At 40.3% G+C, this 122189-nt stretch overlaps 1 protein-coding gene across 4 annotated transcripts; it reads left to right on the plus strand.

Annotated features, from left to right (window-relative positions):
• The first annotated feature begins 11481 nt into the window (after positions 1–11481).
• LDAH (lipid droplet associated hydrolase) lies at positions 11482–114205 on the plus strand. 4 transcript variants are annotated; one of them, XM_048222666.2, is made up of 8 exons: positions 11491–11570; positions 26006–26161; positions 31070–31151; positions 34703–34846; positions 49428–49597; positions 81797–82031; positions 98055–98137; positions 111984–114205. In XM_048222666.2, exons 2-8 carry the CDS (start codon positions 26114–26116, stop codon positions 112173–112175), a joined length of 954 nt encoding a protein of 317 aa, XP_048078623.1. In that variant the 5' UTR covers positions 11491–11570; positions 26006–26113; the 3' UTR covers positions 112176–114205. The 4 variants fall into 4 exon arrangements, with proteins under 4 accessions (XP_026375324.1, XP_026375339.1, XP_057165150.1 ...); XM_026519539.4 differs by lacking the exon at positions 31070–31151 and having other exon boundaries at positions 11482–11570; XM_026519554.4 differs by lacking the exons at positions 31070–31151; positions 34703–34846 and having other exon boundaries at positions 11482–11570.
• Positions 114206–122189: the final 7984 nt, after the last annotated feature.

Below are 122189 nucleotides of genomic sequence, written 5' to 3' on the forward strand. Positions count from 1 at the left end.
TCCTGGGACATGATGGATTTCTCCCCCCAGAAGGCTATGAACTCGTTTGGAAGAGTACATTATTTTTTTTTCAACTAACATCTTCTCTTTTTCCAATTTTATTTTATTTAAATTCAATTAATTAACATATAGTGTTTTCTCAGTTTCAGAGGTAGAGGTCAATGATTCATCAGTTGCATATAACAGCCAGCGCTCATTATATCACGTGCCCTCCTTAATATCCATCACCCAGTTACCCCATCCCCCACCCACGTCCCCTCCAACAACCCTCAGTTTGTTTCCTATAGTTAAGAGTCTCACGGTTTGTCTCCCCCTCTGATTTTGTCTAACTTTATTTTTCCCTCCTTTCCCCTATGATCCTCTGTTTTGTTTCTTAAATTCCACATATAAGTGAAATCATATGATAATTGTCTTTCTCTGATTGACTTATATAGCTTGGCATAATACCCTCTACTTCCAACAACATCATTGCAAATGGTAAGATTTCATTTTTTGATGGCCAAGTAATGTTCCATTGTATATCTATACCACATCTTCTTTATCCATTCATCTGTCGATGGACATCTGGGCTCTTTCCATAGTTTGCTATTGTGGACATGGCTGCTATAAACATTGGGGTGCAGGTGCCCCTTTGAATCACTATGCTTATATCCTTTGGGTAAATACCTAGTAGTGCAATTGCTGGGTCATAGGGTAGCTCTGTTTTTAACTTTTTGAGGAACTTCCATACTGTTTTCCAGAGTGGTTGTACCAGCTTGCATTCCTACCAGCAGTGTAGGAGGGTTCCCCTTTCTCCACATCCTCCTCAACATTTGTTGTTTCCTGACTTGTTAATTTTAGCCATTCTGACTGGTATGAGGTGGTATCTCATTGTGGTTTTGATTTGTATTTCCCTGAGGAAAATACACTATGTAATAAATCCAAAGCCATGCTGTCCTCAAGGCCGAAATTTTATTCTCCATTCCATTTTCTATCTTAATTTTTGTCTTTGCTATGCTCTCTAAAACAAAGGTTTTGCAATCAGTTTAAATGACAATATTATGGTACTCCAATGGTAAAACACAAATCTTTATTGTTGTCCTAGAAGCTCCAGATTGGGACCTTGAGGATGTAGTCAGCTAAATCCATTTTAGAGAAATTGAAGAAATTTAATAAAGACTGGGTAGTAAAAAGATCTTACAGAGTTATTGTTAATTTTATGAGGTGTGATAATGGTGGTGTTGTTCTGTTCTTAAAAATCCTTATCTCAAAAAAAAAAAAGTTCTTATCTGTTAGAGACTTGTACTAAAATATCCGAGGTTAAAATATGATTTCAGGAATTCACTTTTTAAATGTTCCAGCAAAAAAAAGCAAACAAACGAAACTGTAGTAATGTGAACGTACTGTAGATGTCGTAGTGCTAGACTCCAGATATGTTCAAGGTATCTCAGAAGCCCAGGAGCCTGATTCTGCCTGGGAATATGAGGGCAGTGTTATTTGTGTGTTGAAAGATGTGTAGGACTTTCCTGATTTATTTAGGGTAAGGTTACGTGGGAAGGCAATAGCATTCTAAACAGAGGGCATGGGATATGTAAGAGCACACAGCTTTGCAAGAGGATGTTGAAATAGACATGGAGGTGCTCAGGGCAATTTTTCAGTAGAAAATGTGCCCTTTTAAGGTAAAAGGGTTATTCATTTTGGTTGTGCAGAGTTGAGACCAAGTCAACTTTTCTCCACTGCATGATGCCATGTCAGACCAGTTAGTTTTGTTAAATTATCTCCTCATCTAGAATGCCATTTTCTTTTTTCCTTTATGAAAATACCAGCTATCTTTCAAGACAGGACTCAAGAACTCCCTTCAGTCAAAGGTTCTCCTTACCCAACTTATAGTTCACTGATTTCCCCCTCTTCTGACTTGAGAACAGGCTATTCAATGTCACACTGGATGATGAGCTCATCTACAATACCAGGACAGTTTTATGTGGGATAGTCTTGTCTTCTTGGCTAGAAGAAGTTACCGCTAACCAAGTCTAGGACAATCCTTAAGATCTTATAGGACTCGTCTATGGGGCATTTCCCCAAACACAAGGAGGGAAAGGGCCAGATATGAGCAGTCAAAAGTCCATGCATCCACTCAATACCCACAGATGCTCTTTGGGGTTGATATCTCAGTTTTACCATGGCAGGGGTCGGGGGAATCCCCCAGAAAGGGAAAATAAATGTGATTCCATGATGCTTCTGAAATGTTAAAAAAAATGGATAATATCAGAACTAAAAGCTGAGATGCTCTAATAGTATTGGTATTTCAACATAACTTTTAAATTTTTGTTTAACTTTGTCAATTTCACTTAAGATTTCTAAAGAAAATCGTGAATTAAAATGGAATCTAAGAATGGATTTGAACTCTATGCTAACAATGTGATTATATTTTGTTTTTTAGGAACTCAACTATGGAAAGAAAGGCAAGCACGAGACTCTTTTAAAGGTATCCAAATCCAAGAAGGCAAGAATTTAACAAAGAAATCATAATATAGAGCAAGAGAATAGTAGACATTTTAGTTCCTCTGTTGTGTGGTACCCAGAATCATAGAGGACAGTATCTCTGACAGATAATTCAGAGAGCTGAATTGTAGGCCTGGGCCTCATTAAAGCTATTGAATAGGTGAGTTTGGTTGGTTTGGGCTGAGTATAAAATGGTTTTGCAATTTTTAAGGTCACAACATACAGAATTTTTTTTTAAAAGATTTTATTTATTTATGTGACAGAGAGACAGCCAGGGAGAGAGGGAACACAGCAGGAGAGTGAGAGAGGAAGAAGCAGGCTCCCAGCGGAGGAGCCCGATGTGGGACTCGATCCCGGAACGCCGGGATCACACCCTGAGCCGAAGGCAGACGCTTTAACGACTGCGCTACCCAGGCGCTCCAACAACATGCAGAATTTTTAAGCTATAAACTTTAAATATTAACACACATGGCTAAGCCCAAAGAAAACTAAACATTAAAGAAGAACTTATATTAGCTGAGTCAATTGGCTTTCTCTTTGTCAAGACTGAATACTTGTCAAAAGTCAATCAAGCAGGAATATTCAGTCAACAGCAGGATAAAGGTGCAATGAAGCGGAACTATTTGGTGGAAGTAAAAGAAGGCATAGTATTTTGGCAACAGCTAACACTCTGAAGCTTGAACTCTACCTGGCTAATATTATTCACTCGTTTACAAAACCAAAATGATCTAAGCCTTTATTTAGTTGGTATATTCCTTTCCTATTGCTGCTGCCACAAATTACCACAAATGTGACTTAAAACAACACAAATTTACCATCTTACAGTTCTGGAGGTCAGAACTTCAAAGTCAACTTCCCTGGCCAAAATCAAGGTGGTGGTGGCAGGCTTGTATTCCTTCTGGAAGATGTAGGAGAGAACCCATTTCCTTGGTTTGTCTAGCAATTGGCTGCCTGCATTTCTTGATTTCTGGCCCCTTCCTGCATCTTCAAGCCAGCACCATAGCACCTTCTGACCTGTCTCTCTGACGAGGAGTGTTGCTTCCACCTTCACATTCTCCTCTCTGATTCTGCCCTCCTCCAATCCCCTGTGGCCCCTTGAGATTACATTAGGTCCACCTGGATAATCCAGGATAATCTCCCCATCCTGAGATCCTTAACACATCTTAATAGCATCTTCAAAGTCCTTTCTGTCATGTAAGGTAGCATAGTCACCGGTTCAACAGAACAGGACGTGGACATCTTTAAAGGGCTGTTTTTCAGTCCATGACAGTTCAATAAATGAATGATATGGGAAGACATTTTGATATATGAAAAATTCCATTCTAATTTTACTGGGGAGTTTCCATTAAACAAATTTAAAAAGAAGGAATAATTTGTAAAAGTAGCAATATGATTAGCTCACAAAAACCTTACTGAACAGAGCAATTCGTTTCTGAGGAAGCCAATAAAATGGAAACATATAGTACTCTAAAAGAATATTCATGTGTAGCTAGTCCCAAACTTTACTTTGTTTTTAATTTATAGAGATAGTTGAACTACATGTCCCATATTTTCTTGTCCTCACCATTCCCTGCCCTGACATTAAAAGCTTCTTATGATGTGGTTTCATTGAGGGAAAATTAGGAATCATATTGATGGATTATAACAAAACATTTGGAGTTGCAGTTACATTATATACAGTGAATGACGCTGAAAGTCTTAAATATATATCTATTTATATTTACATATATTTTATATATATTTACATATAAATATTTTATATATATTTACATATGAATATATATTAAATTGTGGATGACCCAAATATCTAAGTGTTGATGTTTGCCAGATTTTTAAAAATTTGTTGTTTTTATAAGCCCAGCCCCTCTGTGAAGGCCATGCTATCAGTGAACAGCCCTTTCACAAACATTTCCAAGTCTCACAGCTCAAGTGTACTGGCTTCTAGGGGCATCTATCTCTTTGGGTCTCTGCATAATTAAATGCCAACTGGAACAGGATAGCTATAATATAGGAGTTAAATATGGCTTTGTCAATGGTTTAGCTATTGATTTTTAACTTATGCTTAAGATAAATCATTATGTGGATCAGTTTTCTTGATCTAAGGTGTTTGAAAAGATATTAATGCGGATCTCAGGGTGCACCAGAGCCATCTTACGGAAGCTGCATGAAGTAATCGTATGTTTACAAGCTTTTAGAATTACCTATACTAAAACATTTGCAAAGGAAAAAATTCACTATTAGAGCCAGCGGAAAACCACAATTCAAAAATTACTGGTATTTATGACTAGTGGTTCTATCTCTAGGATGTATATTGAGAAAAATTTTAGTAGTCTTCTGTATTTAGAAAAAAATCTTTGTTTTCTTCTATTTCTTTGCTCTTTTTCTTCATCTTGCTCCTTTTTACATAATCTTCAATCTCCATATCCTAGTTCAAAGGGGGTCTAAGCAAGAGTTTGAACTTCCTATGTAATGGAATAATGAGGAGGAAGTGAACGTATTTTACTAGTAAGGGCAGGTCCTCCTAACATCCTTCTAACATCCACCAGAAGTATTCTTTCCTGTCATAAATATCTAAGTGCCACACTTTTCTCTGTTTCATTCTCATTGCTATTGTGGGCCCTCCATCCCTTCTGCAAAGCGTCCCCAGCGACTCTCTTACCTCTACTCAAAGGTCCTCAACAACCGTGCCAATTTCTAGGAGTTGTCTTCAAGGGTCGCTATACAGCTGATCTGGGCCATATCAGAAATGCAACCATTTTTCCTCTCTTTCTCTTCATTGACATTGCCCATGAAATGCCAAGAGGCTCTGACAGTACCTCCACTACAACTCCCTCCTTGAAAGGGCTGCATGTGGTCAACAGTCCCCTGAAATCACTTCATGTCCATGGGACACTGTGCAGAGGCTTCTCTGAGCTTAACGAGAGACATTTTTCCTTGGTACCATAATCTGTCTCAGCAGTTCCTGAGGAGATCTGCCTTGGGATCCCCAAATCTCTCATAGATTTTGTGGGGAAATTACTTCTTTCTGATTCCTGCTGTAATCCTTCTCTAAGACTCAGACATGAACTAGAATGGATAGGGCAAAGAGGAGACCATTTATCTGAGATCATCATCCTAACTCTGTCTTGAAATTTCTCTTCCCCTTCTAGAACTATAAAGCATTTGGAACAAAACTCGGCACATACTAAATGTTCAATAAATATTAATTGACAAAGGTCTCTCTCTCCTTCTGGTCATTTACATTCCTTAGATTTCCATAATTAGCCTATTTTACATAAGACTCAATTTATAATTTGAAGCTTTCTTTCATCAATTTTTCCTTGCCATCCAGTCATGAAGTTAAATAATCAGAAAACCTTGCATTGCATCTTTTTGCGGACATTCTTCATCAATGAAATGTGGAGTCAGCTCCTGAATGCTTTTATAATGAACCCCCAGAAGCCCCTGGAGTCAGTCAGCCACTGGCCAACCGCCAGTGAGGAGGAGTGCCTGGCCAATAATCACATGATTGAGCTCAGCTGTGGAGTCTCCGGCCCCAGGGGAGCTTTGAGATGTCTGCAGCTCTTCCCAACCAGCTTGGCTGAGACCTCGTGAAAGACTTGGAACTAGATCCTCCCATCTAGACTGTTCCTTGAGTCCTGACCCTCAAAAAGTCTGTGGGTTGATAAATGTCTACTGTTTTAAGATGCTATGTTTTGGGGTAATTTGTTAAGCAGCAATAGGTAACTAATGCACTTTTATCTCTTGATTCTTACCCTTTTAGTACCCCCATCATTGTATATTAATGCATTTCATTTTTTGTTTATTGTGTTTGTGTGAGAGCAAGGGTTTTTCTCTCTGGATTGCTTCTGTGTCCTTGGTGCCTAGAAGAGCTTGGAATGTAACAGGTGGTCAATAAACATTGAATGAGTACGGAGAGTCTAAAGTTTTTATGTAAGAGGTTAAAGTGTTTCAATTTCATATACTGTTTTTAAATCAGTATGCAACGGTCTAATTTTATAGCCATGTGTTTACAGTAGACACCCTTGTGGAATGTTTGCCTACTCACTATGATCCCCTTTACTATAGCAGAGGACCCCTCTGTATAAGGTACAATATGACCCCGACCCCTTGTCATTGATCATTGGATAACTTCTAGAAACCAGACCCAAGCTGGTTTTCTGAGCCAATAAGAATATCTCCCCTGAGTATTTGGAATTAAGATCAAGAGAAGAGAAGAAAGAGCCTCTCTGTGCAGCTGTCCCTGTGTCAGTCTTCACAGGCTACCTTTTACTGCCGTAACAACACCAAAAATAACAACAGAGGTGCATTTCTTTCTCCCATGTGTTCATCCCAGGATGATCAGTAGGCTTCATACAACAGCAGCTACTCAAGGTTACAGACTGTTGGGACAGACACCACCTTGAATGTTTCCATCGCCTTGTCGAAGAAACAGGTGAAGCTTTGGAGGAACTCACATAAGGAATCAACTGCTCAACCTGGAAGTGACATAAAATTTTTCTTCATAACTCATTGGACAGAACTGCTCACCTACTTTTCAGTCACTCCCACCTCCCACCCTCCCCCGAACTCTAAGGGAAGTACATTCCTAGCAAGTGCCTAGAAGGTGGAAAGTAGAAACCATCTGGACAGCACTAATGACTCCTCAATCTACAGCTTAGATTGCATGAGCCGTAAACAGCCATATTCTGTCATGAACCTGGGGACCAAGAACAATGAAAAAACAGCTGCCCAGAGAAAAGTGAAGGCAAGAGAGAGAATTCTGCCTCGGTTCCCAACTGGTTTTTTTTAATTCCCAGATCCTGTTTCAACTTTGTACTCAAATCTGGACGCATTCCTGCCCTTGGAGTGGGAAATCAATAGTTCTGTGTGGGATATGTTATCTTTGAGATGCCTATTTGGCTTTCAAGTGGAAATGTTAGGGAGGTTGTCTGATCTGTAAGCCTGGAACCCATGGGAACAGTTTAGGCTGGAGATGCAACTATCTATAGATGAGTCATCTATAAATGGTAGTTAAAGCTGTGGGGGTGGGGAGAGTGTTTAAATAGAGAAGTGGATCAAGGACAGCGCTCTAGGATACATGTCAGCTAGTATTAAATGACAGTATGGGAGTTCCTCGAAAAATTAAAAATAGAACTACTATATGATCCAGGAATCGCACTACTGGGTTTTTACCCAAAGAATACAAAAACACAAATTCAAAGGAATATATGCACCCCTATGTTTATAGCAGAATTATCTAAAATAGCCAAATTCTGGAAGCAGCCCATGTGCCCATCGATAGATGAATGGATAAAGAAGAAGTGGTATACACACACACACACACACACACACACACACACACACTGGAATATTACTCAGCCATAAAAAAGAATGAAATCTTGCCATTTGCAACAACATGGATGGAGCTAGAGAGTATGATGCTAAGCGAAATAAGCCAGTTGGAGAAAGACAAATGCCATGTGATTTCACTCACACGTGCAATTTAAGAAACGAATGAACAAAGGGACCAAAAAAAGACAAACCAAGAAACAGACTCTTCCCTATAGAGAACAAAATGGTTAACAAAGGGGGTGGGCAGGTAGGTGGGGATGGGTGAAATAGGTGACAGGGATTAAGAGGACACGTATCATGATGAGCACTGATTAATATGTGGAATTACTGAATTGCTATATTATACACCTGAAATTAATATAACACTGCATTTTAACTACAAGAGAATTAATTTTTTTTAAATAAATAAATAAAGAGGGGCACCTGGGTGGCTCAACCGGTTAAGCATTAGCCTTCAGTTCAGGTCATGATGCCAGGACCCTAGGATTGAGCCTTGCATCAGACTCCCTGCTCAGCAGGGAGTCTGCTTCTCTCTCTCCGCCCCTCCCCCCTGCTCGTGTTTTCTCTCTCTCTCTCACATAAATAAAATTTTTAATAAATAAATAAATAAATAAATGGCACAGGGAATGAGAAGCAACACAGGAATTATCTTTCTACTACATCTTCTGGATAATTTCTTACCATTTAGGACAGCTCAGATGCTTCCCTGACTGCCCAACCTAACGGAGCCACTCTCTTTCACATTACCATTTAATTTTCTTTTTTCTTTTTAAAGATTTTTAAATTTATTTTAGAGAGAGAGTGTGTGTGTGCATGAGCAGTGGCCGGGGGAGGACAGAGGGAGAGGGAGAGAGAGAATCTCAAGCAGACTCCCCACTGAGTGCAGACCCCCAACATAGGGCTTGAATTCAGGACCCCAACATCACGATCTGAGCTGAAACCAAAAATAGTACGCTTAACCAACTGACTCATCCAGGCATCCCACTATTTAATTTTCTTTTATTACTTTTTTATTTCTTACTTCACTTTTTGTTTGCTGTCCTTCAAGAAAGCAAAGATCTTTCTGTTTTGTCCCTAGCACCTGAAACAATACCTAGCACATACTAGGCACTCAATATATATATATAAAAGAATGGATAAATGAATGCTGTGGTGCAAATCCATTTCACAAAAATATTTTGTGGGACTTCTGTTGTGAATGCTAGAAGTGATGACACTTATACATACTCTTACGTAAAAATGACTATAAGTCAAGACCTTCACCCTCCCACGAAGCATTGTCTCTATGCCCATCATATAGTGCAGAGCCAGAAAAAGTATGACCTGAGGAAGAGCAATGTTAGCAGCATGATCTCTGAGTTGAAATGCAAATTCTAGGCCCCACTCAAGAACTATGAAATCAGAATCTCTGTTTTAACAAACTCTCTGGATAAATCTTATGCACACTAAAGTTTCAGAAGCATTGATGGAGGATAATACTAGAAAAGATTATTTTATTTCAAAATATCCAGCCCTTCAAATAAATTCATACATGCCCAAGAACATTAACACTGTCTTTATTCAAGGACTGTATTGAGCATAATTTGGAGGGCAACCTCTGTCTTAATTAGAACTGAAAAACAGTGTGGAAAGAAAGATACATTAACACTCCACAATACCAGTTTAAACTGGAACACGTGCCAAACAGAACCTAGAAGCCTCACAGGGCACTGTACTCCACTACTTGAATGGAATCATTTAAACATAGACTTACGGAATGCTCACCATGTCCCAGACCCTTTTCTAGACCTAAGGAATACAAAGATAAAAGAAGGAACGGGTACTTGTCCTCCGGAATCTCACAGTCTGATGTTGGAGACAAATAAGCACCCTAACAGAAGAAGACAAATGGTGATATAGGACTACAAAGGAGGGACCTCACCACACCTGGGGGAACCAGGTAATGCCATACCAAAGTGAATCTTTCCTCATGTGTTCGAGTTAGTCGGGGGGCGGGGGAGATGAAGGGATTAGGGAAGGCATGGAGAAGACCAATCCCAGCAGAGAGAATAGTGTGCACAAAAATATGAAAGCTTTACTAAAGACAGCACGGGCGTTCCAGAAACAGCAAGGAGAGAAGATGTGGAAAACAATGCGGCTGTTGCAAGTAACCCAGGTGTACAAGAGTAAGTGCTTCAACAATAGCAGAGGTGGTGGGAACTCATCCAAGCATGATGTGCTATATAGAGTTGTAGAGTTGTAGAATTCAGCTCTGCCAAGTGACCTTGGGCAAGTTAATTTCTCTGTGCCTCATTTTATCCTGCAGATAAAAATGGGGATAATAACAGAGGGGTCACCAGTCTGGAAAGATAGATTTCTTTTTTTTTTTTTAAAGATTTTATTTATTTATGTGACAGAGAGACAGCCAGCGAGAGAGGGAACACAAGCAGCGGGAGAGGGAGAGGAAGAAGCAGGCTCCCAGCCGAGGAACCCGATGTGGGACTCGATCCCGGTACACCAGGATCACGCCCTGAGCCGAAGGCAGACGCTTAACGACTGCGCTACCCAGGCGCCCCTGGAAAGATAGATTTCTTTTCTAAATGATTGAACTCCCTTGGTAAGGTTTTCTGACATAGGCTTATTTAAGGAAATCAGAGACGTAAATCACTTGAGCAGTGCACCACAAACGCACTCACAAGGATTAAGAGAAAAGCTGCATTAGTGAATCATGTTCACTGAAATGGACACGTTGAGTTGTGCATTAGTAATGAGAGAGAATATCTTGAACATATCACATAATGCCATTGTAATGTGATCACTCATTTATTTTGTATATTTGTGTTTCCAGACTCTCTGGTCACATGTTAATCTGACCTCATTGGGCTACTATGAGGATTAAAAAATGAGTTAATTCATTAAAAAACTCTTAAGCAGTGAGAGGCTTTTTCTAAACTCATCGTGTTAACTATTGTATTAAGGAAGTAAAACTGAAAAGTGAAAAGGAAATGAACAAGAGCTACCAGTCTATGCCAACGACTGATTGGAGGGTGGTGCCTATCACTGAGATGTTGAATACAAAAGGATCACGGCTTCTTTCCTATCTGTGGGTTAAGTTTCACTGGTTTGCCGGTCTGCTTCCCCCCCCCCCAACTCCAAAACGATGTCATATTCATTACCGCACTTTTGTACAGATAAACACTTATCACCTACTGTGTGGCGGGTGCTGAGAATGCAACAGTACACAAGGCCAGTGTGACCTTTTCTTCACGGAGGTTAAGTGCGTTAAGTTCGAAATACCTCTGGAATCAACATTTTCCACATTTTGCTTAAATGTGGAGTAGCAGAGGCTGGCCATTTTGATGCTAATAAACAAGGTCAACCGAGAAACAACTTTCCTGTGTAAGTGGGTAACGGAAAGGAAGAGATGAAACCATTAACGGAGGTAGGAAAAAATGAGCATGGAGAACGGCGTACGGCAAGCAGAAATATATCAGAACGACTGAAATAAGAGAAGGAAGACATTCAAATGAAAGCGAAGAGAAAGTTCCAACACAGCTACACCCTCCCGGCGGTTTCGCTGCACCTGGAACACAAGACCCAAGCCAGGTTCAAAAGCCTCCCACCCCTCAGCAGCTCGCGCGTCTAAAGGGACCGCCTCCCCGCTGCGCAGCACAGCGAGGCGCGGTGCTGTGACGTCAGGGTAGGCGGGACTTCCGCTCCCGGTGACGTCAAAGCAGGAGCGTTGCGGTAGAGCCCTCTGCTTTCTAGGCGGACAGGTGAGGCTTTGACCGCAGTTCGGGGGGACGACTTTGCGCGAGGACTAACTGGCAAGCAGGCACATGGGAGCCAAAGCCCTTCCTTTGTGTGGCTCCTCGCAGAGCCCGTGCTGCCCTTGGCCAGACGGCCCGCAGGAGCGTGAATAACCGTACTGCGACCGCCCGGGGTTTGGAACCACTTTGGTGCTGTGCCAGCAGTCGCTCCTCTGGGCACAGTAACTAGCCATTTGTACTGCTAACTGCAGCCTGCCGGTCGGGCGTCTTGTAGCGGCCCTTTTGAGGGTGGGTAATGGCCAGGATATTGGGCAACTGACCAGGAGGAGTGACTAGGAAGGGCCAAAGTCTGGGCCATTGTTCTCCAAAGATCAGAGTTCTTGTACCAACTAAGCCTCTGACTAGCCCTGGACAAGTCATTGTCTTCGCTCCGTGCATCTTAGTTTCCCCATGTGTCCATCAGCGGGGTCATTAAAGTCTCTTTTGGTTTGATCTCGGGTTTTTCCGTAGGATCAGCCTCCTCCCTCACACCTCTCCCAAATTTGTTACACCAGGTACTCGTGAGAATTGACTCGTGGGCCAGTCTCTGAACTTGACACGCCCTAACCACATGCTTGATGTTCAGCCTTAGTTGCTCAAGTATTTTTCTGCAGCCTAGGGGTGCCTTGGTGACTTAGTCGGTTGAGCGCCCACTCTTGATTTCAGCTCAGGTCGTGATTTCAGGGTCGTGGGATCCAGCCCGGAGTGGGGCTCTGAGCTGAGCTCGGAATCCGCTTGAGATTCTCTCTCCCTTTGCCCCTCCCCCTGTTCACGGGTTCTCTCCCCTCTCTAAAATAATATCTTTTTTTTTTTTTAAGTATTTTTCTGTAGCACCAAAGTCAGAACGGATCTTGTTCCCTTGAGTTTAGAGTGCAGCATGTTGGGGAAACCATTGAGGCTTTTGGTTGCTTCTACTACTTGCCCTACATTGTGGTATTTTATGGAAGGTGGCAGTGCCTCAACTTTTCTCATCCATAAAATGGGATACATTAGTATCCATTTGTTAAGATTGTTTTATTAATTGAGGTAATTCATATAGCACTTAGGAAAAAAGTGTTTTACACACAGTAAGCTCTCAAATTCCATCTGTTTCGTAATGACACACCCATACCCACATATCTCTAGATGATCTTTGCAGCAGGCATCTAGTACTCACACTGCGTTACAATCACCCTTCACCCTGAGGCCTTAACTGTAAACTCTCACCCTTGGGTTTTTTTTTATTTTTCCACACAAGGCAGGATGAGACATGTATTCTTTGATTCACAAATTCATTTCTTCCCTCAGGAATAGTAACCTGACACATGGTTTGTGTCTGGTAGGCCAACACTGGAAGAGTTCATAGTCTAAGTTGGGGACCCAGAGTTCTTAGCCACTTTCATTCTAAGAGCAAATTCCTATGGTGAAAGTCAGGTATAACAAAAAGAAAAAAGAAATCCAGAAAAGTTGGGAAAATAACTGGAATCTTTATTCATGAAGTTTGCTTTTTTTTTGAAACTTCTTTCTGAAATGATAAATAGGAATGTCTTTTTAGGATTTCTTTTTTCCATTTTTCCACCTAAAGGCGAAGAAGGCTTACAGACCTAAGGCCCCTCTTCCCAGCATAGGTATATAGAGGGGCAATCAAAGCAACACAGTAGGTACGCCTCTAAAATTGGTATTTACTTTGATAACTTAGACCTTTGTAATAGGTGATTTTCTTTTTCTTTCCTAAAAAGCCCATCCTCTTTTCAGCATTTTCTCATTCATAGTATTACTATAATATATTTAGAATCAAATGCTAATTCTGAAATCTAAGTATACTTCAGAGGAAAATTAATATGTTACTTTTAATGAGTGTATTTAATATATAAATAGAGCAGTTCATACAAATTTGACAAATACTTGGTTTTCACAGATGTCCAGAAGCTGAAAGCTGCTTTCTGGGACATTAAAAAAATTACTTTGTGTGTGATTACAATACAACATGAAGTAATAGTTGGTGGCTAAAAATCCTCAAAGGAGTTAGGGGAAAAATTGTTTTTTTGCATTTTTCAAGAAAAGAGAAAAGATCATTCCGCAAGTTCATCATGAGTATAGTACATGCTTCAGTTTTGATATTTCCTCAGTGGGGATGATAGACTTTATATTCATCTTAAGCTTCCTCTGCTGACCCAGTTACACAGGTTGAGAAGAATCTCACTGTAGGCTAGTATGCAGTCATTACAATAGCAAAATCAGACGAAATGTAAAAGTTGTAAAAAAAAAAAAAAGTTGTAAAATTGCTGGCCTCATGACCACTTATCAAGCAAGAACAAGGGACTGTTGCACAGAATTTTGGTATAATGTGCATCACGCCCATTCCTTCTCTGACTTTCTCCTACAATTTTATGTGATTTTTTTTGGATTTTATAGTACTGCATAAAATTTCTGAGTGATATGTGACTTGAAAATATTGGAATAGGAGTCAGAAGACTATAGAATTGATTTTGCCATTTAAAAGCCCTATAACCTTGGACAAATAATAGAACAGTTGTACTGCCTATTTTACGGCATTGGTAAAGTCATGAGAAGGATGAGAACGTACTTCACAAATGAAAGAACTACCAAAAGTGATTTTTTTTGCAGTTGGTGAAATGATCATCAAGTCAATATGGAAAATGATTACTTCCTCCAATATGTTACTTGGAGAAAGATGGGATGGATATAAATTTAATGGTTATAGCAAACTGTAAAAAAAAGTTTCTGTTTATGCATCTGTATTACGTGTTGACTTTCAGCTGTATGTTTTGAAGCTTACATGGGGCTGTGTGGTAAGATTCCCAGTTTTTTTTCTTTAATTTCACTTATACCAATTGCAATTAAATAAATATATGTGTAGTTTTGATTTTCTTATTTTGAAATAATTATAGATTAACAGAAGTTGCGAAAATAAAAAATGTACAAGGAGGTCCCCATGTGCCGTTCAACTAACCTTCCCCAGTGGTAGCATCTTGTATAACTACAGTACCATTTTTAAATCAGAAAACTGGCATTAATATAACCACAGAATTTACTGAGATTTCCCCATTTCACAAGCACTCATGTGTGTGTGTATACACATATATAGTTTCACATAACCAACCATTTCATCCCACCCCAATCCCTAACCGCTGGCAACCACTAGTCTGTTTTCCAACTCTACAATTTTGCCTATTTCAAGAGTGTAGTATAAACACAATCATACAGTATATAACTTTTTGAGATTTCGTTACTTCACATAATTCCTTTGGGATCCATTCAAGTTGTTGAGTGTGTTAATAGTTTGTTTCTTTTTATTGCTGAGTAATATTCTGTGGTATGATTGTACCACAGTTTAACCATTTACTTGTTGAACAACATTTGGGTTGTGTCCAGTTAATGAGCTATTAAAATTACAACTGCTATGAACCTTTGTTTGAAGGTTTTGTGTGAATATGTTTTTATTTCTCTGGGATAAATGCCCAAGAATGCATTGCTGGGTCATGTGGTATGTATATAGTTAATTTATATGACCATATGCTTTTTCTTCTTTAGCATCTTGATATGGTGGATTACATTTATTAATTTTTGAACATTAACCATACCTGGAATAGGTCCCACTTGATCATGGTATATAATACTTTTCATACATTGCTGAATTCTTTTTGCTAGTATTTTGTTAAGTTATAGATATGAGAGGTATTGGTATATAGTTTTCTTTTTTGCGTGCTGTTTTGGTTTTGTCTTTATCAGCGTACTAGTATTCTGTAGAGTCTTTAGTGGTAAACCTGTATTTCATTCCTGATATTAGTAATTTGTGCCTTCTCTCTTTTTATCTTTCTCAGTGGAGTTTTATTGATTTTATTGGTCTTTTTCAAAGAACTAGTTCTTTATTTAATTCATTTTTCTCTACTTCCAGTTTTATTGATTTTTGCTCTGGTATTTATCATTTTCTTCCTCTGTTTGCTTTTGGTTTATTTTACTGTTTTTTTTCCTAGTTTCTTCATTATTGATTTGAGACCTTTCTCATTTCTAATGTTAGCATATAGGGCTATAGATTTCCCTCTCAACATTGCTTTTGTTGCATCTCACATATTTTTTTCATTTTCACTGAGTTTTATGTATTCTTAAAATTTCCTTTGAAACTTCCTCTTTGACCTGTGGATTACGTAGAAGTATTTCTTTAGTTTCTGAGTATTTGGAGATTTACTTGTTATCTTTCTATTATTAATTTCTATTCCTTATTCCATAATGAAGACATAAGCTGTATGATTTTAATTCTTTCACATTTACATAGATTGTATAACCCAGGATATAGTGTATCTTGGTCAGTGTTCCATGAGTACTTGAAAGGAGTGCCTATTCTGCTGTTGTTGGATGTCAGTTACATGTCAATTACATCCTATTGGTTGATGGTGTTGTTTCATTCTTCTGCACATTGTTGATTATCTATCTAGTAGTTATTTTCATTGCTAACAGATTCCCAACTATAAGTGTGCATTTTTCTCTTTCTCCTTTTCAGTTCAATTAATCTTTGCTTCATGTATTTTGAACATCTGTTGTTCATTGCATATACAAGATGTCTTTTTGGTGGATTAATCCTTTTGTCATTATGACATGTCCCTCTTTATCCTATTATTTTCTTTGCTGTGAAGTCCACGTTTTCTTACAGTAATATAGCCAGTGTTGCTTTTAAGAAATTTTAGCACAATATATCTTTTTTCATTCTTTTATCTTCAGGCTGTCCCTGTCATTATGTTTGAAATGAGTTTCCTGTAGACAACATATAATTTGGTCATGTTTCTTTTTAAATCCTTAAGACCAGTCTCTGCCTTTCAACTGGTAACATTAGACCATTCATATTTAAAGTAATTATAGATATGTTAGGGCTTAATTCAGCCATTTTATTATTTGTTTTTCTGGTTTTTTCCTTATTATTATTTTTCTGTTTCTCTTTTCTTGCCTTGTAGGCTACTTGAATATTTTTTAGAATTCCATTTGAGGGCACCTAGGTGGCTCATTCAGTTAAGTGTCCGACTCTTGATTTCAGCTCAGGTCATGATTGCTGGGTTGTGAGATCAGCCCACCCCGTCCCCCATTGGGCTCCATGCTGACCCTGGAGCCTGCTTGGGATCCTCTCTCCCCCCTCCCTCTGCCCCTTCCTGCCCCACTTGCACTCACGCTCTCTCTCTCTTAAAAAAATTCCATTTGACTTATTTATAGTGTTTTTGAGTTTATTGCTTAGTATACTGTTTTTTTAGTGATTGCCCTAGATATAACAGTATATGTACATAATGACACACAGCCTACTAGTATTGATATTTTACCACCTCAAGTGAAATGTAGAAACCTTACTTACATTTAGGTCCTTTTACCCTCTCTACGTTATATATATAATTGTCATATTTCCTCTGTATACATTGAGCACCACATCAAATGTTGCTATAATTTTTAGTTCAATCATCAAACATGATTTAAGAAATTCATAAGGAGAAGGGTAGTCCCTTATATTAACCACTGCTTTTAATCATTCCATTGTTCTTCCTCTTCTGAAGTTAAACCTTATTCACTATTTCTTTCTGTTTGGAGAACTTCCTAAGAATAGTCTGTTAGTGACAGATTCCTCTAGTTTTTCTTCATTTGAGAATATCTTTATTTCCCCTTCATTCTTGAGGAGTCATTTTTCCTGATATGGAATTTGGGGTTGACAGTTATTTTCCTAAAGCACTTGAAAAATGGTGTGCCACATTTTCCTGGCCTCCCTGATTTCTGATGAGAAATCTGACATTCAAATTATTGTTCCCCTATAGATACTATGTCATTTTTCTCTCTGCTTTTAAGATTTTTTTTTCCTTATTTTGGTTTTCTGAAGTTTGACTATAAGGTGCTTTGTATTTCTGTAGTTAAGCTCTCAGTGAGTATGAAAATTTATTATATGAAAAAGATTGCACTTTAATTCAATGGGGGAAAAGATGGTTTATTTATTAAATGGTATTAGCACATGTAGCTGCTATAAACATTGGGGTGCAGGTGCCTCTTCAGGATCACTATGTTTGTATCCTTTGGGTAAATACCTAGTAGTGCAATTGCTAGGTCATAGGGTAGCTCTATTTTTAACTTCTTGAGGAACCTCCATACTGTTTTCCAAAGTGGCTGTACCAGCTTGCATTCCCACCAACAGTGTAAGAGGGTTCCCCTTTCTCCACATCCTCACCAACATTTGTTGTTTCCTGACTTGTTAATTTTAGCCATTCTGACTGGTGTGAGGGGTATCTCATTGTGGTTTTGATTTGTATTTCCCTGATGCCAAGTGATACTGAGCATCTTTCTACTCTCACCACTATTGTTCAACGTGGTATTAGCAGTCCTTCCCCATTTTAAAAACCATCAGAATTCCTGTACCTTCAACATTTTCCCAAACCATTCAGAAAAAGAAAGTGAGATATTAAGAAAGGTTAATAGGATCACCATTGACAAAATTGGCCAAATCAGCTTTTAGAAGGTTGTACGTGTACTTTGTCCCTCTCTTACAGGTTCAAAAATTCTTCTTAGTGTAATTTGAAGTGTTGCAGAACTGAAATTTATGTATCTTTGTTTAACCTATTTTGGCAGATTGTGTTTTCCAAAGTCGGCCACAACAATAACTCCCATACCACATATTCTTCCTACAATATGACTTTGACATGCCCCCTATTGAGAGAGGCCCATTTTCCCTCTCTTTGAATATGGGTAGGCTAAGGCTAACATGGAAGTGATGCCATGTGACTTCTGAGGCTAGGTCTTAAAAGGTCACATGGTTTCAATCGGCCCTCTTGAGACAATTGCTATTGAAACTCAACCGTCATGTTCTGAACAAGTCCAAGTAGTCCATGTGGAGAGACCATATATTCAGCCCATGTGTGTGTTCCTGTCCAAAACCTGACAACAGCATCTGTCATCAGACATGTGGCTGGAGATACTTCCAGATGACAACTCCTGCCCCCGCTGAACATATTACACCCAGCTGCTGAATCTTCTCCGCAAAGGCCCTAGACATTATGGATTAGAGATAGGCTGTTCTTGCTTGCTGTTTGTCAGTTCTGAACCCAAAGAATCTGTGAGTATAATAAAATGTTTGCTCTAAGCAACCAACTTTTGGGGTAGTATGTTATGCAGCAAGAGTAACTGGAACACTCATAAATATATATGTCTATATATGTGTATAGTATAGATAGAGATGTATTATCTTGTTGTTTGTGAATAATGACAGTTTTCTTTCTTCTTATCCAATCCACATACTTTTTTTTCTTTTCTGTGTCTTGTATTGGCTAGGACCTCAGGGACAATATAGAATAAAAGTGTTGATAACAAATTTCTTTGTCTTGATCTAAATCTTTCAGAGGAGCTTTCAGCATTTCACCTTTAGTAAAATGTTTGCTGTAGGTGGCTTTTTTTTTTTTTAAGATCTATTTATTTATTTGAGAGGGAGAGCATACATGACGGGGGAGGGCAGGGACAAAGGGAGATGGGGAGAGAACCCCAAGCAAGCCTGATCTCACAACCCTGAGATCACTACCTGAGCCGGGACCAAGAGTTGGGTGCTCAGTGGTCTGTGCCACCCAGGCACTCCACTGTAGGTGTTTTTTAAGATACTTACATTTCGTCAAGGAAGATCCCTCTATTTCTCCTTTCTTAAAGAAAATTTTCATGATTCTTTATTGGATTTTATCAAATGTATTTTCATTTCACTCATTGGTTGAGATGATCATATGATTTTTCTTTATTCTATTGTGATAAATTGACTAAATTTTGAATGTTTAAACAGTCTTACATTTCTGATACATACACATTTTGGTTGTATGTATCGCTGGATTTGTTCTGCTAATATTCTGAATAGAGTTTTTGCATCTCTTTTTATGGAAGAGGTTGGCCTGTAATTTTCTTTTCATGTGTTGCCTTTGTCAGGTATTGATATCAAGGTTTACAGGGCTCATAAACTGAATTGGGAAGTGGTCCCTCGTTTTCTGTTTTCTGGACAACTCTGTAAGATTGGTGTTATTTTTTTTCCTTAACCGTTGACTCTCGTCTGCACCAGAAATTATGGATTCAATGTCTTTAGTTAGAGTCTTCTAGCCTTTTTGTGTTTGTTTGTCTTAGAATTTGCCCGTATCAAATTTATTGGCATAAAGATCTTCACGATATTCTTTTATTATCTTTTTAATGTCCATAGAACCTAGAGTGATATCCTCTTTTCATGTGTATCTGGTTATTTGCACCCTTTTTCTTGATGAGTCTTCTCAAGGGGTTATTTATTTATAGGTCTTTTCAAAGGCTAGACTTCAGGCTTTGTTAATACTCTCAAATGTAAACTTTTTCCCTATTCCATTAATTTCTATTCTTTATTATCTCTTTTTCTATTTTTCTTTACTTGGATTCATTTAGTTTTTCTAACTCCTTAAGATAGGTGTCTTAGATCTTTGATTTCCAACCCTTTTTTCTAATATTTTAGAAAGCATTTTAAGACTAAATTTTCTTCAGTCATGCTTTTATCTGCATCCAGTATGTTTTGATATGTCTTATTTTCATTATTTATTTCATTATTATTTAGTTCTCAATTACATTGTGAATTCTTCCCCCACTCATCAGTTATTTAGAGGTTTATTGCTTAATTTCCAAAATTGGGGGGGGGTTCTTGTTTTTGTTATTTTTAGCTTAATTCCACTGTGGTTAGAGAATATATTATTTCACTTTTTTGGAAATTTGTTGAGACTTGCTGTGTGGCCCAGTATATGGTCAGTTTATGTTCCATGTGCACATGAAAAGGATATGCAGTTTGCCATTATTTGGTATAGAATTCTACACATGCCGATTATGTTCATTATGTTAATATAAACAATTACATTATTCAAATTTTCTATATTTTCATTGACTTTTTTCTTTGTTTATTCTATCAGATACTGAGATATGTCAGAATCTTCCATTATGATTGTGGTCTTTATTTCTTCTTTTATTTCTTCTTTTACATTTGTCAATTTTTAATTGATCTCTGGAGGCTAAAATATTATGTACATGCTTATTTTAAATTGTTATGGTCTCCTATTTATCTCTCATGTACTTCTTACTTTAAAGTTTACTTTTCAAACCTACATCAAAAACTAAGGATGTACTGTATGGTGACTAACATAACATAATAAAAAATTTTTATTAAAAAATAAAAATAAATAAATCTGATTTCAGTATAACTATACCACCTCTTCATTGATTAGTATTTCTGTGATATATTGTTTCCATCCTTTCACTTTTATTCCTTATGTATCTTTATTCTTAATGTGTATCATATATAAGTAGCATATAGTTACTGGTTTTTTTTATCCCATCTGATCATCTTTGCCTTCAATTAGCATAATTGGTCTATTTACATTCAATTTATTACTGATATTATTTGGGTTTAAATGTATAATTTTACTATTTTAAAATTTATTTGTTACAACTGTTCTGTATTCTCTGCTTTCTTCTGATTTTCATGTTAAATATATTCTTTACTTCCTCTTTTATTACACATTCTTGAATGGTTCTTTTATTGGTTACTGATTTTTTTAATAGACTTTTTCCAACATTTTCTCTGGCTTTTCAAATTGTTCTTAATGGAAGGTTGTTTGAACACAAGCTAGTCTTTCCCTGCTAACATGGAATTGAACTTAATTTTAATGTACATTTTATTTTTTTATGAGGTGGTTTTTTATCTGATACAAATACTTGTATCTTTTCTATATATATATATATATATATATATATATATATATATATATATATATTAGTCACCATAATGTACATTTTCACTTGCTGAGTCACTAAATATTTTACAAGTAGTTTTAGTATTAGTGCCCAGAAATAACATTAATTAACTGCCAGGCAGCGCTCAGACACATGCATAGTATATGCTCTGTACTGTGTAGTTGTGGGACAATAACACAGCCCACAGCTTGTATTTAATAATATTATGTGTAAAGTTTTTGTCATTTGAAAAAGCTTAGGAGCTTCTTAGCTGCCTTGTTATATATATGATAAATAGTACAAGTTATTGTTACATATTGTTAGTGTTTTAACTTTGAAAGAAAATCATCTCACTACCTCTCTTTCAAAGGTAATACAGTTTAATTGAAGACTATTTGGACATAGCAGCACAAGTTTGTTTGGTTTTTTTGTTTGTTTCAAGTTTTTATTTAAATTCCATTTAGTTAGTATATAGTGCAGTATTCGTTTCAGGAGCAGAATTCAGTGATTCATCACTTACATGTAACACCCAGCACTCATTGCAACAAGTGCCCCCCTTAATACCATCACCCATCTAGCCCATGCCCCACCCATCTCCTTTCATCAACCCTGTTTGTTCTCTATTGTTAAGTGTCTCTGCCTTTTTTTAAATCCCCTTCCCTTATGTTCATGTGTTTTGTTTCTTAAATTCCACGTATGAGTGAAATCACATGGTATTTATCTCTCTCTGACTGACTTTGCTTAGCATAATATACTCTGGTTTCATCCATGTTGTTGCAGAAGGCAAGATTTCATTCCTTTGATGGCTGAGTAGTATTCCATTGTATACATATACCACCTACTCTTAAACCCATTCATCAATCGATGGACATTCGGGCTCTCTCCATAATTTAGCTATTGCTGATAATGCTGCTATAAACATCGGGTGCATGTGCCCCTGAATCAGTATTTTTGTACTTTTGGGTAAATACCTAATAGGTGCAATTGCTGGGTTGTAGAGTGGTTCTATTTTTAACTTTTTGAGGAACCCCCATACTGTTCTCCAGAGTGGCTGCACAAGTTTGCATTCCCACCAACAGTGCAAGAAGGATCCCCTTTCTCCACATCCTTGCCAACATTTGTTATTTCCTGTGTTGTTAATTTTAGCCATTCTGACAGGTGTGTGGTGGTATCTCATTGTGGTTTTGATTTGCATTACGCAAGTTTTTTTTAAAAAAAAAACCTTTCTTACATGAATGAATAAAGCAGAATTCTCATTGAGTAGCCAAAATAAAATGCAAACATTATTTGGATTTGGATGCTAAAGCTAAATGAAACTCATTTATAACTCCACTTTCAGATATTAGTGTTCATTAGTACAGCCTCATTGTTCTCACTGGCTGACTTTATAATAAATATTATAAATTTGAACTTCTAAAATTTATACGGATCAAATGCTTTTCTGTTCTATTATCTTGGTTTGTGTAAGATTTAATTGGAAAAAAAATTTTTACTAAATAAAATTAAACTCATCAATATAAGCAGATGAATACCTATATTTAGATAAGGCTTGCCTTAGTTGTACACATTGTATCCACACTTGGTTTTTGTCCAACCTAAGTCTTGATGTTTATCAAAACTGAGTTCATTCCCGATTGCTTGTAGGCTTGGCTGTAGGTGGGGTCACCAGCCTCTACTATTATGTAATTAGAACACAACTAATGAATCATCGAACTTTACATCAAAAACCAGGGATGTCCTGTATGGTGACTAACATAATGTAATAAAAAAACATTTAAAAAAAAAGAACACATTGTCCCTTCTTAATCAGACACTTGTTTGCAGACTGAATTATCTTGGATGCTTAGGTAAGGAAGAATTTGAATTCTCATACTCTGAGGTTTCCTTTGCCTTTTTCGTTTTGTTTTGTTTTTTTGGACAGTGTAGGATTCAGAAACGTAAGAGTGAAGTAAAATAAAAAGATGTTTTGTAATATACGTATATAATTTACTCCATGTTTCTCAGTTGTATTTTGTTTGAGGTGTTTTAGAGGTGTAGTTACTTTTTTTTTGTCTTCCAGATTCTATAGACTGTATTTGAGTTTCATATCTATTTGAATTCTCATTAATTTTGTGGCTGATCAGGGGCGCCTGGGTGGCTCAGTCATTAAGTGTCTGCCTCCGGCTCAGGGCATGATCCTGGCATTCTGGGATCGATCCCCACATCAACGCTGGGAGCCTGCTTCTTCCTCTCCCACTCCCCCTGCTTGTGTTCCCTCTCTCACTGGCTGTCTCTCTCTCTCTGTCAAATAAATAAATAAAATCTTTACTTAAAAAAAAATTTGTGGCTAATCAAACTCCCAAGATGTCATTTGCTTAAAGTATTTATGAATTGAGTATAGTTAATAACTTTAGATTCTCTTCTGGTGCAAGTATTCAGTTTAGCCAGTGTCTTCTCTGATGGTGTTCTATAAGGCAGTATAGAACAGCTAAATCTAATATTGTTTCCAACATTTTATAAATGTCATAAGACATTTATAAATACAGTGTGTTTTGTGACAGTTTAAGAGATGGGACTACAGTGACATTTATTAGTAAACTAAAAATCAGTCCTTAAGAAAATGTGAGATGATACTTTTATTTATTTAGTCAATTTATTTTGAATGACGTGGAGTTCCCACTTTTTGAGTGAGAATTTTTTTATTTTCTAAGTAGTTTTATTTAAGAGAGTTTTAGACTTTTGGTCACACATGGAGATTGGAATATGTTTATTTCTTTTTCATTCCTAAATCCAGTAAAATAAGGTAAAAGTAATAAAGGCATAACTGCAGAAAATGAAAGAGGCAACTTAATATCTGACTGGAGAAGTGAGGTTTTAGAAATGTTAGAAAGCAGCTAGATAAATTATAACCATTTAGCAGAGCTTTGATGGAATTTAATAGTGATCAGAAGATTGAACTATAATTTATCTAATTCATTCCCCTTAATGTTGACTCATATATATATCATATACATATAATTTTTAGTGTCCATATAATGAATTATCATAATTTACGTAACCATTCTGCCATTAATGACCATTGAAGTTCTTCAGCTCTTCAGTGTTGTAAATAGCATTCCATGCATTTGTTCCTTGAAAAATATTTTAGATTTCCTTTTTAGAATTGTTTCCCCCAAATTGCTTGGTCATTGTTTATGCCTTATGGCTATTGCCCCATTCTGTCAGATTGCTTCCCAAAGGCCATTCTCACCATTCTCACAATTATCATCTCTGGTGTCATTACATTCTAGCTACCATTACATTTACCTTAAGGTGGGTGTCAGTCAGGAGAGGAGTGGGTGGTGCTTGCTGTGGATTTGTTGATTGTTGTGCTGTGAGAGACATGAATAACAAGTGTATAGATTACTAGTTAAAGTTTACCTGGCTACCTTTACCGCTGTTGACGTCCGGTAACGACAGGTGCTGTGAATTTAGAGCAAGAGGAGATTTCCTTTGAGATGTTCGGGGAAGACTTCAAGTAGGAAGTAGAATTTGAGCTACATCTGAGATGGGAAAGATTTGAAGAAAAAAATTTGGATAGGCAGCAAAAAGATATGTCAGTCTAGATCCATTCAGGACACAGAAACCATACAGTAACTTAAATAGTTAACATATGGAATTACTAAGCTGTGGAAGAAGAGAAACCCTAAAGTCACTGTATAAAGAAAACTCTAAAGATACCCTACGGCTGAGGGAGAGTACATGAGAAAGGACAGACGGAGAGTGTGGGTTTAGGTCTCATTGAAGAAGGTGTGGTTGCAGGTGTGTGGTAGAGAACTTTGTTGGTTGCCTGTGCCAAAGCCGGTCAACAGTCACTGTGTCAGCAGGTGAACAATACTGGTGAGAGGTTGTGCAGAGGGAATCGGGGCTGGTGCAGGTGTGAGGTCTGGAGCATGTGGTGCCTATGTCGGAAGGGCCACAGTAAACCACCCTGGGATCCAGGCAAGTTGAGGCTGCTAATAAGCAGGTTCAGGGGAAGTTGGGGCACTTTGGGTACTGCTAGAACGGGATGTTGGAGAAGCTTTCTTCTTAAGCAACTCAAAGCTCTATTGGGCAAGGCAGGCCCAGGCTACCACGTGGGACAAAGGTCAGGTGGCCAGTTCTTTAGTGTGCCTGTGGGCTGAGAGAGGGTGCAGGGAGCAGCCACCTGGTCTGAGGTACACGCCTGTGCCATCTGGGACTCTTGCTGTATTGCTGCTGTTGCTGCCAGAATAGAAAGCTAGAGAAAGAGCAAACACAGAGCAGCCAGCCACATGCTGGAGAAAGCTGTACCCTATGGGCACCTAGCACTAGAGCAGGGTATTTTTTCAATCTGGGCGTTATGGGCTTTTGGGCTAGTTTGTTGTTTGTTGCAAGTGCTGACCTGGGCAATGTTAGGCAGCTTCCCGGGCTGCTCCGATCTTGATTCACACTCCCGTCTAGTCTTTCACTTCCCTGAAGACGGGTCTCCCTGTTTCTCCTCACTCTTGTAGTTTGTTTTAATTTTGTGTGTGTGTGTGAGCCTATAATCCAGAATAGTTGACTAGTCCTGTACCTCCTCTATTTGCTTGTTTATATTGAAATTTGCCTTTTTTTAAATTCTTGAATATTGCCTTCGGCTCAAAGCTTTACATTTTAGTGACACACCATATTGTTTTTCTCCTCTTGTTTAGAAATGGACTCAGAAATCAAGGAAGAAGTTCCTGTGCATGAGGAATTCATTTTATGTTGTGGAGTTGAAACCCAGGTTCTAAAATGCGGGCCCTGGACTAACCTCTTCAATGAGCCAAGAGCCAACAGGCCTAAGCTGCTTATTTTTATTATTACAGGTAAGTTTAAAAATCTGGATGAGGAGTCTTTCTACAGATACTTACAATAACTTTTTCAGATTTTAAAGAGAAATTGATAAATATAAAAAACCGTGGAAGAAAATAAAATCACTCAAACCATGGATAACAACCACCCTTAGTCCTTTAGTGGCTGGGCTGTTTGTTTTTCTTCTATGCATTTATATTATGTATGTTATGTTTATTATATGTACTTTAAATCATACTTGGAAGTATACTATACATATGGTTTTGTAATCCACTTTTTAAAATTTCTTATTATTTAGAATAATTAGAACTGTGACACTGTTGACAGTTTTCTTTTTTTTTTTTTTTAAGATTTATTTATTTATTTATTTGACAGAGATAGAGACAGCCAGCGAGAGAGGGAACACAAGCAGGGGGAGTGGGAGAGGAAGAAGCAGGCTCATAGTGGAGGAGCCTGATGTGGGGCTCGATCCCATAACGCTGGGATCACGCCCTGAGCCGCAGGCAGAAGCTTAACCGCTGTGCCACCCAGGCGCCCCTGTTGACAGTTTTCTTAACAGTTTTTTCTCTCTCATTCCAGATGATTATAAGTTTACTGTAGAATGTTTATTTATCCTGAGATTCGGCAGCTGGGTCATTTGTGACTTTTGCTGGATCGCTGTCAATAGAATGTTAGGTGTAGATGCTTGATTATAGGTGTTCAAAGTGCTTTTAAAATTGTGAGTTAGAACATATTTTTATCAGCCCGAAAGATTAAAAGGGAAACTGTACATATGTATCATATCATACATAGCTTAAGTCAGTGAGGTATTATGATTGCATTTCTTCTCTCTTTTTTTTTTTTTTTAACGATTTTATTTGTTTATTTGAATGAGAGAGCAGGGAGCTGAGCAGGGAGCCTGACGCAGGGCTCCATCCCAGGACCCTGGGATCATGACCTGAGCCCAAGGCAAGTGCTTAACCGACTGAGCCATCCAGGCACCCCTCGTTTCTTTTCTTGTACATTTTTGTTATTTGTTCTCCCTGGGTTGATGATTGTCTTATTTGCTTAGTTTTCTATTTTTGAATCACTAATTTATCCTAAAATTATTCTCTAGGAAATGGGAAAAAAAATTCTCTTATTGCATTTGAGTAATCAGTCAGGTTTTGTTTTTTCTTCTTTTGGAGAGATCCTTCACAGAACTGTGTTCTTTGGCTCCAGTCTGGACTGACTGACCTGTGGGTCTGATGCACAGGCCATCCTGGGGATTTTTTTCACTTTCCTCCTGGGTTAGATTCCATTTCCTGGATCCCATATTTTCTTATTTCTTGGTTTATTCCTTCAGCACATCTTCTAGTAACTTCCTAAGAAGAGGTACATGGGAGGTAATCTTTTAAAGATCTGTCATGTCAGGAAATGTCTTAGACCTCTAGGTTGCAGGTCATTTTTCCTGACAATTTAGCGTTTTAGCTGTTTTCTAGGGTTCAGAGCTGCTTTCGAGAAGTCTTAATATTATTCTGATTTTTGACCTTTGGTATTTGAAGCTCCCCTGCAAGGAAAAACATTTTAGATCTTTTCTTTGTTCTAAGATTCTGAAATTTTATAGTAAAAGTACCTTGGTGTAGATGTTTTTTCATCCACTGTAAGCTTTAGTGGACCAGAAACTCATATACTTCAGTTCTAAAAGCTGTTTTTTCTTTTTTTATAGTCTCTTGTTTCGTGGGTGCATTCTCATTTCCTTTGGCTTCTTGCCTTATTAGAGTTTTTACTGTTTGTTTACACTAGTGTTTGTTTTTCCTCAAATGTTTGGTAACCCTTTCATTTGTTAGAGGAAGACAGAAACAGCTAATTGAAATCTTCGTGTTCAGTGATGAGGCTTGTCCACAGGTGTGCCTAGAGTGACCAACCATGGTAGTCTGAGAGATTTTCCAGGGCATATGATTTCTGCTACTAAAACCACAACAGCCCTAGGCAAAATACGATGGCTAGTCACCCTAGGAATCCTCATACTAGGGTAATAGGGTTGGGTCCCAAGCATTCCACTGGAGAATTTCCAACTTCCAGTGTCTGCAGCTGTTTCTTGGGTCATTTAGTTTTTCCAGGAAGAAATCTTCCAGTATCCAGTTTGAGGAGTGGAAGCCTGTTTGCTGATGTTCAGGGCTGAACAAGGAAAAGAAGGTTGGGAGTTTTAGCGTTTAGTAACATAATCTAACCCCTTCTCAATATAGTGCTTCTGTTTGCAGCTGGCCTAAGATTCCTGATCCAAAATGTCTCTTCCGTTTAACCTCTTCTGGAAATAAAACTTCCAGTCTCCTGTCATGATGTAAAAGTCTTTTTGGAAAGCAGTCTGTTGACTGCTTTATTAAGATTAAAAATACATTCGCTTTGCCAGCAGCAAGGGAGAGTTTGAAATTATAGGCATGACACGTGCTATTTGATGGAACAGAGATTTGAGGCCAGGGCAGAGTATAAGATTGAGGAAGTAAGTAGAAACGTTGTCTTAGACTGGAGATGGGATATTCTTCTGAGGCTAGCTTGAAGGAGGTGAAGTTAGTTACTGAAGTGGAGAAGAGTGAAGGCATGTCAAAGGCAGTAAAGTAGTTCCTGCCTCCTAAACTCTGTCTTCTCTGCTAATTAAGAGTTTAAGGTGATCTGTTGAGAATAAGTATGGCAGAGGGTAGATAAGGGCCCTAAGGAAAGTGGTCAGGGTTGAGAATAGCAGATATGCAGGATGAAAGGAATTACCAACCAAAACCAAGTAGACAGAGTGTGAGCAGCACTGTGATGGAATAGCAGGTGTATCGGGAGTAAGGTCTGAAAGAGTAGAAGGCCTATCAGAGTGAGAATGGTTTGAATGTTAACCATTTCTGGGTAATGAGAAAATTTAAGCTGTGGTTCTTAAAGTTGGGGTCGGGACCAGCAGTATCATCTGAGAATTGCATAGACATGCAGGTTCTCGGGCCCCATTTTAGACCTTCTGAACCAGAAACTCTGGGGGTGGAGCAGCCTCTGTTTCAGAGGATTGTGATATGCACACCATGGATCTAGGGCGTGACTCGTTGCGTAAGCTTAATGTACATGAAGTTCTTTGAATTTGATCAAGGTAATAAATTATGGGACAAAGGTGTTGGCTCAGTGAATCCACCCGGATTTTGAAACCCCCTGACATGGAATGGCAAGTGAAACTGTCATTTAAGGATCAAGGTTTTCAGGGAATGTGTGAGAATGACTAAACGGTTGATAGATCGGAAGTGGTGGAGGAGAGGTTACAGTAAAACGGATTAGTAAGTGGAGCTGAATGCTCACTGTGCTTTCCCCCTCAGAGGTGCCTGTTCACTCGCTCATGCACACTTGATGCAGGGAATCCTGTGTTGCAGAAGTCTTTGATCACCTAGAGGCATAAGAGGTGTTGGAGAAGAGTGCCAGCTCTACTGCGCAGGCTTGAAAGGAAGAGTCTGTCATAGGGGAAGGCCAGGTTTAACATGGGATGAAGAGGTAGAGAGAGGGAGCATTCAGTGAAGACCTGGTGGAGAAAGGGAAGCTTAAAACATTTGTTGTTTTATGATGTCACTGTTTTATAGTGCTTTGACATTTTCAGATGATACTTAGTTTCTTAGTGTTCTTTCATGTTTGCCCTTCTATTCTCATCGCTGTCCCTGGTCCTTTCCCTTGGAGTTCATGGGGGTTGTAGGCTGGTGCTGCTTGTTAGTTTTTGGAATTCAGGACTGTATTTTGTATTTGGGCTGAGTCTATTTATACTGTGGGGAAAATTAGGATGACAGTATTTCAAGGATTGTTAAGCCACTAAAGACATTATGTTTAGTCTGTCTCTGACAGACTGATACAATGTTTCATTTTAAATCACTTTATTTTTGCAGCTAGCAAAATTAATCACTTTTAATTTGGTAATGATAATGAGGAGTGATTTATTAGAATCCACAGATTGAGGAACTTTTAATTTAATTTCATCTTTTCCAGTGAACCTATCCTTGGACTTTCTTTAAATAGGGAAATGAGGGGCGCCTGGGAAGCGCAATCGTTAGAGCGTCTGCCTTCGGCTCAGGGCGTGATCCTGGTGTTCCAGGATCGAGTCCCACATCGGGCTCCTCCGCTGGGGGCCTGCTTCTTCCTCTCCCACTCCCCCTGCTGTGTTCCCTCTCTCACTGGCTGTCTCTGTCAAATAAATAAATAAAATCTTTAAATAAATAAATAAATAAATAAATAGGGAAATGAGCAAAGGGAGCCAATTTGAGAACTCACTCTAGAACATATTGAGTCATTTTAACTCTCAAGTGGTCATCTGGGTCTAGTAGAGTCATGTAATGTGTCTTGTATGGAGTATAGTGATTGGAAATGCAATAGACAAGGCTCCATAGGTAAGCCCAAAGTCTGTCCACCTGACAGCCTTCTGTATAGATGCTGTGCCACATTGACTTTATATGTGGCAGGTTTTGTCCCCTACAAAATTAACTGGAAGGCAGAAGTCTACAATTGCAATGTTGAGTAGTTAGAGTTTATTGGCAATTGGGGTCTAGAGATGGTCCCCACAGCCTCTGTTGTATGTTGCTCAGACATTTGACTATATGTTCAGTCAAGTATGTGTATATAACACATTTTGCTATGCTTTGATAAAGTGTTTTACTAGCATTTTTGTATTGGAATGTTTTCAAACATCCCTACACCTGAAGATACAAATATACATACATGCGTATGTGTGCGTTTATCAGATTTTAGTTGCCTAAACGAGACCCTTTTCAGTCTTTTGTGGTCTCCTAACCAAGAAATTAAGTTCATGGTTCATAAAGTGTAACATAAGCCATAATATTTACATGGCAAAGTATGCAATGACAAACAGTTTGCGTTATATTTTCCGCTTCTATCTCAGTTGTGGGTTGAATCTTCATGTTACTTACTGGCCGTTGTGGACTCTTCTGTTTCTTCAGGAGTCAAGCTCTTCATTGCGTGAGGGCCCTTGCACCTGTTCTTCCCCTGTCCTGGTCTCCTCCTTCCTCGCATTTTTACAAGGTTGATTTGTTTTCATTTTTTGGGTCTTAGCTAAATGCCACCTCCTTAAACATTTTTCTCAGGCCACCCTAATTTCTTCCATTCTCTATCACACGATCCTGTTTATTTCCCTCAGAGAAGTTATCACACTCTTGAGTTTTCTTATTTACTTATTTAGTTATGTGTATATATTTTCCTACTAGAATATGAATTACAAAAAGACCTTTATCTGTCCTGTGCCTGACACAGTGACTTCCATGTAGTAAGTGGTCAATAAATAATTAATAACTAAAAGAATATACAAAAGAAGCTACAGCACTGACTGGAATGAAATGAACATGGAATAGTTGACATTATCATTTATTTAATGATGATAAAATGGTGAACAAGAAAGCTTCAGGGGATTTGCTTAAGATCTTATAGTCACTAAGGGAAGGAACTCAGAACCCAGAGATAGGAAGAAAACATTGTTTTATAGCAGTTCATTAGCTGGTAGTCTTTGGTTTCATATTGTAACTCATCATAATTATTGCATCTAAATCATGTAGTTGTTACCTATGGATTCTTCTGAAACCAGTTTTAACACGCTGTACACCTTAAACCACAGAACATCACATGTCAAATTTATTCAATAAAAAAAATACGTAATAACAATGCTAGCAATAATAGCTACTATTTATTCAGCACCTACTGTGTGCCAAGTATTGTGCAAGTGATTGCCCATGCATTACCCCTAATACTAATGCCAGCTACTTTGTGGGACTTTAGTAAGATTAACTAAAACAAAGTATGCAGAAGATCCTAAATCAGATAATTTATGCCCTTTTTTCAATTCATTATTACTATTTCTTTTGTATATTCTTCCAACCATCAAATATTTATTGAGCACTTATCATCCGTGTGATCTTGGGCAAGCTATTTAGCCTGCTTGTGCCTCAGTTTCTTCATCCATACAATGGAAATAAGAATAGTACTACCTCACGTGAGGACGAAATGACTTAATACATGCAAAGCACTTAAATGCTGCCTGGCATATAATAAGGTATAGCACTTTAAAATGTGGACTAGGGGCGCCTGGGTGGCTCAGTCGGTTGAGCGTCCAACTTGTGATTTCGGCTCAAGTCATGATTCCAGGGTCCTGGGATTAAGCCCCGCATCGGGCTCCCTGCTCGGTGGGAAGCCTGCTTCTCCCTCTCATACTTCCCTTGCTTGTGTTCCCTCTCTCACTGTCTTTTTCTGTCAAATAAATAAATAAAATATTAAAAAAAAAAAAAAGACTCCTTCTCCCTCTGTCCTTCCCCTGCTTGCTCTCTCTTTCTTTCTCTCTCTCAAATAAATAAATAATTTTTTTTAAATGTGGGCTTACTATTTTCTAGCCATATGAAAAACACTGTAAAGCTTTGCTGAGAGACGTAAAACATTTGAATGAGACATGACCCATTCCTAGAAGATTATACTCAGTAATGTAAAAAAATCAAATCTTTCTAAGTTAATGTATAAATGAGATGAAATTTCAGTCAGAATTCCAAAAAGACTTTTAAAAACTGAAGCTGGTGAAAATAATTCTAAAGGTTATGAGACCAGCCTAGGAAATTAAGAGAAGGGATTTGCCCTTCCAGCTACTGAAACATTGAAAAAAATAAAACCAGCCAACCAACCAAACAAACAAAAAACCCGAGGTAGTAATCAAGACAGTATGGCACTGGCAGAGGAGAAAAGGAAAAAATAAATGGAATTATTTGGAATCAGAATTAGCAAGCTAATGTAAAAATTCAGTGTTAAATTCAGAAGACATTTCAAATCACTGAAGAAAGATGGATTATATAATAAATGGTCTTGGGACATTTGGCTAATCACTTGGGAAGAAGTTGGATTGCTACTTTGTACTTTATACTCAAAAATATTCCAAACTTAAGATTTAGATATAAAACATGAAACAGTGCTATCCACATCCACCACAGATATTACAGCCCCAGTGCTGTTCATCCCTCCTCTCTTCCTTCTCCTCAAGCTGCCCCATGACCAGTCAGCCAACCAGAGAGCATATTACCGCATTTGAGGAAGTTTCTATGCTATTTAACAAAGATGACACTAGCACAGTAACAAAAAGAAATTTGGAACTTGGGTCAGCAGGACAGAATGCAACAGAAGCCAAATAGCAATATAAGTGATAATGCCGTTTATTACTGTCGTGGCCAGACATGACAAGTCTGAATAGCTAACATTTATGCGGCACTTGTGTATCAAGCAGTGTTGAAGTACTTTACATACATTAATTCACTTAGTGCTCACTTGACATAGTCGGTTATTATCCTCATCTTGTGGGCGAAGAAACTTCGGCCCAGAGAGGTTAGATAACTTTCTGAAGGTCACACACTTGATAAGTGCCATAGCCAGGATTTGACCTCACACAGTCTGGCTCCAGAGTCCATGCCCTTAACCACTTTGCTTCTTCACCTGTCTAGGAAACTGAAAGATGCAGGTACTGAAGAAATCAGTGTCATTTGACAAGGGTGGCAGAGGTTATATCAGTGCAGCAGAACCATGTCATGTAATTGCAAAGAGGAGAAAACCTAATAGCATGAAGAAATAATAAATTGATTGGAAAATTGATATTGATGGAAGTGGACCAGTATTATACAGATGATGTTTGCAAGATGAAAACCCATTTCACTGTCTTTTCCCCCTAAAGATGTATCAGATTGACTTTTTTTCTAAAAGGTCCTTGTTCATTCTGTTTCTCTATAGCAAACCCATGTCAAAAATACCTTCTGCACATACACATGAAATGTCTGTATTAGTTGGTGGTCTTTTTCCCAAAAGGTCAAACTATACATCTGCTTATAATATAAGTACTTGTGATAAATGACAAGGAAACCTCAGTAGACTCCTCAGAGTACTCTTTGTGAATGATTCTTACGCTGATTTGTTTTCATGCAGCTTGCTAACTGAGCACAATAAAATCTTGAAGGGCTTTAGAGGCAGGATTAATGACTTTGAACTACCAGGATGATAATAGGAAGCCACTGAGAAGTGTTTAAATAGGATACTGCTATGAGTTGATTTGAAGTTTGAAGGTATCTCTCTGGGTACCCTGCAGAATGGGCTCCAGGGGACAAGAGTAGACAGAAAGCGCATGAGATGCTGCTGCAGGAAACTCAAAGTGATAATACTAATTGAGAGACATGAGATGCATACGACGTGAGATCTGTTTTGGAAACAGTTGACAGTACTTATTGGTGAATTGGATATGAAAAACAGGGAGAAACCAAGAGAGACTCCTGGTGTTAGGACTTGAGTGTTTGGTTTAGGATCGGTGGTTCGTTTATTATACTGAGGAATAGGGAGGAAGAATTTATCTTAAAACCATTGGGGAACAAAGCAGGAGCAGAAATTTTCTGAGTGATCATGCCTAGATTTAAAGTTATAAAGGATATTAAAATGGAAGCGTATGTATAAATGTTGGTAGATTTGTAGAAGAAAGTGTGAGGTCAAGTAGATCCTTTTCTACTCGGCACGTCTTATGTGAGTTCATGGCTTTAGATAACGAAGGTCTGTGTTTCTTTTCTTAGGTAATCCAGGTTTTTCTGCCTTTTATGTACCGTTTGCAAAGGCTTTGTACTCCTCAATAAACCGACGCTTTCCAGTTTGGGTGATCAGTCATGCTGGACATGCTTTGGTCCCCAAAGGCAAGAAGATTCTTACAACCTTAGATGGTATGTCTTTATTAACATCTGCTTTCCTTTACAGCGAGTGGTGTTCATGTATCTAGAAAGTCTGCTAAGGTTAAGAGTTATACCGTTGGAAACCTCTGCTTGTGGCATTGGGCCCATGCTGCCACATTTTGGTAATCTTAGGATGTTTAGAGTCCTTTTCATTTTCTGCAGGTAGTTTTCTCTAAAATTTTGAGTAGATCAAAACAATTGTCTAAAACTTGCCTTCTTTGTGGACTGACTAGTAATCAACTATCTATTTATTGATCACGCACTATATTTCCAGGGTTGTACTGAGAGGAGTGGTGAGGAAAACAACATCATAAGCCATGGTCTAAAGCCTCTAAAGAGGCTCTTACCCTAACATTTAGAGAATGATTAAGTGATAAACCCTGGCCTGCTGATCATGTGGATATTTGAGGAGTAAACAAAGGAAAGAACACGGTATGGGTTTGAAAAGACTTTGTGAAGTAGATGGGTTCCAGCTGTTGAGTAGAATTTGGATCTGGGCGTTGGGGTGAGTGCAGAGGGGTAACAGGCAGAAGATGTAGCCCAGCCCAGAGAGAGATGCAGTAGGTGTGCTGGTGCTGGGCAGGGAACCTAGAGGAACCTCGGAGCTGGGGAGAGATCCGTGACTCCGTTGGTAGGCTTCTGGAGGCCTTTAAATAGCGAAGGTAGCACCAGGTAGCTACAAATTACCGGCTTCTAATGTATGAAAATTCAGCATGCTCACTCTTCTAAAAAAGAAAAATATAACCGCACTTCTATGTAGGCATTCTGTTCAAGGGCCATTTGTCCTAAGCATGACCCTTATTTAGTTTGAGGTGGGAGAGAGGTGGCTGTGGTTCTGGTTTGCTCCTCCTTCTGGTATGTCTCTTCTAAGGTATGAGCATGTAATGTTAAGGGAAGCCATGTGTGGGGAGGGAGGGAGAAAGGAGCAGGTGATATGGGAACTCTCCATACTAATCTGTTCAAATTTTCTATAAATCTAAAACCATTCTTAAAAACAAAACCCATTTAAAAAATACTGGAATTTAAATTTAGTATTTACATGTTTGCTTTTGATCATTGTTGTAACAGAAACTGTGGATTAGGTAGCTTGATTAACAGAAATTTATTTTCTCATAGTCTGGAGGCTATAGGCCCAAGATCAGGGTTTCAGCATGGTTAGGTTCTGGGGAGAGCCCTCCTCCTGGCTTGCAAATGGCCTCTTTCTCTTTATGTCCTCATATGTCAGAGGAGAGAGAATGATTTCCTGTGCTCCAGGAAGCTCTCTGATATTTCTCCTTACCAGGCCACTAATCCCATCATGAGGCCCCACCCTTATGACCACCTTTAATCCTAATTAACTCCCAAAGGCCCTATCTCCCAATACCGTCACATGTGGGTTAGGGCTTCAATATAAGAATTTTAAGGGACACAGGCCCCTGGGTGGCCCAGTCAGTTAAGTATCTGCCTTCAGCTCAGGTCACGATCTCAGGGTCCTGGGATTGAGTCCCGCATTGGGCTCCCTGCTCAACAGGGAGTCTGCTTCTCCCTCTCCCTCTGCTGCTGCTCTCTTGCTCTCTCTCTTTCTCTGTCTCTGTGTCAAATAAATAAATAAAATCTTTAAAAAAAAAAAAAAAGAATTTTAAGGGACACAAACATTTAGTCCACAACAGTCCTGAGTAGGGATGCTATATACCGACATTCCAAATCTGATCACAGGTATAGGTCAGCATATACATATGAACATTGCACCTGAATAATGGTAAACATGCAAGTTACTTCTTGAAACTTTTTTACTAAATATTTATTCAGGCTTAGTAGTTGCCTTTGATCTCTCCCCAGAAGTATTTCCTGAGTTTTTAGAAACTGGTCCTTTGAAGCCTTGACCCTATCGAGTAACAGAAGAAGTGTCTAAGTGGAATTTCTTTGCACATTTATGAACATCTGCAGGTATGCTAAATTTATAAGAATTGCTGTATTTGAAGAAGCAGATGACAGTTAAAAGGTGATTTTTATTTTTATCCCCATCCTATTTATGGCTGTTAATTGGAGCGTATGGCCAAGACACAATATAATTATTGCAGAATTTAGGAAACAAAATCACTGTCATGAATACAGACTAGATACTCTTCGATTCTGTAGTTAGTATGGGATTTCGTTGTCTTTTCTTTTCCCTACGAAAGTCATAGCTTAAACTCTTTGTGTGTCACCTCATTGTGAACATCTCAACTCCCTGGCCTTTTTTTTTTTTTTTCTTAAGAGAGAAAGAGGGCTCCCAGAGCGGGTGGGGGGTAGGGAGTGCAGAAGGAGAGAGAGAATATTAAGCAGGCTCCTTGAGCTGCTCAGAGCCCGATGCTCAGCTCAGTCTCACAACCCATGAGATCATGACCTGACCCAAAATCAAGAGTTGGACACTTAACTGAGCCACCCAGATGCCCCCCAACTCCCCGGTTCTTGACCTCTCATCTTCTTAGTTCTGGTTCCAGAATCCTGTGTTAACTTTAAATTGATTTTAACATCAGATACCAGGTCTTGAGGATGGAATTTAATCTCCTTTTTCCCCCTAATTCTACTTAATTTAGTCATTTTTGAGTACCTGTTGCGAACATGCCTCTTTGCTAGTGCTTAGGGAAAAATACACCTGCACTTAAAACGCATCTGTTGCACTTACATTGTTAATGGTTAGGTAGTGTCACTGGCGAGACTTCCTGTGTTCTCCTCTTTAAGGCTCACATGTTAAGATTATCCTTGTCACAGGAAACCCTCTACTCCTCTCTGCTTACGCAGTTTCCACTGTCGGTGCTCAGACCGTTGGTGCACCGTCTACACTTCCATACTTCAGCCTCTCCGAGTTCTTCAACTGCCACCTCCACTACCTTTTTACTGCCTGAATTACCTTCCATTTAGAGTTATAGATCTGTAGATCCAGTGCAATCCCTGTATGAATTCCCACCAAAATTCCAATTGTGGCATTTTTCACAGAAATAGAAAAAAATCCCAAAACTCCTGTGGAATCATAAAAGTCACCAAATAGCCAATATAATCTTGAGATAGAAGAACAAAGCTGAAGAAGGCACCACACTTCCTGATTTCGAACTACATTGCAGAGCTGGAAATCAAAACAGTATAGTACTGACATAAAAACAAACCAGTGGAACAGAATAGAGAGCCCAGAAATAAACACACACATATAGAGTCAATTAATTAATTTTAATTAATTAATTAATTAATCTTTGACAGGGGCTCCAAGAATACACAATGGAGAAAGAGCTAGTATCTTCAATAAATGGTGTTAGGAAAACTGGATATCCATATGCAAGAGAATAAACAGAAATACACATAAAATTAATTCAAAATGGATCAAATACTTAAATTCAGGACTGGAAATCCTGAAGAAAACATAGGGCAAAAGCTCCTTGACACTGGTCTTGACAGTGATTTTTTGAGTATGGCACCAAAAGTGTAGGTAACAAAGCAGAAATAAACATTGGGACTGTGTTAAACTAAAAAGCTTCTGCAAAGCAAAGGAAACAATCAACAAAATGAAAAGACAACCTATGGAATGGGAGAAAATATTTGTAAGCCATCTGTCTGACCCAAAAAGATACAAGGAGCTCATATACCTCTATAGCAAAACAACAACAACAACAACAAAAACACCAAAAAACAAAAAAAACTGATAGTCTGATTTAAAAATGGGCAGATTTTTCCAAAGAAGACATACAAATGGCCAGCAGGAATATGAAAAGATGCTCAACTCACTAATCATTAGGGAAATGCAAATCAAAACCACAGTGAGACTCACTTCACCCTTGTTCCAATGACTTTATCAAAAAGACAGAAAATAACAAATATTGGCAAGGGTGTGGAGAAAAGGGAACTCACGCACTGTTGGTACAACCATTATGGAAATCAATATGGAAGCTCCTCAAAAATTAAAAATAGAATTTCCATATGACCCAGCAATCCCCCTTCTGGATCTATATCTAAAGGAAATGAAATCAGTATCTCAGAGAGGTATCTGTACACCTATATTCATTGCAGCGTTATTCACAGTATATGGATAATTCCAAGATATGGCAGCAACTTAAGTGTCTGTTAATGGTTGAATGGATAAAGAAAATATGGTGTATATATGTATGTGTATATATGTATACACACATTCACACACACACACAATGCAATATTATTCAGCTATAAAAAAAGAAGGAAATCCTGCCATTTTCAACAGCCTGGATAAACCTGGAGATATTATGCTAGGTGAAATAAGCCAGACACCGGAAGACAAATACTGTGTGATCTCAGTTATATGTGGAGTCGAAAAAAAGTCGAACTCATAGAATCAGAGTTCTATGAGCGGTTGCCAGGATTTGAGGGATGGGGGAAATGGGGAGATATTGGTCTAAGGGTACAGACTTTCCATTGTAAGATGAATAAGTTCTGGGGATCTAACGTACAACATGATGATTATAGTTAATATTATATTGTATAACTGAAATTTGCTAAGAGAGTAGATCTTAGTGTTCTCACCATTACAAAAAAATAAATCAGGTAGTTACTCCCTCCATCCCAAGCTTCCTGATGGCAGTGGCCTCAGTTAGGAGTGCCCTCAGTGCTTGCCCGGGACACATCTGGTAGGGAGCCCCACAGACATTGCCTCCTTGGGGGACCCTTATTTATGGCTGGGCTGGCTCTTGTGCCTCTTATTATGATTGCAGAATGCACTTCAGGAAGAAACCATGAGGGAACTTTGAGGAACAAGATTTCTTTTTTTTTTTTTTTAAAGATTTTATTTATTTATTTGACAGAGATAGAGACAGCTAGCAAGAGAGGGAACACAAGCAGGGGGAGAGGGAGAGGAAGAAGCAGGCTCATAGCAGAGGAGCCTGATGTGGGGCTCGATCCCATAATGCCGGGATCACGCCCTGAGCTGAAGGCAGACGCCCAACCGCTGTGCCACCCAGGCGCCCCTCTTTTTTTTTTTTAATAATAATTTTTTATTATGTTAGTTTAGTCACCATACAGTACAGCCCTAGTTTTTGTTGTAAAGTTCCATGATTCATTACTTGTATATAACACCCAGTGCACCATGCAACACGTGCCCTCCTTAATACCCATCACCGGCCTATCCCAATCCCCCACCCACCTTCCCTCTGAAGCCCCCAGTTTGTTTCCCAGAGTCCACAGTCTCTCATGGTTCATCCCCCCCCCCGTTTAACCCCCCTTCCTTCTTCCCTTTCTTCTCCTACCGATCTTCCTACTTCTTATGTTCCATAAATGAATGAAACCATATGATAATTGAGGAACAAGATTTCTTATCTACAGTTTCTGGAGGGTACATGGCTAGGGGACCAGAGCTGGGGCCTGCCTTTATTAGAATCTGAGGGTGGGGTGTCTATAGTTTTGCAGGTTCACTCTTTATTGGCTAGCGTAAGGCATAACAGCCAGAATTGGAGCTTGGGAAGGAAGAAGTGGGTCACATGAGAAGTCAGTTATCTAAGTTACCCAAGGCTTTCTGAAAGGTACCTTTGTGGGTGGGGGGGGCCTAGGTCCTTATCTGCTGGTTTTACTAGTAGCTGTGTCATACAGGTGGCAATATGCTTATTCAAGATGGAGGCCTTTTGAAATGGAGGCCTAGTCAGTCAAAAGCTTCATGTCAGGCACTTACACTACACTATGTGAGGTGATGGATATGTTAATTTGATTGTGATAATCATTTCACAGTATATACATATATTAAATCATCACATAAAAACAATTATGTGGTACAACCTAAGTATATACATTTTTTATTTGTCAATCATACTGTGGTAAAGTGGAAAGAAGCAATTGTAGAAAGTGGATGATGGGTACGTGCGATTCTGTTATACTGTTTTCTCTACTTTTGTGTATGTTTGAAAGTTTCCATTATTGAAAAAAAAAACTTTAAAGAAAGGAAAAGAATTATAGAATCTTAGAGCTAAAGATATCCACATCAAATCCTACCTTGAATCCTTATTTTTCAAGGAAGGTGGGTAAGGGGGCGCCTGGGTGGCACAGCGGTTAAGCGTCTGCCTTCGGCTCAGGGCATGATCCCGGCGTTCTGGGATCGAGCCCCACATCAGGCTCCTCCGCTATGAGCCTGCTTCTTCCTCTCCCACCCCCTGCTTGTGTTCGCTCTCTCTCTGGCTGTCTCTCTCTGTCAAGTAAATAAATAAAATCTTTAAAAAAAAAAAAAAAAAAGGAAGGTGGGTAAGGCCCAAGGAAAGTAAGGCCCAACAGGGCTGTCACCTGCTACTGAGTGGCAGAACCTTGACAAGAAGCCAGCACTTTGAATATTTAGCTCAGGGTTCTAGTCCTGTTGGTGGGTCATCTTAGATGGCTGACGCAAAGTGCTAGTGAGACTCAGTTTTTAGGGTTAGCTACTCTGTGAGCTAATTCTCAGATCGGCCTTTCCATGATCACCGGTTATACCTGGTCTGTAACCCTTTCCTGCTGTGGTTCATAGGGGAACAGGGTAATGGGGTATAGAAGAAACAGTGCAACTCATGACAAGTGCTTGTATAAATACTTAAAAGGGCCTTTTTTCTGTTCAAAATCATTAGCCATCAAGGAAATTCAAATCAAAACCACACTGAGATACCACCTTACGCCAGTTAGAATGGCAAAAATAGACAAGGCAAGAAACAACAATTGTTGGAGAGGATGTGGAGAAAGGGGATCCCTCCTACATTGTTGGTGGGAATGCAAGTTGGTACAGCCACTCTGGAAAACAGTGTGGAGGTCCCTTAAAAAGTTAAAAATTGAGCTACTCTATGATCCAGCCATTGCACTACTGGGTATTTACCCCAAAGATACAGACGTAGTGAAGAGAAGGGCCATATGCACCCCAATGTTCATAGCAGCAATGTCCACAATAGCTAAATCGTGGAAGGAGCCGAGATGCCCTTCAACAGATGACTGGATTAAGAAGTTGTGGTCCATATATACAATGGAATATTACTCAGCTATCAGAAAGAACGAGTTCTCAACATTTGCTACAACATGGACAGCACTGGAGGAGATAATGCTAAGTGAAATAAGTCAAGCAGAGAAAGACAACTATCATATGATTTCTCTCATCTATGGAACATAAGAACTAGGATGATCAGTAGGGGAAGAAAGGGATAAAGAAAGGGGGGGTAATCAGAAGGGGGAATGAAACATGAGAGACTATGGACTATGAGAAACAAACTGAGGACTTCAGAGGGGAGGGGGTGGGGGAATGGGATAGACCAGTGATGGGTAGTAAGGAGGGCACGTATTGCATGGTGCACTGGGTGTTATACGCAACTAATGAATCATCGAGCCTTACATCGGAAACCGGGGATGTACTGTATGGTGACTAACATCATATAATAAAAAATCATTAAAAAAAAATTAAAAAAAAAAGGGCCTTTTTTCATAGTGTCTTTTTCTCTATGTAAATGCACACGCACGTGTGTGTGTGTGCGTGTGTGTCTGTCCCTCTATGAATGCAGTTCACTTGAGTCTTTAACACTTCTCTTAAAGACTAGGGTATCCTTTGAAAGACAAGTAAATATTGATTACCTAGCAGTGAAAAATTTTAAGAGCAGTAGTGAGGTGAAACTGAATATACAGATTTTTCTTCTTTAATTAAAAACATGTATTTCAACAGCCATTGTATTAAAATGTAACTGAAGGTGAACAGAATGTGTAGCAGATACTTGCTCTGCTATGAAATATCTTAAAAGATACATCTTTATTGTTCTAAGTTATTTCTTCATATATGCCCAGATTTTCGGTTCAATACCATAGGTTTTCCTTTGTCAGGAAGTTTGTATGTTTGCTTGGGAGTGTGTTTTTACTATCTTAGGTTGTGTTTGGAAAACAGAGGTGTTAGAATTCTTCCTAGAAAACAGACTTGAGGGACACCTGGGTGGCTCAGTCGGTTAAGCATCTACCTTCAGGTCATGATCCCAGGGTCCTGGGATGGAGTCTTCTATCAGGCTCCTTGCTCAGCAGGGAGCCTGCTTCTCTGCCTGCTTGTGCTGTCTCTCTCTCTCTGACAAATAAATAAATAAAATCTTAAAAAAAAAAAAAAAAAAGGAAAACAGACTTGAGGGGCTCCTGCTCCTGGGTGGCTCAGTCAGTTAGGGGTGTGACTCTTGATTTCAGCTCTGGTCATGATCACAGGGTGGGATCGGGCCCAGTCGGGCTCCGTGCTGGGTGTGGAATTGGCTTGGGATTCTCTCTCCCTTTCCCTTTGCCCCTCCCCCTGTGCATGTATGCATGCTCTCCCCAGCCCCCGCAAAAATAGACATGGATGGCACTGGAGGAGATAATGCTAAGTGAAATAAGTCAAGCAGAGAAAGACAATTATCATATGGTTTCTCTCATCTATGGAACATAAGAACTAGGAAGATCGGTAGGGGAAGAAAGGGATAAAGAAAGGGGGGGTAATCAGAAGGGGGAATGAAGCATGAGAGACTATGGACTCTGAGAAACAAACTGAGGGCTTCAGAGGGGAAGGGGTGGGGAAATGGGATAGACTGGTGATGGGTAGTAAGGAGAGCACATATTGCATGGTGCACTGGGTGTTATACGCAACTAATGAATCATCGAACTTTACATCAGAAACCAGGGATGTACTGTATGGTGACTAACATAATATAATAAAAAAACATTAAAATGAAAAAAATAGATGAAATCTATTTTTAAAAAAAGGAAAAGAGACTTGATTAACAAGCTAAACCTCCAAAAGCAGCCAGCTCTGCTGGTCTGTTATTGCTGGCCTGTTAACTTACCTCTGGCAAGAGAAGAGATAAGCCCAAGACAGAAGGAGCTAGAAGTAGTGAAAATAACCTCAGGGTACTCATGTACACATCTTTCATGTAATGTAATGGTGATTAGGTCACATGTCTAATTCCTACATTCTTAACCTGGGTGAGAAGCTTTGTACTGAATTACCTAATGAGAGCAACATTCAACTCCATTATCACAGTAAGCCCTTAAGTGAAGACAAAATCAAGCATTTGAACAGGAAGAGCAACTTTGAAAGTTGAAAATAGACTCAAAGGGTAACTGTAGATCAGGGCTTCTGAAATTTTGGCAGGCATCAGAATCACCTGGAGGATTCATTAAAACAGATGAGTGGGTGTCACCCCAAGTTCTTGATTGAGTAGATGTGGGGTGGAATCTGAGAATTTATGTTTTTAACAAGTTCTCCCAGGAAATGTGGATGCTGTTAGTCCTAGGACCATATTTTCAGAACCACTACCATAGATCTTGAGGAAAACCAGTTGAAATTATCTGTTGTGTGTCTGAATTTCTGGGAAATGTCTTTAGTTCTCGTTTTAAATTGACATCTTATTATTTATAACTTGGAGTATGCTTATTACTTAAGCTGCTGGTGTACTGTTAATAACTTAGTAATTGGAGCCTGGTTCCTTTGCTACCTAATGAGAACAGTGCCATCTAGAGGCATTAGCCCAAAGGGCCACCAGAGGGCCAAAGGAAGCCAACCTACTAGGTCGTTACGTGTGGTAGTGCAGGGGTCTACAAAGAAATACACATTCCGGTCTCTGCCTTTTAGGTTAGTGACTTTCCATCTGTGTTCTGAGTAACCCAAAAGTTCTATGAAGGGAAGGTAGGGCTCTGGGCCCCACCAGCACCCTGATTCAGCCAGGCAGTTCTGCTTTCATCTGTTTTACATATTGGAGGTTATGTGTGCAAATGCATGCTATGGTAGATTGCTTTGGATAGGCAGGGCAGATAGATTACTCATCATCTAAGATTACTGCTCTAAAGTAAAGGTTTTCTGACATGCAAAATATGGTGTGAAAACTATGTAATCATTGAGAGAGAGGACATAAGCCGTAACCACCCATCAAATGTTGAAAGTATGTTTTGCTTCATATTAGCACATGTTAAAATTATGAACAGTTGGAAATAATATTCTAGTTGCACCACATTATCACCATCATAAATTGAGTATAATTGGGAGAACAGATGTTCACCAATGTCAGGAGAGGGTGATTCGAGACCAAAAAAAAGTGTGAAAAGAAAATGTGAGGAATTAGAAGTATAAACTCTTTCTGGCTTTGATTTACTATCGAGTCAGCTTACTTGACAGCAGATTCATTATCAACTATTTTAAGTCATTTGTTCAAAAAGTGTAACATGAAAGCTAGAAATCACAGTGGTTTAGTTTCAGCTGATAAAACACTACCTAAAAAAGTTACACAATCTTTCAACTAATGATGAATTTGGGTCACGCTTATCCAAAGAAACAATAAACCACTCCCATTCCAGTATTCAAACAGAAGGAAAGAGAGAAAAACAGTCGGGTTTTCTCCCTTGCCAGGACCATGATTGGCAGAGGAACATGGAGGCAGAATGGAATGACTAGAAGAGCCCAAGGCAGGGACAGTCCGTCAGTCAGTCTCGGGGGCTCACAGTCACTGAAAGTAAACAAGTCTCTAAGAAGGTGGGCAGAAACAGAAAAAACCAAAGGGCGGAGCAAGAAAAGAATTTAAGAACCCAGCAAATTGTTAGAGGCTCAGGGAAGACAGAAGTGGGAAGCGCAGCAGGACTGCGGAGAGCAGCAGCGCAGTTAGTGTCCTGTCCCCCAGGCCGGCTTGCTGCCCCTGTCTTCGCGGGCCGCAGCATCTTCTCACGGCTCCCATTAGCAGGGCCCAGACTCCGTGGTGATGTTCGGTGTCCTCCTTGATCTAGTTGCAGCCTTCCTTTCCGACCTCATTTGTTCCACCTCCCTATAAACCACAAACAGCCACAGAACTCATCACGGTCCAGAGTTACACCTCACACTTTTATGTCTTTGGCTTTTGTTATTTGCTAAGTCAATAAACATTATGTTCTCCTTGCTGAATTAATCTCTCTCTGTCTCTTTCTCTCTCATTTCCCATATTTTCCCTGCTGAAATCGCTAGCAGAGCACTAGGTTTTGTCAGGTGGAAAGCATAATTTAATGACCCTGGTTTTTAACCATCTATTTGGAGAATAATAATAATAAAGTGTTTTGTAAGGTATGTTTGGGGTTTACAAAGTTTTGTTTGCTTGACAGCAGTTTTAAATAGGATGCCTGCCCCCCCATAACCTAACCACAACCTGTGTTGCATGCCTTAAAAGCTAACATACTCGCACCAATGTTTAGATGCAAGGACCTTGCAGAAATACTTAGGGGGCCAGGGACAGTGGAGGCCTAAACTATGAGAGTACGCTTTCGCATCAGCTTAGTAAACTCAGGGTACAGTCATGAAAGGAAGGCCTTTGGCTCAGTGAATTAAATAAGCATAAAGAATTAGGGACAGTTCTCATCTACCCTTTCACTCATGTTTTGCATAAACCTAGATAAAGTCCTTTGGGGCTTTTGTAGTCCACTGAGAGTGATGGAGAAGCAAATGGTAATTTCCCCTATAAAACTGATGTATGGTAGGTAGGATCATCATGTCACAGCATTCTTAAGTAAAATTTTTTCTTTTATCTTGAGAAAAAAAATTTAAATATAGAAAAGTACGAACAATATTGTAACAGTCCAAGATTCTGTTACTTGATTTTCTCTTCGTAGTTAACACTTTGCCATAATTGCCGTATTTGCCATAATTGCTTTAATATTTTCTGTTAATAAATAAAACAATATAGAAAAAGTTCCTTTTTTTTTAAAGATTTTATTTATTTATTGGACAGAGAGAGACACAGCGAGAGAGGGAACACCAGCAGGGGGAGTGGGAGAGGGAGAAGCAGGCTTCCCGCTGAGCAGGGAGTCTGATAACGGGGCTCGATCCCAGGACCCTGGGATCATGACCTGAGCCGAAGGCAGACGCTTAACAGACTAAGCCACCCAGGTGCCCCAAATAGGGTCAGATTCTAAAAGGCAATTGTCAGTAGCATATTTAAGACCATATCTTGATAAAGATTATTCCAAACATATTTAGTTGATTATAACTTGGAGTACCATATTTCTACAGAAAGAATGGCTTAAGTAATTTCCATATTATTCTTCTGATTTTGGTGCAATTGAATATAATAGTTTTTTGTATTTTGTGGAAAGTAAGCTAATGATTTCTAGCATTTTTCAGGGTATATTAAAATAATTACAGGCATGAAAATATATAGTGAAGTATATAGTCCTTTAACCTTTAGCTTTTGCTAGTAAAATAATGCCCAGATAGCACACTTAATATTTGCTGTCATTATTATTTCTAGAAAGTGTTTTCTTCTCCTCTAACCTCATTACTACAGCAGACACTAGTAAGTAATGTCTTTATCTTGGAAGGCTACTGAATAGTTCCCAGAGTTAAAGTCAGATTTACTTCTGAAATACTCATTTGATTAATCTTTTGAATTATAATGTTCATTAAAGTTCATCTGAAATATCTTTTAGAACCTTATTTCTGCTGTCAGTGAAGTTTTAAAACGTTCACTACATTTAGCTCATTTTCTTTCTCTTTGCACTATCCAAGTAAATGCTCTTAGTATATATCCAAGGAAGGACTTAAATGACAGGAATTGAAATGATAGCAGCCATAACTTTCATTTCTCTCACAATTTGTGCCAGACACTTGTGCTATGTGTTTTAAAAGTATTATGCTTACACTCTTAGGAGGCTAGAATTATTATCTCTGTTACAGATAAGAGGACACTGAAGCCAGGTTAAAATATTTGTCCTAGCCACCAAGTTAATAAGGTGCTCAGCTGGGATTTAGACCCAGATTTATCTTGTCTCCAACACCCATGATATTATCACACCATGCTGTCCCAATGAAAGAAAGATTTTGACATTTTCAAACATTATGTATTCTGAAAAATACAGAATTTTGTTTGCAGGTATTATAGGTGTTTATTTTGGGGTATCTGAGAATAATATGATCCCTTCTGGGTGGAGTGATCAGAGCAAATAAACTGAGAGGGGAGCGTAAAGTACTCAAGTGTAATAGTCAATGAACATTTGCATTTGGAGCTATCAGGGGCCCTACCAAAGTCACAGTTCCAGACTCTCTCTCTTCCCCATTCTGTTTTATGCTGAACTTCCTTGTTAAATGGAGAATGGATTCTAGCTGACCTAGGAAGAAGGATTTAGGCAGAGCACATCTTACCTGAGAGATCAGTAATACCATGGAAAAAAGGTCTTCAATAACTGTATGCCAGGCACTGGGGGACAGAGATAAGCAAGACATAAATTGTAAAGTAGGAATATATTAGGAGTAGTGTGGTAAGATAAACATGGGATATTGGGCGACCTGAAAGGAAGGCTACTTTACTCCTTAACCACGGAGTCATAGAATGGCTTCTCAGAAGAGATAACACTTGTTGGGAGTTTGAAGTCTGAAGAGGAGTTAGCCAGATTAGCAAGGGGAGCTGAGCACCGAAGGAAATGGAAACAGCACACACAGATAAAACCAAAGAGCGGTCCTTCGCAATGAGTTCTGGGTACCTTTCAAATGAGCTGCATTGTGGTGCATTACAGTTCACATCAGTAACTTGTAGGAGTTGAAGCCAAGAAATTTACTTTCCAGTAATTCAAACTTTAATAAACAATTTACCACCTTGTGGTATTTTGAAATATTACAGGTGCGTAGGGAAAACCTATTGAAATTTCCCGTATTTCTAGAATAGCAGAGCAGACAGCATTCTCAGAGCCTGTCCAGTGAGTTCATTTTTTTCACTCCACGTTAATATTTACTGTGTGCTAGTCACAGAGGACACAGAGGAAAAGGTGGACCTTGCCTCCCAGGAGCTCACAGGCTACGAGAGGAAATAGACAATTATAAAGTATGATAAAGTGCTCTAATAAGAGTGGAGAGGACTGGTTAAGCACAAAGGGAGGCTCATTCATTTTTCTTGGAGATTAGCTAGATACAGTTTTAATTAGCTCTTGAAGACTTCAGAAGACAGTTCATTTATGAAAGGAAGAACGGGTATTTCAGGTTAAGACTGCTGGTTAAAAGGAACAATTTAGAACATTTCTCCTTAAGCCCTCAGTCCGAGTTCTTCAACAAACAAAGATTATCTAAAATAATGAAGCCGTGTCATGGGTTTTCTTAGTTGTCTATTAATAATATAAGAAAGCCTAACCAGCGGTTCTCAGTGTGTGGTCCTGGGACCAGCAATATCAACATCTCCTGAAACTTAGAAATTCTTGGGCCCCAGACCTACTGAATCAGGGAGTTTGGTGGCGGGGCCCAGCAGTTATTGCTTTCCTAAGCCCTGCAGAGGATTCTGATACATGATCAAGTTGAGAGCTAGTGGCCGAAGCTGACAGTAGTTCATGGACTAGTCGAAAGTTCGTGGACTTTGAGGACAGAGACCTGGGTTTGAATCTCACTGTTCTCACTTCATAGGTGTGTGACTATCAGTCTATCACCTAATGTCTGTGAGCTCTGGGATTTTCATCTATAAAATGAAAATAATACTTCCTTTCCAGGGCTGTCGTGAAGACTTGTTGATATAATTTAAGTAAAGTGTTGAACACTGTAGCTAGCACATTGTAGGCTGTAAATAAATGGGAACTACTGTTGTTATTTTTTAGATAGTTTTCCCAGTGAATTTATTACTTTCCCTTATTGAGTGAAAATTATTCATATTTTTGCTTTTAGATTCAAATGCTCAAGAAATTAATGACATCTATGGACTACAAGGTCAAGTGGAACACAAGCTAGCTTTCCTGAGAACTCATGTGCCAAAGGAAGTAAAACTTGTGGTCATTGGCCATTCAATAGGCTGCTATTTTAACCTTGAGATTTTGAAGCTTGCTCCTGAGCTCCCAGTAAGTATGCCTCAGGAGGTGACTGTAGGTGCCAGATCATGCACTTGCACAAATCCTCCTCAGCTCTCCGTCCCTCTTTTGTCTCTTGTTTAATTGGTAAATAGAACAGAGAGGGGCATATTTGGTAGCTGCCTTTCTCTTTATCCATGTTACTTTGGGCCTATGTGAGTGTATGTTCATGCAATTTCCATGTGTTTCAAAATAGTACTGAAGGAGGTAAAAATTTTCCAGATGAATGACATTTAATCTAGGGTTATCTGGAATTCTGAAGTTGCATATAACTTGTCATTTATAAGGGAATATTTAAGAGTAGTCACCAGCTAAGACCTAGACAAGAATCTGTCTTTATTGAGAGAATATCTTGCAAATGTTCGTGCCTCCTTTCAAAAGGAAGAAAATATATCATCATCTTCATCATCATCAGTAAGCAAACAGCTGTCCTTACGGAACACTAAATCTTTATTTAGTCATAAGCCTGGATCCTTTTCCATTCTATAGGTTGGTAGCCTTTTGGAGACATTCATTCATTCGTCCACAAGTGATTGGGTGCCACTGGGTGTCAGATACTAAGTGAGATACTGGAGACACACAAACCTATTTAAAGTGCCCAAGAAAGCTAGTGAGCCAGAAGAGACTTCAAAATAAAACAGAAACTCATACTCTGGGGTGCCTGGGTGGCTCGGTCATTGAGCGTCTGACTTAGGCTCAGGGCGTGATCCCATGGTTCTGGGATCGAGCCCCGCATCGGGCTCCCTGCTCTGCTGGGAGCCTGCTTCTTCCTCTCCCACTCCCCCTGCTTGTGTTCCCTCTCTCACTGGCTGTCTCTCTCTCTGTCAAAGAAAGAAAGAAAGAGAGAGCGAGAGAAAGAAAGAAAGAAAGAAAGAAAGAAAGAGCGAGAGAAAGAAAGAAAGAGAAAGAAAAGAAAGAAACTCATACTCTCACTAACGTGTGCCATTGAAAGGATCTATTGAATGTATGCAGTTCACAACATAAATTATTTCTTGATTCAACAGACACATATTAAACACTGGCCATGTGTCAGGCCCTGAGCTGTGTTTTGAGGACATCCCAATGAATAAGACAGTCTTTGAGGTAAGAGAGTTCAGAGTCTAATGGAGGAGACACAGTAACCATGGGTCTGATCATTACTGTATAGGAGCATGCGGGAGCACTGTTTAACTTTGTAATCTGAATGCAAGACAGGAAGTGACTCCTTCCTGGAGTCACTGTGTCCTAGGATTTTGACTTTTCTCATTCTATGTGATAAAAATCTCAAGAGGAGTTTCAGAGCTCCCTGAAAATTTTCTTCTACTTCTACCAGCTTGGCACACTTAGGTCTCACTCATAATTGCCCTTAGGAAATGTAAAACTATAGCCTCCCTGGGTGTGGTTTTTAACCAAATGGAGGTTGTTAATTTTCCCTTATTGGGTATAAGAAAATGTATTTTTCATTTCTAAGTGTGATTTCAATAAATTCAGGATTGCTTTCTATTCACTGTATTATTGTTTCTACTCTTTTTTTCCATAGAAAAGACATCTTAATTGGAAAGGAAACTTTATTTTTGTTTTTAGCATTTTGCATGGCTTCTGATCTTTTTTGTCCTTTCTAAATCTCCTCTAGTACTGTGTGACGAGGTTACCTTCTTTACAGTGCCCAGCACTGCCATTCGTGTTCTGTCTGTGCAGTTGCCACAAGCCGTGGCTCTGGAGCCAAGGCACCTGCGTTCATATACTTGCTGTGTATTTTGTCTCTGTGACCTGGGACAAGTTATTGAGTATCTCTGTATCTCCGTTTTCCTCATCTGTGAAATGGGAATAATATTATGTTCTCCAAGGGAGAATTAAGAATGGTATCTTGGCTTTAGAAGTTCCCTAATAGGTACTAGTTGTTATTATGATGATGGAAATTACAGTGGAATCATCGGCTCAGTCACTAGGTTAAGTACCATAGTTGTTATCTGCAGCTGTGCAACAAATTGCTCCACAATGTAATGATGTCAAACCACACACATTTATTCTCTCACAGTTTCCGTGGGTCTGGGATCTGGCCACAGCTTAGCTGGGTCCTCTGCTTCAGGGTATCTCATAAGACTGTAATCAAGGTGTCTTCCAGGACTGTAGTCTCATCTGAAGATTTGAATTGAGAAGGATGTGCTTGCTTCTTAGCTCACTCACATGGTTGTCGGCAGGACTCCATTCCTTGAGGGTTGTTGGACTGAGGGGCTTGGTCCATCAGTGGCACTGGGGTGGAGGCCACCCTCAGTTCTTTAACACACGGGTCTTTCTAACTTGCTTCATTAGAGCAGGTATGGTTGAAGAGCCCGCGAAAGTCTGCTGGCAAGATGGAAGTCACAGACTATCACCTAATTACAGAAATCATATCCCATTACTTATACAGTATTCCATTTGTTAGAAGTCCGTAGGTCCAGTCCCCACTCAAGAGGAGCAGATTACACTGGAGCGTGAACATTAGAAAGTGAGGACCATGTCAGAAGCTGCCTACCCCACCACTGCTACACTTAGGATTTCACCTGTGTGGGCTACAGTCAAGCATGTAGATACACAGATACATATAAAGTGTAGCAGGTGAGTTGGTCCTATCCAATAAAATGTAGCAAACTGATATGAAATACAATCTGTGGTTATTAGTTATCCCAGGTGTTTTAAAAACTTAAAGAAAAAAAAAAACTTCTGAAGGAAAGAGTACTTGCATGTGTGAAATAATAACAGCATTACAATTTGTGATGGTTAATTTTATGTGTCAACTGGACCAGGCTAAGGGACAGCTAGGTAGCTGGTAAAACGTTTCTCGGTCTTTGAGGATATTTCCAGAAGAGACTACCATTTGAATCAGCAGACTGAGAAAAGATTTGCTCTCACCATTGTGAGCAGGCATCCTCCAATCCAATGAGGTCCCAAATAAAAACTCAGGAAAAGGGGATTCTCTCTCTCTCTCTCCCTCTTCTTGAGCCGGTACATCCATCTTTTCTTGCCCTCTGACATTGGAGCTCCGGGTTTGCTGGCCTTTGACTCTAGGACTTAAACCATCGGCTCCTCATGTTCTGAGGCCTTCAAACTCACACTGAATCATACCACTGGCTTTCCTGGTTCCCAGCTTGCAGATGGCATGTTGTGGGACTTTTTGGCTTCCATAATCATGTGAGCCAATTCCTATAATAAATCTCCTTTCATATATATGCATACTTGTATATCCTATTGGTTCTTTTTCTCTGGGGAACCCTGACAAATACACTATTCTATAAACACAGGGAAGAAAATACTCATTTCTGAGTCCCTCACAGTCTATTAACTTAATCACTGATCTGTCTTTTCGGTTTTTGTTTGCTTCCCTTTGATTCTGCATGTAATGTATAGTTTCTCTTGTGCACTTTTGCGAACAGTTGTTCAGCACATTTGTTTTGAACCCATCTCTCCTAGCCCTCCTTTTTGGCGTGCACTCACATGTCTATTGGGAAAGAAGTACAATGTATCCTAAGTTTTATGCAGCTTCTTATAGCTCATTTCGCTTTAGAGCTTTCTAATTATTACTCTCCTTCCAGGTGTTCTCGCCCTTGCAGGAACCGTGGTGAAAAGGGGAAAGGGAAATGAAACATGAGCGTAACATAGTCTGTTTGTGGAGGTATAACGCAATACTGCGATTATAGAGTTTTCAGAGAGACATGTGAAACTGTGTTTTCTTAAAAAGGGTGTTTTCTAGAAAATAATGCGTGCAATAAATTGTCCATAGATTTCATCCAGGGAGGAGGGTGAACATCTGTATGATTTTTTTTTATTATTATACAAAAGCTTTGTCTGGTTTCAATTAACTGCATTGTTGAAGTCCCCCCACCCCTCTTTAAACACCTGGCCCGGTTAATATCAGTGGTGTGATCCCTGCTGAAGTGTTGAAATTTCAGTGTCTCTGGGCTACTCTAAGACGGCACAGTGCCTGCATGCCTGAAGTTAGCATGACACGCTCCATTTAAGATGCGTTTGACAATCAAATCAGTTTGTGTAAGCCAGAGTGTTGCAATCCCTAATCATTTTGCCAAAAATAAGTTAGCTGTTATGTTTTATAACATATGAAGTGTGATAATAAGAAACTTGTGTTTCCATCTCTTCTGTTATTTTTACTGGAATATTTGACTCCCATAAGATTTTGAAGACATATGTGTAGTTTAGTAGCTGGTTTATTTGGTTTTATTTTGGTTCAGTTCTTTACAATATTTTTATAACTAATTATAGGAAACTTTGGTCTTAAAATCATTTTAAGAGCCTTATTGCATACTTTAGACATATTATCTGACCTATATTTTAACATACTAAAAAAATTGGCTCTTTTAAAAATCTGGTATTAAAATTTTTTTGTTTCTTTAAGCAAATTTGGTACATAGAATTATAGAAATTCTTCCTATGTTTTGACAGTAATGTCCAGTAATAAAGAATTTAAAAAGAAGCCTGAGAAAATAGGTAATTGAAAGACTGTTAAATAGTAGCTATCATGACTTGTAATAACATAGTTTTAGGCTCGTAGGATCTTAGAACTGAGATGGGCTTTAGAAGCAGTCTCGTCCCATCTTTCATTTCACGGATGAGAACTGAGAGCAAAGTCCCTTGCCAGAATGCAGCTTCAGCTCTGTCTGAATCCAGGGGTGGGGTACAGTTATATTAGCTGTGGGTATAAAGAGAGTCTAAGGAGATATTTGATGGCTCTTTCAAACTTCGGATGGTAGCAGAGCCTGCAGATAGCACAGTGTACTCCCGAACTACACGCAGCGAGCTTCATGCGGTCCGTTATGCTGCAGCTCAAGGAACAGGAGATCCCACGAATGCTGCTTTAGTAATTGGGGGCTGGAGGTGGGGTAACTGGAATAAAAAAGTGGTAGTCTTATCCCCACTATTTAGAATCTTCTTTCAACATTGGTCCTCTGTATGTTAAAAATGTGCCGTCTGATTTTGCCAGTAAACTGTTCACATAAAGTTCAACGTTGGAAGTTGAAAGGCCTTGATTCTTAAGTGGACTCTGCACTGAGTTGTGAGATGAACCTCAAGTAATTTTACTTTTATTTTCCTCTAAGTATTTATATAGCATTTTATGAAAACACTTCGTTCTTTCCAGGGATAGCAGATCCTTCAAAAACTTAATTTTTTATATCATTTGGCCTTTCTTGGGGAAAATGCACAATAACATAGAGCTTCCTTTGTCTGTCTGGTTGGCAAAAATATCTCTTCTCTAAATGAAATTTCCAGATTACTTAAACTCACTTTTTTAAGCACCAGACACTTTTATCCAGTTGGATAAAAATTTGTCTAAAATACATTATTTACTTATCTGTCTTCTTCAACAATGCATATTGGTTGTGGAGAAATTAGTGATTCAAGGATATCATTTTGATAATGTTATCATACTACAGTAAAATATGGTCAAAGAGATTTTTGCCTATGTCCTGAAATTTCTTAGATGATAGTGCCTTTATAAAAACAGACTTCTCTTGTCTATTTATTTTATAGTTTGTTTTCTCCCTCAGTGCTAGGTTCCACATCTCTTCCCTACTTATAGTTTGTTATTATAATTTGCTGCTAGTAGAGAAAACAGATAATCATGTTAGAATTTTGTCTCAAGTAAGAATGAACAGATCTTAAATGCATACACAAGAGTAAAATCGATGAAATTAAGTATAAGGATTTTGTTATTGCTCAGAGCTTTTTTGTTTGTTTCTTTTGGGTCCCCAGTGGCGTTTTAAAGTCTGAGAGACTCAAAACACACCGCAGGTACAGCTGAGAAGCTTGAAAATTTTTACTGAAAGAGTTAAAATAGCATGTTAGATCATGCGTGTGTTGATTTAGGAGTACATCTTGTCTACAGTAGGGAAAAAAATAAAATCAAATATTCTGTGAACAATGAGATTATTTAGACTGTGGTGTACCTACACTATTCTGATGAACCTTCATGTCTGCAGTCAAAGTTAGATATACTTGTAATTAACATTCATATAACATCACTGCATTGTGTATGACAGGCAAGACAAACTGGAGAGAGGGGAAACAATAGGAGATCATTCATATGTCAAAGTAACTGTTGTCAGAGTCCTGTCCCTAGATTAACTGATAAGAAATGGAAGGCAAAATGAGGAAGTACCATAAGACTCTGAATAATTTGAAGAAAGAGATGGCTCCTTAGTGGGAAGATCAGAAAAATCTTCATGACTTAGTTCGCTTAGCATTATCTCCTCCAGTCCCATCCATGTTGCAGCAAATGTTGAGAAATCGCTCTTTTTGATGGCTGAGTAATATTACATTGTATATTGGATCACATCTTCTTAATCCATTCATCTGTTGAAGGGCATCTCGGCTCCTTCCACAATTTAGCTATTGTGGACAATGCTGCTATGAACATTGGGGTGCATATGGCCCTTCTCTTCACTACGTCTGTATCTTTGGGGTAAATACCCAGTAGTGCAATGGCTGGGTCATAGGGTAGCTCAATTTTTAACTTTTTAAGGGACCTCCACACTGTTTTCCAAAGTGGCTGCACCAACTTGCATTCCCACCAACAGTGTAAGAGGGATCCCCTTTCTCCACATCCTCTCCAACATTTGTTGTTTCCTGCCTTGCCAATTTTTGCCATTCTAACTGGCGTAAGGTGGTATCTCAATGTGGTTTTGATTTGAATTTCCCTGACGGCTAATGATTTTGAACATTTTTTCATGTGTTTGTTAGCCATTTGTATGTCTTCATTGGAAAAGTGTCTGTTCATATCTTCTCCCATTTTTTGAGGAGATTATGCTAAGTGAAGTAAGTCAAGCAGAGAAAGACAATTATCATATGGTTTCACTCATTTATGGAACATAAGAAGTAGGAAGATTGGTAGGAGAAGGAAGAAAAGAATGAAGGGGGGTAAAGAGAGGGGGGAATGAACCATGAGAGACTGTGGACTCTGGGAAACAAACTGAGGGCTTCAGAGGGGAGGGGGGTGGGGATTGGGATAGGCCGGTGATGGGTATTAAGGAGGGCACATATTGCATGGTGCACTGTGTGTTATACGCAAATAATGAATCATGGAACATTACATCAAAAACTAAGGATATACTGTATGGTGACTAACATAACATAATAAAAAATTATTAAAAAAAAGAAAAAGCTTCATGAAGAGCTGGTATTTGAGCAGGGAAGGCTGAGTCAATATTTAGAAGTGCTTAGAAGTAGAGAGTTTGATGTGTTGGTGGTAGGGGGTTTTATATATGCTCAGCAGTGGGAACAGTATGAAAAAAAATGGTTTTTATCACTGGACACATTAAAAGAGTAGTGAGTGGTCTGATTTGGATGTAGCCTATGTGCATGCAGGGAACAGCAGGATGTAAGAACCTAGGCTGATAGAAGTGGGAACAAGGAATTTTGGACTAGGGGATGTGGACTCTATTTCCTGGACAGTATGGAGCCACTGAGGGACCTGCGATGGTAATAGTCCTGAATCAGATATATTAGTCTCTCAGCAAAAAGGAGAGTGAATTGGAGAGAGAGTGTAGAATAAGAAGCTAACAACCAGGTGATCAGCAAGTTACTACTAGTTCAGATGAGAAGTAATGAAGATGGTATTTGGGATTTGCCAAGGAAGTTGTCAAGAGAAAAAGGAAAATGTCATAGATGTATATTAGGAGAATGACTTTATTTGATAGAAAGGAGGGTGAAGAAGAGGAAGAGGCAAAACGTACAGTAATTTTCCAAACTAATGCCTACATTAGTCCATAGTGGATTCTGAAGTCACCGCAATGGGTTGCAACCAGTGGCTCAGTCAAGATAGGGTAGACTGTGCTATAGTAACACAGTGTCAGTAGCTTTTAACAACAAAGATTTATTTACTGCTCATGATACAAGGCTTTTGAGGGTTGGCTGTCCCATGTAGTTGTCACCGTGCACTCCTCCAGAGTCCGGATTGATGGAGTAGCTTCTGTCTGGCATATTTCAGTCTCATGGCAGAAGATAAAAAAGAAATAATGAACCACCCACTGCATCTTAAAACCTCTGCCTGGAGGTAACATTTGTCACCCTTCACACAGCATTGCACAGAGCAAGTTACATGACCAAGTCTGCCATCAAGGAGTCTGCAAAGTGTCATCCTCCTCAGAGCAGAGAAGCATATGATTGTGAACAATAAAATAGCATTTTTAAATATATATATTAGAGTAAAATAGAATAGAAAATATTAGAGTGGATTGAATTGTGAAACTTCTGTTTCACTCTTTGTGGGGTGTGTTGATTATCCTAGATTACAACGTAGAGAATATATCTTACTGTGGATCAAGGTAAAAAAAAAAAAAAAAAAAAAGAATGAAAGCCATTACCCTAGATTAGTGTACACACTACATCTTTCTTGATGTTCTCCTTTCTCTTCTTTTAGCATATGGTAAATTAAAGATGGCCGCAGATTCTTTACCATTCTTCTCTCAAGGTGTGAAGTCTCTTTCCCTCCTCTTTTTTTTTTTTTTAAGATTTTATTTATTTATTTGACAGAGACAGCCAGCAAGAGAGGGACTACAAGCAGGGGGAGTAGGAGAGGAAGAAGCAGGCCCCCAGCAGAGGAGCCTGATGTGGGGCTCAATCCCAGAATGCTGGGATCACGCCCTGAGCCGAAGGTAGACACCTAACGACTGACCACCCAGGCGCCCCATCTTTCCCTCCTCTTTTGAATTTTGGGCTGGGCATGTGACTTTCACCAGTGGTTTACAGTGGAAGTGATGTTAATTCCAAGCCTAAGGGGACTGGGAGCTTCTATTTCTTCCCTCTTGGAAGCCAGCTGCCATATACAAAGTCCAACTACCTGAGACCACCACGCTGTGAAAAAGCCCAAGCTGGCCACATAAGAGGATCATGGGGTACCAGATGTGGGTGAAACCTACTTGGACCTTTCAACCTATCCCATCTGCTACTGAATGCAGCCCAGGGAGTGACCCCAGCCAATGACACGTGGAACAGAAGTCCAGCTGAGTCCTGTTTGAATTCCTGACCCCACAGAATAAGAAAGAGTAATCATTGTGGTTTTAAACCATAGCTGGGGGGATGGTGCGTTATGTAGCAGTAGATAACTAAAACAGGATAACAGAGTTGAGTTCAGAGAGAGCTTAAAGCTTCTGGTATTGGTAATCAGAAGTCATTAATGACCCAGAAGAGAACATTTTTAGTGAAATAGTGGGAGAAGGGGTTCTCAGGCAGTTAGGTGATAAATGAATTGTGTTCCAGAAATTGGTCAGTGAGGAGCCAAGATGATAACTTAAGGAAGAGGCTGGTCAAAAGAACATTTTTTCCTATAAGTGGGGGAGAATTTAACATATGCTGAGGGGAATAGACCATACAGAGAGAGATGTTGAAATGAAAAAGGAACAGGAACATTTGTTGGAGGAACATCGTCATCTATTTATCTTTTAAATCTGCACACATGAAGACTAGGGAAATTGAATTTTTCTTAATCTTTGACTACATCCTTGCAAAGGGGTTTTTGTGCTTTAACTCAGTTCTTCATTTGATACATGTGCCTTGTACTTGGTTCTTCATTTGAGTCTAAAAACCTGAAACCATTTTTAAAATTGATGTGTTGTCATTACTACAGTTATACCCAACAGTCATTTGAAATTTACAGAACGTGATTACATGTAACAAGGTCACGTGACAACCTAACTCTTCCATTTTGCAGATAACAGAGACTGAAGTAACTGAGAGTTGGGCGTCTAACCCGTATGTCAGTTAGCCATGAAGGGTCACAAGTAGGACTCTTGTCTTCTGTGTTCTGACTTTCCTATTATCTGTTTCCCAAGTGAAGTAGCTAGGGAGGTGAAATTGTAGATGGGATAGAGTAAGTTAACTTTGACAAGCCACCAAAACCTATTTGACCTAAACATAAGATTTTCTACTGCTGTTTCTTTTAATACTTGAGTTCTTCAAATAGCACTAGGAAGGCTTTAGTGGGAAGCAGGTCGATGCTTTTGGGGGAAGTTCGGAGAGAATTGGGACAAATGAGAACATGTGTGTGTTTTCTAGCAGAAGGAAGATAAAGGGACTTGGTGTCGAGGCATGGGCCAAGGGGAGAAATTGAACTCGGAAAACAACAAATCAGAATCCTAGGATTGCGCTGGGGGCAGCAGGTGGATGGAGGTGTGAAAGGAAGTGGATGGTTCTGGAGACACAGTGCACAGGCGTGCCACACTTAGGTCCTCGTGAGCCACCAGTGACCCTTGCTACGTGAAAACCACAGGTTTCAGGTGGTCAACAGCTAACTACTCTGCTTGGTGAAAGACTCCCTTGCAGAAAACAATAAACCCCTTCCTCTGAGGAAGGCTTGTATTGAATATGATGAAATGCGACTTTGCCAATCACTTGTGCGTTTATTTAAATGCATCTATTTATCTGTTTGTGTGTGTGCACACACACTATCTTTTCTAATTACCCAGGAGACTACCTTGCTGAAAGCCGAACACATGGAAAGTTTCAACTTTGCGACTTCAGCCATGTTTTAGTCATCTGCATATTTTTAAAAAATCCTAAAATTGCTTTCAAAGTGGAAAAATTGTGTGGGCTTTTTTCATCTTTTCATAACTCAAAAACTATTTAATATATTTTTCTCAAACTTCACAAAAAAAAAATCACCTTTGGGCTGAAACCAAGCATGGAAAATTTCACCACAAAGGGCTAATTTTTTGGAAAGCTGCAAGAAAGTGAAAACAGGGGTTTATAATAAAACATTCTTCATGCATGTTAATCCTTAGTACTTTATCTAATGCATTTCATCTGAGTATTTCTGAGGACTTTTCAGATTTAAATATTGAACCATTTTAGTATTGGTGTATCCATGATCCAGTCAGATATGGAAAATTTCCCCCATCTTCTCACGGGTCCAGTGTATTGAGAGTTAGTGAGATGTGTTTAAAGGGACAAGTAGGGCAAGTGAAGTGAAATGGCCGTGAGGCAGAGAAAACCTTACATACTGCCTGCACACATGTTAGCACTTCCTCCTTCTGGCCCAGGAGTAGTCGTGAGCAGGATAGAATGTAGTAGATGGCACGAGGCACTCATTCAGATAGCTAAGCCAGCGTTTCTCAAAGCAGCATCAGCATTACTTGGGGTCTTGTAGAAATAGAAATTATCGGGCCCCACTCAGACCTCCCGAATCTGAAACTTTAGGACTGGGGCCCAGCTATCAGTGTTCTCTCTCACGTGGGACCCAGGTGATTCTGATAGGTGCTCCAGGTGGGGAGCCACCAACCGAAGCTCCCCAAAAGCTGGGGGCACAGAATGTATGGAGAGGCAATGGACAATTGAATCTGTCCTTGGTCTTTCGGGAACCTGTCAGCTCTGTCTTCTCACGTCACGCACTGGCAGCAGGAGGAACGCTAATCAGGTTCTCTGAAGCAAAGTTCTTTTTGTCTCTGTTTCATGTATCGTAGCTCTTTCTGATTGTGATCTGATCTGCAAGCACGGCGACCCTCTTAAGTAAAGGTGCTGATATCCAGATGTTCAGGGAAACAACGCTACCAAGAAGTATTTTCTCATTTCCTTGAGTTATCAGGGTCACACCTGGTGGGCCCATGTATGTCACTCTCATTTCTTTGCAGTCTTAAGTTCCAAGATTTAAGTGGCAAGGTAGCAGAAGTCTGTCAGTGGAAGCTGACTTAAGCCGCACTCTTCTGTGTGCAAGGTCTCAATCTTATGTTTTGCATTGGCCCTATGCATTCCAGCAAACCCCAGTGTCTATGTTATTGTGTCTCTAGGCACTGAAGAGCTGTGTTTGTGGCATTGAATCAATTCTGAGAATATTCTCCTGGTGATGGAAGTCATCAGTCTGCTGTATGTGGGCCTTTAGCTCATCACCCAGTGCTTGTTGTTAGGATGGAAAATTCAGACATAGACTGGGAGAGGTGTTTAAGCAGTTTAAAGCAGTTTAAAGGTATAGTCAGTTACAACCCATCTAAGCAAAGCTTGAATACATCTATAGATCTAAGCTGATATAGATGGAAAAGAAAAAGAGACTCATTTTTAAATTGACCATTTAAAATTTTTATCATGAAAAACTTCAGACAGAAAAATAAAAATAATTGTGTAATGAATCTCCAGAACCCATTGTCCTGATTAATATAGCTACTGATATTTTGTTATCTTTACCTTATTTTTTTTTCTTAAATAGTTTCAGTTGAATTGTAGCCCTCATGGTATTTCACCCATAAATACTTCATTGTGCTTCGTTAAAAAAGGACCCTTTCTTATATAACTACCATGTCATTATCACACCTAACAAAATTAATGGTAATTCTCTGATATCTTCTAATTTAGTCCATATTCAGATTTTCTTTGTCCCCAAAATGTTTTTTTACAGTTGGTTTGCAAGATCCTTCTTTAGTTTAAAAGTTTTCCTTCCATTATGAAAGTTCATATGTTTTTAAGTTTCAGGAAGGTAGGAGAAAAAGTAAAAAATAAATGTAACTCAAGATTGTTATAGTATCCAGAGAGACTTAACCTATAAAATGTAGCATGAATTGCTTTCATAGTTCAACAAGTAGCTTTTTAAAACTGAATGTAAAATTGCTTAAAGAAAAGTATGGATAGATCATGATTTTATATAGGTCATTTTAAACCTAGCTAACTTGTCCCTTGAGTTTCCATGTTTAGACCAGAAGATAATACAGCACGCCCTCTCAATTTTGTTTTTATTTTTTAAGAAAACAAACTTCAAACTGTTTTTGCATTGTTATTTTTTAGGATGTAAAAATTTATGTAAGATGCTTGTAGATATTTAGAGTGATTGAAGATTAAACTATGAACTGTTTTTGCTATGAGGATTATTACATCACCGTAGCTATCATTTGTGGGTCTTACTTAATCCACTCAGCAAGTCTTTGATGGGCTCCTGTACCCGTTTTCTACATGAGGAAACCAAGACCTAGGACAGAAGTAACTTGCTCAGGGTTAGAGAGCTGGTAAGTGCCTGTGCTAGAATTTGAGCCCATGTGTGTTTGACTCCAAAGTCCATGCTCCTACTGAAGAAGAGCTAGGTAATAAAATCTGTCAAAAAATATGTGCCCAGCACAATGCATGACTCAGTGCTTAATCAATTAGTATATGGTAGTACTTGGTAAAGTCTGTTTATTGAGGGTATAGTAGCATTTGATAATGCTTGCTAAATGGACCTCAACAGTAATAAAATGAGCTGGTACTATTGCAGTATTTAAAAGAAAAATGTAGTGTTGTGTGCATATATACTTCTGTATACACTTTTAGAAAGTCTGAATGGGTAATTTTTTTAACCTGCTTCTCCCCACGCCTAGAATAATTGGGATTATTGATAGGTATGTCTTTTGATGGTCTTTTCATGACTGTTATTTGAATATGATTTTTAAAAAAACCACATATTGGGATTAGCATCATCATTCATCATACTGCTAGAATGAAGCAGGTTCTTTTTTAGAACAGTACAGCCATATTCAAATCTCATCAGGCCATGCGGTTCATAGCGGCTAGGACTCTAAGAGGCTCTGTGAATACCTTTATGGTTAGATGGATACAGGTCTGAAAGATCGAGCTCATACCTTGCTACATTTTGACTTTGTTATGCCAGTGAACCAGGTGTTCCCAGAAGAGCAGATTCATAGAGCCTTAGTGGATGGAGCATAGAAGAGATAGCATGCAAGAGTATGAAAACAGATGAACACATTGCTGTGAAGTTGTTCTTCTGTGGCTCTTGTTTATTCTAGCCAGAAGATTCTTTTTAGGTCTATCAGTTTGTGGAGATGAGAACGGTGAGTGTGATCTTTAAGGAAGGAAAAGGCTCTCTAATATGGGTACCCTGTATGCATGAAGCTGTTTCACCCTCTCCTCTTGCTCTTACGGAAAATCTGTGAACAATATGCAATGCAGGCCACAAAAAATTCCCTGAAGTGGAAAAAGCCTAGCAGGCACTAAATGAAAGATGCTTCACAAGAATAAAATGTGGTTGCTTTGAGATCTTGCATCCAAGCCAGTTCAGACTAATTGCATTGGGTTGGGAAGAAGCCAGATTATCAGGTGTCAGAAAGGTATATTGATGAATGGATAAAGATTGAAGCCAGCATCATTTCTGGCAGCCTGTCCCTGGGAAAGCAGACAGTAAATCATTTCCCGGTATCAGTCCTACAGAGCCCTGCAGAGGGCACATGCATAAATGAAGCCTGTAGACAGTCCAGAAACTCCCATTTCAACAAATAATTTGAATTCGTCTCCTCACCGGTAGAGTTCTGAGAGCTTCTGGAGTAAACCAAATTGAGTGTTAGAGATTCAGCCTTTTCCTTTTTCATGGCCCAGGACCCTTGGGGAAATGCTGAGAAACTTCTCGAGCCCCACTGAAAAGCAGAAAGACTCTGAGGGCTTCCGTCATGTTATATGAATGTTGACTGGTGCCGATTCAGAAGTGATTCCGTAGAATCTTAGGGGCAGATTGTGATCATCTGGGTGCCAGGGGAGTTCTCCTCCAGGTCCTCTGAGGGAGATGGCCTCCTCTGTCTCCCTCGGCCACAGTCCCTGCACCTGCCGTGTGCGTACCTAGTGCTCCCTCCCACCTATTAGTATTTCTTCTTACCCACTTCCTTTCTGCTTCCTCCTAGCACCACCCAACAGATGCCTTCCATCCACCTTCTGAAATCATCTCAGATGCAGACTCCTACAGGAGTTCTTTCCTGATTTTTCTCAGTTGTTTTTATTATCCTTCCTTTGATACCTTTTTCTCATAATTCTTATATAGTCCACCTTGTATTATAGGTATTGCATATTTATTTGATTCTCCCTATTAGATGTTCACGCTTTCCTTTTTTTTTTTTTAAGTTGAGGTATAATTTACACACAGTAACTCTTTTTTTTTTTCTCTCCCTGCCTCAATCTAGATAATTTCTGCGACCTATTTTTCAGTCCACCAATCTTCCCTTCAGCTATGTAGAAACTCCTTTTACACCCATCTTTTGCGGTCTCATTTCAGTTATTGTAATTTTTGCTTATAAAATTTCCATTTTATTATTTTTGTTGTTACCAATTCTTGAAATTCTGTTGTGTCTGATAATTTCAACATCCAAGTCTCGTGTGGTTGCGTTTCTTTTCTTTCTCCTTGCTTGTTTCTAGTCGTCTCATCTTTCCCTCAGTATGTTTGTGTACAAGTCAGAGTTCTCCAGAGAAACAGAACCGGTAGGATGTGTGTACTTATAGAGGAAGATTAACTATAAGGAATTGGCTGACACAATTCTGGAGGCTGACAAATCCTGAGAGCTGTAATCCGTAAGAGACCCAGGAAGGCGGATGGTGTTTAAGTTCTGGTCCCAAAGCAGCAAGTTTGAGACCCAGGAAAAGCTGATGTTTCAGTTAGAGTCCAAAGGCAGAAGAAAAACAATGTCCCTGCTCAAAAACAGCAGAAGGAATTCCATCCTACTCAGCCTTTCTGATTGGCTGAGGCCCACTAACATCAGGGAGAGCAATCTCTGCTTGACTTGGTCTGCTGATTCAAATATTTATCTCATCCAGAACATCCAGAATAGCGTTCCACAAATATCTGTTCACCCCATGGCCCAGTCAAGTTGACACAGAAAATGAACCATTCGGGCTCCTGGGTGGCTCAGTCGGTCGAGCATCCAACTCTTGGTTTCGGCTCAGGTCATGGTTTCATGGGTCATGAGGTCCAGCCCCATGTCAGGCTTTGTGTTCATCGGGGAGTCTGCTTGAGATTTTCTCCCTCTGCCCCTCCCGCCACTTGCTTGCTTTCTCTCTCTTTCTCAAATGAATCAATAAATAAATCTCTAAAAAAAAAAAAGAAAAGAAAAAATGAACCATCACTGCTAATAAGGTGTTCTTTTTTTTTTTTTAATGAATTCCTGACATTATATTTGAAAAATTGTTAAGACAGTGTGAAGCTTCTGTATTCCTCCATGGAGAATTTCCTTTTGCTTTTGACTAGCAATTACAGTAAGGACTGATCATACGTTAATGGCATCTGGACTCAGGCTGATCAATGCTACTTCCGTGAGAGTTGGTCTATGTCAGTTGGTCACTACTTCTAGGGAATAACCCTTTAGTAGTTCTCACTGAGAGCCTGGAGTGCCTTCTCTTGAGTGGGCACCAGATGCCCAAATTTTGGCCCTTGAGCCATAGTATACTTCTAGAAACCCAGCTTCTTGTCTTCTTAGCTGTGGTTCACAAATTGGTAAATAAGATGAGCTATTTGAACACACCTCTCTTGAGTTTCCTTTTTCTCTAGAATTTTGGCCCTTTCAGTCTCTTCTGCCTTTGATGCTTTCAAAGGCACTTTAAAAAAAATACTTTTTCCAGCTTTTCTAATTGTTCTTGGCAGGAGGATTGCTTTGCAGTAAGCTAGTCTGCCACCCCCACTCCCCATCTCCGCCGTTACCAGCTGTTGGCCTGGCTTCGTTTTCTTCAAGCTCTGCTATTGAAAAGTATGCCTTTCCAAGTTTTTGATTCTTTATGTGACTTGTTTCTTCTCTGGACAGTTTTAGAATCTTTACTTTATCCCCATTATTACATTTTATGATGATATTCCCTGGACTGTTTATGCTTTTTAATGTGGAAACTAGCATCCTTATATACCAAATTCTTCTCCTGTATTTTTTTCCTCCTTGTTTTCTCATTATTTACATGTTAAGCATCTAGAAATGATTCTCCTGATTTATTTTACATTGTCAATCTCTTTCACCCTTCCCCCTCTTTTTAGTTCTATGCAGTGAGAAATACTGCATATTTTCCCAGCTTTTTCTTGTAATTTTTCATAATTAAATTTTTTATTTCAGCCTTCATGAAAATAATTTCTTTGTTCCCTTTTTGTGGTGTCCTTTTTATTTCACGGCTCACTTGCTTTCTCTTTCTATCTGAGGAGAACAAACTTTTGGAGTTTTGTTGCACTATCACGATTCATTATGAATACCTTTTTTCATGTTCTGTTTATGTTGGTCTCTCTAGTACCATTGAAGCTTTGCTTAAATGTCTGACATTCCTTTGTTATCTATTCATATTTAAGAATGAAGCACTGAAAATCCTAGGAGGTTTTGTGTGGGAGTGGGCCTTATCAGCTAGCCGGACTCGCTGCAGGGTGATTGGACAGGTATCCTGACATGGGGGTGGGGGGTATTCCTCAGTGTCACTATCTGTATGGTTTTTCTCTAGAGCCATTCAGTTTCTCCAAAAAAGTCTCCAAATCTCCTGTCTAAGGGCAGCCTCATCAGAGCAGAACAACATGAGAGGCCGGTGATTGCATTTGAGAGTTTCAGCATTTAGTGTTTGGGCTTTCATTGAACCCCTCTTTGCCGTGGGCCCTTTGCCCTGCCTTTCTTTGTGCTGTGTACCCAGCTCAGAAAGCTCTTTCGTTCAGTTTCTATACAGAATAAACGTGCAGTCCTGAGCTGGGCTTGGAGACGAGTTGTTGCTTGGGGTATTGGATGAGGCAGTCATCTTGGAAGCCTCACTGCCCCTCAGCCACACCTACAGCCATTCAGTCTGCTAGGCGCCAGGTACTGTCACTGAGCACCTGTAATAGACAGGAAAGTACCCGTGAACAAAGGGGAAAAGAAGCTCTGCCCTCTCAGAGCCCACAGTCTAAGGGGAAACGGTAATAAATACGGAAAATGCAGAAATTAATATGCTCAAAGGTGACACTCCCTTGGTAAAGAGTGGAGCAAGATCAAGGGGATTGGAAGTGCCCTGGCTGGGGGATAGAGGGCAGTGGTGGACTGTACTTTATTAGCTAACATTTTATCTGGAAATAGTTTCAAACGTACAGAAGAGTTAGAAGAATGAGAATAGTACATAGAGTAGCTTACACACTTTACCCACATTTACAGTTGTTAATATTTTGCCTCATTTGCTTTATTATTTGTTCTCCCTCTCCCCACCCTCACACTCCATCTGTCTCTGTCTTCTCTCATATATACAGGATAGGGGTATGTGTACAGTGTGTGTTTATTTATTTATTTATTTATTTTTATTTATCTGTGTATACACATACACGTATATTAGTTGCTGGCTAAAATTTGAGCTGGTAACAGAGTATAAGATGCCCATTTTCATCATATAGCATTTTCAGATACCATGGAATATTTTTAACTGATAAATTAGTGACCTGTTGTATTTGTATGCCAAACACTCTTAAGAGCAGAAATGTTTGTAGAGTCTCAGGAGTGCTGTCCAACCCTGTTAGAGAAGGTAAGGAAGGGCCTTCCCAGAGGCACTTGTCCTCTCTCTGAGCTCCGTAGAAGCTGAGGTCTCAGAAGTTCAGTGAGTTGCAGTGTTAGAACTCAGAAGCTAACTCAGGTGTTTGCCGAGCCGGGAGACCACCAAGAGGGAGACTACCCTCAAGAACTTGGTGTGTCTGGGAGTCTGTGGGCGGAGGAGCACTCCGTTCAGAGGCCTAGGAGGGAGAAGATACGTAAGATACATCTTTGATACATCTCTGTTTTTTCCTGATCTGAAAGGAGGACAGATCCTTAGCTGCTCCATTATCAAAGCTGGTAATGGGATCTTTGTATGAACGTCAGTTATTTGGGCCTAACCCTTTGCTGTGAATTAATTGCTTGTTTTCCCAAGTTTTAATCCCTGTCTCCTGGGGTCTTAGCTGCCCTGACTGTTGGATTTGCTTTTTGCCAGATAATATGTAACAAGAAAGCCATATTTTGAGCCTTTTGACTTCTGAGAAGCTGGGAGTGTTGTCTGGGACAGCTTCTGTGGCAGAGTCCCTGTGGTGTGCTGCTTTGGCACGCACCCAGCATGTGCCTCTGGCCATGGGCCTTTCCATTGTTCCTCTCTCTCAGTCTGGAAACCTGTGATGGATACCTTTGCCTCATCTTAGCTCAGTTATTAAAATGGTACTTTATGAAACCGAGGTGTACGTGTTCCATAGTGTCTTTAGCAAAATTAAATGGGGAGGAGTCTTGAGGAGTCTTTTGTACAGATTTCCCCAAATAACCCTGAGCCGTGTCATCAGCACTTTGCTCATGGAGGTACCCAGTGAATACTGGTCAATTTCTCTTTCCAAGGCCCTTCTCAGAGGTTCCTAGGCCATGATGGATCAGAGGTTTCTAGTGCCCATTTTATGGTTCTGTTGTACTCTTTCTTTCCTATAACATACTTCCTATCATGCATTATTATAAATGTCTCTCTGCTCAGACTTCAGTTCTCTAAAAGCAGAGACCACTTTGTCTTGTCCACCAGTGAGTCTCCTGCACTCCCTGCAGCATTGGTGTATTGTAGGTACCAGTGTATCCTGAATGAAGGAATGAATGAATGAACCAAAAAACAAGCAGTAGACCTAATGAATGACCCTTCCTTCTTGGTCATTCTAGGCTTAAGCTTTTAAAGACTGCAGTTTCCAACTTTGGAAAGTCCCAACCCTATTGTGAACAATTGGAGTTTGTCTTTCTTTCTTTCTTTCTTTTCTTTCTTTTCTTTCTTTTCTTTCTTTTCTTTCTTTTCTTTCTTTCTTTCTTTCCTACATAGACTTCTCTGGCTCCAAGTTTAGGGAATTGCCAACTAGCACCTTTTTTGGTCAGCAAAACCATTCTTTCTGATTCTGTGTAGCTTTGCCATCGAAAACCAAGAGAAAGCCGAAATTGCCAAAGGCCCATAGTAGTCCTCTGAGAAGGTTGATGGTGTAGACATGAGGATAGGTTTGCTGTTGTCACCATTCACTGAGGCTACCTGGAGGAAACTGTTCAGTTCGGAGTGACGTGCTCTGTAGTAGAGGGCTGTGCCGCCCAGCAGCCTGTGAAGAGTCATCTGCAGTGGGTCTGTGAGCGTCACAATTTCCTATTTGAGTTCTTTGTGATTCTGAATCTGAAAGACTCAAAAGGAAGTGAATCCCAAGCGATATTAAGCTGAGGAGAAGAGCACTTTGCATTCAAAAGAAAATAAATGTGAAGTATGAAATGACAAGAGCTTGAGAACAATGGGCTATAGGAAGACTTTGAACCTATGTTTCAAATATTTAAGTGTAATTAATCATAAGCTATATAAATCTATCTGCAAATATGCAAGCATTCCTTATAATTAGCAACACCAACATGTAGATTAAGTGCATAGAATGGCTTTTTTTTTTTTTTTACATTCAAGTAATTTAAGTGTAGAAAAATCTCTGTCCCAGAGGGTCATGAGTATAATTCACATGAATGGAAAATTGTAAAAGTGGTCTTTTTCTTGAATGCCGTCCATCTGAAGCAAAACATGTTGAAGTGGTATTATTTTTTTCAGCAATCAATTGTTGAAGGATCTCGTGCTTTACTTCTTAGGATACGGGGTTAGTAATTTCTGAAACTGAATGGTTTGAAACACTTGTAAATATTGGTCCATATATACAATGGAATATTATTCAGCTATCAAAAAGAACAATTTCTCAACATTTGCTGCAACATGGATGGCACTGGAGGAGATAATGCTAAGTGAAGTAAGTCAAGCAGAGAAAGACAATTATCATATGGTTTCTCTCATCTATGGAACATAAGAACTAGGAAGATCGGTAGAAGAAAGGGATAAAGAAAGGGGGGGTAATCAGAAGGGGGAATGAAGCATGAGAGACTATGGACTCTGAGAAACAAACTGTGGGCTACAGAGGGGAAGGGGTGGGGAAATGGGATAGACTGGTGATGGGTAGTAAGGAGGGCACGTATTGCATGGTGCACTGGGTGTTATACGCAACTAATGAATCATGGAACTTTACGTCAAAAACCAGGGATGTACTGTATGGTGACTAACATAATATAATAAAAAAATATTTAAAAAAATGTATTGGCCTGCCTCTAACAATAATGATAGTGATTGGCTCACCCAGAGGAAATTAGGTCACAAACAATAATGATTGCTAAGAAATTCTTTTGTATAAAAGTATATAGTGTATATAATAGTTAATGGCATGGGCTCTGAAGTTACCCTGCTTGGGTGCGTACCTCATCTTTGTCACTAAGCCTCAGTTTTCTCTACAGAATGAAGAAACTACTCAATAAGGTTGTCACAGGTATTAAATGAGATAATGTTCGTAAGGTGCCTTTACATAGTTCCTAGAAAGTAGCAAAGTGATTACTGTTATTACAAGCACTTCCCTACTGTGGGGCATATCCCTATCTTACTCCCATACGAAACTGTTAAAACAGAATACAAGATCTCAGAAAGCAAGTGCTTGATCATTAGAACTGAATGGCATCTGCAGATTATAAACTGCATACATACGATTAAATAAGCTGAATAGTCTTATGCTAAGGAGAGGAAGATATGGCCCCAAGGGGAGAGGAGATAAATAGGTCAGACTAGGATTATCTCTAGGTCTGTGCCTTGATCGCCAACAACTTTATCTTTAAAGGCTATGTCGTTCTCTAACATGACTTAACAACGTTGGCAATCACATAAAAGGAAAAACTGTGTGCTGTGTGTTCCTGTTTTTAACATGTGCTGTGGAGAAGCACCCTGCCATTACTGCAGCAGGTGGGCTCAGCTAACAAACAAATAGGGAAAGTGGCAGTGATACTGTTCATTTCATGATATTGAAATACTATTTATCGTGGCTTCAGTTAGTCCAAACGTAGAGGCATCATGGCTGCATCCCAGAAAAAATGGATATATCTCTAGTACGCTATCTGAACAATAATATTTATTGGTGATTCTTTAGATTGTACTCTTTGTTTAAAAAACATGCCAGGGGCGCCTGAGTGACTCAGTCATTACGCGTCTGCCTTCGGCTCAGGGCGTGATCCCAGAGTCCTGGGATCGAGCCCCACATCAGGCTCCTCTGCTGGGAGCCTGCCTCTTTCTCTCCCACTCTCCCTGCCTGTGTTCCCTCTCTCACTGGCTGTCTCTCTCTCTGTCAAATAAATAAATAAAATCTTTTTAAAAAATAAAATAAATAAATAAATAAATAAATAAATAAATAAATAAATAACATGCCATTTAATGAAACATTGCACATAATCCACGTCTGAACATCATACATCTTACCTTATGGCTATACTTGAAATTGTTCCCTAGCTTCCTGTCTATAAAATAACTAACAATAATAATAAATTCGGAAAAAACAAACATCAAAATACTCTCTCTGATCCCCCAAAATGTACCTTCTATAAAAAGTCCCAACGTGTATATTTACTTTCCTGCACTATTCAAGAAACATGGTTGTGCTTCATCATCAAAGTTGACTCTGGTAGATTTCAAATGAGAATGTGAAATATGTGAGAATGTTTCCTTGGAGTAGAATGAACTGGCCAGCCTAGAAGTTCTTTCTTTAATGAGACAGTAACATAAGAAAATGTTTCGTCATGTACACAGATTTGGAAACCTTCTCTGCACAGCTGTGTTATAAAATTGGGTATACTTCCTTGACCCTGATGATTGTTTTGCCAGTAGGTTTCTGTATGAATAAAAGAAATTTTTATTACTGAGGCTTATCCTCAAATCAAATTTGGACTATAAATTTCATTGAAGTTGCCATTATGGTATGTAAGAAAAGTATAAGTTTCACCCAACAGGTAATAACTGTTGTTCTCCAAAGGCAAGAGAGGAAAACCAGTCTCATCAACTGAGTATTAGTTGTGATAAGCAATCTTTGGTCTTCTTATAGTTTTGAGAGGTAATGATGCATTCAGAGTAAGAATTTGAACTTCCTTATGGTTTCGGTACATTCCCATGATTTCAGAGTGCACTTGAATTCTCATTTTGTTATTGATACAGATCAACCACATGTAACCCTGTAGTTGCTCATGTATTTTTAGAGTTTTCCTTGCATGCAGTTTTGTTTAACATGGGTCACAGTAATGGATCGTTTATACAAAGTAATGGATTGCTTCCTCTTTCTGCCAGCTGATTTGATCAGTCTGAAGTTCCTTTGTACTGTGGGTTACTTAACAAGTATGGAATCTGTATGGTATATTTTTTAGTATGACAGTAACTGTATTAACCATTTGTGTCCTCTAAATCTTTTAAGGACATTTTAATAAACACAAGCCCTAGTTTTGAAATGAATAAACTTGAAACTAAAATGAGCAATGAGTTATCATAAAGGACTAAACCACCAGACTTCTTGGAAAGCAGGTCATTTTCATTAGGTGATTGTTCTGGTTAAACTGTGGATTGGCCAGGAAAAAAAATGAAAACGTTTCTTTCTAGCTTTCCCATTTAACGTCTTTTTCTGCTTTTACAAACGGAGTATAAGAGAACATATTTGTTTCACTTTCCTAATGAAGAATTTGTAGTACCTGAGGGTCCTAGTTCTGAACATTTTCCTTTATCATCCATGGTGCTGTTTTATAAATGGCAGGTTTAGGGGATTAATATTAAATGTAATGATGATCTCGCATTATTCCCTGAAATTATTTTTTTAGCCAAATCCCTGATGATAGTGGTTGGTTTCGTTTTTTACTAATACGGTTTAAAAGTTGCCTGGAGGAGAAAATAAGATTGAGAGCTGAACAGTTAAATTCCAGTTGGTGGAGACTGCATTATTCAGTGACATTCATTCTCCAGGTACCATTCATAGGACATAGTTGAAAAACCTGAAAATAAGCAAAATCGCCTTTGTGTTTTCAGAGTTAAAACCCCAAAGAGCATATGAGCCCAAATGCGTAGAATGTCTCCTTTAAAGTTTGCTAACTCCCTTTTATTCACAGTCCCAACCAGCTGGTTTCAAAAAAAGAAAGAGAATTTAGACATCCTTGTTGTCAGCACATGGAAATCTACCAGATGTTAATTGTAATGTAGTATTCCGTTGTGTGGCCGCACCGCCATGTATGGGGCCACTTCTCATTATGAACTCTCATCTCCAATCCTTTGCTACTCCAAGTAATTCTTTTTTCCAGTTTCCCAACTGCATTTATTGAACAGCTCCTTTTTTTCTCCACTGATGTCTTCATCATAAATTTTATTCCCACGTGTATTCAGGTTTGTTTTGAGACTCTTTTATGTTCCACTGAGCTATGTGATCCTTTTCTGATAAATAGTTTCAACTGTTGTAGCTTCGTAATCTGTCCAATATTGTGGAGAGCCAATCTCTTTCTCTTCTTTTTCAGAATTCCTAGTTGGTTAGTGCATTTCATTTTGCAAATAAACATTAATATAATTCATTAAATTTCAAAATAAGAATCATCTTTTAGTATTTTAATTGGTATTGAAATGAATTGATCCATTAATTTAGCAGGAGAATTTGTATCTCTTTTGCAACGGAAGAACAAAGAAATGTCCCATTGTGTTTTAAAGTTTTCTTTAGATAAGTGCACTGCATTTCTTCTTACATTTGTATTTAGCTATTATTTTATACATGGGATTTCTTAATGTTTTAAATGTAAGTCATAAATAATGGTAATTTTGCCTTTCCAATATTTATAACTCATTTTTTATCTTGTCTAATTTCACCAATTTAGTACTTTTGAGACAGTATTAACAATACAAGAACAGAGTAATTCTATTAAAGTCAAACACATCACTCTTGTTTCCAAAACCCTTCAGAGGCTTCTCAGCTACTCACAGTAAAACCCAAAGTCCTATCAGACTCTATGTCCTCTGTCCCCCCTGCTGTCCCCATGATCACAGCATGAACTGCTGTCCTTTCACACATCCCACCCCAGCAATACTGTTCTCCATGCTTTTGCTCAACACACCAAATTAGGTTCTGTCTTATACCCTTTCCACTTGACCTGCTCCTCCCTCTTCCAGAAAAACTTTTTTTCCAAATATCTTCCAGCTCACTCCATGAATGTGTTTGCCCAAATGTCAGCTATCTTTGTAGCCTTTCTTTGACACCCTATTGAAAGCTACACCACCACTTCCAGCAATTCCTAATCTCCTTTCATTAGTGTATTTCTTCTCTGTATCACCATGGACCTGAGTTTACTAACATAGGCATTTTTGCTTAATTATTATTTTATTATTTATTGTTGTTTATTCCTTAAATTGTCCTGTAATTACTTTAGAATTATTAATCATTTTTGTGACTTACATGCTTTAATCACTTTTTGTATCATTTACTCAATAATTTAATATTTATTATCAATTATATTTATTGTTTATATCTTTCTCATTGCAAAAGATAGAAAGAAGAAAAAAATAAGGTGAAGGTATACAAAAAAATAAAGTGCAACAAAGTAAGATTTTAGGTTTGCATTTTAGGCTTAGCTCCAAAATATTAGGAATTATTTAAATAAAAAGGTAGTAAGCGTATTAATCATACTAGTTAAAAGACAAAGACTGTCAGATTAGATAGAGAAAAACATCCAAATATAGCCTCTAGATGTAAGGGCATAGACATGTAGAAAGTGAAAGAGTGGGAAAAGTTGTATCATACAAATTCTAACCAAAAGAAAGCTGCTGTAGCTATGTTCATATTAAAATAAGCCCTAAGGGAAAAGCATGCTAGAAATGAAGAGAGTTCTTTTTTTTTTTTTTTTTAAGATTTTATTTATTCATTTGACAGAGAGAGCACGCACAAGCAGGGGGAGCAGCAGGCAGAGGGAGAAGCAGGCTCTCCTCTGAGCAGGGAGGCCGATGTGGGGCCCGATGTGGGGCTCGATGTGGGGCTTGATCGCAGGGTCATGGGATCATAACCTGACCCGAAGGCAGACGCTTAACTGACTGAGAAACCCAGCAGCACCTGAAGAGAGTTCTTTCATAATTATAAAGGTTTACTCTGTTAGGCACTAATAGTCAACATCAGGAATGAAAGAGGTTATATCACTACTGTGGTCCAGAGATTGAAGTATAATCACAGTATATTACAAATAACTTTATGCCAATAAATTTTGAAGTTTAAATGAAATAGACAAACCCCTAGGAAAAGATAACATTAAACATACTGAAGAAGAACTTTTATTATTTTTTTTCCAAGAACTTTTAAAAGCCTGAGTGGTCCTAAGCCGTTAAAGAAATTGAATCCATCAATAGGCAAAACTTTCTAAAATATACTTAAGGCTTCACTAATGAGTTCTATCAAATATTTGGAGAATAAATCATTATTATTTTACAGAATCCTCTAAGCAACAGAAGAGGAGACCATACTCTCCAACTTAGTTTCCTCAAACTAGCAAACCCTTTACATCCAAACCTGGAAAAAGGTAATACAAGGAAAGAAAGTCATAGACCAGACTCAGTCATCAACATGCAAAGTGCTATACAAAATATTAGGGAACCATGTAAAAAGAATGTATCATGATCACAGTGGGTTTATCCCAAGAATGAAAAGTTAATTTCACATTAGAAAATCAATTGATAATTTACCACATTAATAAATGAAAGGAAAAAAATCATATAATCATCCCAATAGGTACCAAAAAGGTAATTGATAAAATTCAGCATCCATTTATGATTTTAAAAAGCAATTAACAAACTAGGAATAGAAATGTTTTTAATCTGACAAAAGTATGTCTCTGGAAAACCTTCAGTGCACATCATCTTGTGATTATATTGAAAAAAAAATTTTTTTTTAGTTTGGGAAAAGAATTATTTCTGTTAGCATTGTACAAAGCTCAGTTAATGTAAGAGAAAAAGATACAAGGATTTGAAAAGAAGAAATAACACTATCATTATATGTGGATGATCTGACTATGTGTTAGAAAATCCAGAAGGATCTACCGACAACTTATTAGAACTCAGGGACTTTAATAAGTTTGCTAGACACAAAATCAACATGTAAATATTATTTATATCATATATAAGCAGCAACCATTTAGAAAATGAATTTTTTTTAAAGATTTTATTTATTTGAGAGACAGAGAGTACAAGTGGAAGGGAGAGGAGAGAGAATCTGAAGCAGACTCTGCACTGAGCACAGAGCCCAATGCAGGGCTCGATCCCACGACCATGAGATGGTGACCTGAGCTGAAACCGAGCCAGATGCTTAACCAACTGAGCCACCCAGGCACCCCTAGAGAATGAAATTTTTAAGATACCCTATTTACAATAGCATAAAAAAATAAGTACCTAAAAATAAGTACCTAATAATAATAAACAAAAAGTTGTACAAGATGACTACATGTAAAATGTATAAACATTTTTAGAGACACAAAAAAAGAACTATCCCATGTTCATGGGTTGGAAAACTCAATATTGTAAAGATAATACTTCTTGAGTTAATTTTTAAATTTAGTACAATCAGAATCTCAATGAGATGTTTGTGGAACTTGAATAGCCAATTCCAAAATGTTTATGGAAATTCAGAGAGCCAAAAGTACCCAAGGCATTTTTGAAGACAAGCTGGGGTTTAACTTTTTGTACCAAATATCAAAATATATTATGAAGCTTTTGTCAGTATGACACTGTGCTCTTGGTATAGAGTGAGAGAGGTTGGCCAGTAGAACTGGTCAGAGAGCACTAAAAAGAACCCATTCACATCTACATGGGATTCACAACAGGAGTGTCCATGCAGAAAAGCAGGGAAAGGTCAGCCTTTACAGTTTATAGTGCTGGGACAATCGAGTTTCCATATGTTAAGAAATTAAATTAGACCCATATTTCACGGCACACATAACAATCAGTTTCAGGTAGATTATGGATTTAAGTGTGGAAGACTAGACCACAGAGCTTTTGGAGACACTATTAAAGAATGCTGGCTGCCGGGGAGCCAGCCATGCCCATGGACTCTGGCCCATCTGGCTTCTTTAGTGTGGCGTGTTCTAGGGCTCCTGGTGAGACTGGCAAACGAGAGTCCAGCTGAAGCCAAGAGGTCAGTTCCTTCATCTTTTCCTTTGCGGCCACTGCAGCTGCTAACACACCTGCTTCCAGCCTCGAGGGAGAAGTCTTCCTGTGGTTGGGAAAAGTAGCTCCTTGGCCCTTCTGCTGGGAGGCCTCAGCAGGGCAGCGAGAAACCCTGCCCGTCCCAGCACCGAAGACTGCTTTGTGTAAATCCACCCCTGTTTGAATCTCTCAAGTCTCGTTAAGTCCAATAGAATGTTGGTAGCACTTACAGGAGTAAAAGGACTCGTGATGTTAGAACGACCCAAAAGATAGGGAAAGACTTCTGAATCTGAAGGTGTAAAATCAGTGGTCAATTATAACACCACTCCAGTTGCTGAGAGAATTCATCCTTTCTGCCTCTCAGACTCTTACAGCATGCTGCTTGGTATCCAAGTGAAATGCCAGATCCCCGAATTAAACTGCTAACGTTTGACAAAATGATAAAAATTTACTTTCTGTGTGAGTTCCAGACACCCACTAAAGTGCCTGTACTTTCAGAAACAGAGGAGTAAAGTGTCATAGTTATTAATGCCATGTTGCGTAAGAGTTCTTATGGATCCACATCTTTAACACTTGGTATTGTTAGACTTCTTAATTTTTGCCGGTCTGTAGGGGATATTCCATGTGCCTAAGAGTGACAGTAGTCACATCTGACCTTGAGCCATCAGTCGTGGTCCTGAAGAATGTCTTTGGGCAGAAAGGCAGAGGTGACGTGGCGGCACGCCACTGTTCACTGACTATGGGAGCGGGCCGAGCCTGTTCCAGGGCTGTTGGATTCTTTACAGGTGCCTCCCGCAATGGCAGAGGCCTGCAGTTACGGTGCTGGTGCTGCCCGCTCTGCTCACCTGTTTCCTCACCCTGTGGTGGTTATTGCAGAATTGGGACCGCTGTAGCCCAGTGTTCTACCAGAGGGGAAGAAGAAGACCGAATATCAGAGTGGTCCTGGGATTCCAGAGCTGATCTCGTTCCTCCTCTGTCTGTGTTTGGATACGCTGGGTTGGAATTCACACTGAAAGTGGCATCCAGGGAGAACGATTCCTTTAACTGACTTTTCTTGGTTAGTCAGACTTCACAGAGATTCCATAACCTTTATGTGAGTCTTTATATATAATCTTTGTATAAACCCATTGCAGAATAAGCAGCAGGCTCTCATCAGCGGATTCTGGATCATCCCTGATGTTCTGGAGTCCATAGTCATCTGCACCACAAGGCCCCACGAATGCCTTTATTATGCACACTCAGTCTATCTAACATCTCCTCTGCTTTGCACTTAAGAAGATGCTAAAGTGGCAGCAAGTCCCGTATTCTAGCTGAAACCCTACATTCATTCCAAAAGCACATTGTGAGCATTTTATATGTAAAGTTGCCAATGCAGCATTTAAAAAATCCTCAGAAAAGGCTGTGGCTCCCTGCTCCCAAAGAATGTCTTTTGTTCACCACCAAGACCACAAGGAACAGTACATTCTTACTTAATGTGACAGAGGAGGAGACCTCGTAGAGGTCAAATTATGATGACCAAAAAAGAAACAACTAAAATATCTCAGCTGCTATTGAGAGAAAAGGAAGAGTCTATAGGAAATGGCTGAGCACTCAACTGACAGATATGACCAAGGAAAAACAAGAAAGATGATTACAAAGAAGAGTCCTCCACGGTTTCACCCTCAAATCCCTGTTCTTTATTAGTGGGAGACACTAACAGAGAGACTGTATATTAGTGAGAATTACAGATCAACTTGAACATTTGGGCAGTGGCACCCTACAGGTTACTATGGAAAAGGACTGTCAGTGGTAGAGAATGAAAAGGAGTCCACAAAAGGCTGTGCTGTCCTGTCAGGTCCTGCCAGGAAAAGTGCATTCAGTGCATCCGAAACGAGGAATGTAAATACAGAAGGGAAATGGCAAATCACTGATACCTGGAATCAAAGGAACAGACTCGCAGACTCCACTAAGAGGTAGCTTTACCTGATTTCTAAAGAAGCATTTCGAATGAGAAAAGTAATATCTTCATGATTTGAGGTTGGACAAGAATTTTTTTGAGCTCGGCACAAAAAATAAATGTAAAAGAAAAGATTTAAATGCAACTGCATTGAACTTAAGAACTTATGCCCACTAAGAAAAAAAATAAGAGATGAACAGGCAAGCCAAGGACTGCAACATGACAAAGGACTAGTATCGAAAATAAAAAAACAAAAACAAGACTACAAATCAAGGAGAGAAAATGACAGGCAGCCTAATAGAAAAGTGTGCAAGAGACTTGAATAAGCACTTCAGGAGATATAGAAAATGTAAACACATAAAAGTTGTTCAACTCTGCTGCCGATCAGAGAAAACACAAAGCTATACTGAAATACCGCTATTCTTCAGGTTAGTCAAGATTACAGAGTTTATCAGTACCAAATGTAGTACAGATATGTAACAATATGAGCTCATGTCTGTTGATATGGGGGCTACGTTAGTACAACTACTTTGGGAAATTATTTGGAATTATCTACTAAAGCTGAACCTACACATACCACACGACATAGTATTTCTACTTCGAGTGATATCATCAACAGAAATACATACATACATGCACCAAGAGACACATAAAAATGTTCACAGCAGCATGTTTGTAGTATCTCTGGACTGAAAACGACCCAAATAGCTATCAGTAAAATAAATAGCAGTATGTTCATACAGGGGAAACTGTAGAGCCAAGATAATAAGCGTTTCCTACATATATCAACACGGATGAATCTTATAAACTATTGAGGGAAGGAAGTAAAACACAAAAACATACTGCTGATTGCATTTATATAAAATTCATTAACAGACAAGCTTTAACTATAGTATTAAGGAATATGTATTAGTCTACTCAAACTGCCGTAACAAAATACTGTAGACTAGGGGGCTTAAAGAAGTGACATTTATTTTCTCGAAATTCTGGAGGCTGGAAATCCAAGATCAGCATGCCGGCCTGGTGAGTTTCTGGTGAGATTTCTTGGCCTGTAGACGGCTACCTTCTCCATGTGTGTTCACCAGACCTCTTTGTGTGTGCTTGGGAAGAGCGAGCTCCGTGGTGAATCTCCTTACAAGGACACTAATCCTGCCTACCAGAGCCCCACCTTGTGACCTCATTTAACTCTACGTATAATCACATTGGGAATTAGGGCTTCAGCTTATGATTTCAGGAGAGTCACAATTCAGTCAATTGCAGGACGATAACTCTTAATGTAAAGTAAAATAAGGAAGTGATTATAGTATTAAGGAATGATAAGTATTGATATAAAACAAAGTAAGGAAGTCAGGATAGAGGTTACCTAAGATGTGAAAGAGGTAGGAGTTGGGATTGAAAGGTGCCATGCTGGCAGTGTTTTGTTTCTGGATCCACATAGCTGTTCATTTATTCCATTATTTGTTAAATTACGCATTAATGTTTTATATGCTTTTCCATATGTATCTTAAACTTCTTTTATTTTTTATTTTTTTTTTAAGATTTTATTTATTTGACAGAGAGACAGCCAGTGAGAGAGGGAACACAAGCAGGGGGAGTGGGAGAGGAAGAAGCAGACTCCCAGCGGAGGAGCCTGATGTGGGGCTCGATCCCAGAACGCCAGGATCACGCCCTGAGCCGAAGGCAGGCGCTTAACGACTGCGCCACCCAGGCGCCCCTAAACTTTTTTTTAAAAAAGTAAAACCATTGTGTCCGTTCTCATTTCCTGGTCTACAATCTGTTAACATTGGTGATCTATTTCACTTATATTACTCTGTTATTAATAGGGATTGTGCTTAACTCTGCCTTTTCTGATTCCTCATAGAAATTATTTTTATATATTCTTTAAGTATTAATATGGTAGATAAGGTAAATTTAAAGTGTTTTAAAGATGCTCTTCTTTCTTGTGGAGTATATATTTCCAGGTATCAGTTGAAATTATATTTTGTCCTTGAACATTTTCCCCTGTGGGTAGAGATTTCCAGCTTTGCTTCTTTCTGGCCTGCACTTTGTTAAGGTTAAATCAGGTATTAGAAATGTATTTGGTCCTCTTAAAGATTATCTTTTATTGGTAAGAACAAGGAATAGAGGATCTTTTCCAAAGTGAATTATTCCCAACTATAATCAATAAATGCTGACTAGAACCAAGGTTCTTTATGGAGCTCTACTTTCTTCTGGTATCAATAGTCAGTCAATATGGTGTAGCTCCTGAAAAGGCACTTGAATTCCTAATTTCAGCAGTCTTTCGAAAGGATTGTGAATTGCTGTCCCAATCAGGGAAGTATCTAGTAATCTGATTTGCTCCTAACCCTGAAAATTAACCCCAGTAACTCAAGGGGACATCCTTATATTCTCCCTCAGATGGCTTGTGCAGTGAGAAGACAGCAGATGGTGATTCTTCTCTTTCACAACAGATCTTTAGTCATATTCTGAAACCCCATTTGTCCATACTGTATGGAAGAAACACTAAAACAGTGGGTTATCCCTTAAGAAAACTTCTCATCAAAGTATGTTTTTTATTGTAGATAATTCGCTCCTTTCTGCTCTTTCCAACAATCGAGCGAATGTCTGAGTCACCGAACGGCAGGATCGCCACTCCACTTCTGTGCTGGCTTCGATACGCTCTCTATGTTTTTGCCTACCTTCTACTTAAACCATGGCCTGAGAAAATCAAGTCCTTTATGATCAGAATTGCCCTTCGAATGATGAACCTGCAGAGCGAATTTTCGGTCCTGAGTGTATTAGAACCGTTCTGCCTTGGTAAGCACATTTTTTTAATAATTTTTATTTTGTTATATTAATCACCATAGAGTACATCCCCAGTTTTTGATGTAAAGTTCCATGATTCATTATTTGCGTATAACATCCAGTGCACCATGCAACACGTGCCCTCCTTAATACCCATCACCAGTCTATCCCAATCCTGCACCCCCCTCCCCTCTGAAGCCCTCAGTTTGTTTCCCAGAATCCACAGTCTCTCGTGGTAAGCACATTTTAAAATGTATATGTTTTTCCATTTCTTTGTGTCTTCCTCAGCTTCTCTCATAAGTGTTCTATAGTTTTCAGAGTACAGAACCTTTACCTCTTTGGCTAGGTTTATTCCTAGGTATCTTATTTTTGGTGCAATTGTAAATGGGATAAATTCCTTGATTTCTCTTTCTGCTGCTTCATTATTGGTGTATAGAGATGCAAACAGTCTTCTGTGCAGTGATTAAAAGAATGAAGTCTTGCCATTTGCAATGATGTGGATGGAACTAGAGTATATTATGCTAAGCAAAACAAGTCAGAGAAAGACAAATACCATATGATTTCACTTGTGGAATTGAAGAAACAAAACTGAAGAACATAGGAGAAGGGAAGGAAAAATAAAATAAGATAAAGAGAGGGAGGCATACCATAAGAGACTTACCTATGGGGAACAAACTGAGGGTTGCTGGAGGGGAGTTGGGTGGGGGATGGGCTAATTGGGTGATGAGCATTAAGGAGGGCACTTGATGTAATGAGCACTAGATGTTGTATGTAACTCACAAAACACTAAATTCTACCCCTGAAACTAATAATACACTATATGTTAACTAACTTGAATTTACGTAAAATCTAAAAAATAAAGAAAAATTTAAAAATCTAGAAAAAAATAAAATGTATATGTTTATTCTTGTCTCAGAAAGTAGTAAGAGAATAAGCTCAGACAGTTGATGAATATTGAGCAAGGATTTGTTGGTTTTTTTCCCCAGAAGCTTAAAACTAGACATAAAATAAAAATAGAATAGGAAGTTTAATTTTAATTTTCATTGAGCTTTAATTTTAAAACTTATCCTCTGATTCTCCACTCTAGCTGTCAGATGGTGGGGAAAATTCTGTATTTAGTATATATATGGAATCTTTATAGGAATCCAGGGGGCACCCTGTTAGTCCAGTGTGAGAACTTAGGAGAAACCAGCCAAGGAAACCAGGCCCAATATTCCTGTAGAGTGAATAGGCAATGCTTTTATTTTCCTCTTTAAATATTTTTGGAGGGTTTTAAATGATAAAAGAAATAAGTAATAGTCATGGTAATACAACACTGGGTGTTGTGCTGATTATATTTTCTGAATGTGCCAGGAAATATTTGCTACTTTACTTTTTGGCTTCAACCTTGGTTTTACATTTAAAAATAATCTACCTTTTTAATTAGTACTAATTTATAGAATATTTATAAATCATTTTCATAATAAAATAATCCTTTCTTAATCTGTACCTCAAAAGGTTATTGTAGGATTAAATATGATAATATATGCATAGTGTCTATATAATATTTTATTTATAGTAAGCCTCCAGTGAATGATATAACAACAGTTGCAGCAGCAGCTAATGGCAATACTCTAAGCTTTTACTTGTAGTCCTCAGAACTAGTCAGGTTTTGGTATTTTACTGTCGCCATTTTACGGATGAAGATACAGGGGTAGAGAGAAGTTGCGTGATTTGCATTGTCATACAACTCGTGGGTAGTGTTCAAACTTTGGCAATCTCCCACTATGCTAAAGCTTCCTTCTACCGTAGCTGCTACTATCATCTTTTTGCCCCAGTCGATCATAAAGGCAGGACTCCTGAATAAAGCTTACCATGCTCACCTGCATTAAGAGTGCCACACTATCATGTACGTAATGAATCCAGAAACAAGTCACAGCCCTGTTGACAGCTACAGATTGATTGTATGCGGTATTTTTCCACATATATGGCAAAAAACAGTCATTGCAAATACAAAGTTCAATATATTTTCTGTATTTGTAGATTTTTGTCTGTTCCATACTCTTCAACCCCCATTCTTTATTACGGCCTTAGCATAGCAGTGGAAGAAGATGAGATAGGAAGAAGGGAAGCAAGGCTAAGGACAGTTATAAAAATCACCAAAGACCAAAGTTGGAAAGGCCACTTAAAGACCAGGTCCAGCCCCTGATCTTTCCCTCCTATTATAGAAGAGAAAGAGGTGGCCTAAGTGAGAAAGGCATTGGCTGCAAGTCAGAAACTCTTTCCCTGTCTGGTTCTCGTTCATTGATCAGACCGGAAGTTAGATTAGATGATCCCTAAGGGCCAATATACCTTTGGAAATTATTTGAGACCAAATGGAAGTCACTTGAAATTGTGGCAAACATATATAAAATTACTCCACATATACTTCAATAAATCATCTTATTTCCCTTTACAGTTTTTTTCTTTTGGTATTTTTCTTTTTACCCTATAGAGAGGATTATAAAAAGCATTTTCCAGTTGGGGAATTCCATTTTCCTCCAAGGAATTCTGCTTCCAGGAGAATGGAATGATGTACTTTCCCTGCTTTTCCTACTAAGGACCAAAACCCCTGCATATTCAGTAACATGTAGGAAGGTAAGAAAGAACACAGAGAAACAAAAAAAAATAGAACAAACAGAAAACAAATAATAAAATGGCATACACGCTCTAACATACCAATAATTAACATTACATGTAAATGATCAAAGTATACCAATTAAAAGACAAAGATTGGCAGAATGGGTTAAAAAACATTACCTAGGGGCGCCTGGGTAGCGCAGTCGTTAAAGCGTCTGCCTTCGGCTCAGGGCGTGATCCCGGCGTACCGGGATCGAGTCCCACATCGGGCTCCTTCGCTATGAGCCTGCTTCTTCCTCTCCCACTCCCCCTGCTGTGTTCCCTCTCTCGCTGGCTGTCTCTCTGTCACATAAATAAATAAAATCTTTAAAATAAAATAAAATAAAATAAAATAAAATAAAATAAAATAAATAAAAAACATTACCTAAGTATATGCTGTCTTCAGACATCCCAGTTCAAATATAATTATACAGATAGATTGAAAGTAAAAGAATGGGAAAGGTACGTCATGTAAACATTAATCAAAGGGAACCAGGAATTACTGTATTAATATCAGATAAAGTAGACTTCAGAGCAAAGAAAATTACAAGGGACGGAGAGGGATATCGCATAATAATAATAAAAGGTTCAGTCTACCAAGAAGACAGAAGACAGCAATCCTAAAGGTGTGTGCACCAAACAAGAGAGCTGCAAAATATATGAACCAAAACCAATAGAACTGAAAGGAATGGCCAAATCCCCAATTATAGTTGGATACTTAAGCACACCTCTCTCAACAGTTGATAGAACAAGACAGAAAATTAGCAAGATGTAGAAGAATTCAACCACAGTATCAGCCAATAGGATTTAATAGACATTTATAGAACACTTTCCCAAAACATCAGAGTTTCTGATGGCATTAGACAGGCAGCCACCTATGCTTTTCTTATACCTCTTTAGAAATATTTTCTAAACCCAAACCAGGACATGGGGTATATGAAAGTTTTGTGTATTTTTCTATATACGTTTAGTGGCTGTGTAACACATATGACATATAGTCAAGTGTTCAATGTTTTTAACTAGAAGAGGTACTTATATAAAGGTGTTTTCCGATTTTTCTACGCCAGAGTTCTAAGCACCCTCTTTGAGAAGTGAGCTGCGTAAGCTGCACGTAAGAGAAAGGAATCTTCCTTCCAGCTGTAGCAGTTGACCTCCTGCTGCATCTTCCAGAGGCCCCAAGTGCAAGCATCAAGAAACAAGACAGTTCAGACATGATACACTACCCTCCCTGGCTCAAGGCAACCAGAGCCTTCCAACCACATTGCTGCTTGGGGAGCCCTGGGATTCCTTTTCTGCACAACCACTGGAGAGTGATACTTTGTGCAAATTAGACTCTAAACTGGATTGAGCTCTCAGCTGCCTTGCTTCATCTCTGTTCCAAACAACCTATGTGCAAACAAACTTTCGGAGCACAGCTCTCCTATTTCTGCCATCCTTCCCTCTCTGGTTTTCTGTTCTCTCTGTTCTAGATCTGGCCTTCTGATGTTCAAGTGAGAGGTACTTCAGGGGTCTCTTTTTCCCCCATAACGCACTCAGTCTGTGTAACATTGGGTAAAGGGAAAGCAGGCAAGGATTACTTGTCTTTTATTCTTGGAGTTCTTGGTTCATGGTTTACATGGGTCTTAATTAAGTCTCCTAGTAGTGACCCTAGGCTGATCCTTAACCAAGCATTTCAGTCATCCTAGCCAGCCTCTTCCTACCTGTCCCCTTGGGATCACATGTCACCCTTGTCTCCTCTTGCAACAAGTACCACAGAAACTGCCTTTGCCCACACTTGCCCTGGCTATCCCTTAGGTGATTCCGATTACCTTGCTTACTATAAAAGGAAGACAGTCCCAGCTGAGAGAGACCGACCGATACTCCTAAGAGCCCAGCTTTTGCAGATGATTAGTGGACTCCTGCCAAGCTTATATCCCATGAATGATGAAGGTAATCAGTATTCGGACCAACCCACTTGAGTTGGAAGTATGATTTTTAGGTTACACAAAGAGAGGGCCCACCAAGGGAATGGAAGACCGGCTCCAAGATCATTCTCAGTGGTCTGTGCCATCTGTGACATCCCCTGCAGACCTGTTTCTCTGCTTTCCTGTCATCCAGACAGTGACCTTTAACATGCCAGCTTGACTTCTAGGAGGCCTTGCAGTGTTTGCACATTATGTAATGTCTGTGCTTCAGTAGAAATCTTACAGAAACAAACGGAGGAAGTTTGCTGGTCCAAATAGTGGATAATAAATCCTGCCCTATCTAGATAGACACTGATTTTCTGTATCCTTTAGGTTATACACATATTTTTTTGTTGTAGTAAGGTCTGAAAAATTCAAGGAACCAAAATATTCAAGTCTTTCAAATGCTGTTGTCCTTTTGACAAAGATGGCACTTCCTATGGGCTGGGATTCTGCATATCAGCCTTCTTCACCAGATTGAGTGAATGAAACATCACTTCCTATCCAGCATTCAAAGAGTAGCCCTAATTCAATTAACATACTCTATAAACTTTACCACAGTGTTCATCAGATCAATTTGCGTAATTAGATTGTTTTAAGTGTTTTTAAAGAAAATATATGGGGTTTTTTACTTTAATTTTAATTCTGGAATGTTTGCTACTGCATATTTTCTTTACAATAGATATTTCTTCTGTTTCATAAGAAATAGGCTTTTCACTGAGACAGCTAAATTAGATTTCTTGATCAAAGCTAAAAGCAAATATATATTAGCTTAGCAGTATCACAGGTCAAGATAATTAATTTTAAAAAAATATTCTAGGGTCTTTTTATTAGTTAGGCCAAATTGATGTTTTAATTCCTTTCAGTTACCTAACTAGAAAAACATAATGCAGAGACAAAGGGCATTCCTGGTGGGTTATGTTACTTTGTTGCATACATTCTTATAAAAAATTTTTTCATTATCTTTCCTTTCCTTGATCTATATGGAAATAACTTTTAAATATGTACAGTGATATGAAATGAACTCTTCAATGAACTGTCACATAGCTTTACTAAAGAAGCACACATTTCTTCTCAAAATATTTTTAACTCCGTCTCAGAATAATTTTTTGAATAAGACAAAACCAGACTCCTATGTTACCTATTCTCTCATTTATGTGTGTAGCTTAGAAAAATCTATTGTTAAAAGGCAACTGCAGCTTTAATAATTCATGGAAATTTAGCCTAAAATGCAGCATGACAGAAAAGTTGTGTGTGTGTGTGTGTGTGTGTGTGTGTGTGTGTGTGTGGTCAGTATTAGGATTTAGGACAAAAAGTGATTGGATACAACACTAGAATAGCATCTCTGATTTATAATTAAATGATTCAATTGAAGTTTTACTATATTTTTCTAAAGAAATTTATATGTATATATTATCTGTTACTATAAAATGTTGTATTATTTTTTTCTAAAAAAGATCATACACCTTGAGTTGTGTTTTTCCCATTAGTGAATTCATTGTCACAGAGATAAGATGATTTCTTTGCAGACTAAATGGATGGTTATAATAACCAGTGTAATGGCAAAATCAAACAAACAAGGGCATTCTACTGTGGAACCTTACAGGAGACTCTAGACTACCTGTCACCAAACCAGCAAGACAACTTGGCTTCCAGTCCCCACATTCTCCCTCAGAAAACTATGTGTGCATCTCCCCCAAAACTTCCTAGTGTATCACTCACTGTGGTTTTACTTCCCTCTGCATTTTCCCTCACTGCTGAGACCAGTGCTTGATGAAACCTCGTTTTTGGTCTGTCTCAGCAGAAGCTCTTAGACTGTCCCTCTTCCCTGCAGTGATTTGTGCTAGTTTTATACCAGTACCTCCCAGCTCGGCTCGCCAGGGTCCGTGTGCTTCTGCCTCCAGTTCTGGCCTCCGCTGTAACATCAGCTTGTGCACCACTTCAAGGAAAGCAGCAGGTGTTTCCTCCTGACCACTGCCCCCCCACACTCCCCCCCCAAAAAAAACCCAACACCAGCTCAGTCCCTTCCCATTTCATTTAACAACCCTTACTGACACCTGCCATGAACCGAGGACCAGCTAAGCCCTGGAAAGAATAACAAATGAAATAAACCTCCTGCCTTTAAGTTCACTTCCAGCGTGGTCAGAGAGACAAATGTGAAGAATTGTCATCTCTCACAGTTAGGGCCATCATGAGAACAGTTGCCCAGCATGAGTGGAGCCAATAAAGGAAACATCAGTTCTACCTAGGTAAGGAAGGGAGAAGAAGACAAATTAATTTGAACTTGAAGATGAGTTGGGATTTTTCCAGAAAGATGGAATAGCATCAAGATAGGCGATGGAGTTCAGCAGAAGGCAGTTTTCCGTCGTAGATTACAGGTACTTGGAGAACTTAGTGATGCCATCTGACCTGTGAGATGAAAGTCCTACAGGTCTTACAATGTCAGCCCCCACTCCTTTCATTCCATTAGCTGCTCTCCTATGAGGTGAAGTCCTGTAGTGATACTTGAACACTAAGCAGGTTTCAGAAGATACGGTAGCAAATAAAATAGGATATTAGACTCCTCAATGAATTTTTTTATACCTGTATTTAAATTTGTAATAGAAAAAAAAGTAAACAATTCACATTCTTCTAAATCATGTTCTTTCCTTCATGTTCATGTTTTTGTTTCCATTACTCCTGCTTCTGGATATTTCCTTCACTGTGGTGCTTGAAACTCTGAATTCTGCTGGGTTTCCAGGAATGCTGTTGACAGTCATTGCCAAGAGAAATGTGTTTTCCCCTTAGGAAATTACATGTCCATTTGGTATTATTATTTCTGACCACTGTGTTGTGTTACAAGCATTTCTGAGGAATGAAAAAGATGGCTTCCTTGGAGCAATTACTGGAAAGGAAACTGGTATGTTACTTTCTTTAAAAAAAAAAAAAAGTATACTTAGATCAGAAATTATCAGGGGAAAAAAAAGAATAGAAATAAAGACAGGGTGAGATACATTCCCTGATAAAAAAAAATTTAATTTTAGAAATATAAAATTCCTTATAAGTTATTTGAATTTTTAAGTTGTTTCTGATTCAGGAATAACACTACAGAAAAGTGATTAAAATATGAATGCTTTTACCTCCATGAATTATCCCAAAGTAAACTCCCACTTAACTCCCACCCAGCTCAAGAATCACCATTGCCTGGCTCTCAGAAACTGCCCTTATGGCCCTGAACAACCAAAAATCCACTCTGAGCTCATTCGGGTTGTTGACAGAGTCCAGTTTATGTAACTTTATGACTGAAGTCCCCACTGTCTTGCTCACAGTGAGCCAAGGGTCCTCTCAGCTCCTGGAGAGGTCACTCTCCTTTCCTTTCCCGGTGAACTCCAGCTTCAAACCAGCAGTGGTGCTTCTAATCCTTTTAGCAGTTTGAATCTCTGACTTCCTCTTCTCCCACCAGCCAGAGGAAAACTCTGATTTTGAAGGCCTTGTGTGATTAGGTTAGACCCACCAGGATAATCACCCTTAAAGTCATTTCTGCTGTATAACATAATCTAGTCATGAGGGTAAGATGTCATCAGATTCCCAGGTGCCACCCACACTCAAAAGGAAGGAGTCTGTAGAAGGGCAAGGATTATTTGTGACAGCTTAGATTTCTGCCTACCACAGACCACTATTTTCTCCTGCTCTTAAATGCTACCTCTGTCTGTCAAAAATCCAATATCCATATATGTGTAGTCATTTCTGGAAGAGTTTATATAAAATCAATATTATTTCTTCCTAAATGTTTGAGACAGTGGACCAATGAAGTCCTCTTACCCTGGAGTTTTCTTTGTGAAAAGGCTTTAAGTTACAAATTTAAATTCTTTAATAGATAAAAGACTTTTCAGATTATCTGTTTTCAAGTAAGCTTAAAATTTGTGATTTTGTTCCTTTTATCTCAGTTGTTGAATTTCTTGGCATAAAGTTGATTATAAGATTGCCTGATTGTCCCTTTGGCATCTGTAAGATCTATAGGGTGTCACTTCTCTTTCCTGATATCGATAATGCTTTATGTCTCATGTCTTCTCATGTATGTTTTGTTTTGTTTTTCCTGATCAGTCTGGTTCAAGGCTTATCAAATTTTACTGAACTTGTTCTTGGTTTTATTTATTTTCTCAATTGTTTTTCTATCTTCTGTTTCATTAATTTCTGCTATGAATATTATTTACTTTATTCTACCTACTTTGGAGTTAATTTTCTAGTTTCCTACAGTGGAAATGAGGTCATTCATTTGAGATCTTTTTCCATTTCTAAAATAGGCTTTTAGTGCTTTATAAATTGCTCTCTGAATACTGCTGTGGTCATGTCCCACAAATTTGGATATGATGTGTTTTTATTTTTATTCACTTCACAATACTTTTATTTCCCTTTAGATTTCTTCTTTGACCCAGGGGTTATTTCGAAATGGGTTATTTCATTTCTATATATTTGGCAATTTTCCAGATATCTTTGTTATTGATTTCTAATTTAGTTCCATTATGGCCAGAGAACATACTTTGTATGATTTTGGTTGTTTAAATGGATTGATACACGTTTTATGGACCAGGATGTGGCTTAACTTGGGAAATGCTCTGTGGATACTTGAAAAGAATGTGTATATTCTGTTCTTGTTGGGAAGACTGTTCTATAGATGTCACTTAGGTCAAGTTGAGTGATGGTGTCATTTTCTGTATCCTTACTGATTTTCTTTCTAACTGTTCTATCAGTTATTAGGAGATGAGTGTTGAAATCTCCGACTGTATTTGTGGATTTGTCTGTTTCTTTTTGTATTTCTGTATTAGTTTTTACTTCACATATTTTGAAGTTTAAACATGTTAGGTGCATAAACATTTTGGACTTTTATAACTTCCTGATGAATTGACTGTTTATCTCTGGTAATATTCTTGGCTCTGAAATCCAGTTTTTCTTATATTAATATAGTCATTCCACCTTTCTTTGGGCCAATGTTAGCATGATATATCTTTTTCCGTTTTTTAACTTTTAGCCTATTTATGTCTTTTTATGTAAGGTCCGTTTCTTGTAGGCAGCAAATAGTTGAATCTTGCTTTCTTACCCAGTCTGCCTTTTGATTTAAATGTTGAGACAATTTATATTTAATGTTGTTATGAATTGGGCTGGCTTAAATCTGTAATCTTGATGTGTATTTTCTATTTGTCTCCTATGTTCTTTGTTTCATTTTTGCTTTTTTTCCTGTGAATCAGTTGGGTATTTTTTATGATTTCATCTCCTTCGTTGGCTTATTAGTCATTCTTTGTTTTGCTGTGTCAGTGGTCACTTGAAGATTTACACTGAACACCTTTAACTTTTACAGTCTTGAAATGATATTATGCCACTTGAAGTATGCCATAAGAAACTTAACAACAGTGAGCCCTTTCTCTCTCCTACCATTTGTGATACTGTTATCATATATTTTACTTCTTTGATATATTCCTATTTTCACTTTAAACAGTCAATTGTCTTATACAGAGATATAAATAACAGAGAAATGTATTTAAAACTTACCCACATAATTACTATTTCTGATGTCCTTTATCTCTTTGTGTAGACACAATTTCCATCAGATATCATCTTTTTGCTTTAAATATTTCTCATACCATTTCCTGTAGTTCCACTGATAGTTAATTCTTTCAGCTTTTATATGTCTAGAAATGTATTTTGTCTCCATTTTTGAAAGCTATTTTCACTGACTACAGAATTCTAGATTGGCAAGTTTTTTTTCCCCCTTTCATTACTTTAGAAATGTTCCTCCATTGTCTCCTAGTTACATCATTTCAAGAAGAAATCTGCTGTCATGTTAAGTCTTGGTTCCTCTGTATGGTTACAGTTGACCCTTGAACAATGCGAGGGATAGGGGTACCAACCCCCCATGCATTCAAAAATCTGTGTATAACTTTGACTCCCTAAAAATTTAACTATTAATAACCTACTGTTGATCAGAAGCCTTACCAATAACATAGTCAATTAACACATACTGTGTATGTTGCATTTTTTATATACTATATTATTACAATAAAGTAAGCTAGAGAAAAGAAAGCATTGTTAAGAAAATCATAAGGAAGAGAAAATACATTTACAGTACTATACTGTATTTATCAAAAAGAATCCATGTATAAGTGGACCCACACACTTCAAACCCACGTTGTAAAAGTGTCAGCTGTGTATCATTTTTCTCTGTCTACTTCTAAGATTTTCTCTTTATCACTAGTTTGAAGCAATTCATAATGTACTTTGGTATAGTTTTCTTCATGACTCTCGTGCTTTGGGATTCTTTGAGCTTCTTGGATTTGTGGGTTTATGGTTGTAATATTTTAATATTTTTTCAGATATTTTTTCTGTACCTCCCTCCTTTAGAGACTCCAATTACATGGTATATGACATATGACACCACTTTGAAGTTCATTTGTGGTTCACTGAGGTTCTGTTCTCCCCACCCCCACCCTAGTTTCTTTCTCTGTGTTTTCTTTTGGATAGTTTCTATTGTTAAGTCTTCAATTCACTAATTTTTCTTTCATGATGCCTACTCTTCTGTTATCCCATCTAATGTATTTTTCATCTCTAGAAGTTTGATATGAGTCTTATATCTTCCATAATTCTGTTTAACATGTTCAGTATTTCTCACTTCTCAAATATATGGAATACATTCTAAAACATTCAGTATCTGTTAATACCCATTTTTTTTAAAAATAGGCTAATTTTGATATAATTAAAATGCCACAAAACTCACTCTTCAGTGGTTGCTTTTAGTATATTCTCAGAGTAGTGCAACCATGACAACTATCTGACTTTAGAATATTTTCATCACCTCAAAGAGAAACCCCATGCCCATCACTCCCCATTTCCACCTTCCCCCAGTCCCTGACAACCAGTAATCTACTTTCTCTCTCAATGTATTTGCCTATAATGGACGTTTAACATAAAAGGAATTATACAGTAGGTGGCCCTTTGTGACTTGCTTCTTTCATTTGGCATGATGTGTCCAGGGTTCATTCATATTGTACCATGTATCAGTACTTCATTATTGCTCAGTAATATTCATCATATGACTATATCATATTTTGGTTTTCCATTCATCAGTTGATGACCATACAGATTGTTTCTACTTTGTGATTATCACAGCCAATGCTGCTGTACACATTCACATAAAGTTTTGTGTGGACCTCTCTTTTCAGTTCTCTTGGGTTTGTGCCTACAAATGGAATTGCCGGATATATGCAGTAACTCTACATTTAACTTTTTGAGCAACTGTCAAATTGTTTTCCAAAGTGCCTGTACCAATTTACAATGCCACCCACACTGTATGAGGGCTTCAATTTCTCTGCATCCCTGTCAACACTGGCTTTTGTTTGTCTTTTTTCTTGTAGCCATCCTGTTAGGTGTGGTGTGCTATGACATTGTAGTTTTGATTGCATTTCTTTGATGACTAATGATGTTGAGCATCTTTTCACACACTTATTGGCCATCTGTACTTCTTCTTTATAGTAAGGCCCTTTCAAATCTTTTGCCCATTTTTATTTTTATGTTTTTTTATAATAATTTTTATTATATTATGTTAGTCACCATACAGTACATCCCTAGTTGTTGATGTAAAGTTCCATGATTCATTACTTGCATATAACACGCAGTGCACCATGCAATACATGCCCTCCTTAATACCCATCACCGGCCTATCCCATTCCCCCACCCCCTTCCCCTCTAAAGCCCTCAGTTTGTTTCCCAGAGTCCATAGTCTCTCATGGTTCATTCCCCCTTCTGTTTACCCCCCCTTTCTTCTTCCCTTCCTTCTCCTACCGATCTTCCTACTTCTTATGTTCCATAAATGAGTGAAACCATATGATAATTGTCTTTCTCTGCTTGACTTATTTCACTTAGCATTATCTCCTCCAGTCTCGTCCATGTTGCAGCAAATGTTGAGAAATCGTTCTTTTTCATGGCTGAGTAATATTCCATTGTATATATGGACCACATCTTCTTAATCCAGTCATCTGTTGAAGGGCATCTCGGCGCCTGCCACGATTTAGCTATTGTGGACAATGCTGCTATGAACATTGGGGTGCATAAGGCCCTTCTCTCCACTACGTCTGTATCTTTGGGGTAAATACCCAGTAGTGCAATTGCTGGATCATAGGGTAGCTCAATTTTTAACTTTTTAAGGAACCTCCACACTGTTTTCCAAAGTGGCTGTACCAACTCGCATTTTTATGTTTTAAAGGTTTATTTATTTATTTCAGAGAGAGAAAGAAAGAGAGTGCATGCGAGCATGGAGGTGAGGAGCAGAGGAAGAGGGAGAGAGAAAAACTCAAGCACACTCTGAGCTGAGCGTGTGAAGCCCAATGCAGGGCTGGAGCTCCTGACCCTGAGATCACAACCTGAGCCAAACTAAGAGTTGGACACTTAACCCGCTGTGCCGCTAGGCACTCCCTTTTGCCCATTTTAATCAAGTTTTTGTCTTTTTTATTGAGTTTTAACAGTTCTTTATATATTCTGGATACTACATCCCTATTGGATATGCAATTTTTTTTCATTCTGGGGGTTGTCTTTTCACTTTCTTGATGGTATCCTTCACAGTGCGAACAATGGTAATTTTTATGAAAATCATTTTATTTTTCCTTTTCTCACTTGCGCTTTTCATGTTGTGTTTTAGAACCTATTGGCTAACTTTGGAAAACAGTGTGGAGGTCCCTCAAAAAGTTAAAAATAGAGCTACCCTATGACCCAACAATTGCACTACTGGGTATTTACCCCAAAGATACAGACGTAGTGAAGAGAAGGGCCATATGCACCCCAATGTTCATAGCAGCATTGTCCACAATAGCTAAATTGTGGAAGGAGCCGAGATGCCCTTCAACAGACAAATGGATAAAGAAAATGTGGTCCATATGTACAATGGAATATTACTCAGCCATCAGAAGGAACGATTACCCAACATTTGCAGCAACATGGACGGGACTGGAGGAGATTATGCTACGTGAAATAAGTCAAGCAGAGAAAGACAATTATCATATGGTTTCACTCATTTGTGGAACATAAGGAATAGCAGGGACATCAGTAGGAGAAAGAAGGGAAGAATGAAGTGGGGGTAAACAGAAGGGGGAATGAACCACGAGAGACTATGGACTCTGGGAAACAAACTGAGGGCTTCGGGGTGGGGGGGAATGGGATAGGCAGGTGATGGGTAGTAAGGAGGGCACATATTGCATGGAGCACTGGGTGTTATATATAAACAATGAATCATGGAACACTACATCAAAAACTAATGATGTACCGTATGGTAACTAACATAACATAATAGAAAATTTTTTAAAAAAAAGAACCTATTGGCTAATCTGAGATCACAAAAATTTATTCTTATGTTTCCTTCTAAGAGTTTTATAGATAGATTTGATTGTTAAATTTAGGACTATGATCCATTGTTAATTAATTTTTGTATATAGCATGAGGTAGTGGTCCAACTCATTCTTTTGTGTGTGTGTATCCAGTTTTCCCAGCATCATTACTTGAATGTTTACCAGTTGTATTATCTTTGTCATTTTGCAGTCAGTTTTAATTAACTTTTTCCCTTATTTCGGGTTGTATTTTCCTGCCTTGCATGCTTGATAACGGTTTACGGGATGCTTTCCATAGTTAATTTTACCTTTTTGGATGCTGGATATTTTTGTATTTATGTAGATGTTCTTGAGCTTTGTTATGGGACAGTTATGTTATTTGGAAGTAGTTTGATACTTTCTTTTCTTGCTTTTAAGCTTTATTAGTTGGTTGCAAGACAGCATTTAGTTTAGGACTAATTTTACCCCATTACCAAGGCAAAACCTTTCCAAGTTCTATAGTTGATGCACCATGAATTACGAGATTTTTTTTCCCTCTAGGCCAGTAGGAACAGTAACTGCTCCCAGTTTGGGCTTTGTTCCCTCTAAGTCCTTTCCAGTGGTTCTTTCCTCAGCTTCTGGTGGCGTCCCACATGATAGTGCCAATTAGTACTTAGCTGCAGCTGAAGAGGACCCTCTGCTGATCTCTGGAGCTTCCTCCCTACCCCCTCTTTCAGCAGCTCTCTCCCCTCCACTACTTTGCCCTACAAAACCACGGCACTGACCTCCCCAGAATACCAGCTCTGACTCCTTGTTTTACGGTGTGCCCAGAATTTGTTTGAATCAGCTGTGGTAAAGTGACAGGCGTGGAAAACTGCCTTTGGAATAAGAGTTTATTCCCAGGAGGAGACAGGGTAGAAGGAAGGCATGAGGAAAGTGCAGGGATGCCAGGGGCCACCGAGTTTGGATGGAGAGATTATAGACATGATTAATTCCAGACAGCAATAGAAAAAATGTAAGTTTTCCAAAATTTTAGGTGCAGCTAACCACTCAGTGAATAAAAATAGAATTCGTGCTTTCAGACTATTTAGTGAAGAGAAATTTTTAAGAGATAGTAAAAGGGCACGTGGCTGGCTCAGTCAGAAGAGCGTGCAACTCTTGATCTTGGGGTTGTGAGTTCGAGTCCCATGTTGGGTGCAGAGATTACTAAAAAAGATAAATGAACTTTAAAATAAATAAATAGGAGAAGAAAACATCATTCACACTAAAGGGGGTGGAAAGGAGAGTTGGAAATCAAAAGAAAGCAAAGCATACGCAGAACAGGATGACTGGAGCCAGATCAGATATGTCTTATATTAATATATGTGACTATGTTAAGTCCTTTATTTAAGAGATGTTTTCAGATTATTTTTAAAGAGGTCTACGTATGATTTCAAGAAACACTTAAAACAAAATGAGAAAAGATTGAAAATAAAGAAAAGGACAAATACAGCAGGCAGATGATGACAAAAAAGAAAGCACTGTGACAATAATACCAATCAAAATAGAACCCAAGGCACACAGCATTTAATGAAAATTTGTAGACCAGTACAAGAAAGCCACATAAATTCACGTTGTCTCTGGTTCTCTTCCTCTTTCTTAGGTATGTGACATCTTGAAAGGGAGAGGGTCAACTTTGCTTGTTGTGCAGTCAGTACAATGAGACTAACCCTCATTAAAAATTCTTAGCCTTTAAACTTATTTTAAAATAAACATTCATTTTAGTTGTAACTTTAAAAAAAATAATAAAAGGTCAGGAAGGTTTCACATTAGTAACTGCATGCAGTTTCCCTGCTATACATGATTTATCTGTAAAAGTTGGTGCTTTTGATCCTTAATCCACAAAAACACGTTGATCAGGCGCCCTGCACATCATCCGCTGTGGTGTCTGACGTTAGGCCGTCCCGTCACTGCTGTGTGTCGCTGTTGAGAAAGGCAGGTGAGGCGAACATACCTCTCTTGGCCTCAGTGACCCCTCACATCAGACGGTGCTTGCGGAAAGGAAAAGGGGGAATGGGAATTAAATCCAATTAATTTGACACGTGTGTTTGTTCTGTGTATTCTAAGTGTTCGACTCTTTTTAAATGTAGCTAATGCTGCCTACCTTGGGGGCCAAGAAATGATGAAGGTGGTGAAGAGAGACAACGACACCATAAAGACGTACTTGCCTAAGGTAATCGCTTTGGTGCTGCAGGGAAGTAAGTAGATGGGCGGAAGTACTTACCGAGCATGACGTGCTGGAATCAGTTCAGAGTCTGCAAGACCTCAAGGGTGTGTAGATTTCATATGGAGTCCTACTTCTAGTTCAAATAAGGCAGTTCTTGAAAGTTGCATAGGAAGTAAGTAAAGCTGACTGTAGACTTCAATTAAATATATGTAAGGTCCATTTCTTGTAGGCAGTAAATAGTTGAATCTTGCTTTCTTACCCACTCTGCGTTTTGATTTAAATGTTGAGACAATTTATATTTAATGTTGTTATGAATTGGGCTGGCTTAAATCTGTAATCTTGATATACATTTTCTATTTGTCTCCTATGTTCTTTGTTTCATTTTTGCTTTTTTCCTACCTTCCTATGAATCATTTGGATATTTTTATGATTTCATCTTAAATATAGTTTACCACCTGTTTTTGTTAGGTTTGTTTCTAGAATCAATGCCTCTCTCGAGGGCCTTATACTGAGGAGATCGCAATAATATTTATAGAATAAATGAGTTATATCAAAATGTAAGTAAAACACTGGACAACAGCTAACATCACTACGACCTGTTGACTCAGCGTGTCTTTCTTTATTCTCCAGTGCATTAGAGTAGGAATGTTCAGCTCTAACACCAAGACCAGATTTCTATACAAGCAGGTGCAGAAAGGCAAAGATTGAAATATTTAGCATTTGGGAGTTACTGCTCCAAATGTTAGAGTCTTTTTTTTTTTTAAGATTTTATTTATTTATTTCAGAGAGAGAGAGCGTGAGCAGGGAGAGGGGCAGAGGGAGAGGGAGAAGCAGACTCCCCACTGAGCAGGGATCCCAACTCGGGGCTCGATCCCAGAACCCCGGGATCGTGACCTGAGCCGAAGGCAGACGCTTAACCGCTGTGCCACCCAGGCGCCCCCATTCTTTTATACTTTTTAATGTAGTTACTAGAAAATTTTAAATTACGTATGTGCTTACATATTCCTGGGGGGCTGTGCTAATCTAGAGCTTTACAGTCAGTGCTGAACCGTGACACCTGCAGGGTCCCCTGCAGTGAGCCCTGCTGAGTGGCCAGCTCTGCCAGGGCCCAGGAACCTACAGTCTGCAGGTCAAAGCTCAGATACCCTCCCCCTGGGGTTAGACTGTCTTCATAAACTTTGAGACATTTGACTCCAACTTGCTACAGTGCTAATTCATGTTTCTAGAACCTCCTGATACAATTATCTTAAAGCAAAAAATGTATATGTTCTTTAAAAAAATATAAATTTTCAGAATATTGATCTATAGGAGCTTCACCCAGAGAGGACTTTGGAAAATCTGTTTGACTTACGGCCGTAGTGGTCATCTTTTTCTCAAATAGCATTTGGCTAGAGATTGACACTTTGAAGCCAGACGGAAACCCTCACTAGCTGAATGGGGGAGGGTGGGGCCTCAGAAAAACACTTTCTCCAGGGCTTTCAGCTGTTTCCAGTCATTGAAGGATGTAAAAATACAAGAAAAACAGTATTTTATTTTTCAGCTAACTTATAAATGAATTTGTTTCAAAAATGCAGTTAAGTTCTCAAGGCTAGAAGTTCATAAAAACAACTCAGTTCCCAGTTAATAATAAGACTGGCAGGTACCCACTTCCAAAATTCACACTTGCAGAGTGACTAGACCCATCATGTGTCAAAGCCTGTCTTACCACCTGTGGGAGCCAGCTGCTGTAAAATACTCATCATTTCTGGATTCTGTTTGTATGTTGCGCTCAGAAAGAGGTCAAAAGAAGGTGCTAACTTATTTCTGTCCTAAGTTAAATCCATATGCAAGTGTAATCATTCCCAGATCGAAGACTGCGTATGGTAACTCTGTCAGGACTGTAAGTTTACTGAAACTTTTATAAGAGAAATAAGGGGTCATAATGGTAGATGGCAGGCCATTTCAAGGTTATTATTAACAGAGTCACAGGAATAAACTTTTCCAACTACAGGGAATAGTTTTGTTTTGTTTTTTAAGACAGCACTAAAGGTACGTGTGGAATTCGGGAAAGCAAGGCATTGTTTAGTTTAATGATGCAAAACTACCTTGCCATGAATTGATTATCCTTTGTACCGGCTCAGTTTGACCTCTCCACTAGAATAATACAGTTCCAGTTCCTAAGCGAAACGAGGTACAGAGAGACAGGAAGTTTATTGCAACTTTTTGTTTCTGTAATGAAAAAAGAGGAAACATGCTGTAATTTAATATTGGTTAAAGTTGAATCAACATACGTCCCAGTGTGCTTGAGAAAATAAGGAAACTTGAAAGGGCACGTAGTTTTAGGAAGGTGGTGGGCATTGCCCCTTGCCTTCCAGACAATCCTGATACATGGTTCATCTAGTTAAGGATACTCTGTCCCATTTCAGCCCCCAACATAGGCATTCAAAAACTTCATATCTATCCAGGACTGTCCAGTGTGAAGACACTGTGAGCCACATATTTTGTTGCAAAAATATTTTAAGGCACCTCAATTATTCCACAAATTTTAAAACAGTTCTGAAAAATGTGTCTTTGTGCCATCTAGTCAGGAAGCCACAAGAAAGTTTGTCTAAAAATAGTCTCTCTACTACATCATGTGGATGGCTTTGGGATTCTTTCTGATCCCCTAGAAAACGATCAGGCCATAATCAGCAGGCTTTGGTTCCACATACCGATTTTCTACCACTGTATTTCCATTGTCCAAGTGAAGAGAACTTTCTATCTTCTTAAGGGAAATGGGCCTTTTTAACTCGGAAGAATCTCCTGGGCTGACTGCCTGCCTTCTTCCCTCCCTCCCTCCCGGGCCTGGAGACTCTATATCCAGTATCAGACTGGTGCATTTATTAGCAATGCTTCAGTATTACACAAAGTCATTTCCCTTTCTTGGAGCAAATTTCCCAGACTCATAATTGTTTCCAAAAGAGTATGCCATGACCTGTGGCATCACAGATGTATTCTGTCTTCACCTGATGGAATCCTACCTGTCCTTTAAAACTTGGCTCCATTGTCATCTCCAGGAGGCCTTCCCTAGTCCCTGGTTTTGGGTAGATGTCCCTCCCTCAGCTTTCCTGGCTCCCTGTAGAGTTATAATATTGCATTTTTTGCACAGTATTTAAGTGGTCAGTTTGCCCCTCTTGTCTACCTACAGGTCAAGAACCATGTTTTTCCCATCTTGGTACCTCTAAAGACTCAGAACAATGTATGATCCCTGCGGAGTTAATAAATAAGTAAATGTGTACTAGATGATGGATGGGGAAGCCATCAGGGTATCGATTCTAAGTCCTTTTTGTGCCATGGGTCTCTTTGGCCCTCTCATGTATGGATCCCTACTCAGAAAATGCTTTTAAGTGCATAAAATAAATACGTGAAATTACTACCAAAAAAAGCAATTATATTGTAGTTATCACAATAACTTAAAAACAAATTTGTGGTATATAGTGTATGCACCTTTGTTAACACATTAAATAATTAGATATCATAGCAGTCAGAATTAATATTTATAGCAATGAGCATAATTAACTTTTTAGTTATCTTCATTAAGTTTCCTGTGATTTGAAAATTTCCATAATTTTATAGGTAACAAAATATAGGTGTTACTCATATGAGTATTGTTTCTTGCCTATATTCATAATTGAAGGAAATACTAAATTATTGTTAGAGGTTCGCAGAAATATAGACATCATCTTTTTCCCAAGCAAGTTGACATTACCCCTCCCCCACTGTCACCGCATCCACGTGAATCCACGGCCCAGTGAGGAAGCCCTACTCTAGAGACACCAGGAAAGTTCAGGCAGCATGGTGGTGTGGCTTGGCCACTGGCCTGAGAACAAGAAGCCATGAAATACTACACTAAAAAGACGAGGATTATTTTGAGGTGTTGGGGAGCTAATGCATGGTTTAAGCGAAGGGGTAATGATCAGGGTGTATACAAAATGTTTGACCACTGTCTGACATTACCCCTCCAAGCCTGTGCCATCCGTGAAGAGCCAGCCAGTTGAGAGCAACCAGTTCACATCAGTCAGCTTTAAGAATGGGGCTGGATTAACAAATGAGAAGGATTATTGGGGGGATGGAATGTATGGAAAATATTGGAGCAGAGGAAAATTCGAGGTAGGAAGATCATTCAGAAGGCTTTTACAAGGACTGAGGCAGTGGAATGGGGGCAGAGAGAAGGTAGGATAGGGAAGATATAGGAAGTAGAATCAGAAGCACTTGTACTAATAGGACATGAGAGAATGGAGAAGGAAGAGTCTCAGACTATTTCTCTGTATTTAGGTTGGTAATAAGATAAGGAATATGGGAGGAGAAGTGCCAGCAAGTCGTGGGAGGTGGTTGAGAAAGTGGTTCATGTGGGTACTTTGTTTGAGACACCTGTGGGACCCCCAAGCGGACACATGTCTGGTGGGCAGCTGGACATACGGGTGTGAAGCTTAGAATGGTGGTGGTCAGGGTGGAATTTCGATGTGGATATAATGAGGATAGACTTGAAGCCGTGAGCCTGGATAACAGTAACAAAAGGAGTAGTATATGGAGAGAAGACGTCTAACGATTGATCCTTGGGAGCACAGCTTCGAAGGCTGGGAGGAAGTAGAGGAGCTAATGAACAAGACAGGCATGAAAGGGGAGGGATGGGAATGAGAACCAGGATAGAATGAACCCAAGTGAGAGAATCTGTTCGCCACCCCAGTCCCAGTTCTTTGGGAACCCCGGGGGTATGTTCTGCTCTGTGAGGCACCTGGTGTGTCTGAGGCCAATAGGTCAGCATTCCCTTGTTCTGTCATTGTTCTAAACGATAAGGGAATGTATGTCTCATTCACAGAAAAGTGAATTCGTGTTTGGTTAAGAAACTTGAAGTTTTCATTTAAAACTCACTTAGGAGGGAAATTCTAAACTGCCGTGACCATCTCTGGCCTCGGCGTATGGAAACAGCTGGTGTGCGCTACTGCCAGGCCGAATCTGAACAGCACTGTCAGTCCGCGGGGGGCTCAGATCGTTCAGCGAGAGCACACGAGGTGCAGCTTCGTGACAAAGGCAGGCAGCCGGGGAGGGGCCGCCTGCAAAGTGGTGCTGCCCCGGAGGGCCAGGCCAGGCTGGCCGGTGGTTGGGGAAAGGGGCAAAGTGTCCTCAGGAACAGGGACCCCTCTGCTATGGCTCTTTCTTGGCCCACCCGAGCCCAGAGGTGCATGTTGCCTTTGGGAACAAGCCTTGTGCAGTTGTTTGCAGATTCGGGCATGCAAATCCTTCAGACATGCACACGTCCTGCTTAGCGGAGCATAGGAAGTGCTGCCTGGACCAGCTAACCAGGACTGCCTTCCGCCACGCCTCGGTCTGAAACTGATTGTGTTAGTTCTGCCTGTTTCATTTGAAACCTATTCAGAATGTCGTAGTCATCCTGGAAATAGGTAGGTTTGTTTTTATCTCAATCATTTTGACCTTGAGAGCTTCATCTTAGGCACTTGTGGTAGCATACCCTGAGTTCCGAAGTGGGCATGATTGAAAAGAGTTGGGGTGTACTGGGGAGCAGTCTTCTGAGTCACAGCCTGAGGTTCAAACCCCGGCTCTACCACTCGCTTACCTATGGAAACTTGATTAATTTACGTGACCTCACTGTGCCTCCTTTTTTCCTCAATAAAACAGTTTAATAATAGTATCTAGTATCATACATTTGTTCCAAAAATATAATGCTATAATTGATATAAAGACCTTTCAAGAGTATCTGGCATGTACTAAGCATTCAATAGAAGTTTATTATTATTATTATTATTATTATTATTATTATAAAGTTAGTTATATCCTAGATATGCCTCTGAGTTCTTTAAAAAGACTGTTTGCTTAACTTCTCCCCACACACACTCCTTCCCAGATATTTTCATTCTGCAGTGAAAGATTTTGGTGATATTAAATATATAGCCAAGGGACCCTGGAATGCCCCAACCCCATTCTAGATCACAGCCACTGCTCCCCTTGAGATGCCTGAGGGAGATGTTGTACAGGAACGAACAGTGGTAAAGGAAAGCACAGAACTACTTCATCTTTACCAGGACTTGGGCCAATTGGACTTGGCCATTTCTCTAAGTTAGTTCAGCAAGACCCTTCAGCACGTCTGCCAGTTTCCTGAGGCCTATGATCGGGGAGAAACAGAAACACAAGAGAATAAATTTGTTCCCAATGCCTCATACTCTGTAGCCTCACCAGAAGAAAATTGACGCCTCGGGTCAGCTTCTTACTCTAGTCCCGGGTGAGAAAGAGGCAAAGCTGGTCCAAGTGCCTTCCATTTGGGAGCAGGAGTGTTTGGCTCTTTACACGTGAGTCACACAGAAAGGGGAGAGTCTCACTTTGCAGGCCTGTTGAGGCGCAGTTGTTCCAGCCACTGGAGAGGGGTCCAGTCAGTACCCCACCAGCTTCCTCCTCCTCCTGTGGTGCCTTGGTTGCCACTGCTCCCCGAGGTGCCTGCAGAGGGAAGAGGGCTCAGTGGTCATAGAGGATTGTGTTGTCACCTCCATCCTCGGCCACATTCCTTCATCTTTGGGGATTTTAATTCTCACGTTCTCAAGAATGCTAACTGAGCCATTTCTGGATAAAAGGAAGAAAGGAAACAAGGTAAATTAGAAAATGAATATCCTACACTATGCCCTTTCTTTAGTAGTTCCTCAAGTTCCTAAAAACGGTTTTGCTCCTAAAGACTGCAGTGAAGCCGTGAAGCTGTGTGGCTGCTATCCCTCTGTTCCCCAGAGGAACACGATTTTTAAATAATGGGAGAGTAGAGGTTTATGTTACAGAATAGGCCTCCTCTGAGGGTTCAGGGTCTGACTGTCCGGGAGGGAAAGCAGCAGCCTGCCCTGGGTTCTCCGCAGCAGTGGACCTCATGGAGGAGGGTTAGTGCCCTGGGAAGGCTGGGGGGAGAGGGGCTGCAAACAGGGAAGTAAAGGCAGGACAGGGCGATCTAGCTGGGAGCTACCCAGATGTGCGGTACTAATTTGACCCCTAGGAGGGCAGCTGGCTGCTTCGTATCTGATCTTTGTCTTCTGTGATCACAAAACAAAAACAGAGAACAAACCCAAACCTGTCAGGTGGCAGTTATTTCTGAGAAGGAGAGGAAAGGGGGAGAAAGCAGGAATGACATAATTTTTCTGACTTCTTAGAGCACAAAGGAGAAAATGCGCCCCCCCCACAGGCTTCTACGCCATTGCCCTGTGCTCACTGTCGCCATGCAGCGGCTTCCCCTGCCGCGCAGTGTGACCGCTCAGCACTCTTTCTAAAGAAGTCAGCTTGCACACATACTGGGAAGCTTGTCCGCTCAGCACCCACTCAGCACCCAGCTCTGCCAACAGAGGAATCCCTGTGCAGCCCAGGAAAGCAGGACCTTATCTCTGCTGCTGCAAGAGCCCAGGGGCTCCCCCTGTGAACCCTATCAGGAGGGGAAGTGGCGGTCTCCCAATGCCGGTGCCGTCCTTCATTTTGGAAGATACACGACCAGGAATACCCAGGTGGCACTGCACTGTAGGCTCCAGGTCTCATTAATAAGCGGAAGTGGTGAGAGTCGCCTCCGGGAGCCGAGCAGGAGTGGTGACTTGAAGACAGGGGCTGTGCTCCCCTGTGTGTTTGGTTGATGACTGATCTTGGGTCTTCCAGTCAATGTCTTTCCCCCATGATCTTTTCAGGGGAATACAGCGTGTGTGTGTATGTGTGTGTGTGTGTGTGTGTAGAGAGTGTGTGTTCGGTGTATGATAATTATATAATAAAATGCTTTACTTTAGGCTTAAAGAGAGTATATAGGGGCGTCTGGGTGGCTCAGTCGGTTAAAGCAACTGACTCTTGATTTCAGCTCAAGTCATGATCTTGAGATCGTGGGATCGAGCCCCGTGTCGGGTTCCACGCCTGGCAGGGAGGCTGTTTGAGATTCTCTCTCTCCCCCTTTGCCCCTCCTCCCCCCCAAAAATAAATCTTTTTTTAAAAAATGGAAAGAAAGTATATAATACTTATGTATTTTCTGAGCCTGACATATCAAAAGCAGGTTATCAGAAGAAAATATATGCTCTTAAAAATTAATTTAAGGTCACGTGGTTGCTTTTTCCTCTGACCTGAGCATAACTCTCACTGTAGGGAAGAACCTAGACAGATGTTGCCCCCACAGGAGATCCCTTTGTCTTCATTGTCATCACCAGTAGAATAGCCACTGCCCTTTAGAGTGCTTACTATATGTCAAGTACCTGATACGCTTGTTTTCTAATCCTTACCACCCACACTTTACAGAGAAGGAGACAGGCACAGAGAGGCTAAGAAATTGGCCCAAGGTAACAGCAGTAATAGATGGAAGAACCAAGATTCCAGTTGAGGCAGGTATGGCTCAGGACCCAAGCTCTCAACAGTGCACCCACTGCACCGCTCTCCCCCCGTAACTGCATAACGAGCTTGAGCAGTTTCACACATTATTTGACCGTAATGAAACATGAAGGCTTTCTGAGAAGCCCTTTCACTCCGAGTATCTTGGCCCTGAAACACCATTTACCCCGCTTCTCAGGTCTATACTCTATCGTGAAACAGATTGCCCGAAGACCACTGGAAGAGAGAAATTTCAATTTGTTTAACTGCCAAGAACTAGTTTATACCAAACTTGGTGACATGGTGAATTATGTTCTAAGGAGCTTCTCAAATTCTGCTCATCTGTAGGGTTAACAAAATGAATAAGTAAATAAATGAATTAATACATAAATTAAATAAATTAAATAAATAAATAACATTCTGAGACTATGAAAAACTGCCTTTTAGTAGACCTCTGACTCCTGCAATGCCTATAGTCCTACTGGATTATTTAATAAAGAGAAGTAATACAAATAGAGATTTTTTTCCCCCAGTTTTATTGAGATATAATTGACACAAAACGTTGTGTTAGTTTAAGGTATACAACATAATGAATTTGGTATATGTATCTATTGCAAAATGATTACCACAATAAGTTTAGTTAACATAATCACTTCATGTGGTTATAAATTTAAATGTCTTACAGTGAAAACTTTTGACTACAGTCACCACGCTGTTCATGAGATCCCCAGGGCTTGTTCATCTTACAACTGGAAATTTGTACCTTTTGACCACCTTTACCCAATTCCTCCACTCCCCATCCCCCATCTCTGGAAACTACCAATGTGTTCTTTGTTTTTAGGAGTTCTTCTTTCTTTCTTTCTTTCTTCTTTTTTTTTTTTTTTTTGATAGATTCCACCTATAAGTGAAATCATAGTATTTGTTTTTCTCTGATTTTCTAACTTAGCATAATGCCTTCAGGGTCCAACCATATTGTCACAAACAGCAGGATTTCCTTCCTTTTTATGGTTGAATAGTATTCCCGTGTGTGTGTGTGTGTGTGTGTGTGTGTGTGTGTGTGTGTGTGTTGTACAACACCAGATAGAGATTTTTGTGGTTTTTTTCATGTTCAGTATTTTAAGATATGTCTTTGAAAGTGGTTTTTGTTAGTTATTAGGTAAGTCAAATGTATAAACCTAGGTCATAAGATGGCTTCTAGCATTTCTTTTGTTCTTAAAATAAACCCTCTATTAGTAATGCAAAGAAGCCAACAGCTCAAAAGGTGTACTAAAACAAAGCTTTGTTGACTCCTTCAGGGCAAAAATTGGGTTTTCCTGCGATGGGCTCCTGTAACAGTACCTCCCTCTCTGCCGGTTGTGTTGAAGGGCCAGTTTGTACATGCCTGTGTTTTTCCCTAGTCTGGCAGCTTCTCCAGGGCAGAGCTGTTTTTACTCACTTGTGAATTTCAGCCACTTAGCCAATACCAGATGGGAAATAGGGTTAGAGTCATTTTTGGTGGGACTGCATTGAATCTGTGAGTTTCAGCAGCAAAAAGTGAGAGAAAAAACACCCACATGAGAAAAGACGAATGTGGTTTCTGTATGGTGGCAAACTGCAACAATTTGTAGGGACATTTCTGCAGGGACATATCTCCTTAGGGGCGCACTGAAAAGCTAAAGGAAGAAACATCTGTGAGCACAGAGACTATAGTAACCGTAATTCCACCTTACCGCAGAAAACACATGAGGAAAAACACAAAGCAGTCCTGAGAAGTCAAAATGTACAAAAACTGGGGAAATTAAATTTTGTGTTTAATAGAGAAACGGATTACTTAACATGACAGCAATTTGGAAACACAGAATGATTTCCATTCAATAATGTGTACTTTTTATCAACTCTCATGCGTATCAAAGAGAGTGCCAAGGAGAAAGAAACTACAGGAAATAATTTATCTTCTTACAAACCTTTGACTTTAAATGTGCCGCTGATAGCGTGAGATTCTTAGGTAACAATTCCAGTAATTTCCCGGCAGCTATCCTGCCCATGACATGCAGCGCCTCGGAACTACATAGACGGTGAGGGAGGCTGTAACAGGTGTTGGGTGTGCTCCTGCCCTTGCTGGCCACACTCAGTTTTCAAAGCCAGTTTAAGGCCCTCTCCCCCCAGTTTTTAGCTTTTGTGTTTTCATAACATGGGTCAGTTCGTTGTTAATTGTAAAGAGTAGTAAAAAGAACCCATTAGGAATGTTGTCCCTGGGTTTATAACCCAGCTTTACAACTCACTAATGGTTTGAACTTAAGCGACGTACCCCCACTAAGCCTCAGTTTTCTTTTGTATAAGATAGGCATAAAATGCCTTCCTTGGAGTGCTCTTGTGAGGACTTCGTGAGTATAGAGCTTAGTACATTATTCTCAGTTTTTATCAGTTCATTATTATGTGTCATTATGGTAATTTGCTTTGACATATCAACACAATAGTAGTGTACACTCTTAACCACCATGCTTTGGAGTCCAGTTCTTTCTTTCCTTCTACTTCACCTGTCTTCCCCCACCCCCCACTAGTACCTCTACACACCCCATACTTTTTCAGTTTCCTGTTTAGGGTTACAGATGCAGAGTCTTCTGTTCAGATCTATTGCCTGTGACTTGTAATCTATAGGGACGGGAAGTATCTTGAGCCAGTGTATGTAAAGGCATTAGAATAACCATGTGTTTTATGTGTAAGCCAAGATTTTCATAGAGGCCCTTCAGTGAACATAGTCTGAAGAAGAATTACAAAAAAAAAAAAAAAAAAAGACCTTACCCCACCATCACTTAGAGATTTAACAAAATCTAGCCCACCCTAAATGGTTACTGGTCATGGAGGACTGAGAAATAAAATTAGATGGACATATGCGAGATCTGGAATCCTCAGTATTACGCCATCTTTACACTGCGTTAAGGTTCCTAGTACATACCTTGGGTAGCACACACCCATAACTACTTGGGCACGGCTTGTCTCTTGATACCCGAAGGTAGGTAGGTGTAGGATCCCTGGAGTCCTTGTGTATTGGTCCTGCTGAGCTGTCTGACACTTTCATGCACGAGGGAAGGAATGGTGTTTCCCCAGCGCTGCGGCTCACCAAGCTGGACTTTTCGGTGGAGACATTTCAGGTGGTGATTGCCTCACTGAAAGGTAATGCTGAGTTCTCCATAGAATGAGTCTTTGAAATGTGAGGCAGAAGCACCAGCGGGCACATTCGGTGCTGATAGTCCCCATCAGAGAGACTCCTGGGGCGGTCTTTCTGCCTGGCCCTCCTTCTAGTTGACCCTTTTGTAGTAGGGCTTTTCCCTAGACTCCACCACCAGCTTGTGCTGGTGTGAGGGCTCCCAGAGTGCCTTTCTCGGTGTTCAGGAATCTTCCATCAAGAGAGTGCACTGGAGCAGAGGATCACCCCTGATGGACATGAGCCCAAGTCAGTATTCCCAGATTTCGCAGCACTGTTTCATACTCGGAGGAAGTGCGGAACCACTGGGCAGGGTGACTGTTCCACACTATTTCCCAAATGTAATTTAAGAGATTCTTGTGGGTAAAGGTAGGGCGTCGTTTAGAGAGAACCTAAAGTTGTTAGCCCTATTGGTAGGTAATTAATGTCTGCAGGCAGTGGGTCCTCCCAGCAGTACCTCAAAGGGAAGCTATGGCAGGGAGTTGCTGGCCAAAATAGTCACCCACTGGCTGTGAGGTTGCAGCATGCCTGAGTTGTAGAGAGACTGACCCCCGAAGGAGAGAACCAGGCCACTGCCAGGCCCTCTGGTCTCCAGCAACAGGAAGAACTTCGCACTCTGCTAAGAGCCATGGCAAAATGAATTTCGGTTTTAGGGCCTTTGGAGTGCCCAGAAACGGTTGCAGTGAGCAAAAACCAGAGAATGGGAGGAATGAGTGAGCAGCCTATGAGCCACGGATCCTTTGCAGCATTCAAAACTAAAACCCCAGGTGACACCCAGAAAAATCTCTATGAAGTAATTCAGAGGAAGTGTGTACCTCAAGGTTTAGCTGGTAGTAATTGACTCTCTGGACTACTGCATTCACAGATTTTTCTCTTTAAAGTATTAACTATCCTTTTAAATATTGGTTAAGTCATAAGGTTATTGTAATAAAGGCCAGCATTTTTATAAGCGCAGTCTTTCCTGTCCCATATTCAGCTAATGGATTTAATGGCTGTTAGAGTGGAATCAGTGGACAGTAACACATGTACCCATCCTGTCCTTCCACCACACCGTGACTCCTCCATCTCTCGTCGCCATTGTAGCCAGACCTGATCATGTCACTTCATTGTGTGAAGTCCTGGGGACTTCTGGTTTCTCCCACTATCTGAAAGTTGAACATTCCTGTGAAACCTTTTATAAGTTGAAGTGGCATAAAGCAAAGAAGCAGTTACCTTTAATCTATATGGTGAAAATTTTTCAAGTGTTCCCAGGCCCCAAAAATCAGCTCTCGTAGGCTTTTCTGATACCTTAGGACACATCTTGCTAGTGGGTGCACACAGTAAATCGAGGTAAAGCACAGATGCTTACAGACACAGTTCAAAGCTCTGGTGGCTTGATGTGGAATGGAGTTCCAGGGGAAGTGCTTAGGGGAGCCACCCTCGCGGCTCCAGGTGCACGCACGCAGCTTGTCTACCTGCCCACTGCCAAACAAACACTGAACACTACTTCACTTTCAGCCTTTGTTCATAAAAGTAAAAACTCTTTGGATTTCTTTCAGTTGGCGAAAACAGATACTAACAGGTATTTCATAAAAGCAAAGCGGCAGAACACAGACTTTGGAAAAGCAGCGGATACCTGTATGAGCGTGTGTGTGTGTGTGTGTGTGTGTGTGTGTGTGTGTGTGCACGCGCGCATGTGTGTGTATCATGGGCAGATCTAGATCAGTATCCAGTAAGGGTCTTAGTAATGTCTCACAGAGGCTCTGTCCCCGTGCAGCTGCTTGCTGTCACCTGAAGTATGATTATGTCACCTGCCCACTGAATCAGCACGCTCCCCTGCTGCACGGAGCCTGTTCGTAGAAATGTTATACACACTCTCAGGGTTCTGCTCACTTTTCATCTGCTGCATTGAGAAGCCTGAGTCTATCTGATTCATCTTCAGCTGCGTGGAAATGGTGAAGTGTGTAATGAATGGTCACTAATCACTCAGTGATTATGTCTCAGTAACTCGTCCTTGTCCTCACCAGTCACCTCTCCAGTGCCCATCCCAGTCTCAATGTATACAGCTTGGCTGGCACGTCCTTTTAGTGAATCATGGGTGATCTCTCACACAAGACTCTCCCTCCCTATATGGGGATGGGTTTCTTTCTATCAGATGCCTCTTAATTCACTCCCATACACCGTGCAGGTCACTGCCTTAAGAGAGCCATGCTCTGGAGGGAGCCTAGGGACTAGCCCGCAGGGCCAGGGACGGGAGCTGTTTTCAAAGCATTGCAGGTTGCTAGTGTCATGTTTGTGTTGGAAGAGGAAAAATGTTTTCTAATAAAATGTTTTTGTCTTGTCTTTTAGCTTACATTTTATTATGGAACTATAGATGCTTGGTGTCCAACGAAATACTATGAAGACATAAAGAAAGATTTTCCAGAAGGAGATATTCGACTCTGTGAGAAAAAAATACCTCATGCTTTTATCCTCCGTTTTCCCCAGGAAATGGCTGACATGGTAGCTGACTGGCTGAAGGATGATCTGTCCAAGATATAAGTACTGCCCCGTGGAAACATCACTGACAGCTAGTACATAGCCGCAGTGGGTGTGCCTTCTCTTAGTGGTTAGTAGTATACTTAGTAGGTAAGTGGTCATTGTTAATGTTGGATATTAGAAGAGGAAAACAAAAAGAACCTCCTGGCTTACTGTCCGCTCCCAGCTAGCTCCCCGTACTACCGGCTGAAGTAAACACAATTGATGAAATACACCATAGGTTCAACACCACATTTTCCAAGACTCAGGGAACACAGTGATCAGTGATCTAACCAGGACCCCTTATGTTTGCGTGAGATACCCCGGTGGCACCACGCGGCTGATTTTAGTAGGCAGGATCCTTGCAAACAGAAGGAAGTCTAAATTTAGTTGATTTTAATCCAGTTACCAGGTAGAGTAGGATCTCTAAAGGAAATTATGAAACAGTGCTAGAACATGTGAAAGAGATCAGTGAATGTGAAGCGTAGAGTCGGATACGTAAGCATATGAGATCATGAGGACACACATTCCAGTAGCAGGAAGTGAGGAATAGTGGATCTTGGAAGTGGACCTGGGTCTCCCTTAAAAAGCTGAAGATCAGCCGGGACTGACTTTGTACAGCTCTTGGCTGAGGTCATCAGAGTCGGGCTGGATACCAGCACAGCCCGCATCGCCGCCCGCTCCCACCCCGTTACTACTTGCACCATGTCACGAACCAGAAGAGAGCCAACATCAGGGGAGACACTGCTTGTCTGCATCTCTGAGAAGATTCCCTGAGGAGTGAGACTTCCTGATCTGCCTGCATTAGACAGAGTGAAGTTCACCAGACATTCCTTTGGTGAGGGAACCCAGTAACAGTTGTTGAGGGATCCTGACCACACCTCCTGCCACAAGACAGCCAGCAAGCTCTGAGCAGAGCCCTAGCCTGCCAGCTTGTGAGCTCCCGCAGGCTCCTCTTCTGCAGGGCCAGGACGCGGAGGCCCTCGGTGTCCCAAAGCCAGCCCGTACCTGTCTCATGGAGTTGCCTCTTCTGTGATTTTTCCAATAAAACTACATTGAGGACCAGCTATGAGCCAAATACTATGCTAGGCATCGAGGATAGAGTTCCTGGCTATGTCATGATTCTTTTCTTCTGAAAATCTTCCAGTAAGCAATTTTTGAGAGGGCATCTTTCAGTCACTGAATAGAGAATTAGCATAAATGAGTTCTACATTTCTGCCTTGGTTTTGTTAGTTGGAAGGAAATTGTTTGACTACTGAACCAAAACAAGCCATAATGAATTATGTGAATTCACCTTCTCTGGATGCCTTGAGCTCCAGTAGAGAAGAAGCTTGTTCTCCAGCCTAGAACAGGCTCACAATATTTCTGCCTTCCCTAAAATGACTCAATCCTGAGACCCTAGGAGCTAATAATTCCCACTGACAGCAGTGATAGTTGACAATTGATCAGAAACATTCAGTTTTCTCCTAGAGGAGACCCCTCATGGTGTTATCATTCCATAAGAACGATAGAATGTTCTCCTTCCTTTCAAAGCCTAAAGCCCCCGATGAAAGATTCAGCTCTGATATGCTGCCAACCCAGTGGTGAGTGTTGAACGAGTCCCTGTCCCTTGGCATGGCTTGTGCATCTGAGCAAATGACTTCTCAGAGGGGAAGAGCCAAGCCCCAGGCAAGGAGTGCTCTTGCCCTGGAGAGAAGCCAGGAGACACACATTGGCACAGGGCTGCACACAAAATCCTGATCAGCCGCTGTGTGGGGAGGCCTTCTGGAAATCTGATGTTAGAAGCTTAGGATTCGTGGCTCTGAAGTGCCTTGCATAAAGTCCTGGGTGAATCACACCTACTCAAAGAATAACATCCCCCAGCTTTTCTTTCAGCATTATTTTATATTACGCCATATTTCCCAAGTCCACATGTATGACATTGTGTCTTATTTTGGTTTTTCAGAGCTTAAAAAAACGATACAAAGTAAAATGATAAAGTAAAAGGGGCTCGTTTTCTGTTTATCATCTGATCATCAAATGAGTTTTCAAAATAAATATTTTACCAGCACTTACAACTGCCTGGCCTGATCTCTGTGTTGGGGAGGAGGGTATAATCTGAGCAGTCCTCCTGAGTTAGACTCAAGCCAAAGTCTCTCTGTTAAATTGAAAAGCCATTTCCTCAGTATTTCTTTTAGAGAAGGAAGAATCCAATTTTAGATTGAAGTTCATTTTATTTCATTAGAAATTAAAAGACTAACTGTTCCCATGCATATGTATGAGGTGCTGATACCGTATAAGAACTCTGGAGGTCTCATCATCTGTGTGATTTTTAGGCAACTTTCTCTAATTTTCCATGCCTCAGTGTCCTCACTTACAAGTAGGATTAATAATAAAGCATATCTCATATTGCTGGAAGAATTAAGTGAGATGATTAAAGCATTTAGTGCAATTCTTGGCCAAGAGTATCTTCTCAATAAAGATTGGCTATAATAATAATTATTATTATTAAACATCATCATAAAAAAGAAAAGACTAAAATTGATAGGCAGTGGATAAAATTCATTTTCCAGAAGCATTTCTGCCTGTATGTACCAGTCAGCCACATGGATGGTCCTTGTCAAAGATTTAGCTTCATATGGGTCATAACCAGGTCCCACGGGTGATTCTCATGCTCTGCTGGCCCAGGGGACAGAGAGAACCTCTAGAGGCACCTCCTGTGGCCCTCTGCGCTCATGTCCGAGGTGGCTAGGGACCTCTCACCAGCCACTTCTCCACCCAACCCTTGGAGAGCCAGGGACTTCCAAAGGCTTGATTTCTCTTCACCTTACATTATATTAAAGTTAGTTCCATATTATTTTTTTAAAGACTTATTTATTTGAGAGAGAAAGATTGCTCGTGCAAGTTGGGGGAAGGGCAAAGGGAGAGAATCTTCAAACAGACTCCCTGCCGAGGGGCTCAGTCCCATAATCCTGAAGTCATGACCTGAGCCGAAACCAAGAGGCAGACGCTTCACCAACTGAGGCACCCAGGCGCCCAAAATGAATTCCATGAAGACTAAAAAGACATGACAACATAATGTAACATTTGCTTCTGGATTAGAGGCTTTCTTATAAAAGAAAACATTGTTGGGACAGTTTGCACAACTTGATCGGGGTCTACAGATGAGCTGGAAGTAAGAGATCGATGTGAATTTTCCGACTTCCGTGGTGGGATTGTGGAGAAGAGAATGTCCTTATTTGTGCTGAAGGCACAGGAAGTGCTGGTGGTGATCAGGCATCATGTCATTTTACTCTCAAATGGTTCAGAGAAGAAAGAAAATGTTCTTTGTACTTGCAACTTTTCTGTAAGTTTGAGATGAGTTTGAAATTTATAGAAGTAATTTTTAAAAAGCCACCATGCTCTCTCCTACATCTGTCTCTCATTGCTGCTTTTCCAGAAAATAAATTTCTTCTTCTAAGCAGTAAGTGGAGATCAGAGTTCAAATGCTGGATCTGTCATTTACTGGGTTCTCGATGCTACATTTCGGCTTAGCCTGCTGAGGCTCCCCACGCTCCATCTGGTCATCCGTGAAAATACTTTCATTTTGGGATGTTAGATTTGGGGAGGGTTTTTGTTTGTGTGTTTCTAAAGATTTTATTTATTTGACAGAGTGAGAGAGCACAAGACGGGGAAGCGGCAGAGGGAGAGGGAGAACCAGGCTCCCCGCTGAGCAGGGCTGGATTCCAGGGTCCTGAGATCATGACCTGAGCCCAAGGCAGACACTTAACTCACTGAGCCACTCAGGCGCCCCTTTTGTTTGTTTTTAATGGGGCTAATTGAGGTCATGCATAATAGCATCTAGCACCCTGTCCGACTTATGGTAGATGCTCTGTAAAATGGTACCTGAAGGAAAAGCCTAGAAGACTTTTGCTCTCTCTTCTTTTTGGTGCACCAGAGGACCCGGTGCTGTCTCAGCTTCTACACGGTTTCAACCAGCCTGCAACTTGATTCTTGCTGTCTTAGCATTTCTGGTTCCTATTTGGGGGGGGCGGTTGCTCACCTGGCTCAGCTTTCTGGCCCCAGGCTGTGCAGGCCTCCTCCGAGCAGCGCAGGATGCTGGAAGTTCACCTTGAGGATCTTACGGCGGATTTAGAAAAGATGCAGGAAGCAAAACATTTCTTAAATAACCTGAGACATCATCTTTGTTCCTGACCTCCTCTTGCAGGAGAGAAGAGGACATACTTGGGCTGCTCCGTCCCATGGGAGGTGGGGTTTAAAGAGAGGTCAGTGGCTGGAACTGAATGTGCTCTGTGAACACATCTCTCTCTGAGGCCTGAAGGCGGAAGCTCTCCTGCAGGAGTCCCTTTCCAAAGGGGCTGAGGTTCCTGCCTATGCCCCGTAGAGATGTAGGCGAGTGATGGCTCCGGTCCACCGGGGCAGCCACTGCAGGTCACGGGTCTGGCCTCTTCCACCAGACTCAAGGCTCTGGTTTGCCGTAGTCCTGTGAAGAGGAAACCCCCAAAGGGAGTGGGGAGGAGGCTGCTCCTAGTGCCAGAGAAGACAGGTAGAGCTTGGGTGGTTTGGGAGACAGGAGCGAGCCCACCAAAAGCAGTGTATGCTCGCCCTGCACTTTCTGCGTATCAGTGAAGCCTTGCGGTCCCGGAGGCTCTAGCTGTCCTCAGTACAGATCATCACAGACCAGAGAGGTAAGTGACTGGCTCAAGATCTCACAGCTACTGAGAGGCCACGGGAATTCACAGGCATCTCTACTCAGACCCAGGGCTTCCTCCCCTTTGCATGGCCCAGTGCTGCCTCCTGGAGGCAAGAGTGGACAGCCCAGCAAGAGTGGAAGGCTGGACGAGGGAGTCAGGGAAGGGTAAATGAAGGCCAGGTTAGCAGGCCCAGTGAAGAGTAGCTAGTTGGTAACAGGGGAATAGTTTTAGAAGAATGAGAGAACAGACCAGCGGGCCAGGGACGGGGCGGTGCAACAGGCAGCGGATTGCAAGGAGGAAGGCCTGTCTGCAGGAGTCAAAGCAGAGGCTGCAGTCCCTCCTGACCCTCTGCTCGCTCCCGCAGCCGCCTTGGCCCTCCAGGCACTGACTTCTCTGAGCGCACCTGTGCTCCGAAACCCTTGGAGTCAACTGCTCCGCCACCCTCTCCCACCTCCAGACTGGGCCCCAGAGGCCAACCGCTCAGGCCTCTGCTCCTGCCTCCTAGCGTAGCTCCTCTCCCCCTCTCCCTCCCTCGGAGCCCTCAGGGTGCCTGGCTCCCTCTCTATCAGAGCATTTACCAGTTACTGCTGGAATTCTATTTTTCCAGTCTGCTCCTCCCACCCCCACCACCAAACTCCTTCCTGCCCTTAAAAGGAGAGTCCTAGGACATGGAACTTGTGTCTTGTCATCTGTGTCCTCAGGCCTTATAGAATAGGGCCAGCCCCACAATATATTAGTAAGTTTTACCTAAATCAATACAAGTTTCTACCATACCTGATAGTCAACCTCTCAAAAAACATGATTCTCTCAGTTGGTCAGGCTCTCAGGGAATCACACCTCAGGGACTCTGCGTCGCTCACAACTGAATGTGTAAATGGAAATGTGAGGTGGACTAGCTCTTTTATCCCTCACGCCTTTCCCCAGCTGAGCCATGCATGGCCAGGGCAGCTAGACTCGGGGACACCGAATGTTGGCTTTCTGGCACTGGGGACTACAGAAAGCAAGGCCCCCACGCTTCGTGGCCATTCTGTCCCCTCCGACTGCAACTGTTCCATTCTTCCACGGTCAGAAAGCCTCTGGAGTTTGAGTCTTAGCAACTACCAAATATGCGGTTATTATTTGTTGAGCGCTAACCCCGTGCAGCACCCCAAGCGGGAATTACAGCAACAATACCCCAGACCGGGCTCTGGGAGAGCAGAGCGTTTTCATTTTGGATTGCATTCCTCAGACATTCTGGCAAAGGGGCCTGTGCTGACCTCCCCACGTTGGGACAGACTTGCTGGGTAAGTCTATGGGAAAATTCCTCTTCCCTGGGACGGGAATGTGACCCTGTGACTGGGCGTCCATTACAGCCAGGGGTGCGGGTGCACCTGCAGGGCCTCCCTCCTCACAGAGGGACTCGAATCCCGTCTCCGCAAACGCAGCCTGCTCCGGCTCCACGCCACAGCTGGGCTTCCTCCTGCTGGCCACGCCGGCGGGCTGCGCACCTGCATGCGATTAGGACTGGCAGACGCCCACGGCCTCGCAGTCCGCGGCTGCACGCTGGTGACATGTTGCAGCGGATGAGGTCCCCCCCCAGATCCCTCCTCCTCCCGCACAGAAGAAAGTGGGATTCCCAGCGGCACAGGAGCACATAAGGCACCCACGACCAAGTCAGGGGGCGCCCCGGCAGAGCGGCAGGTGGCACGCGTCGGCCTTGGCTGCTGGGCAGTGGGCAGACGCTGGGCACGGAGGGTGGATGGAACACCAGGACCCCCCAGAGGGAGCACAGGCGGCAGCCGGCACCTCCCGTCGGCATCAGTCACTGTGGACCATTGACACTTGCTCTCATCCGTGCTCGGGGAACAGGATAAAAGTCCAAAAGTTACCCCTGACTTTCCTTTCTGCCCGTAACTCCCCCTTGTCTGCCGACTGTATCCCCCTCCCCACCACGGAATGCCAGGGTAGGCCATGCGGAGACCGAGAAAGGAAAATGAAGAACTGACCGAGGATCGTTATAAACAATCCCGACAAGACTTCACACTTCTCGACGGCAGAGTCTTAAATCTTATACTTGAATGTACCTACCAAGTGAGTTAGTTGAAGGGTGAACATGATTTTCTTCCGAAGAGAAAGCCTTCCTTAGTAGTAATGAAATTAAGAAGCAAAAGGGGAGCTGACAAGTGAAATAAGTCAAGCAGAGAAAGACAACTATCATATGATTTCTCTCATCTATGGAACATAAGAACTAGGATGATCGGTAGGGGAAGAAAGGGATAAAGAAAGGGGGGGTAATCAGAAGGGGGAATGAAACATGAGAGACTATGGACTCTGAGAAACAAACTGAGGGCCACAGAGGGGAGGGGGGTGGGGGAATGGGATAGGCTGGTGATGGGTAGTAAGGAGGGCACGTATTGCATGGTGCACTGGGTGTTACACACAACTAATGAATCATCGAGCCTTACATCGGAAACCGGGGATGTACTGTATGATGACTAACATAATAAAATAAAAAATCATTATAAATAAAACAAAAGGGGGGGAGCTGACTTTCTTGATCTACATTTCACCAGGGACAGACAAACGCGACCACAGGGACAGGTGTTACCCCGCCGCAGGAACAGCCGATACTGCTCTGCAGAAAGGGGCGTCCCCTGGCCGCGTCCACATCCCAGAGGAGGTAATTCTGGTAACGAGCCGTTCCTGAGGCAAGGCCCTGTCACCTTCCCCATGCGGCTCCTCTGTCACTGACCCTCTCCCAGAAATACGTAAGGAACAGATGAAATAGCTTTCTCCGTCCCGTGTTGTAGGAAAAAGTTGTGAGTGGCTGGTCCTCTCCGGCCCGGCCTGAGAAAGGTCCTGAAGGGTGCGAGGTGCTGCCCCGGAGCCCAGATCTTTGGACTCGTCTGCAGCGTACTGAGCAAAAGCAGCCACATTGCTCTCGGACTTTGCTGGTTTCCCTAAAACATGTAACTGGCCTTGCAGAGGGAGCTGCCGCATTTGGGCGCTGCCGTGGCTGTGGATTTCAGAGGCCTCCCCGGGCAGCCTCAGAATGGGGGTGCTCAGGCTCTCTGAGGTGAGACAGATCCTACAGCGGCCTGCTGTGTAGGAGCAAAACCTTTCCGCTCGGACTGTGTTTGGAATGACAACGCTCACTCGTGACGCATGGCAGTGCTCATTTTCCAAAGGGAAAATGCTTTTCCACTGCGTGTTGGCCTCTTGGCCCCCGAACCCAAGCTGGGATACCTTCCCGTGCAGTGGCTTCGTGCAGTACGGACTGTGTCATGTCCTACAGAGCCACACCGGTTACAGAGACCCGAGGCCCCATCCGCACGCACGCGAGAGCCTGAGCTGTTTCAAGGGGGAACGGTGCGCGTAAAGACCGGCAGGCCCAGAGCTACCATGGAGCCCCGTTTCCGTGCCATTGTCCTAACGCCTAAGTGGCTTGTGTTCTTAGTGTGGAGCCGTGGGGGCAGACCACCAGAGAAAGGCTGAATCACAAGGCACAAGCCGGTTCTCTAAAGACAGCCAAGGGCAGGTTTATCAGTAAAATATTTAATCAACATATCTGTACAAAATATTAGAATGGTTAATGAGGAGCATGTTTAACAAATATATATCTGCTGTATGACTGTCAAGAAAAATAGAGATTGCCGTTTTACAGTTCATTTACATTCCAGTATGTACAACCTATTTAAACTTGAGACTACATATACACAGGGGTTTGTACCTCCCTGCCAGCCGGCCTGGGCGTGGGCGACACTCCCCACATCAGCTCCCGCGACCCCCGCGGCCCCTGAGAGCAGAAGGGAGGTGGCCCGGTCTCCAGCCTCCAAGCCTCGGAGCTCTGCTCCGGCCAAACCAGAGCTGGAAGAGAGCCGACGAAGGAGCTTTCAGCTTGCATTCAACGAGTTTACAGTTCTCACCACTTTCCCCATCTTACGCCCGAGCCAGCTGAGGAAGAGTGGGTGTCACTGTGAAACGAAAGGGACTTCAACCCCCAAAATAATACATCCTGTCTTCAGCTGCTGAGGGAAGGGTGTGTACTGAGCTGTGATGGGCATCGCTGCCCTTTGCTTCGAACCACAGTACTGGCGGCAGAGTCGAGGTGCTCGCGGAGAGAAGCCGCTGCCCGCGCGGAGCCTGCACACGCGCACGCCGTCGGCGGGTGCCGGGCGTCTGCGGCAACCTCTTGAGATAGATATATATATTTTTTTAAGTTTTCCGAACTTTCCAGAATCCCCTATTCTCATCCACTGAATGGCAAGTTGCAGTCAGCATGCTAATCCTTGTTAAAAAAAAAAAAATGCATTAACGTTTCATTTGGGCAAAATACTTCCAGCTGAAAGACCTAAAGAGACTCAGTTGTGATTCTTTGTCACCAAAAACCCAGAAGCTGTTTGCACTACCGTCAAAAGTGGACCACAAAACAAAACAAAACAACAACAACAAAACAGCAATTACTGCGAGGAAGCTTATGTTCCATCTGTGACTTATCGGAGGTGGAGAAAGCCAGAGAAACTCCGCTTTCCAGAGTCTCTGTTCCTGGCTTGAAACGCTCAAGGACTTCCCAGCCAGAAAATACATTCTTGCTTTCTCCCTGAACATGTATCATCATTTCCTTTTTTTTTTTTAAGATTTTATTTATTTATTTGACACAGAGAGAGAGACAGCCAGCAAGAGAGGGAACGCAAGCAGGGGGAGTGAAAGAGAAAGAAGCAGGCTCCCAGCAGAAGGGAGCCCGATGCGGGGCTCGATCCCAGCACCCTGGGATCAGACCCTGAGCCGAAGGCAGATGCTTAACGACTGAGCCACCCAGGCGGCCCTGTATCATCATTTTCTAAGCAGAATGCTTGAATGGCTGGCCTTCCTTGCACTGACAGGCCCTGACCCAGAAATATAAATTGCAAAGAAAAATAAGCCCTGCTTGCAGGTGCACCCCAACCTCCAACCAGCCTGCTCATCTCAAGCCACGCTGCTGCTGCCCTGAGCCCCCAGGGGAACCTCGGGAAACCTGCAACGCGGGTGTCTTCAGCCCTCGGCAGCCTTTGGTCACTTGGAGAAAAACACGCAGACCGGGAAGGGCTTCCCCTGCGCATCGTCAGACTTGCTCTCAGACTCTCTCCGCTGACAAGTGCAGGCGAGGACTGGCCACGCATGAGGTCTGCGAGAGGCCAGGCTCGTCGGGAAGCTGTGCACGCACGTGAGACTAGGACGGCCGCCGGCAGTGTGCAGATGTCCCCAGCCACCATCCTGCAGCCCGGGGAGAGGCCTCAGGGGCAGGTTAGCCCGTGGGCCTCGGATGGGTTTGCGTTTACCTCCCATTCAGCGGTCCTCCTATGAATAAGCCTTACAGAGGATCTGGTTTCTGTCAACCACAAGCACA

This window comes from Ursus arctos, unplaced genomic scaffold (genome assembly GCF_023065955.2).
Source record: "Ursus arctos isolate Adak ecotype North America unplaced genomic scaffold, UrsArc2.0 scaffold_8, whole genome shotgun sequence".
NCBI classification, from domain to species: Eukaryota; Metazoa; Chordata; class Mammalia; order Carnivora; family Ursidae; genus Ursus; species Ursus arctos.

Excerpts from the sequence above, each read along its gene's own strand:
- LDAH (XM_026519539.4), top strand. The coding sequence starts at position 26,008 with ATGGACTCAGAAATCAAGGAAGAAGTTCCTGTGCATGAGGAATTCATT. Across the intron at positions 49,598-81,796 it reads AGCTTGCTCCTGAGCTCCCA|ATAATTCGCTCCTTTCTGCT; the intron begins GTAAGTATGCCT and ends TTTTTATTGTAG. Across the intron at positions 82,032-98,054 it reads ATTAGAACCGTTCTGCCTTG|CTAATGCTGCCTACCTTGGG; the intron begins GTAAGCACATTT and ends TTTTAAATGTAG.